Here is a 141,302-nt window from a genome sequence, read left to right on the forward strand (position 1 = left end):
GGCTCAGCAGTCAGTATCACACAGGAGAGGATTAGATACACAGCTCAGCAGGCCGTGTCACACAGGATAAGATTAGATACACAGCTCAGCAGACAGTATCACACAGGATAGGATTAGATACACGGCTCAGCAGTCAGTATCACACAGGAGAGGATTAGATACACGGCTCAGCAGACAGTATCACACAGGAGAGGATTAGATACACAGCTCAGCAGTCAGTATCACACAGGAGAGGATTAGATACACGGCTCAGCAGTCAGTATCACACAGGAGAGGATTAGATACACAGCTCAGCAGACAGTATCACACAGGATAGGATTAGATACACGGCTCAGCAGTCGGTATCACACAGGATAGGATTAGATACACGGCTCAGCAGACAGTATCACACAGGAGAGGATTAGATACACGGCTCAGCAGACAGTATCACACAGGCTAGGATTAGATACACGGCTCAGCAGTCAGTATCACACAGGATAGGATTAGATACACGGCTCAGCAGTCAGTATCACAGGATAGGATTAGATACACAGCTCAGCAGACGGTATCACACAGGAGAGGATTAGATACACACCTCAGCAGGCAGTATCACACAGGATGGGATTAGATACACGGCTCAGCAGACAGTATCACACAGGATGAGATTAGATACACGGCTCAGCAGACAGTATCACACAGGATGGGATTAGATACACGGCTCAGCAGACAGTATCACACTTGAGAGGATTAGATACACGGCTCAGCAGACAGTATCACACAGGAGAGGATTAGATACACGGCTCAGCAGACAGTATCACACAGGATGGGATTAGATACACGGCTCAGCAGACAGTATCACACAGGAGAGGATTAGATACACGGCTCAGCAGACAGTATCACACAGGATGGGATTAGATACACGGCTAAGCAGACAGTATCACACAGGATGGGATTAGATACACGGCTCAGCAGACAGTATCACACAGGATGGGATTAGATACACGGCTCAGCAGTCAGTATCACACAGGATAGGATTAGATACACGGCTCAGCAGTCAGTATCACACAGGAGAGGATTAGATACACGGCTCAGCAGTCAGTATCACACAGGAGAGGATTAGATACACGGCTCAGCAGTCAGTATCACACAGGAGAGGATTAGATACACGGCTCAGCAGTCAGTATCACACAGGAGAGGATTAGATACACGGCTCAGCAGTCAGTATCACACAGGAGAGGATTAGATACACGGCTCAGCAGTCAGTATCACACAGGAGAGGATTAGATACACGGCTCAGCAGTCAGTATCACACAGGAGAGGATTAGATACACGGCTCAGCAGTCAGTATCACACAGGAGAGGATTAGATACACGGCTCAGCAGTCAGTATCACACAGGAGAGGATTAGATACACAGCTCAGCAGACAGTATCACACAGGAGAGGATTAGATACACGGCTCAGCAGTCAGTATCACACAGGAGAGGATTAGATACACAGCTCAGCAGACAGTATCACACAGGATAGGATTAGATACACGGCTCAGCAGTCAGTATCACACAGGAGAGGATTAGATACACGGCTCAGCAGACAGTATCACACAGGATAGGATTAGATACACGGCTCAGCAGTCAGTATCACACAGGAGAGGATTAGATACACAGCTCAGCAGTCAGTATCACACAGGAGAGGATTAGATACACGGCTCAGCAGACAGTATCACACAGGAGAGGATTAGATACACAGCTCAGCAGACAGTATCACACAGGAGAGGATTAGATACACGGCTCAGCAGTCAGTATCACACAGGAGAGGATTAGATACACGGCTCAGCAGTCAGTATCACACAGGAGAGGATTAGATACACGGCTCAGCAGTCAGTATCACACAGGAGAGGATTAGATACACGGCTCAGCAGACAGTATCACACAGGAGAGGATTAGATACACGGCTCAGCAGACAGTATCACACAGGAGAGGATTAGATACACGGCTCAGCAGTCAGTATCACACAGGAGAGGATTAGATACACAGCTCAGCAGACAGTATCACACAGGATAGGAGTAGATACACGGCTCAGCAGTCGGTATCACACAGGATAGGATTAGATACACGGCTCAGCAGACAGTATCACACAGGAGAGGATTAGATACACGGCTCAGCAGACAGTATCACACAGGCTAGGATTAGATACACGGCTCAGCAGTCAGTATCACACAGGATAGGATTAGATACACGGCTCAGCAGTCAGTATCACAGGATAGGATTAGATACACAGCTCAGCAGACGGTATCACACAGGAGAGGATTAGATACACACCTCAGCAGACAGTATCACACAGGATGGGATTAGATACACGGCTCAGCAGACAGTATCACACAGGATGGGATTAGATACACGGCTCAGCAGACAGTATCACACAGGATGGGATTAGATACACGGCTCAGCAGTCAGTATCACACTTGAGAGGATTAGATACACGGCTCAGCAGTCAGTATCACACAGGAGAGGATTAGATACACGGCTCAGCAGACAGTATCACACAGGAGAGGATTAGATACACGGCTCAGCAGACAGTATCATACAGGAGAGGATTAGATACACGGCTCAGCAGTCAGTATCACACAGGATGGGATTAGATACACAGCTCAGCAGTCAGTATCACACAGGATGGGATTAGATACACGGCTCAGCAGTCAGTATTACACAGGATAGGATTAGATACACGGCTCAGCAATCAGTATCACACAGGAGAGGATTAGATACACGGCTCAGCAGTCAGTATCACACAGGGGAGGATTAGATACACGGCTCAGCAGTCAGTATCACACAGGAGAGGATTAGATACAGCTCAGCGGACAGTATCACACAGGATAGGATTAGATACACAGCTCAGCAGTCAGTATCACACAGGAGAGGATTAGATACACAGCTCAGCAGTCAGTATCACACAGGAGAGGATTAGATACACGGCTCAGCAGTCAGTATCACACAGGATGGGATTAGATACACAGCTCAGTAGTCAGTATCACACAGGATAGGATTAGATACACGGCTCAGCAGACAGTATCACACAGGAGAGGATTAGATACACAGCTCAGCAGACAGTATCACACAGGAGAGGATTAGATACACAGCTCAGCAGTCAGTATCACACAGGATAGGATTAGATACACAGCAGACAGTATCACACAGGAGAGGATTAGATACAGAGCTCAGCAGTCAGTATCACAGGAGAGGATTAGATACACAGCAGACAGTATCACACAGGAGAGGATTAGATACAGAGCTCAGCAGTCAGTATCACACAGGAGAGGATTAGATACACGGCTCAGCAGACAGTATCACACAGGATAGGATTAGATACACAGCTCAGCAGTCAGTATCACACAGGAGAGGATTAGATACAGCTCAGCAGTCAGTATCACACAGGATAGGATTAGATACACGGCTCAGCAGACAGTATCACACAGGATAGGATTAGATACACAGCTCAGCAGTCAGTATCACAGGAGAGGATTAGATACAGCTCAGCAGTCAGTATCACACAGGATAGGATTAGATACAGCTCAGCAGTCAGTATCACACAGGATAGGATTAGATACACGGCTCAGCAGACAGTATCACACAGGAGAGGATTAGATACACAGCTCAGCAGTCAGTATCACACAGGAGAGGATTAGATACAGCTCAGCAGTCAGTATCACACAGGATAGGATTAGATACACGGCTCAGCAGTCAGTATCACACAGGAGAGTTTTAGATACACGGCTCAGCAGTCAGTATCACACAGGAGAGGATTAGATACACGGCTCAGCAGTCAATATCACACAGGAGAGGATTAGATACAGCTCAGCAGTCAGTATCACACAGGATAGCATTAGATACAGCTCAGCAGACAGTATCACACAGGAGAGGATTAGATAGACAGCTCAGCAGTCAGTATCACACAGGAGAGGATTAGATACACGGCTCAGCAGTCAATATCACACAGGAGAGGATTAGATACAGCTCAGCAGTCAGTATCACACAGGATAGCATTAGATATAGCTCAGCAGACAGTATCACACAGGAGAGGATTAGATACACAGCTCAGCAGTCAGTATCACACAGGAGAGGATTAGATACACGGCTCAGCAGTCAGAATCACACAGGAGAGGATTAGATACACAGCTCAGCAGTCAGTATCACACAGGAGAGGATTAGATACACGGCTCAGCAGACAGTATCACACAGGATAGGATTAGATACACAGCTCAGCACAGCTCAGCAGTCAGTATCACACAGGATAGGATTAGATACACACCTCAGCAGACAGTATCACACAGGATAGGATTAGATACACGGCTCAGCAGACAGTATCACACAGGAGAGGATTAGATACACAGCTCAGCAGACAGTATCACACAGGAGAGGATTAGATACACGGCTCAGCAGTCAGTATCACACAGGAGAGGATTAGATACACAGCTCAGCAGTCAGTATCACACAGGAGAGGATTAGATACACAGCTCAGCAGACAGTATCACACAGGATAGGATTAGATACACGGCTCAGCAGTCAGTATCACACAGGAGAGGATTAGATACACGGCTCAGCAGACAGTATCACACAGGATAGGATTAGATACACGGCTCAGCAGTCAGTATCACACAGGAGAGGATTAGATACACAGCTCAGCAGGCCGTGTCACACAGGATAGGATTAGATACACAGCTCAGCAGACAGTATCACACAGGATAGGATTAGATACACAGCTCAGCAGTCAGTATCACACAGGAGAGGATTAGATACACAGCTCAGCAGACAGTATCACACAGGATAGGAGTAGATACACGGCTCAGCAGTCGGTATCACACAGGATAGGATTAGATACACGGCTCAGCAGACAGTATCACACAGGAGAGGATTAGATACACGGCTCAGCAGACAGTATCACACAGGCTAGGATTAGATACACGGCCCAGCAGTCAGTATCACACAGGATAGGATTAGATACACAGCTCAGCAGACGGTATCACACAGGAGAGGATTAGATACACACCTCAGCAGACAGTATCACACAGGATGGGATTAGATACACGGCTCAGCAGACAGTATCACACAGGATGAGATTAGATACACGGCTCAGCAGACAGTATCACACAGGATGGGATTAGATACACGGCTCAGCAGACAGTATCACACAGGATGGGATTAGATACACGGCTCAGCAGTCAGTATCACACTTGAGAGGATTAGATACACGGCTCAGCAGTCAGTATCACACAGGAGAGGATTAGATACACGGCTCAGCAGACAGTATCACACAGGAGAGGATTAGATACACGGCTCAGCAGACAGTATCACACAGGATAGGATTAGATACACGGCTCAGCAGTCAGTATCACAGGATAGGATTAGATACACAGCTCAGCAGACGGTATCACACAGGAGAGGATTAGATACACACCTCAGCAGACAGTATCACACAGGATGGGATTAGATACACGGCTCAGCAGACAGTATCACACAGGATGAGATTAGATACACGGCTCAGCAGACAGTATCACACAGGATGGGATTAGATACACGGCTCAGCAGACAGTATCACACAGGATGGGATTAGATACACGGCTCAGCAGTCAGTATCACACTTGAGAGGATTAGATACACGGCTCAGCAGTATCACACAGGAGAGGATTAGATACACGGCTCAGCAGACAGTATCACACAGGAGAGGATTAGATACACGGCTCAGCAGACAGTATCACACAGGAGAGGATTAGATACACGGCTCAGCAGACAGTATCATACAGGAGAGGATTAGATACACGGCTCAGCAGTCAGTATCACACAGGATGGGATTAGATACACAGCTCAGCAGTCAGTATCACACAGGATGGGATTAGATACACAGCTCAGCAGTCAGTATCACACAGGATGGGATTAGATACACGGCTCAGCAGTCAGTATTACACAGGATAGGATTAGATACACGGCTCAGCAATCAGTATCACACAGGAGAGGATTAGATACACGGCTCAGCAGTCAGTATCACACAGGGGAGGATTAGATACACGGCTCAGCAGTCAGTATCACATAGGAGAGGATTAGATACACGGCTCAGCAGTCAGTATCACACAGGAGAGGATTAGATACACGGCTCAGCAGTCAGTATCACACAGGAGAGGATTAGATACACGGCTCAGCAGTCAGTATCACACGAGAGGATTAGATACACGGCTCAGCAGTCAGTATCACACAGGATATATTAGATACACGGCTCAGCAGTCAGTATCACACAGGAGAGGATTAGATACACGGCTCAGCAGTCAGTATCACACAGGATATATTAGATACACGGCTCAGCAGTCAGTATCACACAGGAGAGGATTAGATACACGGCTCAGCAGACAGTATCACACAGGAGAGGATTAGATACACGGCTCAGCAGACAGTATCACACAGGAGAGGATTAGATACACGGCTCAGCAGACAGTATCACACAGGAGAGGATTAGATACACGGCTCAGCAGACAGTATCACACAGGAGAGGATTAGATACACAGCTCAGCAGTCAGTATCACACAGGAGAGGATTAGATACAGCTCAGCAGACAGTATCACACAGGATAGGATTAGATACACGGCTCAGCAGACAGTATCACACAGGATAGGATTAGATACACAGCTCAGCAGTCAGTATCACAGGAGAGGATTAGATACAGCTCAGCAGTCAGTATCACACAGGATAGGATTAGATACAGCTCAGCAGTCAGTATCACACAGGATAGGATTAGATGCATGGCTCAGCAGACAGTATCACACAGGAGAGGATTAGATACACAGCTCAGCAGTCAGTATCACACAGGAGAGGATTAGATACAGCTCAGCAGTCAGTATCACACAGGATAGGATTAGATACACGGCTCAGCAGTCAGTATCACACAGGAGAGGATTAGATACACGGCTCAGCAGTCAGTATCACACAGGAGAGGATTAGATACACGGCTCAGCAGTCAATATCACACAGGAGAGGATTAGATACAGCTCAGCAGTCAGTATCACACAGGATAGCATTAGATACAGCTCAGCAGACAGTATCACACAGGAGAGGATTAGATACACAGCTCAGCAGTCAGTATCACACAGGAGAGGATTAGATACACGGCTCAGCAGTCAGTATCACACAGGATAGGATTAGATACACGGCTCAGCAGTCAATATCACACAGGAGAGGATTAGATACAGCTCAGCAGTCAGTATCACACAGGATAGCATTAGATACAGCTCAGCAGACAGTATCACACAGGAGAGGATTAGATACACAGCTCAGCAGTCAGTATCACACAGGAGAGGATTAGATACACGGCTCAGCAGTCAGTATCACACAGGATAGGATTAGATACACGGCTCAGCAGACAGTATCACATAGAATAGGATTAGATACACGGCTCAGCAGACAGTATCACACAGGAGAGGATTAGATACACGGCTCAGCAGTCAGTATCAAACAGGAGAGGATTAGATACAGCTCAGCAGTCAGTATCACACAGGATAGGATTAGATACACGGCTCAGCAGTCAGTATCACACAGGAGAGCATTAGATACACGGCTCAGCAGTCAGTATCACACAGGAGAGGATTAGATACACGGCTCAGCAGTCAGTATCACAGGATAGGATTAGATACAGAGCTCAGCAGTCAGTATCACACAGGAGAGGATTAGATACACAGCAGACAGTATCACACAGGAGAGGATTAGGTACAGAGCTCAGCAGTCGGTATCACACAGGAGAGGATTAGATACACGGCTCAGCAGACAGTATCACACAGGATAGGATTAGATACACAGCTCAGCAGTCAGTATCACACAGGAGAGGATTAGATACAGCTCAGCAGTCAGTATCACACAGGATAGGATTAGATACACGGCTCAGCAGACAGTATCACACAGGATAGGATTAGATACACAGCTCAGCAGTCAGTATCACAGGAGAGGATTAGATACAGCTCAGCAGTCAGTATCACACAGGATAGGATTAGATACAGCTCAGCAGTCAGTATCACACAGGAGAGGATTAGATACACAGCTCAGCAGTCAGTATCACACAGGAGAGGATTAGATACTGGGCTCAGCAGTCAGTATCACAAAGGATGGGATTAGATACACAGCAGACAGTATCACACAGGAGAGGATTAGATACACGGCTCAGCAGACAGTATCACACAGGAGAGGATTAGATACTGGGCTCAGCAGACAGTATCACACAGGAGAGGATTAGATACACGGCTCAGCAGTCAGTATCACAAAGGATGGGATTAGATACACGGCTCAGCAGACAGTATCACACAGGATAGGATTAGATACACAGCTCAGCAGTCAGTATCACACAGGAGAGGATTAGATACTGGGCTCAGCAGTCAGTGTCACACAGGAGAGGATTAGATACTGGGCTCAGCAGTCAGTGTCACACAGGAGAGGATTAGATACTGGGCTCAGCAGACAGTATCACACAGGAGAGGATTAGATACACGGCTCAGCAGTCAGTATCACACATGAGAGGATTAGATACACAGCTCAGCAGTCAGTATCACACAGGAGAGGATTAGATACACGGCTCAGCAGTCAGTATCACACAGGAGAGGATTAGATACACAGCTCAGCAGTCAGTATCACACAGGAGAGGATTAGATACACAGCTCAGCAGTCAGTATCACACAGGAGAGGATTAGATACACGGCTCAGCAGTCAGTATCACACAGGATAGGATTAGACACACGGCTCAGCAGTCAGTATCACACAGGATAGGATTAGATACACGGCTCAGCAGACAGTATCACACAGGATAGGATTAGATACACGGCTCAGCAGACAGTATCATACCGGATAGGATTAGATACACGGCTCAGCAGACAGTATCACACAGGAGAGGATTAGATACACGGCTCAGCAGTCAGTATCACACAGGATAGGATTAGATACACGGCTCAGCAGTCAGTATCACACAGGATAGGATTAGATACACGGCTCAGCAGTCAGTATCACACAGGAGAGGATTAGATACACGGCTCAGCAGACAGTATCACACAGGATAGGATTAGATACACGGCTCAGCAGACAGTATCACACAGGAGAGGATTAGATACACGGCTCAGCAGACAGTATCACACAGGAGAGGATTAGATACACAGCTCAGCAGACAGTATCACACAGGATAGGATTAGATACACGGCTCAGCAGACAGTATCACACAGGAGAGGATTAGATACACAGCTCAGCAGACAGTATCACACAGTATAGGATTAGATACACGGCTCAGCAGTCAGTATCACACAGGAGAGGATTAGATACACGGCTCAGCAGACAGTATCACACATGATAGGATTAGATACACAGCTCAGCAGTCAGTATCACACAGGATAGGATTAGATACACAGCTCAGCAGACAGTATCACACAGGAGAGGATTAGATACACAGCTCAGCAGACAGTATCACACAGGAGAGGATTAGATACACAGCTCAGCAGACAGTATCACACAGTATAGGATTAGATACACGGCTCAGCAGTCAGTATCACACAGGAGAGGATTAGATACACAGCTCAGCAGACAGTATCACACAGGAGAGGATTAGATACACGGCTCAGCAGACAGTATCACACAGGATGGGATTAGATACACGGCTCAGCAGTCAGTATCACACAGGAGAGGATTAGATACACAGCTCAGCAGACAGTATCACACAGGAGAGGATTAGGCAGAGCTCCAAAAGGACATAACATGAGGTCAGACCACATCTATAGAAGCCTCAAGGAAACATTGTATCACTGTACTGTAAACATCATGTCACCTGGATACAAGATGTACTGTATACACACAGGGATTGGATACGCAGCTCAGCAGGCAGCATCATAGAGAGTAGGATTAGATACACGGCTCTGCACGCGGTTTTGCACAGTGAGGATTAGATGCACCTGCTGTTTGCTGCAGGACATTATTACGGCTGAAGGGCTCCACCTGCTGGTGCTCCGGGGCTCTGCACCCCCATCCAACATAAAAGAAAACTACACTTCCCAGAAGTCTGCGCGGGAGCACGTGATCTGTGCCGTCAGCTGATGTCCGGGAGTGAGGTAAACGTGGAGAAAGGAGGGAGGGGGCTATAGACCCTGCAGTATAAGTTTAGGGGTGTAATAGACCCTGCAGTATAAGTTTAGGGGTGTAATAGACCCTGCAGTATAAGTATAGGGGGTGTAATAGACCCTGCAGTATAAGTATAGGGGGTGTAATAGACCCTGCAGTATAAGTTTAGGGGTGTAATAGACCCTGCAGTATAAGTTTAGGGGTGTAATAGACCCTGCAGTATAAGTTTAGGGGTGTAATAGACCCTGCGGTATAAGTATAGGGGTGTAATAGACCCTGCAGTATAAGTATAGGGGGTGTAATAGACCCTGCAGTATAAGTATAGGGGGTGTAATAGACCCTGCAGTATAAGTATAGGGGGTGTAATAGACCCTGCAGTATAAGTATAGGGGGGTGTAATAGACCCTGCAGTATAAGTTTAGGGGGTGTAATAGACCCTGCAGTATAAGTTTAGGGGTGTAATAGACCCTGCAGTATAAGTATAGGGGGTGTAATAGACCCTGCAGTATAAGTATAGGGGGTGTAATAGACCCTGCAGTATAAGTTTAGGGGTGTAATAGACCCTGCAGTATAAGTTTAGGGGTGTAATAGACCCTGCAGTATAAGTTTAGGGGTGTAATAGACCCTGCGGTATAAGTATAGGGGTGTAATAGACCCTGCAGTATAAGTATAGGGGGTGTAATAGACCCTGCAGTATAAGTATAGGGGGTGTAATAGACCCTGCAGTATAAGTATAGGGGGTGTAATAGACCCTGCAGTATAAGTATAGGGGGTGTAATAGACCCTGCAGTATAAGTATAGGGGGGTGTAATAGACCCTGCGGTATAAGTATAGGGGTGTAATAGACCCTGCAGTATAAGTATAGGGGGTGTAATAGACCCTGCAGTATAAGTTTAGGGGGTGTAATAGACCCTGCAGTATAAGTTTAGGGGGTGTAATAGACCCTGCAGTATAAGTATAGGGGGTGTAATAGACCCTGCAGTATAAGTATAGGGGGTGTAATAGACCCTGCAGTATAAGTATAGGGGGGTGTAATAGACCCTGCAGTATAAGTATAGGGGGTGTAATAGACCCTGCAGTATAAGTATAGGGGGTGTAATAGACCCTGCAGTATAAGTATAGGGGGGTGTAATAGACCCTGCAGTATAAGTATAGGGGGGTGTAATAGACCCTGCAGTATAAGTATAGGGGGGTGTAATAGACCCTGCAGTATAAGTATAGGGTGTGTAATAGACCCTGCAGTATAAGTATAGGGGGTGTAATAGACCCTGCAGTATAAGTATAGGGGGTGTAATAGACCCTGCAGTATAAGTTTAGGGGGTGTAATAGACCCTGCAGTATAAGTATAGGGGGTGTAATAGACCCTGCAGTATAAGTATAGGGGGTGTAATAGACCCTGCAGTATAAGTATAGGGGGTGTAATAGACCCTGCAGTATAAGTATAGGGGGTGTAATAGACCCTGCAGTATAAGTATAGGGGGTGTAATAGACCCTGCAGTATAAGTATAGGGGTGTAATAGACCCTGCAGTATAAGTATAGGGGGTGTAATAGACCCTGCAGTATAAGTATAGGGGGTGTAATAGACCCTGCAGTATAAGTATAGGGGGGTGTAATAGACCCTGCAGTATAAGTATAGGGGGTGTAATAGACCCTGCAGTATAAGTATAGGTGGTGTAATAGACCCTGCAGTATAAGTTTAGGGGGTGTAATAGACCCTGCAGTATAAGTATAGGGGGGTGTAATAGACCCTGCAGTATAAGTATAGGGGGTGTAATAGACCCTGCAGTATAAGTATAGGGGGTGTAATAGACCCTGCAGTATAAGTATAGGGGGTGTAATAGACCCTGCAGTATAAGTATAGGGGGTGTAATAGACCCTGCAGTATAAGTATAGGGGGGTGTAATAGACCCTGCAGTATAAGTATAGGGGGTGTAATAGACCCTGCAGTATAAGTATAGGGGGTGTAATAGACCCTGCAGTATAAGTATAGGGGGGTGTAATAGACCCTGCAGTATAAGTATAGGGGGGTGTAATAGACCCTGCAGTATAAGTATAGGGGGTGTAATAGACCCTGCAGTATAAGTATAGGGGGTGTAATAGACCCTGCAGTATAAGTATAGGGGGTGTAATAGACCCTGCAGTATAAGTATAGGGGGTGTAATAGACCCTGCAGTATAAGTATAGGGGGGTGTAATAGACCCTGCAGTATAAGTATAGGGGGGTGTAATAGACCCTGCAGTATAAGTATAGGGGGGTGTAATAGACCCTGCAGTATAAGTATAGGGGGGTGTAATAGACCCTGCAGTATAAGTATAGGGGGTGTAATAGACCCTGCAGTATAAGTATAGGGGGGTGTAATAGACCCTGCAGTATAAGTATAGGGGGGTGTAATAGACCCTGCAGTATAAGTATAGGGGGTGTAATAGACCCTGCAGTATAAGTTTAGGGGTGTAATAGACCCTGCAGTATAAGTATAGGGGGGTGTAATAGACCCTGCAGTATAAGTATAGGGGGTGTAATAGACCCTGCAGTATAAGTATAGGGGGTGTAATAGACCCTGCAGTATAAGTTTAGGGGGTGTAATAGACCCTGCAGTATAAGTATAGGGGGTGTAATAGGCCCTGCAGTATAGGGGGGTGTAATAGACCCTGCAGTATAAGTATAGGGGGTGTAATAGACCCTGCAGTATAAGTATAGGGGGTGTAATAGACCCTGCAGTATAAGTTTAGGGGGTGTAATAGACCCTGCAGTATAAGTATAGGGGGTGTAATAGACCCTGCAGTATAGAGGGGTGTAATAGACCCTGCAGTATAAGTATAGGGGGTGTAATAGACCCTGCAGTATAAGTATAGGGGGTGTAATAGACCCTGCAGTATAAGTATAGGGGGTGTAATAGACCCTGCAGTATAAGTTTAGGGGGTGTAATAGACCCTGCAGTATAAGTATAGGGGGTGTAATAGACCCTGCAGTATAAGTTTAGGGGTGTAATAGACCCTGCAGTATAAGTATAGGGGGTGTAATAGACCCTGCAGTATAGGGGGGTGTAATAGACCCTGCAGTATAAGTATAGGGGGTGTAATAGACCCTGCAGTATAAGTATAGGGGGTGTAATAGACCCTGCAGTATAAGTATAGGGGGTGTAATAGACCCTGCGGTATAAGTATAGGGGGTGTAATAGACCCTGCGGTATAAGTATAGGGGGTGTAATAGACCCTGCGGTATAAGTATAGGGGGTGTAATAGACCCTGCAGTATAAGTATAGGGGGTGTAATAGACCCTGCAGTATAAGTATAGGGGGTGTAATAGACCCTGCGGTATAAGTATAGGGGGTGTAATAGACCCTGCAGTATAAGTATAGGGGGTGTAATAGACCCTGCGGTATAAGTATAGGGGGTGTAATAGACCCTGCAGTATAGGGGGGTGTAATAGACCCTGCAGTATAAGTATAGGGGGTGTAATAGACCCTGCAGTATAAGTATAGGGGGTGTAATAGACCCTGCAGTATAAGTATAGGGGGTGTAATAGACCCTGCAGTATAAGTATAGGGGGTGTAATAGACCCTGCAGTATAAGTATAGGGGGTGTAATAGACCCTGCAGTATAAGTATAGGGGGTGTAATAGACCCTGCGGTATAAGTATAGGGGGTGTAATAGACCCTGCAGTATAGGGGGGTGTAATAGACCCTGCAGTATAAGTATAGGGGGTGTAATAGACCCTGCAGTATAAGTATAGGGGGTGTAATAGACCCTGCGGTATAAGTATAGGGGGTGTAATAGACCCTGCGGTATAAGTATAGGGGGTGTAATAGACCCTGCAGTATAAGTATAGGGGGTGTAATAGACCCTGCAGTATAAGTATAGGGGGGTGTAATAGACCCTGCAGTATAAGTATAGGGGGTGTAATAGACCCTGCGGTATAAGTATAGGGGGTGTAATAGACCCTGCAGTATAAGTATAGGGGGTGTAATAGACCCTGCAGTATAAGTATAGGGGGGTGTAATAGACCCTGCAGTATAAGTATAGGGGGTGTAATAGACCCTGCAGTATAAGTATAGGGGGGTGTAATAGACCCTGCAGTATAAGTATAGGGGGTGTAATAGACCCTGCAGTATAAGTATAGGGGGTGTAATAGACCCTGCAGTATAAGTATAGGGGGTGTAATAGACCCTGCAGTATAGGGGGGTGTAATAGACCCTGCAGTATAAGTATAGGGGGGTGTAATAGACCCTGCAGTATAAGTATAGGGGGGTGTAATAGACCCTGCAGTATAGGGGGGTGTAATAGACCCTGCAGTATAAGTATAGGGGGGTGTAATAGACCCTGCAGTATAAGTATAGGGGGGTGTAATAGACCCTGCAGTATAAGTATAGGGCGTGTAATAGACCCTGCAGTATAAGTATAGGGGGTGTAATAGACCCTGCAGTATAAGTATAGGGGGTGTAATAGACCCTGCAGTATAAGTATAGGGGGTGTAATAGACCCTGCGGTATAAGTATAGGGGGTGTACCAGACCCTGCAGTATAAGTATAGGGGGTGTAATAGACCCTGCGGTATAAGTATAGGGGGTGTAATAGACCCTGCGGTATAAGTATAGGGGGTGTACCAGACCCTGCAGTATAAGTATAGGGGGTGTAATAGACCCTGCGGTATAAGTATAGGGGGTGTAACAGACCCTGCAGTATAAGTATAGGGGGTGTAATAGACCCTGCGGTATAAGTTTAGGGGGTGTAATAGACCCTGCGGTATAAGTTTAGGGGGTGTAATAGACCCTGCGGTATAAGTATAGAGGGTGTAATAGACCCTGCGGTATAAATATGGTGGGTGTAATAGACCCTGCAGTATAAGTTTAGGGGGTGTAATAGACCCTGCGGTATAAGTATAGGGGGGTGTAATAGACCCTGCGGTATAAGTATAGGGGGGTGTAATAGACCCTGCGGTATAAGTATAGGGGGTGCAATAGACCCTGCGGTATAAGTATAAGGGGTGCAATAGACCCTGCGGTATAAGTATAGGGGGTGTAACAGACCCTGCGGTATAAGTATAGGGGGTGCAATAGACCCTGCGGTATAAGTTTAGGGGGTGTAATAGACCCTGCGGTATAAGTATAGGGGGGTGTAATAGACCCTGCGGTATAAGTATAGGGGGTGTAACAGACCCTGCGGTATAAGTATAGGGGGTGTAATAGACCCTGCGGTATAAGTTTAGGGGGTGTAATAGACCCTGCGGTATAAGTTTAGGGGGTGTAATAGACCCTGCGGTATAAGTATAGAGGGTGTAATAGACCCTGCGGTATAAATATGGTGGGTGTAATAGACCCTGCAGTATAAGTTTAGGGGGTGTAATAGACCCTGCGGTATAAGTATAGGGGGGTGTAATAGACCCTGCGGTATAAGTATAGGGGGGTGTAATAGACCCTGCGGTATAAGTATAGGGGGTGTAATAGACCCTGCGGTATAAGTATAGGGGGTGTAACAGACCCTGCGGTATAAGTATAGGGGGTGTAATAGACCCTGCGGTATAAGTATAGGGGGTGTAATAGACCCTGCGGTATAAGTATAGGGGGTGTAATAGACCCTGCGGTATAAGTATAGGGGGTGTAATAGACCCTGCGGTATAAGTATAGGGGGTGTAACAGACCCTGCGGTATAAGTATAGGGGGTGTAATAGACCCTGCGGTATAAGTATAGGGGGTGTAACAGACCCTGCGGTATAAGTATAGGGGGTGTAATAGACCCTGCGGTATAAGTATAGGGGGTGTAACAGACCCCCATATTTCCTTTCAGGTGGACAGAGGTCAGGATGGATGTGAACACGGACTGGACGGTTTTGGTTCTCACCTGTCAGCACAAGGACAGCGTCCAGGCTTTCCATAGAGGTGAGACCCCTCTAAACTCGATAGCAGCTTCACCCCCAGACGGCCGGCGCTCGTCACTCAGATTATGTGTCTCTGGAGCCAAGATTAAAAAAAAATCCATGAAATAACCCGTCTCCCTGATAATGCAGTGCAATCTGCAGGCAGCATGTTATGGACCCAAGGGAGCGGAGGAGATTATTATGCAGTGTAGCGAGTCCAGACTCAGTTTAACCTAGTTTTAACCATTTGACCTCTGCTCTTTCTGGGATGTTGGGTCCAGTGGGCGGTCCTATCATTGATTGACAGCTATCTCTGTAGTTTGCACTCTTCTACAGCTGTCCGTCACTGATGGGACCGCCCACTGGACCAAACATCCTGACTCTTGTCTCATTATACGATCTATCGCTCTGCCCGGCTCCTCCTGCTCTATATCATGGTGCCTGCAGTTTGGATTGCAGTTTCATGGTGACAGGTTCCCTTTAAAGGGATTTTCCCACAAACAAAAGATCATCTTAATGAATAGATCTTGGAATATTAATAATTTCCACAACTGGATGATAAATAAAATGCTCCTGTGCTGAGATAATCTCATAATTGTCCCCTGCTGTGTCCTGTGTTATGGTCATGTTTGACCATGCAGGAACATGGTCTGATCATACCACATCTCCCTTTCAAAATTGGACTGACATTATATCACGGGGATCACAGCTAATTGTTCTTGTGAGATGAAACATTTCACTGCCCGTTATTAAGAAATGTTTTATCTAAAAAAAATCAGCAGTCTGTATAGCTCTTCCCCCACCGTCCAGGAGATGTGGTATGGTCAAACCATGTTCCTGTATGGTCGTACACGACCATAACACAGGACACAGCAGAGGCACAGTTATAAGATTATATCAGCACAGGAACATTTTACTCATCACATCCAATTAGTATTACAAGATCTAGTGAATAAAATGAACGTTTGTTCGTGGGAAAATCCCTTTGAAGTAACCGAAGAGATGCAGAACATTGTATAAGAGCAGTGGACTAAAATGTAGTGATGACTGCTGTCACGATTCACACCGTGACTGTCACCCCTACGTCACAGATCGGGGTAACTTTAGGCCAACAGACGGCTATCACATGTGCAGGGGGCTTATCTTAGTTATCCCTCCACTGCTACAATGTGATGAAACAACACACACAAGGCTATTGACCTCTTAGTTTACAGCAGGGGCTTATTCTAGGTATCCCACTGCTCTTTACTATACCACGAACTGCAGGGATTTACAGTCATGGCCAAAAGTATTGACACCCCTGCAATTCTGTCAGATAATACTCAGTTTCTTCCTGAAAATGATTGCAAACACACATTATTTGGTATTCTTATCTTCATTTAATTTGTCTTAAATGAAAAAAACACAAAAAGAATTGTCCTAAAGCCAAATTGGATATAATTCCACACCAAACATAAAAAGGGGTTGGACAAAAGTATTGGCACTGTTCGAAAAATGATGTGATGCTTCTGTAATTAGTGTAATTAACAGCACCTGTAACTTACCTGTGGCACCTAACAGGTGTTGGCAATAACTAAATCATACTTGCAGCCAGGTGACATGGATTAAAGTTGACTCAACCTCTGTCCTGTGTCCTTGTGTGAACCACATTGAGCATGGAGAAAAGAAAGAAGACCAAAGAACTGTCTGAGGTCTTGGGAAACCAAAGTGTGAGGAAGCATGAGCAATCTCAAGGCTACAAGTCCATCTCCAAAGACCTGAATGTTCCTGTGTCTACCGTGCACAATGTCATCAAGAAGTGTAAAGCCCATGGTACTGTGGCTAACCTCCCTAGATGTGGACGGAAAAGAAAAATTAACAAGAGATTTCAACGCAAGATTGTGCGGATGTTGGATAAAGAACCTCGACTAACATCCAAACAAGTTCAAGCTGCCCTGCAGTCTGAGGGTACAACAGTGTCAACCCGTACTATCCGTCGGCATCTGAATGAAAAGGGACTGTATGGTAGGAGACCCACGAAGACCCCACTTCTTACCCCGAGACATAAAAAAGCCAGGCTGGAGTTTGCCAAAACTAACCTGAAAAAGCCTAAAACGTTTTTGAAGAATGTTCTCTAGTCAGATGAGACAAAAGTAGAGCTTTTTGGGCAAAGGCATCAACATAGAGTTTACAGGAGAAAAAAAGAGGCATTCAAAGAAAAGAACACGGTCCCTACAGTCAAACATGGTGGAGGTTCCCTGATGTTTTGGGGTTGCTTTGCTGCCTCTGGCACTGGACTGCTTGACCGTGTGCATGGCATTATGAAGTCTGAAGACTACCAACAAATTTTGCAGCATAATGTAGGGCCCAGTGTGAGAAAGCTGGGTCTCCCTCAGAGGTCATGGGTCTTCCAGCAGAACAATGACCCAAAACACATTTCAAAAAGCACTAGAAAATGGTTTGAGAGAAAGCACTGGAGACTTCTAAGGTGGCCAGCAATGAGTCCAGACCTGAATCCCATAGAACACCTGTGGAGAGGTCTAAAAATGGCAGTTTGGAGAAGGCAGCCTTCAAATATCAGGGACATGGAGCAGTTTGCCAAAGAGTAATGGTCTAAAATTCCAGCAGAGCATTGTAAGAAACTCATTGATGTTACTGGAAGCGGTTGGTCGCAGTTATTTTGGCTAAAGGTTGTGCAACCAAGTATTAGGCTGAGGGTGCCAATACTTTTGTCTGGTCCATTTTTGGAGTTTCGTGTGAAATGATCAATATTTTGCTTTTTGCTTCAATCTCTTTTGTGTTTTTTTATTTAAGACAAATTAAATGATGATAATACCAAAGAATTTGTGTTTGCAATCATTTTCAGGAAGAAACTGAGTATTATCTGACAGAATTGCAGGGGTGTCAATACTTTTGGCCATGACTGTATGTATGTCCCGCTTTACAGATCCGCTTGAGAACTTGCAGCTCTCTGGTGCCCCCTTACCCTCAGGTCAGATTAGGTACTGCACCTAGGGTAATTAGTCACCAGAAAGGCTGCCTGCTATGTACTGGCTATTGGGCATGCTGCAGCGAGGCAATATAACTACTCCCACTCAGGCAGGAACAATAATTATCAACGCCGCCGTCGCTACAATGACTACCAAAGGCACAGCACACGGTATGCTGCCACCAGCTTCGATTAAACGGGTCCGAAGCTAACCCAAAACAGTAGCGTAATTCCCTTCAGAACACTTGGGGTACGTTTTAGAGCAGGAAGAACGAAACTAGTAATTTAGATATTTTACTCTGTAAGATAGGCAGTGTTTGTAAAAAATATTACAAGGATGTTCCAAAAGAGACAATTGAAAATATGTACAAGGTAATTATAAAAATAACAGGGGTTAAATGAGAAATTAACACTTACATGTGTTCAGGACATTGCAGGCAAAACCAGGCTAGTGGGCGGAGTTCCCAAATATCCCAATGCATCAGGGCTGGCAGTAAGAGCTCCTCAGGTAAGACTCACTGCTGGGTGCCTTGCCTAAAACTTATAGCTCAGCCTGGTGACATCACTAAAAGGCTTGGTTTCCTTGGAGCCTCCCCTTTACTCAAACTTACCAAATTTAACACAAAGTTTTATAATGCTCGTATCTCCACTCCAGAACATGTCAGAATTCCAGCACACCCCTCATTCTTCATATTTTACAATTGGCTTTCTATTGGTACCAAGTTCGGGCTAGTTGGGACACACAGTTCCGGAGAAATCTGTACTTTTTTACCTGTTGGAATTAGAGGCTCGCGCTTACAGTGGCTGATAGATCCGCCGATGGAGATTCGCAAAATGGACTTATTATTTTCCTAGCCTAAATCGTTGGCCCAATATCTTATTATAATGGGACAAAGGACTTCATGTCTTGATAGAGATATCAGACAGTTTTAGCTGGTACAATTGTCTATTGCAACTACAGCGGTCGTATAAATTCCTTTTGTAGGAGGGAATGAGTAAGTTGCTCAGACCCTGGAATTTGCAGCTAGAAACAATAACCCCAGCAAAACACAGAGTGAAGGGGGGTCAATGCCCACCCTATATGTGCTTGCAAGAGAAACTAAAACTTATAATATACATTATCCTCACAACTGCAAGAGCAGAATAGTGAGTGCAGCTCTGGGGTATAATACAGGATGTAACTCAGGATCAGTAATGTAATGTATGTACACAGTGACTGCAACAGCAGAATATAGAGTGCAGCTCTGGGGTATAATACAGGATGTAACTCAGGATCAGTAATGTAATGTATGTACACAGTGCAGCTCTGGAGTATAACACTGTTGCATATTATCATCTGTCACTCCTGTTATCCATTGATGATATTCTAGAATTAGAGATCCGGCAGCGTCAGGGGATTCTTCCATCTGACACACTTATTCTGACTGTGGAAGACCCTCAGGCTCATGTGGGAAGTGGAGGGGCCACCCTGAATGCCCTCCTGGTGGCTGCAGAGCATCTGAGCGCCCGGGCTGGATACACGGTGAGGTGGAGCGTGTGTGTGATGTCATCCTCTGTGGATATGTCGGCAGTCTTCATGATGTCGCCTTCTTGTAGGTGGTTTCCTCTGATGTCCTCCAGGGCGCGCGGCTGCTCATCCTGCACACAGTGAGTGCTGGTGTTGGGGGGGATGTGCGGCTGAGGTCGGGGGCTGAGGACACCTCATCCATTTCTTCCAGGGTCGAGATTTCTTATTTGATGACTGTGGACGAGGTTTCACGGCTCTTCCTGTGGAGAATTCTCAGATGGCAGTGGACGCTGTCACCTGTAACGTGGACAGTCTGCTGAGCACACTGAGACACCAGGTGAGGCGCGAGGTCTGGCTGCTGGCCTGTCTGCTCTGCGGCACAGGGTGACTTTCTCCGTAATGTGTGACTTCTCATTTGCCCGCCTCGTTAGCTGTGTCCCGACTCTCCTCCTGGTGTCTGGATCTGCAGTACGGACATGACCCTGACCCTTCAGTCGAAGCCACGTGAGTCCTGCCCCCCCACGTCGCTCCCAGTCCTCCATCCCCATCCAGCACCCTGCCTACTGACCTTCTCCCTTACCTCACCTCATTGTGTGTATAGAAATTAACTGGATGCAGTTTAGGGGGGCTCGTGTCATCTCGCTGCCGGGAACCCCAGAATATGCCAAGGACCACGGCGTGTACCTGGCAGATAAGCAGGTAGGTGTAGGCAGCCCGTCTGTGACCCAGCGGCCCGTCTGTGGCCCGGCGGCCCGTCTGTGGCCTGGTCGCCGTCTGTGACCCGGCAGCCCCGTCTGTGGCCAGGTGGTTCTTCTGTGACCCAGTGGCCTGTCTGCAGCCCGGCGGCCCGTCTGTGGCCAGGCCGCCGTCTGTGACCTGGCAGCCCCGTCTGTGACCCGGCGGCCCGTCTGTGGCTAGCATCTCACTGTCCGCCTCATTCTTACAGGGGATTGTGAGAAACATCGTTTACCGCGGCTCCAGCGAGCAGATCCGGGCCTGTCTCCTGGACGGTCAGCACGTTCCACTGGTAGCGCCTCCGCCATCTCCTGTTCATCACTCTCTTTGGCATTGGTTGCCTCTTTTCTCATGGTCTCGGCTATCCTCCGTCTTCTGTCGTGGCTGTCTCTCTGGCCTTCTCACTCTTAGTTTTTGCTGTGAATGCTCGATATTTATTGACAGATACCCTTACTCCTTCAGCCTCCTTTCTCAGCAGTCTCTTCTGTGCTCTCTCTGGCCCGCCTCGTCTCTCTTCTCATTCACTGTCTCTTTTCCTAGGTGTCCGGCATCGTCTTCCTGTCCACAGAGACGGCGGAGCGTTTCCTCTGCGCTCTCGCTGCTGCTCCCCTGGACGGCTGCACATATCAGGGTGTGGACTCTGGCGCGGAGCCCCTGGAGGTGAGCGGGGGCTCTGGATTTTGTGTCTTAGGCCCCGGCACTCTCGGCTGATGGTCACACGCTTTCCTAGGTGTCTCTGTTCCTGGACGTTCTGATGAGCATGTGTCATGATGTCAGCGAGGAGACGTTTCTGAGCGGCAGCCGTCACATCAACCAGAAGTTAAGAAACGCTCGCTCCGTCCTGTGGAAGGAGCTGCACGACCTCCCGCTGAGCCTGGGTAGGTGGAAGACACGGCATGTCTGGTGTCAGACCCGCCGCTGCACATCAGTACCAGCAGTGGCCGCACAGGCACCCCTTACCCTCGGGCGGTGACGTGACTTCCTGGCCTGTTTCTGTCTGCAGTATACATCCCAGATGGCAGCTACGAGTATCTGTCCCTGCGTGCTCGAGATCACATCGCTAATCTGGTCAGAGCGGCCTCAGCAGGGGGCGACCGCAGCAAGATGGCGCACTCCTCGATTACGGTACGATGACGGGGGAGAAGATGGAGCAGGAGCTTGTGTCTGATACATGGCAGAGCTGCAGCTGGAACCCTGGAGGGGCACATATCTGGCGGCGCTGTGTGGTGCTGTTTGGTGATGTTGTGTGGCGGTGTTACATGTGTAGTCTGTCTCTAGCATCCTGATCTGGTGGATGACGGAAGCTGCGTGATCAACAGCTGCCTGCGCGGAGAGGTGGCCGTGTCCCGGGGTAGCGTGATCCAGAACTGTCACCTACAGGTAAACCACATGACTGTGGCGAATCCAAATCATCAACTCATACCACCATCCTCCAGTCCTCATGGCGTTGCCACTAACTACTCTTGTTCTGTCCTCTGGTCCTTGTGTAGCTGGTAGTCACCATTCCTCCTCTGGTCTTGCCACCTCTGACCAGTCCTCCAGATCCCGTGCTGTGCGCACTCGCCGCCCCTCGTCCCGTAATGGAGTGCGATGCGCATTTGCCGGCCCTCGTCCCGTCCTCATGCGGCACGCACTCTCCTCCCCTAATCCAGTCCTCATGCGGCACGCACTCTCCTCCCCTAATCCAGTCCTCATGCGGCACACACTCTTCTCCCCTAATCCAGTCCTCGTGCGGCGCACACTCACCAGCCCTCATGCGGCATGCACTCTCCTCCCCTCATCTAGTCCTCGTGTGGCGCACACTCGCCGCCCATCGTCCCGTCCTCGTGCGGCGCGCACTCGCCGGCCCTCGTCCCGTCCTCATGCGACGCACACTCGCCGGCCCTCGTCCCGTCCTCGTGCGGCGCACACTGTCCTACCCTCATCCAGTCTTCGTGCGGCGCACACTGTCCTCCCCTCATCCAGTCCTCGTGCGGCGCACACTCGCCGGCCCTCGTTCCATCCTCGTGCGGCGCGCACTCTCCGCCCCTTGTCCCGTCCTCGTGCGGTGCGCACTCTCCTCTCATCCAGTCCTCGTGCGGCGCGCACTCTCTGGCCCTCGTCCCATCCTCGTGCGGCGCGCACTCTCCGCCCCTTGTCCCGTCCTCGTGCGGTGCACACTCTCCTCTCATCCAGTCCTCGTGCGGCATGCACTCTCTGGCCCTCGTCCCATCCTCGTGCGGCGCGCACTCTCCGCCCCTTGTCCCGTCCTCGTGTGGTGCGCACTCTCCTCTCATCCAGTCCTCGTGCGGCGTGCACTCTCTGGCCCTCGTCCCATCCTCGTGTGGCGCGCACTCGACTTGACTATATTACTCTCTGGTAATTCCTCACTTCACTCTCTTCAGACACGATTGAGAATGTTTCCATCCTCAGGGTCCGCTGTGTGTGGGCAGCTGGTGGCTCAGTTTGAGAATGTTTCCGTCCTCAGGGTCCGCTGTGTGTGGGCAGCGAGTGTCTCAGTTTGAGAATGTTTCCGTCCTCAGGGTCCGCTGTGTGTGGGCAGCTGGTGGCTCAGTTTGAGAATGTTTCCGTCCTCAGGGTCCGCTGTGTGTGGGCAGCGAGTGTCTCAGTTTGAGAATGTTTCCGTCCTCAGGGTCCGCTGAGTGTGGGCAGCGAGTGTCTCAGTTTGAGAATGTTTCCATCCTCAGGGTCCGCTGTGTGTGGGCAGCGGGTGTCTCAGTTTGAGAATGTTTCCGTCCTCAGGGTCCACTGTGTGTGGGCAGCGGGTGTCTCAGTTTGAGAATGTTTCCATCCTCAGGGTCCGCTGTGTGTGGGCAGCGGGTGTCTCAGTTTGAGAATGTTTCCATCCTCAGGGTCCGCTGTGTGTGGGCTGCGGGTGTCTCAGTTTGAGAATGTTTCCATCCTCAGGGTCCGCTGTGTGTGGGCAGCGGGTGTCTCAGTTTGAGAATGTTTCCATCCTCAGGGTCCGCTGTGTGTGCGCTGCGGGTGTCTCAGTTTGAGAATGTTTCCGTCCTCAGGGTCCGCTGTGTGTGGGCTGCGGGTGTCTCAGTTTGAGAATGTTTCCATCCTCAGGGTCCGCTGTGTGTGGGCAGCGGGTGTCTCAGTTTGAGAATGTTTCCATCCTCAGGGTCCGCTGTGTGTGCGCTGCGGGTGTCTCAGTTTGAGAATGTTTCCATCCTCAGGGTCCGCTGTGTGTGGGCAGCGGGTGTCTCAGTTTGAGAATGTTTCCGTCCTCAGGGTCCGCTGTGTGTGGGCAGGGGGTGTCTCAGTTTGAGAATGTTTCCGTCCTCAGGGTCCGCTGTGTGTGGGCAGCGGGTGTCTCAGTTTGAGAATGTTTCCGTCCTCAGGGTCCGCTGAGTGTGGGCAGTAAGTGTCTCAGTTTGAGAATGTTTCCATCCTCAGGGTCCGCTGTGTGTGGGCAGCTGGTGGCTCAGTTTGAGAATGTTTCCATCCTCAGGGTCCGCTGTGTGTGGGCAGCGGGTGTCTCAGTTTGAGAATGTTTCCGTCCTCAGGGTCCGCTGTGTGTGGGCAGCTGGGGTTTCAGTTTGAGAAGGTTTCCATCCTCAGGGTCCGCTGTGTGTGGGCAGCGGGTGTCTCAGTTTGAGAATGTTTCCATCCTCAGGGTCCGCTGTGTGTGGGCTGCGGGTGTCTCAGTTTGAGAATGTTTCCATCCTCAGGGTCCGCTGTGTGTGGGCTGCGGGTGTCTCAGTTTGAGAAGGTTTCCATCCTCAGGGTCCGCTGTGTGTGGGCAGCGGGTGTCTCAGTTTGAGAATGTTTCCATCCTCAGGGTCCGCTGTGTGTGGGCTGCGGGTGTCTCAGTTTGAGAATGTTTCCATCCTCAGGGTCCGCTGTGTGTGGGCAGCGGGTGTCTCAGTTTGAGAATGTTTCCATCCTCAGGGTCCGCTGTGTGTGCGCTGCGGGTGTCTCAGTTTGAGAATGTTTCCGTCCTCAGGGTCCGCTGTGTGTGGGCTGCGGGTGTCTCAGTTTGAGAATGTTTCCATCCTCAGGGTCCGCTGTGTGTGGGCAGCGGGTGTCTCAGTTTGAGAATGTTTCCATCCTCAGGGTCCGCTGTGTGTGCGCTGCGGGTGTCTCAGTTTGAGAATGTTTCCATCCTCAGGGTCCGCTGTGTGTGGGCAGCGGGTGTCTCAGTTTGAGAATGTTTCCGTCCTCAGGGTCCGCTGTGTGTGGGCAGGGGGTGTCTCAGTTTGAGAATGTTTCCGTCCTCAGGGTCCGCTGTGTGTGGGCAGCGGGTGTCTCAGTTTGAGAATGTTTCCGTCCTCAGGGTCCGCTGAGTGTGGGCAGTAAGTGTCTCAGTTTGAGAATGTTTCCATCCTCAGGGTCCGCTGTGTGTGGGCAGCTGGTGGCTCAGTTTGAGAATGTTTCCATCCTCAGGGTCCGCTGTGTGTGGGCAGCGGGTGTCTCAGTTTGAGAATGTTTCCGTCCTCAGGGTCCGCTGTGTGTGGGCAGCTGGGGTTTCAGTTTGAGAAGGTTTCCATCCTCAGGGTCCGCTGTGTGTGGGCAGCGGGTGTCTCAGTTTGAGAATGTTTCCATCCTCAGGGTCCGCTGTGTGTGGGCAGCGGGTGTCTCAGTTTGAGAATGTTTCCGTCCTCAGGGTCCGCTGTGTGTGGGCAGCGGGTGTCTCAGTTTGAGAATGTTTCCGTCCTCAGGGTCCGCTGAGTGTGGGCAGCGGGTGTCTCAGTTTGAGAATGTTTCCGTCCTCAGGGTCCGCTGAGTGTGGGCAGTAAGTGTCTCAGTTTGAGAATGTTTCCATCCTCAGGGTCCGCTGTGTGTGGGCAGCTGGTGGCTCAGTTTGAGAATGTTTCCATCCTCAGGGTCCGCTGTGTGTGGGCAGCGGGTGTCTCAGTTTGAGAATGTTTCCGTCCTCAGGGTCCGCTGTGTGTGGGCAGCTGGGGTTTCAGTTTGAGAATGTTTCCATCCTCAGGGTCCGCTGTGTGTGGGCAGGGGCTGTCTCAGTTTGAGAATGTTTCCGTCCTCAGGGTCCGCTGAGTGTGGGCAGCGGGTGTCTCAGTTTGAGAATGTTTCCGTCCTCAGGGTCCGCTGTGTGTGGGCAGCTGGGGTTTCAGTTTGAGAAGGTTTCCATCCTCAGGGTCCGCTGTGTGTGGGCAGCGGGTGTCTCAGTTTGAGAATGTTTCCATCCTCAGGGTCCGCTGTGTGTGGGCAGCGGGTGTCTCAGTTTGAGAATGTTTCCGTCCTCAGGGTCCGCTGTGTGTGGGCAGCGGGTGTCTCAGTTTGAGAATGTTTCCGTCCTCAGGGTCCGCTGAGTGTGGGCAGCGGGTGTCTCAGTTTGAGAATGTTTCCGTCCTCAGGGTCCGCTGAGTGTGGGCAGTAAGTGTCTCAGTTTGAGAATGTTTCCATCCTCAGGGTCCGCTGTGTGTGGGCAGCTGGTGGCTCAGTTTGAGAATGTTTCCATCCTCAGGGTCCGCTGTGTGTGGGCAGCGGGTGTCTCAGTTTGAGAATGTTTCCGTCCTCAGGGTCCGCTGTGTGTGGGCAGCTGGGGTTTCAGTTTGAGAATGTTTCCATCCTCAGGGTCCGCTGTGTGTGGGCAGGGGCTGTCTCAGTTTGAGAATGTTTCCGTCCTCAGGGTCCGCTGAGTGTGGGCAGCGGGTGTCTCAGTTTGAGAATGTTTCCGTCCTCAGGGTCCGCTGAGTGTGGGCAGTAAGTGTCTCAGTTTGAGAATGTTTCCATCCTCAGGGTCCGCTGTGTGTGGGCAGCTGGTGGCTCAGTTTGAGAATGTTTCCATCCTCAGGGTCCGCTGTGTGTGGGCAGCGGGTGTCTCAGTTTGAGAATGTTTCCGTCCTCAGGGTCCGCTGTGTGTGGGCAGCTGGGGTTTCAGTTTGAGAATGTTTCCATCCTCAGGGTCCGCTGTGTGTGGGCAGGGGCTGTCTCAGTTTGAGAATGTTTCCGTCCTCAGGGTCCGCTGTGTGTGGGCAGGGGGTGTCTCAGTTTGAGAATGTTTCCGTCCTCAGGGTCCGCTGAGTGTGGGCAGTGGGTGTCTCCTGACTGGGATTGATGACTCGGCTTCGTCAGCTCTTCAAGGCCATTACCTGAAGGACGTTATTCTCCAAGCACATCCCATCCGAGTCCAGTCTTTGCCACTGACTGTGTACAGCCTCCTGGGCACAGATGACCATCTGCAGGTACGTGTCTTGCTGGCTGGGGGGGGGGGGGGGGTAGTTGTTGGATGCGCTGTCTAGTGATGTCCTGTGCATGTTGTGTGCTCCAGCTCCCGGGTGAGGGCGGATCGCCCACGTTTCTCAATATGCCCTGGAGGGACTTCTTTGATATCACGGGGATCTGGTGAGTGTTGGGCGCAGCTGGCGGTAGCGGTGACATCTTCTACGCTGAACATCTGCTCTGTTTCTTGCAGCGCGGACGACCTCTGGGGCTATGGGTGCAGCCAGGAGCGGAGCGTGTTATCTGCCCCCCTGTTCCCGGTCCTTCACCCCTCTCACAGCCTGGGGGTGGGAGACGTCTTGTGGTTCCTCAGTCCAAAGAACCAAAACACGCAGCGTCAACTTCAGCTGTGGCGCAGCTCCTGGCGCATGTCATGGCAGCAGATCCGGCAGCATCGTGACCAGGAGAGGACGCTACAGGCTCGCAGGGAGCTGTTCTTCAGCCAGGCCCAGGACAAGGTGCGGAGCGTTCTTTGTGGCAGGGAGGAGAGGAGTGTGATGCCCATCATCCGTGCGGCAGTGCTGGAGGGCACACACCACCAGCTGCTACACACCCTAGATACTGGTAAGACCACTGCACCAGCCCCACGGTACAGAGGAGGGGAATGCATTGTGCAGCAGATTTGTTATGATCTTATCTGGATTGGAGGTTTTACAGTTGCAACCACTAAGGGCAGCAGAGGCTGGGAATGGCGGTATGGTAATGGAGGGCAGCGGGTGAGCCAGCCAGACGAGAGGCTGGGAGCTCAGTAACCTCGCCAGGAGGGAAGTGCCAGGTTTATATAGGGTGTTCAACCAGAACCAGCGCGGAGATGAACCGCCCGGGAAATACACAGGTACAGGTATCTGCATTAGCAGGGAACTGCCCGAAGAGCTCAAGTGTTAGATATTCTGCCTGGTGCACAGGAGTCACGGGGTTCCAGTCCTGACATCATTCATTAAAGCTTTTACACCAAAAACTTCCATAAAAAATAAGTCACAAAATTGTTGCACAAAGTTAGTTTTCATGTCAATTTGAGGTCCTCCAAAATGGGCAGAGGGTGACCACGTCCACCCGTAACATTCATCAGATGACATCCAAGCAGTCAGAGGTCGCTAGTAACAGGTACCATGTAAGGACCAGCCGGGTGAAACTGCGGGCCGGGCCGCCAGAATAATCAGATTTATCGTTGTTGCACAGTAGCTGCCACGACTGATGACGCTGGGGTTGCGGCCCGGACTCTCGCATGTGTGGCCGACCTCCTGGGCTGTATGGCTGGCAGGGAAGGAGGACTGAGGAGCGGACCAGCAGCTAACAAGGCCTGGGCTCCTGCCTACCGGCTGCTGGAAGAAGGCAACGTCACGCAAGGTGTGAAGATGCTGGCTGAAGAGCGGCAGCGGTGGCTGCACAGGTGACATATTGTTATGAATGTGCAATACCGTGGAGTGAGGAGAAAGCAAAGATGTTCTTGGGCTCGGCCCCCCCGATGCTCCCGTCCCCGGCCGACGCTCCCGTCCCCGGGGCTCGGCCCCCCCCCCCCCGACGCTCCCGTCCCCGGGGCTCGGTCCACCCGACGCTCCCGTCACCGGGGCTCGCCCCCCCGACGCTCCCGTCCCCGGGGCTCGGCTCCAGTGGCTCGGTCCCCAACGCTCTCATCCCCGGGGTTCGGCCCCCGACGCTCCCGTCCCCGGGGCTCGGCCCCCGACTCTCCCGTCCCTGGGCTCGGCCCTGACGCTCCTGCCTATCTCGATTTCCCCCTCCAGACCTGCAATGTTGATCCGCGCTGCCCGACATTATGAAGGAGCGGAGCAGATCCTAATTCGCAGAGCGGTGATGTCTTCCTTCATGTTTGTATCTATTGATGATAAGGAGCTTCCACCTCAGGGCCGGTGGGTGACTGCAGAGTGTCCGGCGCGCATCGATATGTCTGGTAAGTTACAGCAGTGTCCCCCCATACTTGGTGCTGTCAGCCCCGTACTCTTTTCCGTACATAGCACTTGTGACGTGGCGGCTGCTTGGCAGGAGGCTGGAGCGACACTCCTCCCATCACATATGAGCATGGTGGGGCGGTGGTCAATGTGGCTGTGCTGGTGGATGGTAAAAGGCCAATTGGCGCCCGAGCTCGGCGGATACCGGAGCCCGTGCTGCGTCTGTACAGTAAGAGCGGCCCTGCAGGAGCAGAAATCCATCTGCAGCTGACTTGTGGGAACCTCGATGATCTGCAGGATTACTGCCAGCCACAGGCGCCAGGTGAGCAGGAGCAGACGCTTGTCAGTGCCGAGATCGGCCCTCGCCGTCAAATGACGCCATATTGTCTCTGTCTCCTAAGGAGCATTACTGAAAGCCGCATTCATCTGCTCGGGGACGGTGGAGCTGACGAGCGACAAGTCCTTGTCTGAACAACTCGCTGTGCGCTATCGTGGCGGGTTTGAGCTGCAGACGTGGTCTGATCTTCCCCACGGATCCGGTCTGGGTAAATGAGAACTATTCATAATGATGTGTTTCTCTGCAAGTCTTAGGACATCTGTGTATGAGATACACCGCGAGGAAGCGCCCTCGAAGTGTGCAGCCCCCCGCAGAGCCCACCCCATAAGCTGTAGCAGTGCACAGGACACGCTCATCTTAAGGGTCCGTGTTGGTCTCGTACCCCTCCTCTCCCGCAGGCACAAGCAGCATCCTTGCCGGGGCAGTAATGGCCGTGCTGTACGAGGCTTCTGGGCGGTCGGTGGATGCAGAATCCCTGCTCCATGCTGTTCTCCATCTGGAGCAGGTGCTCACCACAGGTACGTCCACCGTTGTGCACGTGTACCTCGGCTTTGTGGCTCGTGTAGGATAACGCCGTCTCCTTCCTCGTGCCCTCGCCATCAGGTGGCGGCTGGCAGGACCAGGTTGGAGGACTGATTCCAGGAGTGAAGATCGGCCGCTCAGCTCCAGAACTTCCTCTCCATGTAAAAGTCGAGCGGCTTCAGGTACCTGATGGGTTTTTGGAGACGATAAACCAACATCTTCTGCTTGTGTACACGGGGAAGACGCGCCTGGCCCGCAACCTGCTGCAGGTGAGCGACCCGTGTCTGTGCCACGCCCCTGTCGGGGGCAGCGGTGACGGGTGGGAAGTGAGATCTGTGTCCTCCTCAGGATGTGCTCCGCAACTGGTACGCTCGCCTCCCCGCCATCCTGCAGAACGTGGACGCCCTGGTGACCACGGCCGAGCTCTGTGCAGAGTCCTTCTGCAGGGGTGAGACTGGGGGGATAACCATTATACGGCTTATAGGCAGCGGCTGCAGAATAACGCGGGGGTCTGTCTGTCTGCAGGGGACTTGCAGCTGCTTGGACGCTGTCTCTCCACATACTGGCGCCAGAAGAAGTGCATGGCCCCCGGCTGTGAGCCCCTGGCAGTACGGCGGATAATGGACACGCTGGAGCCGCATGTGCACGGGCAGAGTCTGGCGGGGGCGGGCGGAGGCGGCTATCTCTACGTACTGGCCAAGAAGCCAAACCAGAGAGACTTCCTGCAGAACTTGCTGGAGAGCACCCAGGTACGAGGCATCCCCCACCAGGGCGGGAGCAGGTGGTCCGTCTGCTGGAGTGTGCAGATACCTCTGGGGTCACCCCTAAATCCATTCCTGACCTCTGCTTATAGCTGTGGTCGCCTCTTCTGTTTTCTAGGGCCTGGAGAGATGTAGCGTCCACAGGGTACAAGTGGACACAGAGACCGTCACAGTCCGGCTGGATCAAGGCATGTGAGCGCAGCGGGGGCCCTGACAAGTGTGGGGCATCGGCCCGGAAGCGGATCCCAGCGGCAATCACTGCGTTAGTTGCACGATATGGCGCCATGTACGGACGGGACAAGTCGTCACGTGTATGTTAGAGAGATTTATTTAGATAATGAAGGTGAAAGCTGCCCTCTGCAGGGAGCCAAGGGGCCGCTTTACCCTGGTGGGGGCTGCCGATTCCTCCTCAGCTCTTTTCAGACCTGTCCTGTAGATTACATTTTCTTACCTAATCAATAAATGTCCCAGAATTTGTGATATAAAGTGCTGTCACCCTGACATTTACAAGCCTCCAGTCTACATGCCTGACCCGGAGGACGAGGACGCTCCGCACCGGCCATACAAAAGCCCGACGTTATAGCCGCAAGCGTTTAATGTCTTCATTGCGGAAGTCCATACGTAAGGCCAGCACCTGGCGGACCTCAGCAGGGGTGAGGCGCCACGTCAGTGGGCCAGAGTTCGGACCCCAGTAATCCAGGATTTCCGTCACCTGTGAACATGGAGAGTGTGAGCGGTCAGGACACGGCACGGATGGGCCCGGCGCAGGCCGCCTCACATTGCCACTTACCCGCTCCAGGTTCAGAATCGTTGCCATTTGGGACAAGCGAGCAAATTTATCCCGGATGGTCCATGTTGTAACCGTGGTCAGGTAAGCGATGAGAGAACGCAGCTCCTTGTCAAACTGCAGCCCACCGAGCTGTGAGGAGAGAGGAGCAGTAAGCAGGAGCGGACCCCCACATGTGACAACGATGAGGACTATGGGTCTACCTATAGGGGGCACAGGCACACGGCGTCCATCTTACCCTGCTGAATGTGGATTTTAAAACCACCTTCTCCAGCTCCAAGGCTATCAGACTGGTGAGCAGACTGGTGAGGTTCTCATAGCTGATGGGTGAGAGGCCGACCTACAGGGAGATACACACCGCTCAATAACCCTGCACTACCATCACCCGACAGGCGCAGGGTCCGGCCCAGCCGCACGAGGAGCGCCCACCTTAAACTCCGCCATCAGCTGCTCCAGGTTCACGATAAACTGCTGCACCCAGGGGTCGTTGGCTTCATAGTCATTAAATTCCTCCTGGGACACATAAGGTTAAGGGATGATTCACTCCGGTGGTCAGTCTCACGTCCCCCCGGTCTCTACAATCTCACCTCCTCAATGTTGTGGGACACAGACAGGAAAAGGTTAATCCACGGCTTTGCTTGTGGTTTAATGGCCGTAGTGTTCAGCTCCCCCAGACCTTCCTGTTCAGGAGAAATGGAGAAGTGTCACTGCCCCCCTGGCGTTACCTGTCCGCCAGGACCCCCAGACTCACCTGGAGGAGGTCTCGGAATTTGTTTGATACAGAGGCCATATCTGAGAGGCAGCTGTCGATCTTCGCCTTCGCTTGGTCTCCTCCGAGGTCCTGACTAAACAGCTTCCTGCAGTCATTCTGGAACATGGCGGAACATTTACCGGTCACACGGGACGCAGCGAGGGGCACACGTCACTACAGCCTTACGGGTCTGATATATAGTCACATGGATCACTGCACAGAACGTCGGGCTGGCCACCCGCTATTCAGCATGTGTGTGATGAGCCCCCAGTGCATCCCGCAGCCCACCTGCCTGAGCCGGTGTGGGGAATAGAGACCATGGCTGCCGGCTGTAGAAGGCATAGGGCTACAGGTGTCTTTCCTGCCCGGCCGCAGCCTCCTTGGCCCCAGTGTAAACTCGTCCTCTTACCTCCAGATTCTTCTTTAGGGTCATAATATTCTCACTGCAAACTTCCACATTGTTCAGACTGACCTGGAAAAGGCAACAAGTCTGAGCAGTGACAATGGTGGATCCCATCCCCCAGGCTCAGCATCGTACCAGGAAGGACATCTTGGCCTCGTCGTTAGTCTCGATGCCCTTGGTATCAAACTTGCCCTGCTGCAGGCTGCTGTGCACGATGCTGACGGCGCTGGTCACGCCGCGCTGGATGTCCTGTAAGGTGGTGGCCGGGAAGCCCATCCGCAGCTTGTTACACAGGACCTCCCTGCAATCGATGGCAGACGCCTGACATGAAGGCGACCAGACCCCGCAATGCAGGAATCAGATCACGGCATTAATGTGCCTACAATCACCTGAAGTCAGACTCCATCATAGTTGTCGACAGGTTAATCATGGCGCAGAGACAATCAGTACTGGAGCTGGACAGCGCCCGCCCAATGCATTTCTTCACTATGTAGAACACGTCGTCCACCATGCTGGATATCAGCTGCCCCCGCTCACACGTGTCCATGGCCACTGCCTACACACGGGGTAAAGCACGACCTTAAACAGCATCGTACCAGGCCTCACCTCATTCCCAGTGCCACCAGTGCTCCCAGCAGGCCGGTCCACTCCCCAGTCATATCCCCTATATCCATAGTGCATGCCCCCTTTATTCCTCCTGGGTATCGCCATGTACCTTGTTGACGGACTCCCTCATGTAGTATTCCTCCATGGTGATGTAGTATCCGATCAGCTCCTGCATGGAGCGGCTCAGGAGGCAATGCTTCAGCAGCTTGTCCAGGTTCTGCTGATGTTCTAGAAAGAAAGAATCAGAATGGTGAGGCTGAGAATGACAGCGTCGAGGCCGGGAGTGACGAGGACAGGAGCGACAGTGCTGAGGCTGGGAGTGACGAGGACAGGAGCGACAGCGCAGAGGTTGGGAGTGACGAGGACAGGAGCGACAGCGCAGAGGTTGGGAGTGACGAGGACAGGAGTGACAGCGCCGAGGCCGAGAGTGACGAGGACAGGAGTGACAGTGACGAGGACAGGAGTGACGAGGATAGGAGCGACAGCGCTGAGGCCGAGAGTGACGAGGACAGGAGTGACAGTGAGGAGGCCGGGAGTGACGAGGACAGGAGCGACAGTGCTGAGGCTGGGAGTGACGAGGACAGGAGCTACAGTGCTGAGGCCGGGAGTGACGAGGACAGGAGCTACAGTGCTGAGGCCGGGAGTGACGAGGACAGGAGTGACAGTGACGAGGACAGGAGTGACGAGGATAGGAGCCACAGCGCTGAGGCCGAGAGTGACGAGGACAGGAGTGACAGTGACGAGGCCGGGAGTGACGAGGACAGGAGCGACAGTGCTGAGGCTGGGAGTGACGAGGACAGGAGCGACAGTGCTGAGGCCGGGAGTGACGAGGACAGGAGAGAGAGCGCCAAGGCCAGGAGAGACAAGGACAGGAGCGACAGTGCTGAGGCCGGGAGTGACGAGGACAGGAGAGAGAGCGCCAAGGCCAGGAGACACAAGGACAGGAGCGACAGCGCCGAGGCCAGGAGAGACAAGAACAGGAGCGACAGCGCCGAGGCCAGGAGAGACAAGAACAGGAGCGACAGCGCCGAGGCCAGTAGAGACAAGAACAGGAGCGACAGCGCCGAGGCCAGGAGAGACAAGGACAGGAGCGAGAGCGCCAAGGCCAGGAGAGACAAGGACAGGAGCGACAGTGCCGAGGCTGGGAGAGACAAGGACAGAAGCGACAGCACCGAGGCTGGGAGAGACGAGGACAGGAGCGACAGCGCCGAGGCTGAGAGTGACGAGGACAGGAGCGACAGCGCCAAGGCTGGGACTGACGAGGACAGGAGCAACAGCGCAGAGGCCGGGAGTGACAAGGACAGGAGTGACAGCGCAGAGGCCAGGAGAGACAAGGACAGGAGCGACCGTGCCGAGGCCGGGAGTGACTAGCACCAGAGCGAGAGCGCTGAGGCCGGGAGAGACAAGGACAGGAGCGACAGCGCCGAGGCTGGGAGAGACGAGAGGAGCGACAGCCCCGAGGTTGGGAGAGACAAGGATAGGAGCGACAGCGCCGAAGCTGGGAGTGACGAGGACAGGAGCGACAGCGCAGAGGCCGGGAGTGACGAGGACAGGAGCGACAGCGCAGATGTTGGGAGAGATAAAGTTTGATGGCGCCGAGGCCGAAAGCAACTAGGTCAACAATGACAGCACCGAAGACGAGAGTGACGAGGTCAACACTGACAGAGCCGAAAACGAGAGTGATGAGGTCGACAGTGACAGCACCGAGGATGGGAGCAACGAGGTCGACAGTGACAGAGCTGAAAACGAGAGTGACAAGGTTGACAGTGACAGCACCGAAGACGGGAGTAACAGCACTGTGGATAGGAGTGATGTACTGAGCTCAGCACCATCCACTCCATATCCTGATATTGGAGGCTTTGTCTATGTTCACACTGAACACCGAACAAGGAATAATCATTCCCAAGAATGGGTTAAAAATACATTTTTATTACATAATTTCATAAATACATGATAATCATCAAAGTAATCCAATAAATATAACACAAAAGGGAGAATCCACAGATACAGGAATAAAAGTGTGACACCTGGAAATAGCAAAGCAGCATGCAGACAACATCACAATACTAATACAAATTATCCGCTATCAGATATATTAACTCCTTTACCCCTGAGGGTGGTTTGCATGTTAATGACCGGGCCAATTTTTACAATTCTGACCACTGTCCATTTATGAGGTTATAACTCTGGAACGTTTCAACGGATCCTGGTGATTCTGACACTGTTTTCTCGTGACATATTGTACTTCATGATATCGGTAAAATTTATTTGATATTACCTGCGTTTATTTGTGAAAAAAACGGAAATTTGGCGAAAATTTCGCAATTTTCCAACTTTGAATTTTTATGCAATTAAATCACAGAGACATGTCACACAAAATACTTAATAAGTAACATTTCCCACATGTCTACTTTACATCAGCACAATTTTGGAACCAACATTTTTTTTGTGAGGGAGTTAGGCAGTGTAAGCGGTTTATACCTTGTGGGAATAAAAGGACTAGAAATAGGAAAAACCCAATGTGGCTAAACAAAGAAGTAAGACAGGCAATTAACAGTAAAAAGAAAGCATTTGCACTACTAAAGCAGGATGGCACCACTGAAGCTCTAAAAAACTATAGGGAGAAAAATACTTTATCTAAAAAACTAATTAAAGCTGCCAAAAAGGAAACAGAGAAGCACATTGCTAAGGAGAGTAAAACTAATCCCAAACTGTTCTTCAACTATATCAATAGTAAAAGAATAAAAACTGAAAATGTAGGCCCCTTAAAAAATAGTGAGGAAAGAATGGTTGTAGATGACGAGGAAAAAGCTAACATATTAAACACCTTCTTCTCCACGGTATTCACGGTGGAAAATGAAATGCTAGGTGAAATCCCAAGAAACAATGAAAACCCTATATTAAGGGTCACCAATCTAACCCAAGAAGAGGTGCGAAACCGGCTAAATAAGATTAAAATAGATAAATCTCCGGGTCCGGATGGCATACACCCACGAGTACTAAGAGAACTAAGTAATGTAATAGATAAACCATTATTTCTTACTAGATGGCAGCCCTCTTCTAAAGAATCGGGAGTCTAGAATCCATATATACTTTATTTATTCAAATGTAAGAATAATACAATTAATAAATAATAGTAAGAAAGAACAAAAAATGGCGGCACTCACCAGCTCTTGACAATTCTTGTTATTTAAGGTACAGTTACACAGGATCCATGAACATGCTTATGAGGGGAGGGATGAAAGACATCAGACGACAACTTTGCGTGTTGTGGGCAGTGTCAGGTAGTAGGAAAATAGCCAGTTAATAATAGGCAATAGTTCTTTGCAGGAATGCAGATATTAATAAATAGGCAGTTTATATTGCAGAGAAATTGCTGGGCAATAATGGACAATGTCCTTATGTGGCAAATAATAGAGCTATATACCCAATGTGGCAAAGAAGAGGTTAATAAACGGCAGTCTCTCAGTATAACAGTCAGTGAATAATAGGCAGTATATGGAGAAAACACCAAACAAAAGTTCAAAATCGGTGTGAAAATGTCACTGAACCACTTCACAACTAAATATATATAGTTTTGGTAAATGGTATTATCATTTTTTTGACGAAATTCGGCAGGAGCTTGAAGAGCAACGTCACTGGGCCGCCTCCACGCAGTAGAAACTTGCTGTGAGGTAAAAATTCAAAAATCACACCAAAATGGCGGGCGGAGTGTGTCACAGTACGGCACGTTTCTGATTGGTCGCTCGCAGCAGGCGGCAACCAATCAGACACTGGACATTAGCTCCGGACAAAGCCACGGAAGTTGGCACAAATTGCAGGAAGTAGTATTCTAGGCAATTATATATTAGATTTTTAGGGACTCTATAGCGACAGGGTCTGTTCCGCAGGACTGGCGCATAGCAAATGTGGTGCCAATATTCAAAAAGGGCTCTAAAAGTGAACCTGGAAATTATAGGCCAGTAAGTCTAACCTCTATTGTTGGTAAAATATTTGAAGGGTTTCTGAGGGATGTTATTCTGGATTATCTCAATGAGAATAGCTGTTTAACTCCATATCAGCATGGGTTTATGAGAAATCGCTCCTGTCAAACCAATCTAATCAGTTTTTATGAAGAGGTAAGCTATAGACTGGACCACGGTGAGTCATTGGACGTGGTATATCTCGATTTTTCCAAAGCGTTTGATACCGTGCCGCACAAGAGGTTGGTACACAAAATGAGAATGCTTGGTCTGGGGGAAAATGTGTGTAAATGGGTTAGTAACTGGCTTAGTGATAGAAAGCAGAGGGTGGTTATAAATGGTATAGTCTCTAACTGGGTCGCTGTGACCAGTGGGGTACCGCAGGGGTCAGTATTGGGACCTGTTCTCTTCAACATATTCATTAATGATCTGGTAGAAGGTTTACACAGTAAAATATTGATATTTGCAGATGATACAAAACTATGTAAAGCAGTTAATACAAGAGAAGATAGTATTCTGCTACAGATGGATCTGAATAAGTTGGAAACTTGGGCTGAAAGGTGGCAGATGAGGTTTAACAATGATAAATGTAAGGTTATACACATGGGAAGAGGGAATCAATATCACCATTACACACTGAACGGGAAACCACTGGGTAAATCTGACAGGGAGAAGGACTTGGGGATCCTAGTTAATGATAAACTTACCTGGAGCAGCCAGTGCCAGGCAGCAGCTGCCAAGGCAAACAGGATCATGGGGTGCATTAAAAGAGGTCTGGATACACATGATGAGAGCATTATACTGCCTCTGTACAAATCCCTAGTTAGACCGCACATGGAGTACTGTGTCCAGTTTTGGGCACCGGTGTCAGGAAGGATATAATGGAACTAGAGAGAGTACAAAGGAGGGCAACAAAATTAATAAATGGGATGGGAGAACTACAATACCCAGATAGATTAGCGAAATTAGGATTATTTAGTCTAGAAAAAAGACGACTGAGGGGCGATCTAATAACCATGTATAAGTATATAAGGGGACAATACAAATATCTCGCTGAGGATCTGTATATACCAAGGAAGGTGACGGGCACGAGGGGGCTGTCATGATCCCAATGGCAGGGGATCACAAAAGGACAAGCACAAAAAAACAAAACAAGCTCTAAGGTGATGGAAACTGAGCTGACCGCGATCCTGAACCTAAACACACAACTAGCTGTAGCCGGGGAACGTGCCTACGATGATTCCTAGACGTCTCGCGCCAGCCGAAGGACTAACTTCCCCTATTAGAAGAAACACAGACCTCTCTTGCCTCCAGAGAAACACCCCACAGAAATAGCAGCCCCCCACATGTAATGACGGTGAAATGAGAGGAAAGCACATACGTAGTTATGAAAACAGATTCAGCAAAATGAGGCCCGCTAAAGCTAGATAGCAGAGGATACAAAAGTGAACTGCGCGGTCAGCGAAAAACCCTACAAAAAAAACCATCCTGAAATTACTTGAACTCATGTGCCAACTCATGGAACATGAGGAGTAATATCAGCCCACTAGAGCAACCAGCAAAAAGGAATCACATATCTGCAAGCTGGACTAAGACAAAAATTAAGCAAAACGTGGAACAGGAAAATCAAAAACTTAGCTTGTCCTGAAGATTACAGAAGCGGGAAGCAGAGGTAACAAGACACACTGATTACATTGATAGCCGGCGAGGAAATGACAAGAAAGCAAGGTTAAATAGGAAACTCCCATATCCTGATAGAACAGGTGGACACCAGAGACCGCAGAAAACACAAGTCACCCAGTACCATCTGTAACCACCAGAGGGAGCCCAAAAACAGAATCCACAACAGTACCCCCCCCCTTGAGGAGGGGTCACCGAACCCTCACGAGAACCACCAGGGCGACCAGGATGAGCCCTATGAAAAGCACGGACCAAATCAGCAGCATGAACATCAGAGGCAACCACCCAAGAATTATCCTCCTGACCATAACCCTTCCACTTGACCAAATACTGGAGTTTCCGTCTGGAAACACGAGAATCCAAGATCTTCTCCACAACATACTCCAATTCTCCCTCCACCAGCACCGGAGCAGGAGGTTCAAGCGAAGGAACAACAGGTACCTCATACTTCCGCAACAACGACCGATGGAACACATTATGAATAGCAAACGATGCCGGGAGATCCAAACGAAACGACACAGGGTTAAGAATTTCCAAGATCCTATAGGGACCGATGAACCGAGGCTTGAACTTAGGAGAAGAGACCTTCATAGGAACAAAACGAGAAGACAACCACACCAAGTCCCCAACACGAAGTCGAGGACCCACGCGGCGACGGCGATTAGCAAACTGCTGAGCCCTCTGCTGGGACAACTTCAAATTGTCCACTGTCAAGGTAAAAATATATGTCTTTATACTCTTTTGTACTTTTATATATTCTTATGCTGTGAAACAATAAGTTTTTCCCCTTTGCTTGCTAAATGCAAATTTAACTGTATTTAAGATGGCTGCCAGTATTCACTTTTGCCTTAGTTTTTGTACTTGCCAAGAATCTACTTTCGTTTCTGAAGCTAAAGTATCGTTTCTGGAGAAATGGAAACTTAACAAGATGTGGACAAAGGAAGATTCATCAGATGATGTCATAGCCAATCAGAGGGACTGAATACTAGATACATTGCTTAAACCCCGCCTAACCCCGCCCTCTGCACACCTTCCCCCAATGGACTATATAATGTTATGTATATGAAATAAACAGTTCAGTTGCTGTGACGTTACACACGAGCGTGCAATGAGTTTGAACCAGCATTGTGTCTGACTCATTCTTATCCGGTACCAACATGCTCCTAATCTGATTTGGAATGACTGGTGGATGAAGGGTATTGTCGTGACGACCCCGACAATTTGGCGCCCAACGTGGGGCGTGGCCCGCGATCCGAGACCCCCTGGACCCATGCCTGGACGTCCGTGGACGACACCCGTAGTGGCTGACCTCGAGGACTGATCACCCTCCAAACACGGTAAGTGGAGATCGCATACTATGTATGTGTCACACTTGCTAGTGTTTCAGCCATTATTGGTTAGTCTGTGGTCTCCTTGGGTCTGGGGAGTGACTGGTCGAGTGGTGAGACCGAGCGCGATCCCGTGCCACGCTTCGAACCAGCAACTGAGAGACGTCGCACTCTGCGCGTCCTCGTGTACACCACACCTCCTCCACCGGTCATTGTACTCCATTCAACCACCCTACCCGTGACTGTTGCCTAGTAGTGATAGAGTGAAAGATTGAGACGTTTGTGGATTGGGATAGGAGACGTAGCCTCTGTGATATTGCACGCACATACATCGGTAATTAAGACGTCCCAAGAGGGGGACCACCAGAAACACTTGCACACACTTGCACATATCGGTAATTAAGACGTCCCAAGAGGGGGACCACCAGAAACACTTGCACACACTTGCACATATCGGTAATTAAGACGTCCCAAGAGGGGGACCACCAGAAACACAGTGGAGGGGTCTCACTAGGAGACAGCCTCCCAACGTTTAGAATATCGTGACAGGACAGACTGTAATCACTGGTGTTCAGGTTAGGGAAAAATATTGAGCGCGAGGCTCTTTATTCATAACACGTGGAGCGCGAGGCTCCGTGTTAGGACACACGTGTTGCTGTCGCTGTCAGCGGCCTACTGCAGAAGGGCGTAGTATTCTGTGAGTCATGTTACGTCTCTTATGGCAGAAGAAGTCCGTGCCCCACGAGTTAGATGAGGATGCTGTGGAAGTCAAGACAATAGTAGAGTCACGGGAGGGCAAGAAGGCAGTCAAGAATGTCGAGAAGGTGTACGAGCATGTAGGATTGCCCTCGACAGGGAGATTGCAGCTGTCTACATGGCACCATCTCATAAAGAACGAGCAAAAAGGTTGATGGAGAGGAAAGATGAAAGGATGCAGAGCCCGTGTTTGGCTATAAAATACCTCAATCATTAGTTTTTCTAGGGTGTTCTGGCAAATGAGTTGTGTGAAGGTTTTGTAGAAATTAATTGAGTCTGAGAACTGCTGTATTTTGTCACTCTGTGTGGTTTTCCGAGACACCCAATGGGAGGGTGGAGTCAAATAGCTGCGTTATTGTCTTCTTTTGTGTTAAGGAATGCTGTAAATTCTTGTCTGTGTGTCTGTGGCCGATGGGAGGGGTGAACCCCTGCGCGAATTGTTTTCTTTGATTTCTCCTTTTTGTGCTGCCGGCCGGAGAAAGGGGGGGCCAAAGTTTCCAGAAGAACTTAACCCAGTCTGTATCAGCAGCTGTAGCGATCCTCACTCGCTCTCTAGTCCCCCTCCCCTCGCAGCTTCAAGGACACAACTCGCAGCTCGCTTCCTTATCAGTGGCCCAAGAAGCAGAAGACTTCAGCTCCAGCTCCCCCTCCCTTACACAAATCCAGTCTTACGCTCCAATATTCATTTTAACCCTGTGTCTGGAAATCTCCCTCGCCATGTTAATTCTCAGACCAAGATAGGACAGATGGATTTGTAAATATTGCGGTCAGACAAACCCAGACTGAAGAAATACTTGTATAATCTGTGCTGCAACCTGACCTAAGTGAATTACGCTGATTCCTGATCACATGTAGTGATATAAAAAGCTGACACAGGATAGTGGGTAGTGGGGACATTAATTTTGGGAGTAAGCTGACAGTAATCCTTTTGGGAAGGAGCTGTAGACCAGCATGTCATGTCACCCCCAACCGGTCATCTAGTCACCCCCACCACCAGAGAACCAACCACATCAGGTAGTGTAAGACAGATACAGGAGTATTATCCCTGAAAGCCCTCTGAATAATTGGCTGACCCTGAGAACAAACCTTTCCCATTATACAGACAAAGAGAATATGATGGACGTATAAGTGCACCTGAGCAGACCTAGAGAGTTGGTGAGCCAAGATGATGGTCAGATGGTATTTATGTTATATAACCCCTATGTAGATGAGTATAATGAGATGTATATCTTACATGCCCTTTCCACGGTTATGATGGCCCTGATAGGCCCAGATCCACCCTCAATAATGCCTGTAGAAAAAAAAAAAAAAAATAGGGGGGATAGTGTCTCTAACCCTGTCAGTTAGAATATGCCTATGTCACGTTACTTCAGTATGTGGGTAATTTTTTTGTTTTTTTGTTGTGTGCACAGACCGAGCAGGAAGCCATTGTTGCCACTGTTAGTTTTCGCAAGTATCTGGCAGATCTGAACTGTCGGGCTTCGGCCTTGAAACTTCGGTTCTGCCTTGGTCAAGTGATATTTTTGGGTCACTGTCTCCTTCAGGGTGCCAGACACCTCACAGAAGAAAGAAAAAAATAGCCGTCAGCTCCCTTCCATTCCCAAAAGATGAGACTGAACTCCAGCGTTTTCTTGGACTATGTACTTATTGTTGTCAGTGGATACCGGACGCATCCCGCATAATGCAACCTCTCTACAAGGCCCTGAAAGACTGTTCAAGATATGGTGATGATTTTGGCAGATTTCACACATGATACGCTGTTACTACGGAAGATACTGTATTGCACGGAGCTGCACTCACTCCCTCCCACCCTGTCAGCGCAAGAAGCAGAACGTCAGGCTCTGTCTACTACATGTACTTTGGCCAAGGACAGGCGGGCTAATAAATACACAGACTCATAGTAAGCATTTGGTATTGCTCATGATTTCGGAGCCTATGAACCAATCAAGGATTTGTTACTACCGCCGGGACTCAGTGAAGAATGTTGAAGCTGTTAAAGCCCTCATGGACTCAATAAAATTACCTACTCAGGTGGCCATTATGAAAGTTAAGGAGCACGGTACTATGGAACAGTTCACAGACTGTTGGTAATGCCTCTGCGGATATGCAAGTAAAAGCCGCTGCTCTCCTACCCGTTGAACTGACCATACCAGCTATGGTGACCACACGCTCTCTGCGTAAACAGTTACAAGAAACACTGACTCTACAGGAACCTGATGATCTATGACAGACTGAGGTTTTCTGCCGGACCCCGCAAGACCGCTTAATGACGATGCAGACAATGTCTCCAAAGGAAGAAGTGAAGCAGTGGAAAGCTGATGGAGCACGTATGGACAATGGTCGCTGAAAGAAAAAAAAAAAAAAAGGACCAACTTGTGTGTCTCCCTAAGCAGATGTACCCTGCTATTGTCACGTGGGCGCATGGGCCCACACATCGAGGTATCTGTCAGACCTGCAATTCCGGTCAACTTCAACGTGTACCCCAAAGCATCTTGCTAAGCCCGACTATCCTTTCCAAAGGCTCCAGGTGGACCTCATCATGTTGCCGAAGTCTGGAAGGTATGAATATTGTCTGGTGGTTGTCGACATGTTCTCCAGTTGGCCAGAAGTATTCCCCGTTACCAACGTGACTGCAAAGATCACAGCAAAGAAACTGGTGATGGAAGTTATATGCAGATATGGTGTTCCAGAAGTTGCTGAAAGTGACCAAGGCCCGGACTTTTCTTCTCATGTGTATCAGGAGGTTCTGACAATGCTTGGATCCACTGTAGCCCTCCATACTCCATACTCTCCACAATCCAGTGGGAAAGTTAAGAGGCTGAACAGCACACTGAAGGGACAATTGACCAAAATGATGCAGGAGACTACGGCTCCATGGCCAGGGCTCTTACACATTCGTACTACCCCTATTGCAAAACATGGCCTGTCCCCATATGAGATATTGTTTGGTGCTAGGTTCTCAGTTGTAAATTTTCAGTCTCAGTAGTTGTCAGAAGAAACTGACCGTGCTGTTCAATATGTTATTCAGCTTAGTAAGAAATGTTGCTAACACCCATGTTTTAGTTTTTTTCTTCCCTTCCAGGTTCAGCAGAAACCGATATTTGTCATAATTTGAAGCCTGGTGGTTTTATGGTCGTGAAAAGCTATGTCAGTAAAACTTGAAGGAAAGAGCACCTGGATCCACGCTGCACACTGCAAAAGAGACCGAACCAGCGCTTAGTCACAATGGTGATCGAAGGAAAATGTTGCTGTTGTTTTTGGTCCTGAGGCTGGGGGCCATCTTCGCCCCTACCTCCTCGGCCCCTATTGTAAATAAGAATTCCGGTGCCACTATTCTTTGGGTAAACCTAACGGCCCCGGTAAATATCTGGAGATTTGATTTCTGCGATGTAGTCAAGTGCCCCGAGACTCAGCGGGTGGTAGAGGGAATTATCCAGTATTGTATATGTGCTACCAGAGATAACAATTGTACTGGGGAGGTATTTTCATAATGTGTTTAATAGTGGATACTATGGGAATTTAGGCCATATACAGCTCTAGGATATTAGCTTCAGACCAACCAAGGCCCCCGTTACCAGTACAGCTAAAACAGGCCCAGGTAAACGTTTGCAAAATATAGTTAACGAAGTAATCCCCATTCCAGGTCTTAGTTGGCAAGAAGTCTTCTCCATAGAAACACAAACAGCCCCAAGGACAAATTTATGGTTAGAATGGGTAAGATACAATGTAAGAGTCCAGAATATCTCTGTAGGATGTGTTGCTTGTGCTGCAGCGAATACACATCTATACACACATGCATTGTTTTTTCCTGATGACAATACCACTGTCTGTGTTATGAATCTGTTGAAGGGTCTAAAGCCCACTGATTGCTCAGATTATGTCTCACTAATTCATGAAGCACCTAAATTAAAGGTCCCAGGAGGGATAACTGTGTTAGCTGATAATTATACCTGCTATAATTCCCACGACACTACAGGTACACCAGTAGGGGTCTTCAAGACAGGTTTCTGTAAAGAGAACAGTTCCCTGGATACTGACTTGCTAGCTAATCATACACGGTATATGTACGACATTTATTGGTTATGTGGAGATGGTAAGCTCCGTCCTAGGTTGCCTAATGCCTGGACAGGTCAATGCACCCTTGTTAAACTAGATATGCAGTTCAAGATTTTGCCTTGGGATCCAGAGACACCTGATGAATATACCAGAATGAGGAGAAGCCTTGATCAGCTCCACATGAGTTATGAAGAAGATCCATTGTTATATGTCGATGGCGTTGGAGTGCCAAGGGGGGTGCCTGACCAATTTAAAGCCGAGAACCAGATCTATGTTGGCTTTGCTTCTTTAATCCACAGGTGCAGATTAATAAGAATGTTGATTGGATCAATTACACATATTACAGTGAACAAAGGTTTGTCAATTTTACCTGTGATGCTTTCCAGGGTATAGTTGAGGAATTGGGCCCTAATACTAGAATGACCCTCCAAAACCGACTAGCCCTTGATATGATCTTAGCTAAGGAAGGAGGAGTCTGTGGGATGGTGGGAGAGGAATGTTGTACCTATATCCCTCAGAACTCTGGGGTAAATGGAAAGAACATGATAGCCCTTAAGAAGATAAATGGGTTAGCAGCAGAATTAAAATCTAATGCTGGAGTAGACACATCTTTCTTTTCCGGTTGGTTGGGTGGGCTCAAGGGATTCCTTCAACAAGCTTGTCTAGTACTGATTGCTCTCCTTGTAGTTGGATCGATAACCCTCTGTTATGTTATTCCCCTGTATAAAAAGGTTATTGCTGAAACAACTCCGACTAGCACCTTCCTCAACCAAGAAGTAGACCCACTAGAGTACAATGGTACTGATCCAGGGGAGATCCCTAAGTACGCCCCCTCAAGATGTTAGACAAAACCCCTTACTCTCAGATGATGCAAAGAGATTTAGTTTAGGGACAGCGGGAGAACTCCATGTGAAGCTAGTGAAGGGTTCAGCTGCCTGGAGGCCTCTCACAAGGGGAGAGCTTCTGAGGTGTCTGGATGAAGAAATCCACCTCCCCTTTCCCCATCACATGGACAGTCTCAAAGGATCTTTCTTTTTAGGGAAAAACTTAGTGTTTAGGGGGGATTGTCAAGGTAAAAATATATGTCTTTATACTCTTTTGTACTTTTATATATTCTTATGCTGTGAAACAATAAGTTTTTCCCCTTTGCTTGCTAAATGCAAATTTAACTGTATTTAAGATGGCTGCCAGTATTCACTTTTGCCTTAGTTTTTGTACTTGCCAAGAATCTACTTTCGTTTCTGAAGCTAAAGTATCGTTTCTGGAGAAATGGAAACTTAACAAGATGTGGACAAAGGAAGATTCATCAGATGATGTCATAGCCAATCAGAGGGACTGAATACTAGATACATTGCTTAAACCCCGCCTAACCCCGCCCTCTGCACACCTTCCCCCAATGGACTATATAATGTTATGTATATGAAATAAACAGTTCAGTTGCTGTGACGTTACACACGAGCGTGCAATGAGTTTGAACCAGCATTGTGTCTGACTCATTCTTATCCGGTACCAACATGCTCCTAATCTGATTTGGAATGACTGGTGGATGAAGGGTATTGTCGTGACGACCCCGACACCACCACATGACTCCAAATCTGATCCAACCTATCCACCACCATGTCCACTCCAGGACAATCAGAAGGCTCCACCTGACCAGAGGAAAAACGAGGATGAAACCCCGAATTACAAAAGAAAGGAGAAACCAAGGTAGCAGAACTAGCCCGATTATTAAGGGCAAATTCGGCAAGCGGCAAAAAGGTAACCCAGTCATCTTGATCAGCAGAAACAAAACACCTTAAATAAGTTTCCAAGGTCTGATTAGTTCGTTCAGTCTGGCCATTCGTCTGAGGATGGAATGCAGACGAAAAGGACAAATCAATGCCCATCTTAGCACAGAACGTCCGCCAAAATCTAGACACAAACTGGGATCCCCTGTCAGAAACAATGTTCTCCGAAATCTCATGCAAACGAACCACGTTCTGAAAAAACAGAGGGACCAACTCAGAGGAGGAAGGTAACTTAGGCAAGGGTACCAGATGAACCATCTTAGAAAATCGGTCACACACAACCCAGATGACGGACATTTTTTGAGAGACAGGGAGATCCGAAATAAAGTCCATGGAAATGTGCGTCCAAGCTCTTCGGGATAGGCAAAGGTGACAACAATCCACTGGCCCGAGAACAGCAAGGCTTAGCCCGAGCGCAAACTTCACAAGACTGCACAAAAGAACGCACATCCCTCGACAAGGAAGGCCACCAAAAAGACCTGGCCACCAAGTCTCTAGTACCAAATATTCCAGGATGACCTGCCAACGCAGAAGAATGGACCTCGGAGATGACTCTACTGGTCCAATTATCCGGAACAAACAGTCTTTCAGGCGGACAATGATCAGGTTTATCCGCCTGAAACTCCTGCAAAGCACGTCGCAAGTCTGGGGAGACAGCCGACAAAATCACCCCATCCCTAAGGATACCAGTGAGCTCAGAATTTCCAGGGGAGTCAGGCACAAAACTCCTAGAAAGAGCATCCGCCTTCACATTCTTTGAACCTGGCAGGTATGAAACCACAAAATCGAAACGGGAGAAAAACAGTGACCAACGAGCCTGTCTAGGATTCAGACGCTTGGCAGACTCAAGGTAAATCAGATTTTTGTGATCAGTCAAGACCACCACACGATGTCTAGCACCCTCAAGCCAATGACGCCACTCCTCAAATGCCCACTTCATGGCCAAAAGCTCCCGATTACCAACATCATAATTCCGCTCAGTGGGCGAAAACTTTCTAGAAAAGAACGCACATGGCTTCATCACCGAGCAATCGGAGCTTCTCTGCGACAAAACCGCCCCCGCTCCAATCTCGGAAGCATCAACCTCAACCTGAAAAGGAAGCGAAACATCAGGCTGACGCAACACAGGAGCAGAAGAAAACCGGCGCTTAAGTTCCTGAAAGGCCTCCACAGCCGCAGGATACCAATCAGCAACATCAGCACCCTTCTTAGTCAAATCCGTCAAAGGCTTAACAACACTAGAAAAATTAGTTATGAAACGACGATAAAAATTAGCAAAGCCCAAGAACTTCTGTAGACTCTTAAGAGATGTAGGCTGCGTCCAGTCACAAATAGCCTGAACCTTGACGGGATCCATCTCAATAGTAGAAGGGGAAAAAATATACCCCAAAAAAGAAATCTTCTGGACTCCAAAGAGACACTTTGAACCTTTTACAAACAAAGAATTGGCCCGCAGGACCTGAAACACCTTCCTGACCTGCTGAACATGGGACTCCCAGTCATCAGAAAAAAACAAAACATCATCCAAATACACAATCATAAATTTATCCAGATATTCACGGAAAATATCGTGCATAAAGGACTGGAAGACAGAAGGAGCATTAGAAAGTCCAAAAGGCATCACCAAATACTCAAAATGGCCCTCAGGCGTATTAAATGCGGTTTTCCACTCATCACCCTGCTTTATCCGCACAAGATTATACGCACCCCGAAGATCAATCTTAGTGAACCATTTAGCCCCCTTAATGCGAGCGAACAAATCAGTCAACAATGGCAAAGGATACTGATATTTGACTGTAATCTTATTCAAAAGACGGTAATCTATACAAGGCCTCAAGGAACCATCTTTTTTGGCCACGAAAAAAAAAACCTGCTCCCAAAGGGGACGAAGATGGACGGATATGTCCCTTTTCCAAGGACTCCTTAACATAATCCCGCATAGCAGTATGCTCTGGCACTGACAGATTGAACAAACGTCCTTTAGGAAATTTACTGCCAGGAATCAAATCTATAGCACAATCGCAATCCCTGTGAGGAGGAAGCGAATTGAGCTTAGGCTCCTCAAAAACATCCCGATAATCAGACAAAAATACAGGAACCTCAGAAGGAGTAGATGAAGCGATAGAAATCGGAGGTGCATCATCATGAACCCCCTGACATCCCCAGCTTAACACAGACATCGTTTTCCAGTCCAAGACTGGGTTATGAGTTTGTAACCATGGCAGACCAAGCACTAAGACATCATGTAAATTATACAGTACCAGGAAGCGAATCACCTCCTGATGAACGGGAGTCATACGCATGGTCACTTGTGTCCAGTACTGAGGTTTATTCATAGCAAAAGGTGTAGAGTCAATTATTTTCAAAGGAATAGGGACTTCCAGAGGCTCCAGACTAAACCCACAGCGGTTGGCAAATGACCAATCCATAAGACTCAGGGCAGCGCCTGAATCCACATAGGCATCGACGGAAATGGATGATAATGAACAAATCAGAGTCACAGACAGAATGAACTTAGACTGTAAAGTACTAATGGCAACAGACTTATCAACCTTTTTTGTGCGTTTAGAGCATGCTGATATAACATGAGCTGAATCACCACAATAAAAACACAACCCATTTTTCCGCCTATAGTTTTGCCGTTCACTTCTGGACTGAATTCTATCACATTGCATTGTCTCAGGTGCCTGTTCAGAAGACACCGCCAAATGGTGCACAGGTTTGCGCTCCCGTAAACGCCGATCAATCTGAATAGCCATAGTCATAGACTCATTCAGACCTGTAGGCGCAGGGAACCCCACCATAACATCTTTAATGGCCTCAGAAAGGCCATCTCTGAATCTTGCAGCCAGGGCGCACTCATTCCACTGAGTAAGCACCGACCATTTCCGAAATTTCTGACAATATATTTCTGCTTCATCTTGCCCCTGAGAGAGAGCCAATAAAGCTCTTTCAGCCTGAATCTCTAGGTTAGGTTCCTCATAGAGCAAACCCAATGCCAGAAAAAACGCATCCACACTGAGCAACGCAGGATCCCCTGGTGCCAATGCAAATGCCCAATTCTGAGGGTCACCCCGCAGGAAAGATATAACAATTTTGACTTGCTGAGCAGGGTCTCCAGAGGAGCGAGATTTCAAAGAAAGAAACAACTTGCAATTGTTCCTAAAATTCAGAAAACTAGATCTATCTCCAGAAAAAAACTCTGGGATAGGAATTCTAGGTTCAGACATAGGAGCATGTACAACAAAATCTTGTATATTTTGAACCTTAGCAGCAAGATTATTCAGGCTGGAAGCCAAACTCTGGACGTCCATGATAAACAGCTGAGGTCAGAGCCATTCAAGGATTAAGAGGAGGTAAGACGCAGCCAGGCTGCAATTAAGGCTAGGCAGCAAACTCTGAGGGAAAAAAAAAAAAAAAAAAAAAAAAACTTCCTCAGACTACTTTTCCTCCTACTTCAGCCAATACGATTACCACTTTTTGGCCGGCTATACTGTCATGATCCCAATGGCAGGGGATCACAAAAGGACAAGCACAAAAAACAAAACAAGCTCTAGGGTGATGGAAACTGAGCTGACCGCGATCCTGAACCTAAACACACAACTAGCTGTAGCCGGGGAACGTGCCTACGATGATTCCTAGACGTCTCGCGCCAGCCGAAGGACTAACTTCCCCTATTAGAAGAAACACAGACCTCTCTTGCCTCCAGAGAAACACCCCACAGAAATAGCAGCCCCCCACATGTAATGACGGTGAAATGAGAGGAAAGCACATACGTAGTTATGAAAACAGATTCAGCAAAATGAGGCCCGCTAAAGCTAGATAGCAGAGGATACAAAAGTGAACTGCGCGGTCAGCGAAAAACCCTACAAAAAAACCATCCTGAAATTACTTGAACTCATGTGCCAACTCATGGAACATGAGGAGTAATATCAGCCCACTAGAGCAACCAGCAAAAAGGAATCACATATCTGCAAGCTGGACTAAGACAAAAATTAAGCAAAACGTGGAACAGGAAAATCAAAAACTTAGCTTGTCCTGAAGATTACAGAAGCGGGAAGCAGAGGTAACAAGACACACTGATTACATTGATAGCTGGCGAGGAAATGACAAGAAAGCCAGGTTAAATAGGAAACTCCCATATCCTGATAGAACAGGTGGACACCAGAGACCGCAGAAAACACAAGTCACCCAGTACCATCTGTAACCACCAGAGGGAGCCCAAAAACAGAATCCACAACAGGGGGCATTCTTTGCGTCTTGAGGAGAGAAGGTTTTTCCACCAACATAGAAGAGGATTCTTTACTGTTAGGGCAGTGAGAATCTGGAATTGCTTGCCTGAGGAGGTGGTGATGGCGAACTCAGTCGAGGGGTTCAAGAGAGGCCTGGATGTCTTCCTGGAGCAGAACAATATTGTATCATACAATTATTAGGTTCTGTAAAAGGACGTAGATCTGGGGATTTATTATGATGGAATATAGGCTGAACTGGATGGACAAATGTCTTTTTTCGGCCTTACTAACTATGTTACTATGTTACTATGGAGTTATAAGGGTTAAAAGTTGACCAGCAATTTCTCATTTTTACAACACCATTTTTTTTTTAGGGACCACATCACATTTGAAGTCATTTTGAGGGGTCTATATGAAATAACCAAGTGTGACACCATTCTAAAAACTGCACCCCTCAAGGTGCTCAAAACCACATTCAAGAAGTTTATTAACCCTTCTGGTGCTTCACAGGAATTTTTTGGAATGTTTAAATAAAAGTGAACATTTAACTTTTCTTCACAAAAAATTTACTTCAGCTCCAAGGGTACCAAGGGTTACAGGAGAAAATGAACCCCAAAAGTTGTTGTACAATTTGTCCTGAGTACGTTGATACCCCATATGTGGGGGTAAACCACTGTTTGGGCGCATGGCAGAGCTCGGAAGGGAAGGAGCGCCGTTTGACTTTTCAATGCAAAATTGACAGGAATTGAGATGGGACACCATGTTGCGTTTGGAGAGCCCCTGATGTGCCTAAACATTGAAACCCCCCACAAGTGACACCATTTTGGAAAGTAGACCCCTTAAGGAACTTATGTAGATGTGTTGTGAGCGCTTTGACCCACCAAGGGCTTCACAGAAGTTTATAATGCAGAGCCGTAAAAATTAAACAAAAATTTTTTCCCACAAAAATTATTTTTTAGCCCCCAGTTTTGTATTTTCCCGAGGGTAACAGGAGAAATTGGACCACAAAAGTTGAGGTCCAATTTGTCCTGATTGCGCTGATACCCCATATGTGGGGGGGTACCACCGTTTGGACGCATGGGAGGGCTCAGAAGGGAAGGAGCGCCATTTGGAATGCAGACTTAGATGGAATGGTCTGCAGGCGTCACATTGAGTTTGCAGAGCCCCTAATGCACCTAAACAGTAGAAGCCCCCCACAAGTGACCCCATATTGGAAACAAGACCCCCCAAGGAACTTATCTAGATGTGTTGTGAGAACTTTGAGCCACCAAGTGTTTCACTACAGTTTATAACGCAGAGCCGTGAAAATAAAAAATCTTTTTTTTCCCACAAAAATTATTTTTAGTCCCCAGTTTTGTATTTTCCCAAGGGTAACAGGAGAAATGGGACCCCAAAAGTTGTTGTCCTATTTGTCCTGAGTACGCTGATACCCCATATGTTGGGGGTAAACCCCTGTTTGGGCACACGGGAGAGCTCGGAAGGGAAGGAGCACTGTTTTACTTTTTCAACGCAGAATTGGCTGGAATTGAGATTGGACGCCATGTCGTGTTTGGAGAGCCCCTGATGTGCCGAAACAGTGGAAACCCCCCAATTATAACTGAAACCCTAATCCAAACACACCCCTAACTCTAATTCCAACAGTAACCCTAACCACACCTCTAACCCCAACCACACCCCTAACCCTAATCACAACCCTATTCCCAACTGTAAATGTAATCCAAACCCTAACTGTAACTTTAGCCCCAACACTAACTGTAGCCTTAACCCTAGCCCTAACCCTAGCCCTAACCCTAGCCCCAACCCTAACCCTAGCCCTAACCCTAATCCTAGCCCTAATGGGAAAATGGAAATAAATGCATTTTTTTTATTTTTCCCTAACTAAGGGGGTGATGAAGGGGGGTTTGATTTACTTTTATAGCGGGTTTTTTAGCGGATTTTTATGATTGGCAGCCGTCACACACTGAAAGACGCTTTTTATTGCAAAAAATATTTTTTGCGTTACCACATTTTGAGAGCTATAAATTTTCCATATTTTGGTCCACAGAGTCATGTGAGGTCTTGTTTTTTGCGGGACGAGTTGACGTTTTTATTGGTAACATTTTCGGGCACGTGACATTTTTTGATCGCTTTTTATTCCGATTTTTGTTAGGCAGAATGACCAAAAACCAGCTATTCATGAATTTCTTTTGGGGGAGGCGTTTATACCGTTCCGCGTTTGGTAAAATTGATAAAGCAGTTTTATTCTTCAGGTCAGTACGATTACAGCGACACCTCATTTATATCATTTTTTTATGTTTTGGCGCTTTTATACGATAAAAACTATTTTATAGAAAAAAATAATTATTTTTGCATCGCTTTATTCTCAGGACTATAACTTTTTTATTTTTTTGCTGATGATGCTGTATGGCGGCTCGTTTTTTGCGGGACAAGATGACGCTTTCAGCGGTACCATGGTTATTTATATCTATCTTTTTGATCGCATGTTATTCCACTTTTTGTTCGGCGGTATGATAATATTTTTTTTACACATTTGGAAATTGTTTTTTTTAACTTTGTCCTAATGGGGGGGGGAGACATCACAGATCGCTGATCTGACAGTTTGCACAGCACTCTGTCAGATCACCGATCTGACTTACAGCACTGCAGGCTTCACAGTGCCTGCTCTGTGACGAAGCTGTAGGAAGACAGCGAAACGCGTCGAGGTTCCTTGTGCACGTGCACCTTTGCCGCCATGTTTACAGGTATAGTTTTATTGTAGAGATATGTACTGGGGCTATTTCTTGCATTATGGCTGGCCGCTTTTTCAGTCTATTTAGTGTTGCATGAATATTATATAGCAACAGCCATATATGCAGCCAGCTATACCTTTGGTATTACATCTTTGGTGGATAGCAGGTTAGGTATATTACTTTGAGCTATAGGTAGATATTCTTTGGATATTTTATCATAATATAGGTATATCTCCTATGCTCTATAGGGAGTCATCATCATTATTAGCATATGCTGCTGTCCTCCTCTTACATACATTGTGGCATCGGTGTTCTGTGCACATATTGGTCTATGTACTGTCCCATCTGCCAAGTATCCATATTCTTTTGTATTTTCTATATGTATTATATGTATTAATAAAACGTGTTGTTTATATATCTTTATACATTGGATCAGTGGTCCTTCTTTGTTCTCCTATCGTTTTCTGTGAAGCCACCTCCCTCCCTGCAGGACCCGGATGCCGCGGCCAAACATGATCGCGTTGCTGCGGGGGGCTCAGGGAAGCCCGCAGGGAGCCCCCTCCCTGCGCGATGCTTCCTTATACCGCCGGCACACCGCGATCATGTTTGATCGCGGTGTGCCGGGGGTTAATGTGTCGGGGGCAGTCCGTGACCGCTCCTGGCACATAGTGCCGGATGTCAGCTGCGATAGGCAGCTGACACCCGGCCGCGCTTCCCCCGTGAGCGCGGCCGATCGGGTATGACGTACTATCCCGTCGGTGGTCATACGGGCCCACCCCACCTCGACGGGATAGTACGTCTAATGTCAGAAAGGGGTTAAGGCAAGAAATAAATTAAGATAACCCGTGGACGAAGTTCCCAGAACGTGAGAATGTGAGAATGCACTTCACTTGGGTCTCCGCTATTTAAAGGGATATTTTTGGATATCTCAATTTATTTCTTGCCTTAATATATTTGATGCACCAGCACTTTAAGTATAACGCTATTGCTATTTATAGACATATTATATCCCTTTGATAGCGGATAATTTGTATTAGTATTGTGATGTTGTCTGCATGCTTCTTTGCTATTTCCAGGTGTCACACTTTTATTCCTCTATCTGTGGATTCCCCCTTTTGTGTTATATTTATTGGATTACCTTCATGATTATCATGTATTTATGAAATTATGTAATAAAAATGTACTTTTAACCCATTCTTGGGACTGATTATTCCTTGTTCGGTGTTTATTGTAGTTTCCTCTTATCTTCCCTGGGTTTTTTTGACATAAGGATAGAAGGTCCCTCTTGGGTGTTATATGTTCACACTGGTGTCATGGTTTCCGTCTACTGCAGGAGTTATAATGTGGTTCTGGATACACCACATGATGGACCCAGAACTAATAATGGGAAACTTACAGAATCCGTGCCACATATAATGCTGCAAAGTAAGAAAACCCAACAGGGACCCGGATGCAAATGTGAGCACAGTGTTACAGTTACACCCCAGACATTGGGCTGAATTGTGAACTGACCTTGTTTTACGTCCTCCGCTGCCACGGAGTCTCCAACCTCAAAGTCTGACGTGATGCGGCGTTTAATGAAGCGGAGGTAGAGCTCTGTCCGGGCGCTCATCAGAGTCACCTCAGCCAGGATGGGGTCCAGGTCCCTGTATAGTACACAACACACTACAATCACTTCATCCTGACAATTGGAGGCTCAGACTCCATCACCTGACGGACACTCACCGGGGCTCGATCTTGTCAGCGGATGAAGCTCGGATGATGCAGCTCTGCACCCGCTGGAACTACAGGAAGAGCGGTCACACCGTGAATCACCATCATTACCCCCACTAATCACCTCACAGCCGAGACCCTCCTCACCAGCGGCCATCACACCTCACCTTCCTCTGGTAGTCTCTCTGCTGTAGAAACTTATCCACCACTTTCTCCACCTGTCGGTCGCACTCAGCCTGCAGGTGTTTAATAAGCATGTAGAGGCGTCCGGGCCCGTAGTACGTCTCCAGAATGGGCTGATGAGTCTCCACTATACGGGCGATACCTGAAACACAGAGGTACTGATGAGCGGCGGGCCAGTACGAAGCTGTGCAGGAACGTCCCTGCCCGGCGCACACCGCCCACTATATCACCATAACATTATAATAAGTCCAGAGCGGCTGTGCCAGAGACTGATGCAGCCGGAGAAAGAACCGCCCCGTGTGCGCAGCTGGAGAAAGAACCGCCACCGTGTGCGCAGCTGGAGAAAGAACCGCCACCTTGTGCACAGCCGGAGAAAGAACCGCCACCTTGTGCGCGTTGTCTACAAGCGGGGGCAGCTCAGACGCGCTGCTTTGTACTCACCTTCAAACAGCAGGGTAAGGGTATCTGCAAATAAGAGAGATGCCCGATGCTCACTGCCCTCCGAGGCCAAAGCCAGCGCCAAGTTCTCTTCAGCCTTCTTAGCTACCTGCAAAGCAGAGGATGACATCAGCTGGAGACACTGGCTGGGGGGACAGGTGAAGGGGCTGCAACTGGGAAGGAAAGGAGCAGGGAAGTGAGGAGAGGCAACACGGGTGAGGCGAGGGCAGGCGGGACGGACGGGAGAGGCCTGGGCAGGCGAGACGGACGGGAGAGGCCTGGGCAGGCGAGACGGACGGGAGAGGCCTGGGCAGGCGAGACGGACGGGAGAGGCCTGGGCAGGCGAGACGGACGGGAGAGGCCTGGGCAGGCGAGACGGATGGGAGAGGCCTGGGCAGGCGAGACGGACGGGAGAGGCCTGGGCAGGCGAGACGGACGGGAGAGGCCTGGGCAGGCGAGACGGACGGGAGAGGCCTGGGCAGGCGGGACGGACGGGAGAGGACTGGGCAGGCGGAACGAACGGGAGAGGCCTGGGCAGGCGGGACGGACGGGAGAGGCCTGGGCAGGCGGGACGGACGGGAGAGGCCTGGGCAGGCGGGACGGACGGGAGAGGACTGGGCAGGCGAGACGGACGGGAGAGGCCTGGGCAGGCGGGACGGACGGGAGAGGCCTGGGCAGGTGGGACGGACGGGAGAGGCCTGGGCAGGCGGGACGGACCGGGGAGGCCTGGGCAGGCGGGACAAACGGGAGAGGCCTGGGCAGACGGGACGGACGGGAGAGGCCTGGGCAGGCGGGACGGACGGGAGAGGCCAGGGAACGCGGGACGGACGGGAGAGGCCAGGGAACGCGGGACGGACGGGAGAGGCCAGGGAACGCGGGACGGACGGGAGAGGCCTGGGCAGGCGGGACAGACGGGAGAGGCCAGGGAACGCGGGACGGACGGGAGAGGCCAGGGAACGCGGGACGGACGGGAGAGGCCTGGGCAGGCGGGACGGACGGGGGAGGCCTGGGCAGGCGGGACGGACGGGGGAGGCCTGGGCAGGCGGGATGGACGGGGGAGGCCTGGGCAGGCGGGACGGACGGGGGAGGCCTGGGCAGGCGCGATGGAAGGGGGAGGCGACGGCAGGGGAACAGACAGGGGAGACGACGGCAGGTGAGATGGACGGGGAGGCGACAGCAGGGGGAACAGACGGGGTAGGCGACAGGAAAGGGGGAACGGACGGGGAGGTGACGGCAGGCTCCAGAGAGATGCAGCAGATTTAGGGTAAGAGACAAATTCTCACCTGCTGACACAGGTACGCAGAGAACTTGCTGATTCCCTCCTCGTGAAGCCCCAGCAGTGGGAAGATCTTGAAGAATCTTTCCACCTGGGGAAGGTCCCCGGCTTTAGTTGCTGAATCAAACTTCTCACTGACCAGAACCTTCAGCTGCTTCTCGGCCTCCTGTAGAAGCTGTAGGTTGGCGTCAATCATGCTGCCTAGAGCACAGTGCGGAAAGATGAGAACGAGACGTCGGCGCCTCCTGGAGTCACAGCGACGGTGGAGAGAGGCCGAGCTGCTGTACATTCATATATTACTTAGGGTGTATATGCATTACCAGATAAAAGTTTGGACACCCCAGTTCATGCAAGGTTTCCTTGTTCTTACTGGAATGTGCACATTGTAGATTCAGACAGAGAGCAGCAAAACCAAAAAAAGGAAAAAAGAAACAGGCAGACTGCGCTCCCTCAGACTCGTCCTCTGCCCCCTCAGACTCCTCCTGCGCCCCCTGTTGTGCTGTCCTCAGCAGCTTCATCGGTCATCACCTGGAGTGGCTCCAATGAACGAATGCAGAGATGACGTGTGGGATCCGTGGCCTCCAGAACCACTGATCTCACCCAATAGAGGATTGCAGGCAAAGGGCCCAACAAGCGCTCAGCTCCACCGGGAAATCCCTCACGACTGCTGGACAAAATGATGAGGGTGGTAAAGCAGTCATCAGAGTAACATTGAGGTCACAGGAGGAATAACAGGCGTTGCTGTGCTCCTCGTTTCCCTCAGACCCCTGCTGTACTCGTTTCCTACCTGCGCCCCCTCAGACCCCTGCTGCGCACCTGGTTTCCTACCTGCACCCGCTCGGACCCCTGCTGTGCTCGTTTCCTACCTGCACCCCCTCAGACCCCTCCTGTGCTGCTTTCTACCTGCGCCCCCTCAGACCCCTCATGTGCCCCTCAGACCCCTGCTGTGCTCGTTTCCTACCTGCACCCCCTCAGGCCCATCCTGTGCCCCCTCAGACCCCTGCTGTGCTCGTTTCCTACCTGCGCCCCCCCAGACCCCTCCTGTGCCCCCCCAGACCCCTGTTGTGCTCCACGTTTCCTACCTGCACCCCCTCAGACACCTCCTGTGCCCCCTCAGACGCCTGCTGTGCTCGTTTCCTACCTGTGCCCGTTAGACCCCTGCTGTACTCGTTTCCTACCTGCGCCCCCTCAGGCCCCTGCTGTGCTCATTTCCTACCTGCGCCCACTCAGACCCCTGCTGTGCTCCGTTTCCTGCCTGCGCCCCCTCAGACCCCTGTTGTGCTCCCTGTTTCCTACCTGCGCCCCCTCAGACCCCTCCGGTGCTCGTTTCCTACCTGCGTCCTGTCAGATCCCTGCTGTGCTCGTTTCCTACCTGAGCCCCCTCAGACCCCTGCTGTGCTCGTTTCCTACCTGTGCCCCCTCAGACCCCTGCTGTGCTCGTTTCCTACCTGTGCCCCCTCAGACCCCTGCTGTGCTCCTCGTTTCCTACCTGCGCCCCCTCAGGCCCCTGCTGTGCTCGTTTCCTACCTGAGCCCCTCAGACCCCTGCTGTGCTCGTTTCCTACCTGCACCCCTCAGACCCCTGCTGTGCTCGTTTCCTACCTGCACCCACTCAGACCCCTGCTGTGCTCGTTTCCTACCTGAGCCCCCTCAGACCCCTCCTGTGCCCCCTCAGACCCCTGCTGTGCTCGTTTCCTACCTGTGCCCCTCATACCCCTGCTGTGCTCCTCGTTTCCTACCTGCACCCCTCAGACCCCTGCTGTTGTATGTCTTTTTATTATCATATTTTTTATACCTTTTTCTTATTGTAAGCACTGACCCTTTTTTGTATTAAAGTATAAAACTTTAACAAGTTGAACCTTGAATGTTCTAAAAGAATCCAAAGCCTAAGGTGTGTGAGCCTTATGAGTGATAGACATATTTTTATTAGTATTATTATTTCTGGGACTCATCGCCCGTGTATTCGGTGAGTGGTGGCAGCGTGTATGAGCGGGTGTGTGGTCTGGGCCGGTGTGTGATTTATGCTCCCATTACAGGATAGGACTGAGGTTGAATGCTGGACTGAGAGTGGGGAGATAGATTAACCCTTGCAGGCACAACCCCAAGTCACGTGTGAGAGCAGGCACGTGACGAATAAGTGACACCACGGAGAAGGGATCCGTGACACTCCTCTTTTCCTACCTGCACCCTTCAGACCCCTGCTGTGCTCCTTGTTTCCTACCTGCACCCTTCAGACCCCTGCTGTGCTCCTTGTTTCCTACCTGCACCCTTCAGACCCCTGCTGTGCTCCTTGTTTCCTACCTGCGCCCCCTCAGACCCCTGCTGTGCTCGTTTCCTACCTGCGCCCCCTCAGACCCCTGCTGTGCTCCTTGTTTCCTACCTGCGCCCCCTCAGACCCCTGCTGTGCTTGTTTCCTTCCTGCACCCCCTCAGACCCCTCCTGTGCCCCTCAGACCCCGGCTATGCTTGTTTCCTACCTGCGCCCCCTCAGTCCCCTCCTGTGCCCCCTCAGACCCCTGCTGTGATCGTTTCCTACCTGCGCCCCCTCAGACCTCTCCTGTCCCCCTCAGACCCCTGCTGTGCTCATTTCCTACTTCCTGGTTTTTCTGCCTTCAGTTTGAATGTACAATGCACAATCCAACAAGAAATCCACAGTACATGGTGGGGATGGGACGGGAGGTTGTGTTTTCCTTTTTTTGGTTAAGTGTCAAATTCATGGTATTTGTTGAATATCATTGCTTGTATGTACCACTGTGCATTTAATAAAGAGTTTAAGAAAACCACAGTAAGGACGGGTGCGGCCGGACTCGGGGTCAGTGTGTCTGGACATGGCTGAGCGTGCACACATCACCTTCTCGCCCCTGCCGGCTCAGCTCGATGACGGACTTGTCCAGGCACAGGTAGCGGTGGATGTGCGCAGCCGCCTGCTCGTATTCCTCGCTCTTCAGTGCCGTCTGAACGCCGTCCATACAGAACTTGAGATCCAGGATGTCGTCCGCTCGCTGAATGGCCTGATACAGCCGACACTGCGGAGAAGACTCGGGGCGTCAGTCTCCACCATCAACCACAGGATGGCGCTGAGCACACTGCACCGGCCCCCCATGTACTGTGCACAGGGGCCGACAGACACGGGGGTAAGAACCAGGCATACCGGACGTCACTAGAGAGATACGTGAGCCCAGCACCACCGGGGGGAAACAGACCACCGAACACTGGAGGATATCACATAATGTAACAGCAGAATAGTGAGTGCAGCTCTGGAGGATAAGACACAATGTAACAGCAGAACAGTGAGTGCAGCTCTGGAGGATAAGACACGATGTAACAGCAGAATAGTGAGTGCAGCTCTGGAGGATAAGGAATGTTGTAACAGCAGAATATTGAGTGCAGCTCTGGAGGATAAGGAATGGTGTAACAGCAGAATAGTGAGTGCAGCTCTGGAGGATAAGGAATGGTGTAACAGCAGAATAGTGAGTGCAGCTCTGGAGGATAAGACATGATGTAACAGCAGAATAGTGAGTGCAGCTCTGGAAGATAAGGAATGGTCTAAAGGCAGAATAGTGAGTGCAGCCCTAAAGGATAAGACATGATATAACAGCAGAATAGTGAGTGCAGCTCTGGAGGATAAGGAATGGTGTAACAGCAGAATAGTGAGTGCAGCTCTGGAGGATAAGGAATGGTGTAACAGCAGAATAGTGAGTGCAGCTCTGGAGGATAAGGAATGGTGTAACAGCAGAATAGTGAGTGCAGCTCTGGAGGATAAGACATGATGTAACAGCAGAATAGTGAGTGCAGCTCTGGAGGATAAGGAATGGTGTAACAGCAGAATAGTGAGTGCAGCTCTGGAGGATAAGACATGATGTAACAGCAGAATAGTGAGTGCAGCTCTGGAGGATAAGGAATGGTGTAACAGCAGAATAGTGAGTGCAGTTCTGGAGGATAAGGAATGGTGTAACAGCAGAATAGTGATTGCAGCTCTGGAGGTGGCTGAAGGATAAGACACGATGTAACAGCAGAATAGTGATTGCAGCTCTGGTGGTGTTTGGAGGATAAGACACGATGTAACAGCAGAATAGTGAGTGCAGCTCTGGAGGTGACCGGAGGATAAGATATGGAGTACTGCAGGCAGTGACCATTGCTGTCTATATATATATACTCTTGTACACAGGGCGGCCTACCTTGGCTAGATCGAGCTGCCGCACTTTGCTGCTGACGTTCTCGGCCAGGTTGCAGGTGAAGCTGATCATGCCGGACAGTTGCTGGGCATCTCCGTCTATCAGCTGCAGGTTCGGCCTGGGTGAATGATTGAGGGTGGTCAGAGGTAGAGTGCAGGATTATGGGGGAGCGGACTGACAGCGCGCAGGGTCTGCAGGATGACTGCCCCCCATGTGTACGTACCCCATCCGCTGTAAGGACAGCATCTTGTTCTCTACTGCCCCCTGCTGTCCGAGCAGCACCTCCAGCTCTGCTTCCACCTGTACCTGTAAAAGAGAGGCAGCAGATCACCGGAATTACTGTACAGGGTGATATATACGGCAACAGTCCTCCGTAGGGTCCCTGACACTATGGCGGCTCCTCCTGTCACTGACACTATGGAGGATCCTCCTGTCACTGACACTATGGTGGCTCCTCCTGTCACTGACACTATGGCGGCTCCTCCTGTCACTGACACTATAGAGGCTCCTCCTGTCACTGCCACTATAGAGCCTCCTCCTGTCACTGACACTATAGAGGATCCTCCTGTCACTGACACTATAGAGAATCCTCCCGTCACTGACACTATAGAGGATCCTCCCGTCACTGACACTATAGAGGATCCTCCCGTCACTGACACTATAGAGGATCCTCCCGTCACTGACACTATAGTGGCTCCTCCTGTCACTGACACTATAGAGGCTCCTGTCACTGACACTATAGAGGATCCTCCTGTCACTGACACTATAGAGGATCCTCCTGTCACTGACACTATAGAGGATCCTCCTGTCACTGACACTATAGAGGATCCTCCTGTCACTGACACTATAGAGGATCCTCCTGTCACTGACACTATAGAGGATCCTCCTGTCACTGACACTATAGAGGCTCCTCCTGTCACTGACACTATAGAGGATCCTCCTGACACTGACACTATAGAGGATCCTCCTGTCACTGACACTATAGAGGATCCTCCGGTCACTGACACTAGAGGATCCTCCTGTCACTGACACTATAGAGGATCCTCCCGTCACTGACACTATAGAGGCTCCTCCTGTCACTGACAATATAGAGGATCCTCCCGTCACTGACACTATAGAGGCTCCTCCCGTCACTGACACTATAGAGGATCCTCCCGTCACTGACAGCATAGAGGATCCTCCCGTCACTGACACTATAGAGGATCCTCCTGTCACTGACACTATAGAGGATCCTCCTGTCACTGACACTAGAGGATCCTCCCGTCACTGACACTATAGAGGATCCTCCCGTCACTGACACTATAGAGGCTCCTCCTGTCACTGACACTATAGAGGCTCCTGTCACTGACACTATAGAGGCTCCTCCTGTCACTGACACTATAGAGGATCCTCCTGTCACTGACACTATAGAGGATCCTCCTGTCACTGACACTATAGAGGCTCCTCCCGTCACTGACACTATAGAGGATCCTCCCGTCACTGAAACTATAGAGGATCCTCCCGTCACTGACACTATAGAGGCTCCTCCCGTCACTGACACTATAGAGGCTCCTCCCGTCACTGACACTATAGAGGATCCTCCCGTCACTGACACTATAGAGGATCCTCCCGTCACTGACACTATAGAGGCTCCTCCCGTCACTGACACTATAGAGGCTCCTCCTGTCACTGACACTATAGAGGATCCTCCTGTCACTAACACTATAGAGGCTCCTCCTGTCACTGACACTATAGAGGCTCCTCCTGTCACTGACACTATAGAGGATCCTCCCGTCACTGACACTATAGAGGCTCCTCCCGTCACTGACACTATAGAGGCTCCTCCTGTCACTGACACTATAGAGGCTCCTCCTGTCACTGACACTATAGAGGCTCCTCCTGTCATTGACACTATAGAGGCTCCTGTCACTGACACTATAGAGGCTCCTCCCGTCACTGACACTATAGAGGCTCCTCCTGTCACTGACACTATAGAGGATCCTCCTGTCACTGACACTATAGAGGATCCTCCTGTCACTGACACTATAGAGGCTCCTGTCACTGACACTATAGAGGCTCCTCCTGTCACTGACACTATAGAGGCTCCTGTCACTGACACTATAGAGGCTCCTCCCGTCACTGACACTATAGAGGCTCCTCCTGTCACTGACACTATAGAGGCTCCTCCCATCACTGACACTATAGAGGCTCCTCCTGTCACTGACACTATAGAGGCTCCTCCTGTCACTGACACTATAGAGGATTCTCCCATCACTGACACTATAGAGGCTCCTCCTGTCACTGACACTATAGAGGCTCCTCCCGTCACTGACACTATAGAGGATCCTCCTGTCACTGACACTATAGAGGCTCCTCCCGTCACTGACACTATAGAGGCTCCTCCTGTCACTGACACTATAGAGGCTGCTCCTGTCACTGACACTATAGAGGATCCTCCTGTCACTGATACTATAGAGGCTCCTGCTGTCACTGACACTATAGAGGATCCTCCTGTCACTGACACTATAGAGGATCCTCCTGTCACTGACACTATAGAGGCTCCTCCTGTCACTGACACTATAGAGGCTCCTCCTGTCACTGACACTATAGAGGATTCTCCCATCACTGACACTATAGAGGCTCCTCCTGTCACTGACACTATAGAGGATCCTCCCGTCACTGACACTATAGAGCATCCTCCCGTCACTGACACTATAGAGGATCCTCCTGTCACTGACACTATAGAGGCTCCTGTCACTGACACTATAGAGGCTCCTCCTGTCACTGACACTATAGAGGATCCTCCTGTCACTGACACTATAGAGGCTCCTGTCACTGACACTATAGAGGCTCCTCCTGTCACTGATACTATAGAGGCTCCTGCTGTCACTGACACTATAGAGGATTCTCCTGTTACTGACACTATAGAGGATCCTCCTGTCACTGACACTATAGAGGCTCCTCCTGTCACTGACACTATAGAGGCTCCTCCTGTCACTGACACTATAGAGGCTCCTCCTGTCACTGACACTATAGAGGATCCTCCTGTCACTGACACTATAGAGGCTCCTCCTGTCACTGACACTATAGAGGCTCCTGTCACTGACACTATAGAGGATTCTCCCATCACTGACACTATAGAGGCTCCTCCTGTCACTGACACTATAGAGGCTCCGGTCACTGACACTATAGAGGCTCCTCCCATCACTGACACTATAGAGGCTCCTGTCACTGACACTATAGAGGCTCCTGTCACTGACACTATAGAGGCTCCTCCTGTCACTGACACTATAGCGGATCCTCCTGTCACTGACACTATAGAGGCTCCTCCTGTCACTGACACTATAGAGGCTCCTGTCACTGACACTATAGAGGCTCCTCCTGTCACTGATACTATAGAGGCTCCTGCTGTCACTGACACTATAGAGGATTCTCCTGTTACTGACATTATAGAGGATCCTCCTGTCACTGACACTATAGAGGCTCCTCCTGTCACTGACACTATAGAGGCTCCTCCTGTCACTGACACTATAGAGGCTCCTCCTGTCACTGACACTATAGAGGATCCTCCTGTCACTGACACTATAGAGGATCCTCCTGTCACTGACACTATAGAGGCTCCTCCTGTCACTGACACTATAGAGGCTCCTCCTGTCACTGACACTATAGAGGCTCCTGTCACTGACACTATAGAGGATTCTCCCATCACTGACACTATAGAGGCTCCTCCTGTCACTGACACTATAGAGGCTCCGGTCACTGACACTATAGAGGCTCCTCCCATCACTGACACTATAGAGGCTCCTGTCACTGACACTATAGAGGCTCCTCCTGTCACTGACACTATAGAGGATCCTCCTGTCACTGACACTATAGAGGCTCCTCCTGTCACTGACACTATAGAGGCTCCTGTCACTGACACTATAGAGGCTCCTCCTGTCACTGACACTATAGAGGCTCCTCCTGTCACTGACACTATAGAGGCTCCTGTCACTGACACTATAGAGGCTCCTCCTGTCACTGACACTATAGAGGATCCTCCTGTCACTGACACTATAGAGGATCCTCCTGTCACTGACACTATAGAGGCTCCCGTCACTGACACTATAGAGGCTCCTCCTGTCACTGACACTATAGAGGCTCCTCCTGTCACTGACACTATAGAGGATCCTCCTGTCACTGACACTATAGAGGATCCTCCTGTCACTGACACTATAGAGGATCCTCCTGTCACTGACACTATAGAGGCTCCTCCTGTCACTGACACTATAGAGGCTCCTCCTGTCACTGACACTATAGAGGCTCCTCCCGTCACTGACACTATAGAGGCTCCTCCTGTCACTGACACTATAGAGGCTCTTCCTGTCACAGACACTATAGAGGATCCTCCTGTCACTGACACTATAGAGGCTCCTGTCACTGACACTATAGAGGATCCTCCCGTCACTGACACTATAGAGGCTCCTCCTGTCACTGACACTATAGAGGCTCCTCCTGTCACTGACACTATAGAGGCTCCGGTCACTGACACTATAGAGGCTCCTCCCATCACTGACACTATAGAGGCTCCTGTCACTGACACTATAGAGGCTCCTGTCACTGACACTATAGAGGCTCCTCCTGTCACTGACACTATAGAGGATCCTCCTGTCACTGACACTATAGAGGCTCCTCCTGTCACTGACACTATAGAGGCTCCTGTCACTGACACTATAGAGGCTCCTCCTGTCACTGATACTATAGAGGATCCTGTCACTGACACTATAGAGGCTCCTCCTGTCACTGACACTATAGAGGCTCCTGCTGTCACTGACACTATAGAGGATTCTCCTGTCACTGACACTATAGAGGATCCTCCCGTCACTGACACTATAGAGGCTCCTCCTGTCACTGACACTATAGAGGATCCTCCTGTCACTGACACTATAGAGGCTCCTCCTGTCACTGACACTATAGAGGCTCCGGTCACTGACACTATAGAGGCTCCTCTCATCACTGACACTATAGAGGCTCCTGTCACTGACACTATAGAGGCTCCTCCTGTCACTGACACTATAGAGGCTCCTCCTGTCACTGACACTATAGAGGCTCCTGTCACTGACACTATAGAGGCTCCTCCTGTCACTGATACTATAGAGGATCCTCCTGTCACTGACACTATAGAGGCTCCTGCTGTCACTGACACTATAGAGGATTCTCCTGTCACTGACACTATAGAGGCTCCTGTCACTGACACTATAGAGGATTCTCCTGTTACTGACACTATAGAGGCTCCTGTCACTGACACTATAGAGGCTCCTCCCGTCACTGACACTATAGAGGATCCTCCCGTCACTGACACTATAGAGGCTCCTCCTGTCACTGACACTATAGAGGATCCTCCTGTCACTGACACTATAGAGGCTCCTCCTGTCACTGACACTATAGAGGCTCCGGTCACTGACACTATAGAGGCTCCTCCCATCACTGACACTATAGAGGCTCCTGTCACTGACACTATAGAGGCTCCTCCCGTCACTGACACTATAGAGGCTCCTCCTGTCACTGACACTATAGAGGCTCCTCCTGTCACTGACACTATAGAGGATCCTCCTGTCACTGACACTATAGAGGCTCCTGTCACTGACACTATAGAGGATTCTCCTGTCACTGACACTATAGAGGATCCTCCTGTCACTGACACTATAGAGGCTCCTCCCATCACTGACACTATAGAGGCTCCTGTCACTGACACTATAGAGGCTCCTCCTGTCACTGACACTATAGAGGATCCTCCCGTCACTGACACTATAGAGGATCCTCCCGTCACTGACACTATAGAGGCTCCTCCCGTCACTGACACTATAGAGGATCCTCCCGTCACTGACACTATAGAGGATCCTCCTGTCACTGACACTATAGAGGCTCCTCCTGTCACTGACGCTATAGAGGCTCCTCCTGTCACTGACACTATAGAGGCTCCTCCTGTCACTGACACTATAGAGGCTCCTCCTGTCACTGACACTATAGAGGATCCTCCTGTCACTGACACTATAGAGGCTCCTCCTGTCACTGACACTATAGAGGCTCCTCCTGTCACTGACACTATAGAGGATCCTCCTGTCAATGACACTATAGAGGCTCCTCCTGTCACTGACACTATAGAGGCTCCTCCTGTCACTGACACTATAGAGGATCCTCCCGTCACTGACACTATAGAGGATCCTCCTGTCACTGACACTATAGAGGATCCTCCTGTCACTGACACTATAGAGGCTCCTGTCACTGACACTATAGAGGCTCCTCCTGTCACTGACACTATAGAGGCTCCTCCTGTCACTGACACTACAGAGGATCCTCCCGTCACTGACACTATAGAGGATCCTCCCATCACTGACACTATAGAGGCTCCTCCTGTCACTGACACTATAGAGGCTCCTCCCGTCACTGACACTATAGAGCCTCCTCCTGTCACTGACACTATAGAGGCTCCTCCTGTCACTGACACTATAGAGGATTGTCCCATCACTGACACTATAGAGGCTCCTCCTGTCACTGACACTATAGAGGATTCTCCCATCACTGACACTATAGAGGCTCCTCCTGTCACTGACACTATAGAGGCTCCTCCCATCACTGACACTATAGAGGCTCCTCCTGTCACTGACACTATAGAGGCTCCTCCTGTCACTGACACTATAGAGGCTCCTCCTGTCATTGACACTATAGAGCCTCCTCCTGTCACTGACACTATAGAGGCTCCTCCTGTCATTGACACTATAGAGGATCCTCCTGTCACTGATACTATAGAGGCTCCTGTCACTGACACTATAGAGGCTCCTCCTGTCACTGACACTATAGAGGATTCTCCCATCACTGACACTATAGAGGCTCCTCCTGTCACTGACACTATAGAGGCTCCTCCCATCACTGACACTATAGAGCCTCCTCCTGTCACTGACACTATAGAGGATCCTCCTGTCACTGACACTATAGAGGATCCTCCTGTCACTGACACTATAGAGGCTCCTCCTGTCACTGACACTATAGAGGCTCCTCCTGTCACTGACACTATAGAGGATCCTCCTGTCACTGACACTAGAGATGCTCCTCCTGTCACTGACACTATAGAGGATCCTCCTGTCACTGACACTATAGATGCTCCTCCTGTCACTGACACTATAGAGGCTCCTCCTGTCACTGACACTATAGAGGATCCTCCTGTCACTGACACTATAGATGCTCCTCCTGTCACTGACACTATAGAGGATCCTCCTGTCACTGACACTATAGAGGATCCTCCTGTCACTGACACTATAGAGGCTCCTCCTGTCACTGACACTATAGAGGCTCCTCCTGTCACTGACACTATAGAGGATCCTCCCGTCACTGACACTATAGAGGCTCCTCCTGTCACTGACGCTATAGAGGCTCCTCCTGTCACTGACACTATAGAGGCTCCTCCTGTCACTGACACTATAGAGGATCCTCCTGTCACTGACACTATAGATGCTCCTCCTGTCACTGACACTATAGAGGATCCTCCTGTCACTGACGCTATAGAGGCTCCTCCTGTCACTGACGCTATAGAGGCTCCTCCTGTCACTGACACTATAGATGCTCCTCCTGTCACTGACACTATAGAGGATCCTCCTGTCACTGACACTATAGAGGCTCCTCCTGTCACTGACACTATAGAGGCTCCTCCTGTCACTGACACTATAGAGGATCCTCCCGTCACTGACACTATAGAGGATCCTCCTGTCACTGACACTATAGAGGCTCCTCCTGTCACTGACACTATAGAGGATCCTCCCGTCACTGACACTATAGAGGATCCTCCTGTCACTGACACTATAGAGGCTCCTCCTGTCACTGACGCTATAGAGGCTCCTCCTGTCACTGACACTATAGAGGCTCCTCCTGTCACTGACACTATAGAGGCTCCTCCTGTCACTGACACTATAGAGGATCCTCCTGTCACTGACACTATAGAGGCTCCTCCTGTCACTGACACTATAGAGGCTCCTCCTGTCACTGACACTATAGAGGATCCTCCTGTCAATGACACTATAGAGGCTCCTCCTGTCACTGACACTATAGAGGCTCCTCCTGTCACTGACACTATAGAGGCTCCTGTCACTGACACTATAGAGGCTCCTCCTGTCACAGACACTATAGAGGATCCTCCTGTCACTGACACTATAGAGGATCCTCCTGTCACTGACACTATAGAGGCTCCTCCTGTCACTGACACTATAGAGGCTCCTCCTGTCACTGACACTATAGAGGATCCTCCTGTCAATGACACTATAGAGGCTCCTCCTGTCACTGACACTATAGAGGCTCCTCCTGTCACTGACACTATAGAGGCTCCTGTCACTGACACTATAGAGGCTCCTCCTGTCACAGACACTATAGAGGATCCTCCTGTCACTGACACTATAGAGGCTCCTCCTGTCACTGACGCTATAGAGGCTCCTCCTGTCACTGACACTATAGAGGCTCCTCCTGTCACTGACACTATAGAGGCTCCTCCTGTCACTGACACTATAGAGGCTCCTCCCGTCACTGACACTATAGAGGATCCTCCCGTCACTGACACTATAGAGGCTCCTCCTGTCACTGACACTATAGAGGCTCCTCCTGTCACTGACACTATAGAGGATCCTCCCGTCACTGACACTATAGAGGCTCCTCCCGTCACTGACACTATAGAGGCTCCTCCTGTCACTGACACTATAGAGGCTCCTCCCATCACTGACACTATAGAGGCTCCTCCTGTCACTGACACTATAGAGGCTCCTCCTGTCACTGACACTATAGAGGCTCCTCTCATCACTGACACTATAGAGGCTCCTGTCACTGACACTATAGAGGATCCTCCTGTCACTGACACTATAGAGGCTCCTCCCGTCACTGACACTATAGAGGATCCTCCCGTCACTGACACTATAGAGGATCCTCCTGTCACTGATACTATAGAGGATCCTCCTGTCACTGACACTATAGAGGCTCCTCCTGTCACTGACACTATAGAGGCTCCTTCTGTCACTGATACTATAGAGGCTCCTCCTGTCACTGACACTATAGAGGCTCCTCCTGTCACTGACACTATAGAGGCTCCTGTCACTGACACTATAGAGGCTCCTCCTGTCACTGACACTATAGAGGCTCCTCCTGTCACTGACACTATAGAGGCTCCTCCTGTCACTGACACTATAGAGGATCCTCCCGTCACTGACACTATAGAGGCTCCTCCTGTCACTGACACTATAGAGGCTCCTCCTGTCACTGACACTATAGAGGCTCCTCCCATCACTGACACTATAGAGGCTCCTCCTGTCACTGACACTATAGAGGATCCTCCCGTCACTGACACTATAGAGGCTCCTCCTGTCACTGACACTATAGAGGCTCCTCCTGTCACTGACACTATAGAGGCTCCTGTCACTGACACTATAGAGGCTCCTCCTGTCACTGATACTATAGAGGATCCTCCTGTCACTGACACTATAGAGGCTCCTGCTGTCACTGACACTATAGAGGATTCTCCTGTCACTGACACTATAGAGGCTCCTGTCACTGACACTATAGAGGATTCTCCTGTTACTGACACTATAGAGGCTCCTGTCACTGACACTATAGAGGCTCCTCCCGTCACTGACACTATAGAGGATCCTCCCGTCACTGACACTATAGAGGCTCCTCCTGTCACTGACACTATAGAGGATCCTCCTGTCACTGACACTATAGAGGCTCCTCCTGTCACTGACACTATAGAGGCTCCGGTCACTGACACTATAGAGGCTCCTCCCATCACTGACACTATAGAGGCTCCTGTCACTGACACTATAGAGGCTCCTCCCGTCACTGACACTATAGAGGCTCCTCCTGTCACTGACACTATAGAGGCTCCTCCTGTCACTGACACTATAGAGGATCCTCCTGTCACTGACACTATAGAGGCTCCTGTCACTGACACTATAGAGGATTCTCCTGTCACTGACACTATAGAGGATCCTCCTGTCACTGACACTATAGAGGCTCCTCCCATCACTGACACTATAGAGGCTCCTGTCACTGACACTATAGAGGCTCCTCCTGTCACTGACACTATAGAGGATCCTCCCGTCACTGACACTATAGAGGATCCTCCCGTCACTGACACTATAGAGGCTCCTCCCGTCACTGACACTATAGAGGATCCTCCCGTCACTGACACTATAGAGGATCCTCCTGTCACTGACACTATAGAGGCTCCTCCTGTCACTGACGCTATAGAGGCTCCTCCTGTCACTGACACTATAGAGGCTCCTCCTGTCACTGACACTATAGAGGCTCCTCCTGTCACTGACACTATAGAGGATCCTCCTGTCACTGACACTATAGAGGCTCCTCCTGTCACTGACACTATAGAGGCTCCTCCTGTCACTGACACTATAGAGGATCCTCCTGTCAATGACACTATAGAGGCTCCTCCTGTCACTGACACTATAGAGGCTCCTCCTGTCACTGACACTATAGAGGATCCTCCCGTCACTGACACTATAGAGGATCCTCCTGTCACTGACACTATAGAGGATCCTCCTGTCACTGACACTATAGAGGCTCCTGTCACTGACACTATAGAGGCTCCTCCTGTCACTGACACTATAGAGGCTCCTCCTGTCACTGACACTACAGAGGATCCTCCCGTCACTGACACTATAGAGGATCCTCCCATCACTGACACTATAGAGGCTCCTCCTGTCACTGACACTATAGAGGCTCCTCCCGTCACTGACACTATAGAGCCTCCTCCTGTCACTGACACTATAGAGGCTCCTCCTGTCACTGACACTATAGAGGATTGTCCCATCACTGACACTATAGAGGCTCCTCCTGTCACTGACACTATAGAGGATTCTCCCATCACTGACACTATAGAGGCTCCTCCTGTCACTGACACTATAGAGGCTCCTCCCATCACTGACACTATAGAGGCTCCTCCTGTCACTGACACTATAGAGGCTCCTCCTGTCACTGACACTATAGAGGCTCCTCCTGTCATTGACACTATAGAGCCTCCTCCTGTCACTGACACTATAGAGGCTCCTCCTGTCATTGACACTATAGAGGATCCTCCTGTCACTGATACTATAGAGGCTCCTGTCACTGACACTATAGAGGCTCCTCCTGTCACTGACACTATAGAGGATTCTCCCATCACTGACACTATAGAGGCTCCTCCTGTCACTGACACTATAGAGGCTCCTCCCATCACTGACACTATAGAGCCTCCTCCTGTCACTGACACTATAGAGGATCCTCCTGTCACTGACACTATAGAGGATCCTCCTGTCACTGACACTATAGAGGCTCCTCCTGTCACTGACACTATAGAGGCTCCTCCTGTCACTGACACTATAGAGGATCCTCCTGTCACTGACACTAGAGATGCTCCTCCTGTCACTGACACTATAGAGGATCCTCCTGTCACTGACACTATAGATGCTCCTCCTGTCACTGACACTATAGAGGCTCCTCCTGTCACTGACACTATAGAGGATCCTCCTGTCACTGACACTATAGATGCTCCTCCTGTCACTGACACTATAGAGGATCCTCCTGTCACTGACACTATAGAGGATCCTCCTGTCACTGACACTATAGAGGCTCCTCCTGTCACTGACACTATAGAGGCTCCTCCTGTCACTGACACTATAGAGGATCCTCCCGTCACTGACACTATAGAGGCTCCTCCTGTCACTGACGCTATAGAGGCTCCTCCTGTCACTGACACTATAGAGGCTCCTCCTGTCACTGACACTATAGAGGATCCTCCTGTCACTGACACTATAGATGCTCCTCCTGTCACTGACACTATAGAGGATCCTCCTGTCACTGACGCTATAGAGGCTCCTCCTGTCACTGACGCTATAGAGGCTCCTCCTGTCACTGACACTATAGATGCTCCTCCTGTCACTGACACTATAGAGGATCCTCCTGTCACTGACACTATAGAGGCTCCTCCTGTCACTGACACTATAGAGGCTCCTCCTGTCACTGACACTATAGAGGATCCTCCCGTCACTGACACTATAGAGGATCCTCCTGTCACTGACACTATAGAGGCTCCTCCTGTCACTGACACTATAGAGGATCCTCCCGTCACTGACACTATAGAGGATCCTCCTGTCACTGACACTATAGAGGCTCCTCCTGTCACTGACGCTATAGAGGCTCCTCCTGTCACTGACACTATAGAGGCTCCTCCTGTCACTGACACTATAGAGGCTCCTCCTGTCACTGACACTATAGAGGATCCTCCTGTCACTGACACTATAGAGGCTCCTCCTGTCACTGACACTATAGAGGCTCCTCCTGTCACTGACACTATAGAGGATCCTCCTGTCAATGACACTATAGAGGCTCCTCCTGTCACTGACACTATAGAGGCTCCTCCTGTCACTGACACTATAGAGGCTCCTGTCACTGACACTATAGAGGCTCCTCCTGTCACAGACACTATAGAGGATCCTCCTGTCACTGACACTATAGAGGATCCTCCTGTCACTGACACTATAGAGGCTCCTCCTGTCACTGACACTATAGAGGCTCCTCCTGTCACTGACACTATAGAGGATCCTCCTGTCAATGACACTATAGAGGCTCCTCCTGTCACTGACACTATAGAGGCTCCTCCTGTCACTGACACTATAGAGGCTCCTGTCACTGACACTATAGAGGCTCCTCCTGTCACAGACACTATAGAGGATCCTCCTGTCACTGACACTATAGAGGCTCCTCCTGTCACTGACGCTATAGAGGCTCCTCCTGTCACTGACACTATAGAGGCTCCTCCTGTCACTGACACTATAGAGGCTCCTCCTGTCACTGACACTATAGAGGCTCCTCCCGTCACTGACACTATAGAGGATCCTCCCGTCACTGACACTATAGAGGCTCCTCCTGTCACTGACACTATAGAGGCTCCTCCTGTCACTGACACTATAGAGGATCCTCCCGTCACTGACACTATAGAGGCTCCTCCCGTCACTGACACTATAGAGGCTCCTCCTGTCACTGACACTATAGAGGCTCCTCCCATCACTGACACTATAGAGGCTCCTCCTGTCACTGACACTATAGAGGCTCCTCCTGTCACTGACACTATAGAGGCTCCTCTCATCACTGACACTATAGAGGCTCCTGTCACTGACACTATAGAGGATCCTCCTGTCACTGACACTATAGAGGCTCCTCCCGTCACTGACACTATAGAGGATCCTCCCGTCACTGACACTATAGAGGATCCTCCTGTCACTGATACTATAGAGGATCCTCCTGTCACTGACACTATAGAGGCTCCTCCTGTCACTGACACTATAGAGGCTCCTTCTGTCACTGATACTATAGAGGCTCCTCCTGTCACTGACACTATAGAGGCTCCTCCTGTCACTGACACTATAGAGGCTCCTGTCACTGACACTATAGAGGCTCCTCCTGTCACTGACACTATAGAGGCTCCTCCTGTCACTGACACTATAGAGGCTCCTCCTGTCACTGACACTATAGAGGATCCTCCCGTCACTGACACTATAGAGGCTCCTCCTGTCACTGACACTATAGAGGCTCCTCCTGTCACTGACACTATAGAGGCTCCTCCCATCACTGACACTATAGAGGCTCCTCCTGTCACTGACACTATAGAGGATCCTCCCGTCACTGACACTATAGAGGCTCCTCCTGTCACTGACACTATAGAGGCTCCTCCTGTCACTGACACTATAGAGGCTCCTCCCATCACTGACACTATAGAGGCTCCTCCTGTCACTGACACTATAGATGCTCCTCCTGTCACTGACACTATAGAGGCTCCTCCTGTCATTGACACTATAGAGCCTCCTCCTGTCACTGATACTATAGAGGATCCTCCTGTCACTGACACTATAGAGGCTCCTCCTGTCACTGACACTATAGAGGCTCCTCCTGTCACTGATACTATAGAGGCTCCTCCTGTCACTGACACTATAGAGGCTCCGGTCACTGACACTATAGAGGCTCCGGTCACTGACACTATAGAGCCTCCTCCTGTCACTGATACTATAGAGGATCCTCCTGTCACTGACACTATAGAGGCTCCTCCTGTCACTGATACTATAGAGGCTCCTCCTGTCACTGACACTATAGAGGCTCCTCCTGTCACTGACACTATAGAGGCTCCTTCTGTCACTGATACTATAGAGGCTCCTCCTGTCACTGACACTATAGAGGCTCCTCCTGTCACTGACACTATAGAGGCTCCTCCTGTCACTGACACTATAGAGGCTCCTCCTGTCACTGACACTATAGAGGCTCCTCCTGTCACTGTCGGTCTCCGGGGCCCTCGCCCTCCTCCCCGTCACCTCCTCCGCACACAGCCGCGTGTACGCCTCCTCCAGCTCCTGCAGGTCGGTGAGGGAGCGGATTCGGTCCATGCTGAGCGCGGAGCCCCCGTCTCCTTGGTAACTTGCTGAGGCGGCCATGTTGGAGGACACGTCACTTCCGGCCCTCGCTCGCGCTTCACTTCCGGTGTCCTGCAGAGCCGGGCTGTCCTCGTGCTGCCGGTGACCGAGCGGGCGGCGGGTGTGTGCGCGCACTGAGCTACGTGGACATCCGGGGGCACCGGCAGGGGCGGCCCGGGCTACGGAGGTGGTGACGGCGGCGGGATCAGCACAGGCCGGGCAGCTGTGTGGAGACCTCCCGGAGTGTGAGCGCCGCGAAATGGCGGCAGAGTGATCCCCGCGCGGCAATCCGCCCGTAATCTCCGCCATCCGCCCGAGCCGCGCCCCGACACCGGGTGAGGAGAGGTCCGGGGACAGTGCGGGGTGACCGGGGCCGGGTAATGTGAGGGCGAGGCCGTGCGGGGAGGATTACCGGGAGGGTCGGGGGCCTCCATCCCCCCCCCTCTGTTCTGCCGCGCGCCTCTATCCCCCCCCCCTCTGTTCTGCAGCGCGCCTCCATCCCCCCCCCTCTGTTCTGCAGCGCGCCTCCATCCCCCCCCCTCTGTTCTGCAGCGCGCCTCTAACCCCCCCCCCCCGTGTTCTGCCGCGCACCTCTAACCCCCCCCCCCGTGTTCTGCCGCGCACCTCTATCCCCCCCCCTCTGTTCTGCCGCGCGCCTCTAACCCCCCCCCCCCCCGTGTTCTGCCGCGCACCTCTATCCCCCCCCCCTCTGTTCTGCCGCGCGCCTCTATCCCCCCCCCCTCTGTTCTGCAGCGCGCCTCCATCCCCCCCCCCTCTGTTCTGCAGCGCGCCTCTAACCCCCCCCCGTGTTCTGCCGCGCGCCTCTAACCCCCCCCCCCGTGTTCTGCCGCGCACCTCTATCCCCCCCCCTCTGTTCTGCAGCGCGCCTCTAACCCCCCCCCCCCGTGTTCTGCCGCTCGCCTCTATCCCCCCCCTCTGTTCTGCCGCGCACCTCTATCCCCCCCCGTGTTCTGCCGCGCGCCTCCATCCCCCCCCTCTGTTCTGCCGCGCGCCTCCATCCCCCCCTCTGTTCTGCCGCGCGCCTCCATCCCCCCCCTGTGTTCTGCCGCGCGCCTCTATCCCCCCCCCTGTGTTCTGCCGCGCGCCTCCATCCCCCCCCGTGTTCTGCCGCGCGCCTCCATCCCCCCCCTCTGTTCTGCCGCGCGCCTCCATCCCCCCCCTCTGTTCTGCCGCGCGCCTCCATCCCCCCCCTCTGTTCTGCCGCGCGCCTCTATCCCCCCCTCTGTTCTGCCGCGCGCCTCTATCCCCCCTCTGTTCTGCCGCGCGCCTCTATCCCCCCTGTGTTTTGCCGCGCGCCTCTACCCACCCCTGTGTTCTGCCGCGCTCCTCTATCCCCCCCTCTGTTCTGCCGCGCGCCTCTATCCCCCCCCCTCTGTTCTGCCGCGCGCCTCTATCCCCCCCCCCTCTGTTGGGCCGCGCTCTCCCCTATCCCCCCCCCCCTCTCTTCCGGGCCGCGCTGTCCCCTATCCCCCCCCCCTTCTCTCCCGGGCCGCGCTCTCCCCTATCCCCCCCCCCTCTCCCGGGCCGCGCTTTCCCTATCCCCCCTCTCCCGGGCCGCGCTCTCCCCTATCCACCCCCTCTCCCGGGCCGCGCTCTCCCTATCCCCCCCTCTCCCGGGCCGCGCTCTCCCCTATCCACCCCCTCTCCCGGGCCGCGCTCTCCCCTATCCACCCCCTCTCCCGGGCCGCGCTCTCCCCTATCCACCCCCTCTCCCGGGCCGCACTCTCCCTATCCCCCCCCTCTCCCGGGCCGCGCTCTCCCTATCCCCCCCCTCTCCCGGGCCGCGCTCTCCCTATCCCCCCCTCTCCCGGGCCGCGCTCTCCCTATCCCCCCCCTCTCCCGGGCCGCGCTCTCCCCTATCCACCCCCTCTCCCGGGCCGCACTCTCCTTCCATGATGAGTCCTCATGTCTCTTCTCTGACACAGTGGCTGGAGATGACTGACCTCTGAGCGGTGGGTGGCGGTGGTTGTGTGGCGGCGCGGTCACATTACCTGCTGCCGCCGGTTGTAACGCTTCTTCCTGGTTTCCAGCTCGCCTGTTCTCCTTGTGTCGCTGATCTGGAGCCGCTGCCGCCATGTTCCTCTATAACCTGACCCTGCAGAGAGCCACCGGCATCAGCTTTGCCATCCATGGGAACTTCTCAGGTAGCGTCCCCGGCCCGCCGTGTATCCCGGTGATCGGCCGGTGTGGCGGTGCTGGCCTCACACCCCTCTGGGGATTACTCACTCAGCGGCGCCCACTGCGGTTTCTCATAGTCTGTTCTCTTGTGTCCAGGAACTAAACTCCAGGAGATCGTTGTTTCCCGGGGGAAGATCCTGGAGCTGCTGCGCCCTGACGCCAACACGGGGAAGGTGCACACGCTGCTGACGGTGGAGGTGTTCGGCGTCATCCGCTCGCTCATGGCTTTCCGTCTGACCGGCGGCACCAAGGATTACATAGTGGTGGGCAGCGACTCGGGCCGCATCATCATCCTGGAGTACCACCCGTCCAAGAACATGTTCGAGAAGATCCACCAGGAGACGTTCGGGAAGAGCGGCTGCCGCAGGATTGTGCCCGGGCAGTTCTTGGCGGTGGACCCCAAAGGCAGAGCTGTGATGATAAGTGAGTAGTTCCCTGGGGGTCTCCTCCTTACACTGGAGCGTTCTGAGGACCCCTTTATTCAGGCTGGGCTCTCATCGTTATACGGCAGGTCGGCCATGATTGGTAGCGTCTCTTCCATCTGACCCATTGTCCCTTCATGTGACTTTACTGTGGGGTGTTGCGGTTTGTGGCCCCCCGGGGTGTCTGAGGTGCCCGCTCCTCACCCCTCTCTATTTTCAGGCGCCATAGAGAAGCAGAAGCTGGTCTACATCCTGAACAGAGACGCTGCTGCCCGGCTCACCATCTCCTCCCCGCTGGAGGCCCACAAGGCCAGCACCCTGGTGTACCACGTGGTGGGGGTGGATGTCGGCTTTGAGAACCCCATGTTTGCCTGCCTGGAGATGGACTATGAGGTGAGATGGATGCTGGGGGTGGTGCTCCTGCTCTGCGCTCTGTATGATGAGTCCTCATGTCTCTTCTCTGACTCTGCTGGAGAGAGCTGTGTTGCTGATGTTGAGCTGCCTCGGGCCGTTGCACCGTGCGCCAGGATTTGGTTCTTTGCTCTAGACAGGATTTGGTTTCTTTGTAGGAGGCCGATAATGACCCTACGGGGGAAGCGGCCGCCAACACCCAGCAGACCCTGACCTTCTACGAGCTGGATCTGGGTCTGAATCACGTGGTGCGGAAGTACAGCGAGCCGCTGGAGGAGCACGGCAACTTCCTCATCACAGGTGAGACCACCCAGAGCATCGAGGTGTCCAATCACTGCATGTGTGGTGGTGCAGTGCCCGCGCGGGGTTCCTGACCATTGTTGGGTGACTGTCGGGGTGCGGTGGCCTCAGCGTCTGACACCTTCTCATGCCTCTTCCTTGCAGTTCCCGGCGGCTCGGACGGCCCCAGCGGCGTGCTGATCTGCTCCGAAAACTACATCACATACAAGAACTTCGGTGATCAGCCGGACATCCGCTGTCCCATCCCGAGGAGGAGGGTGAGTGGCGAACGTGCCGCCGACTTTCCTTTCAGCCGGTAATGATGAATTCTCATGTCTCTTCTCTGACTATTCTGGAGAGGAAGTGAAGCCCCTGATTCCGGCCGGCCCTCCGGAATCATCACTGCTTTCTTGCTATAAACCCTCCTGACACTTTCTTTTCTCTGCGCAGAATGACCTGGACGACCCCGAGCGAGGGATGATCTTCGTCTGCTCCGCCACACACAAAACCAAATCCATGTTTTTCTTCCTGGCGCAGACAGAGCAGGGAGACATCTTTAAGATCACGCTGGAGACAGACGAGGACATGGTGAGGAGGGTGCCAGAAATGGGAGGCCTCCGAGGAGCCGGGTGTGACGCCGTCTTCTCACCCTCTGCACCTTTTCCCTCAGGTTACAGAAATCCGGCTGAAATACTTTGACACTGTCCCGGTGGCTTCAGCGATGTGCGTCCTGAAGACCGGCTTCCTTTTTGTGGCTTCAGAATTTGGGAACCAGTAAGTGTCAGCACTTCATGTGGGGGAGGGGGGACGACGTGCGCGCTCTGCTGTGTGTGGGGGGACAGCGTGCATGCTCTGCTGTGTGTGGGGGGACGGTGTGCGCGCTCTTCTGTACGGTACTCAGTGCTCATTCCTCCTCCAGTTACCTGTACCAGATCGCTCACCTGGGGGATGACGATGAGGAGCCCGAGTTCTCCTCTGCCATGCCCCTAGAAGAGGGAGACACTTTCTTCTTCCAGCCTCGTCCTCTGAAGAACCTGGTGCTGGTGGATGAGCAGGACAGTCTGTCCCCGATCATGTGCTGCCAGGTAAGTTGCGGCCGCACCTGGTGAGGTTGGTGCTTCTCCTGAGGACCCTACCACTCTCTGTCCTTTCTTTAGATTGCTGACTTGGCCAATGAGGACACTCCTCAGCTGTACGTGGCTAGTGGCCGGGGGCCGCGCTCCTCTCTCAGGGTCTTGAGACACGGACTGGAGGTATGATGTGGTCTCGTCTTCCCTTCTGCCTTGTTCTGTGTCTCGCTGATGAATTGTCATGTCTCTTCTCTGACCGCCATCATGGAGAAGATGTTAGATTCTGATGGTCACTGCCCGGTAAAGTCCGCGGAGGAGCGAGATCCTTCCAGGACACTGATCGCTTGTTTCGTCTTTCCAGGTCTCTGAAATGGCCGTCTCAGAGCTGCCCGGTAACCCCAATGCTGTGTGGACGGTGCGGAGACATATTGAAGGTTGGTAGTGCGGCCCCTCTATAGTGCTGGTGGGGAGGGGGCTGCATGTGCAAGGGTGACGGCTGCACCACCCCAGCTCTGGAGACTGCGTTGTCATTATTCCTTCTCTCTACTGGGGTCCTGCTAGTGACCGGCCTGTCCTCTGTAATACTGATGGGTGGTCCTCCCGAGTGCAGTGTCTGCTGTAGGTGAGGGGTCCCTGTGGTACTGATGGGTGGTACTGATGGGTGGTCCTCCCGAGTTCAGCGTCTGCTGTAGGTGAGGGGTCCCTGTGGTACTGATGGGTGGTACTGATGGGTGGTCATCCCGAGTGCAGCGTCTGCTGTAGGTGAGGGGTCCCTGTGGTACTGATGGGTGGTACTGATGGGTGGTCGTCCCGAGTGCAGCATCTGCTGTAGGTGAGGGGTCCCTGTGGTACTGATGGGTGGTCCTCCCGAGTGCAGCGTCTGCTGTAGGTGAGGGGTCCCTGTGGTACTGATGGGTGGTCCTCCCGAGTGCAGTGTCTGCTGTAGGTGAGGGGTCCCTGTAATACTGATGTGTGGTCCTCCCGAGTGCAGTGTCTGCTGTAGGTGAGGGGTCCCTGTAATATTGATGGGTGGTCCTCCCGAGTGCAGTGTCTGCTGTAGGTGAGGGGTCCCTGTGGTACTGATGGGTGGTCCTCCCGAGTGCAGTGTCTGCTGTAGGTGAGGGGTCCCTGTAGTACTGATGGGTGGTCCTCCCGAGTGCAGTGTCTGCTGTAGGTGAGGGGTCCCTGTGGTACTGATGGGTGGTCCTCCCGAGTGCAGCGTCTGCTGTAGGTGAGGGGTCCCTGTGGTACTGATGGGTGGTCCTCCCGAGTGCAGTGTCTGCTGTAGGTGAGGGGTCCCTGTGGTACTGATGGGTGGTCCTCCCGAGTGCAGTGTCTGCTGTAGGTGAGGGGTCCCTGTGGTACTGATGGGTGGTCCTCCCGAGTGCAGTGTCTGCTGTAGGTGAGGGGTCCCTGTAGTACTGATGGGTGGTCCTCCCGAGTGCAGTGTCTGCTGTAGGTGAGGGGTCCCTGTAATACTGATGGGTGGTCCTTGCAGTGCCCCGGCGGTGACGCTGGCCGCTCCCGCTTTCTTCTCACCTGTCGCCATTTGCGCTCGTACTAACGCTGGCTGGTACTTGGTGATACTCTCCCAATACCGAGCCTCTGTTTTTCTTCCACAGGTGGCTGCTGGTGGAGGTGGTGCTGGTATAACCCCCCTCCACACACGCAGGTGTGTATCCCTCCTTCGTCTCCTCGCCGTGCACCCACCACATACCATAGCGCTCGAGTAGGATTGTTCTAGTACTTGTGTGTTTGCCTCTGAAAGGGCTTTTACACGGCCGGGTCGTCGTGAGCGACTGTTAATGACGCTGATCCTGCCGTGTGAACAGGCTCCAGAGCACAACGCTCGCTCATCGGGTGAAGCCATCTGCTGTGGTCAGCGTTCTGCCGAGGGCCATGGCCGCCGGTGGATTACAGATCACTTATTGCTTTGTTCTTGTCGCCAGTGGGTCCTTGTGAGCCGGACCCTTAACTTGGGGCTCCTCATATGAAGTGCAGGCTTCTTGTATGGAGCAGAGTTGTTCCAGGTGGTGTCCACGTGAGCCGTGGCAGAGCGCACCACCATCCCACGTGGCATCGGTGTGTCTGGCACCAGCCGGATCTCCTGCCTTTTTCACTTCATATCAGCTGAATCTGGAGATCTTTCTTGTATTTTGGGGCAGAGGGATCCAGCTTGGAGGGAACACACGGGAACCAACAAAACGGCGTCATTCATTTTCCACAGGGTTTCCTCCTTCGTCTTTTGACCATAGGGTTAGGGACATGCAAAACTGAGCTGTACTCTCTGGTCATCTGCAGCAGTGATGTCTCCTCGACATGGCTGCAGCCAGTCACTGTGTAGCAGCTCATCCAGTGAAGAGGGTGCAAATAGCTGATGTCAGTGGTTGTCTGCAGTGGAGACAAATCCCTGGACCCAGGGAGGGTGAGCGGATCATATTCTGCATGTCACTGATCCTCTGACCAGCATGTAGACTAGAGGACAACCCCTTTAAGTGAAAGCTGACATCATGGCTCCTGTTGGCAGCTTTCTCCTTTGTGTAGGATCTCCACTTCCGGTCATTGTCCGGTGGCTGACACGTGCCACCCTGTCCCCAACACGACGTAGTACTGTATATTGGGGCTTTGGTGGGATCTCTGCTTCCGGTCATTGTCCTGTGGCTGACATGTGCCACTCTGTCCCCAACACTACGTGGTACTGTATATTGGGGCTTTGGTGGGATCTCTGCTTCCGGTCATTGTCCTGTGGCTGACATGTGCCACCCTGTCCCCAACATGACGTAGTACTGTATATTGGGGCTTTGGTGGGATCTCTGCTTCCGGTCATTGTCCTGTGGCCTGCATGTGCCACTCTGTCCCCAACACTACGTAGTACTGTATATTGGGGCTTTGGTGGGATCTCTGCTTCCGGTCATTGTCCTGTGGCTGACACGTGCCACCCTGTCCCCAACACGACGTAGTACTGTATATTGGGGCTTTGGTGGGATCTCTGCTTCCGGTTATTGTCCGGTGGCTGATACGTTTCACCCTGTCCCCGGCACGAGGTACTGTATATTGGGGCTTTGGTAGGATCTCTGCTTCCTGTCATTGTCTGGTGGCTGACACGTGCCACCCTGTCCCTGGCACGACGTGGTTCTGTATATCGGGGCATTGTGTAATGAGCCCTGTACCCGATGGATGAGTTACTGGTCAGCAAGCAGATATCCTGAATGTACGGATCCGAGGTCTGGGGGTCTACTATTGTGTCACCAATAAAGTTGTTCCTTTTGATACTTACCATGGGTGGTGTGCAAAAAATTCTTTAGTGGCTTCTTTTCTTTTGCTTTAGTTATATTGATATCAGCCACTTATTTTTGCACCCCCGCTATCTTTGGATTTAGGCATATATAGTGTAGTGCGCCAGCCTTTTTGGTATGTTGCGAGGTCTGGGGGTCCGCATTTAATCACCGGTCTCCGCTCACCTTCCCTCTTACAGACGAGTATGACGCCTACATCATCGTGTCCTTCGTTAACGCCACCCTGGTGCTGTCTATCGGGGAGACGGTAGAAGAAGTGACGGATTCTGGCTTTCTGGGAACAACCCCGACCCTGTCCTGCTCTCTGCTGGGTGAGGACGCCTTGGTCCAGGTAGGTACTGATGACGGGGGGGATGGTGGGGCATTGCAGGACGGGAAGTGCCGCAGATGACGGATGTTACCTGAGATCTTGTGTTTTCAGGTCTATCCCGATGGGATCCGCCACATTCGAGCAGACAAGAGGGTGAACGAGTGGAAGACGCCGGGGAAGAAGATGATTGTGAAGTGTGCGGTGAACCAGCGGCAGGTGGTGATCGCTCTGACGGGGGGTGAGCTGGTGTACTTCGAGATGGACCCTGTAAGTGTCGGCTCTCTTCACAGCAGCGTGCGTTCTCCTGGATTCCCACCTCATCGTTCTTCATGTCTCTCTTCAGTCGGGACAGCTAAACGAGTACACGGAGAGGAAGGAGATGTCGGCTGACGTGGTGTGCATGAGCCTGGCCAACGTTCCCCCCGGTGAGCAGCGTTCCCGCTTCTTGGCCGTAGGACTGGTGGATAATACCGTCCGGATCATCTCTCTGGACCCGTCGGTAAGGCGGCGGCCATGTCTGTGCTTGGTGGCGCTCCTGGCATCTGCCATAGTGTAACACTCGCCCTCCTCCTGACAGGACTGTCTGCAGCCGCTCAGTATGCAGGCGCTCCCCGCACAGCCCGAGGCCCTGTGTATCGTGGAGATGGGGGGCGCGGAGCGGCAGGACGAGCTCGGGGAGCGTGGCTCCATTGGATTCCTCTATCTCAACATTGGGCTGCAGGTGAGATGTCAGCGGGGCCTTGATTCTGTCTTAGGTGGGATGTAAGGCTTCGTCTGTCTTGAGTGGGGGGCGTGTAATGCCTCGTCCATCTTGAGTGGGGGGCGTGTAATGCCTCGTCCATCTTGGGTGGGGGGCATGTAAGGCCTCGTCCATCTTGGGTGGGGGGGATGTAAGGCCTCGTCCATCTTGGGTGTGTGTAAGGCCTCGTCTGTCTTGGGTGGGGGGATGTAAGGCCTCGTCTATCCTTGGGGGTGTAAGGCCTCGTTCATCTTGGGTGGGGGTGTAAGGCCTCGTTCGTCTTGGGTGGGGGTGTAAAGCCTCGTCTATCCTTGGTGGGGGGTGTAAAGCCTCGTCTATCCTTGGTGGGGGGTGTAAGGCCTCGTCCGTCTTGGGTGGAGGGTGTAAGGCCTCGTGTATCCTTGGTGGGGGGTGTAAGGCCTCGTCCATCCTTGGTGGGGGGTGTAAAGCCTCGTCCGTCTTGGGTGGGGGTGTAAGGCCTCGTGTATCCCTTGGTGGGGGGTGTAAGGCCTCGTCCGTCTTGGGTGGGGGTGTAAGGCCTCGTTCGTCTTGGGTGGGGGTGTAAGGCCTCGTTCGTCTTGGGTGGGGGTGTAAAGCCTCGTCTATCCTTGGTGGGGGGTGTAAGGCCTCGTCCGTCTTGGGTGGGGGGTGTAAGGCCTCGTTCGTCTTGGGTGGGGGTGTAAGGCATCGTTGCTGCGCCTGACGTGATCCTCAATCTCTACAGAACGGAGTGCTGCTCCGGACCGTGCTGGATCCCGTCACCGGCGACCTGTCCGATACCAGAACTCGTTATCTCGGGTCCCGTCCGGTCAAGTTGTTTCGTGTGAGGATGCAAGGACAAGAGGCTGTAAGGAGGCGATACTGATCGTGGGGCGGCGGGGGCTGCATTTCTCTTCCGGGGGTGATATGAACGCTCTGCTCCTGTGTGCAGGTCCTGGCCATGTCCAGCCGTTCGTGGCTCAGTTATTCCTACCAGTCTCGTTTCCACCTCACCCCCCTCTCATATGAGACCCTGGAGTACGCGTCCGGCTTTGCCTCCGAGCAGTGTCCAGAGGGCATCGTGGCCATATCCACCAACACCCTGAGGTAAGAGCAGGTGCCATCGGGTGCTCAGTTGTGGGTCACAGCCGGAGGGTTTGTGGGGTCTCCGCCTGTGACACCTTATACTGCGGCGATGGTGGAACAGGTGTCCTAAGCCCAACATTGCCTTTATCGTCCCCAAGCATTAACGCGGGGGTCCACACCTAAGATTTTAGCTCTGTATCAGATCAGAGGGTCCGGCACTCGCAGGATCGTGTCTAGTGAGGCGGTGGTCCGTACAATGCTCCTGTTTGTCCCCTGCCAGGATTTTAGCGCTGGAGAAGTTGGGCGCGGTGTTTAACCAGGTGGCGTTCCCCCTTCAGTACACGCCACGAAAGTTTGTGATCCACCCTGAGAGTAACAACCTGATTATCATAGAGACGGACCACAACGCCTACACGGAGGCCACCAAGGCCCAGCGCAAGCAGCAGATGGCTGAGGTAAGCTGCCAGCAGGTGTGACCACCCTTCTCGGGCCAGGACTGTGCCGTGACCCCCAGATTGCTAATGATTCTTGTAGGAAATGGTAGAAGCCGCCGGAGAGGACGAGCGAGAGCTGGCTGCAGAGATGGCGGCTGCTTTCCTCAATGAGAACCTGCCAGAGTCCATCTTTGGAGCTCCGAAAGCTGGGAACGGTCAGTGGGCGTCTGTGATCCGGGTGATGAACCCCATCCAGGGGAACACGCTGGACCTGGTGCAGCTGGAGCAGAATGAGGCCGCGTTCAGGTGAGGGGGTCTTCTGCTCCTGGTCGGGGTACCTGATACTTCTGTATGAGGCTAATGTACGGTCATCACTGGCAGTGTGGCAGTGTGCCGCTTCAACAGCACCGGAGATGACTGGTATGTCCTGGTCGGCGTGGCCAAGGACCTTATCCTGAACCCCCGCTCCGTGGCCGGAGGACTGGTGTATACCTACAAGCTGGTGAACAGTGGTGAGAAGCTGGAGTTTATGCACAAGGTTTGTGGGGGCACAAGGGGTGGGCACTGGCCGTCTGCTCCAGAACTGTCAGTATCTAAGTGTACTTTTACATTGAAGACCCTCGTAGAGGAAGTTCCAGCCGCCATCGCTCCTTTCCAAGGTCGAGTCTTAATAGGAGTTGGAAAACTGCTGCGAGTTTATGATTTAGGGAAGAAGAAGCTCCTGAGGAAATGTGAAAACAAGGTGCGTACGCATGCAGTCCCCTGGCCCGAGAGAGTGGCCGCCGTCTCCCCCTGGCCCGAGAGAGTGGCCGCCGTCTCCCCCTGGCCCGAGAGAGTGGCCGCCGTCCCCCCTGGCCCGAGAGAGTGGCCGCCGTCTCCCCCTGGCCCGAGAGAGTGGCCGCCGTCTCCCCCTGGCCCGAGAGAGTGGCCGCCGTCCCCCCTGGCCCGAGAGAGTGGCCGCCGTCCCCCCTGGCCCGAGAGAGTGGCCGCCGTCCCCCCTGGCCCGAGAGAGTGGCCGCCGTCCCCCCTGGCTCGAGAGAGTGGCCGCCGTCCCCCCTGGCCCGAGAGAGTGGCCGCCGTCCCCCCTGGCCCGAGAGAGTGGCCGCCGTCCCCCCTGGCCCGAGAGAGTGGCCGCCGTCCCCCCTGGCCCGAGAGAGTGGCCGCCGTCCCCCCTGGCCCAAGAGCATGTCCGCCGTCCCCCCTGCCCCCGCCGTCCCCCCTGGCCGTGGCTCACACAGTAAGTCTCCTTGTCCATTCACAGCACATCGCCAACTTCATTGTGGGCATCCAGACCATCGGGCAGCGCGTCATCGTGTCCGACGTGCAGGAAAGCTTCATCTGGGTGCGCTACAAGCGCAATGAGAACCAGCTGATCATTTTCGCTGACGACACGTATCCTCGCTGGGTCACCAACTCCTCGCTGCTGGACTACGACACGGTCGCTGGCGCCGACAAGTTTGGTAACATCTGTGTGGTGAGTAACAGACGGCCGGTGTGTAGCGACGGTGTCCTTGCTGACTGCCCCCTGCAGATGTTCATGCCGACTGCAGGGTCCGTGTCTGCACGTATGTACAGTTGTCGCTGCGGACGCCGCTCATCGCTCTCTCCATCCGCTGCAGGTCCGGCTGCCCCCCAATATAAATGATGATGTTGATGAAGATCCGACTGGTAACAAGGCGCTGTGGGACAGGGGGCTGCTGAACGGGGCCTCTCAGAAGGTAATGTACATGTGGAGGGAGCTGCTGCAGCGCCTCTTGTCAATCCTGTACTCACCAATCCTCCATCCCACAGGCAGAGGTGATAATGAACTATCACGTAGGCGAGACGGTGCTGTCACTGCAGAAGACGACGCTCATCCCCGGGGGCTCGGAGTCTCTGGTCTACACCACCTTATCGGGGGGCATCGGCATCCTTGTCCCATTTACTTCCCATGAGGTGAATGTTTTATATTGCTCGAGATCTCAGGAGGGAGCACGGCCCTGGACGTAAAGCGCTCGCTCATGGCCGCCGCCGTGCTGTCAGTAAGCTGATGTGAATGAGACTCTCATACTGATGGTAGCTGGGGGTCTGCAGCTCCCCGCGGCTCTGTGCTGGGGTGTTGTGGGGCCGGGGCTCTATACAAGGGGGTGTGGAGGCCGCGGGGGGGCTCTGGGCTTTGAGGGAGGCTGTGGGCTCTGTGCTGGGGGTATGGAAGCCGCAAAGGGCTCTGGGCCTTGAGGGAGGCCGGGGGGGGGGGGGGCTCTGGACCTTGAAGGGGGGGGGGGGGGGGACGGATCTGGGCCTTGAGGGAGGCAGTGGGCTCTGTGTCGGGGGGGGGGGGGGGGGGGTTGTTTGCCGCAAGGGGCTCTGGGCCTTGAGGGGGGGGGGTGGAGGCCGCAAGGGGCTCTGGGCCTTGAGGGGGGGGGGTGGAGGCCACAAGGGGCTCTGGGCCTTGGGGGGGGGGGGGGGGGGGTGGAGGCCGCGGGGGGCTCTGGGCCTTGAGGGAGGCCATGGGCTCTGTGGGGGGGGGGTAGAGGCCGTGGGGGGCTCTGGGCCTTGAGGGAGGCCGGGGGGGTGTGCAGGCCGCAGGAGGCTCTGGACCTTGAGGGAGGCCGGGGAAGGGTGGAGGCCGCGGGGGGCTCTGGACCCTGTTTGATTAGTGACACTTGTCCAGGACACTGATGAATCTTTCTCTCCACAGGATCATGATTTCTTCCAGCATGTAGAGATGCACCTGCGCTCGGAGCATCCCCCCATCTGCGGGCGAGACCACCTTAGCTTCCGCTCCTATTACTTCCCTGTGAAGGTAGGTGGTGGTCTTCCCTTGCCGCGTCCGGGCAATGACGGACATCTGCCTCTGGGGTCTCCTGTCCGCCCAGGAGCACAGTCTGGGCGTGTGACCACCCATCGCTTGTCTGTAACCGTGGAGACGCATAGCTCTGCGCCATCACTGAATGTGACCTGTCGCCTCTTCTGCCCCCAGAATGTGATTGATGGAGACTTGTGTGAACAGTTCAACTCCATGGAGCCCATGAAGCAGAAGAGCGTGGCCGAGGAGCTGGACCGGACGCCCCCCGAGGTGTCCAAGAAGCTGGAAGACATCCGCACTCGCTACGCCTTCTAATGAGGCCGGGTGGTCCTGTCTCATGGCGAGGGTCCGGGGGCTGAGGCTGGAGCGCACCTGGCATCGGTGACTTTCTCCATTTTCGGCTCATGATTTCTCGTGGAACTCTGTAAATACTTTTTGTAAAATGATTTTTTTTTTTTTATGTTCTTTGTCAGATAGTTGAGCGGCCGCACAGACGCGGCACAATAAACGCGGTTTTCTATCTGCTGTGTACAGCGCTCCTGTATGTGGGGCGGTTGGTGGCGGCAGTCAGTTTACGGCATACTTTCTGCTAGTGCTATGTAGGTAACTGCTATTTTGGCGATTGCTGGGTATCGTGCGGAGGCTGAGGTGATGAAATCCTGCGTCCCGGGGTAAAAATACTCGGCCTCCTGTTATTTACAGAGGAGCCTTAAGTCACCTTTCCTTTATGGTGATCATATGATCCGTCCGCCAGACGGTGATAAATATATCCAGCTATAGGCCAGGGACGGACAGCGTGTGCCTACAGGTTATAGATATGTACCCAGGAGGGCCGACAGCTCCGGGGTCCGCACACAGCGTCCTCACAATATGATGAAATCCAGAGCTGCGCTCACTATTCTGCCAGCAGTTCCGTCTTGCTCCGGTGTTGTCTGAGAGCTGTGCCCCTGCATGCTGACGGTTTCCAGTGACCTGCGGAGTGCCGGCTGCACGTGGTTTTGTGTGGTGACGCACATCTGCTCGGGGCTCACACTCCGCACATGTTGACCCCGTGCGTGTAACCTGAGCAGGCGGCTCCGCGTCTCCCCCACCCTGCGCCATCCTGGAGATGTCACATCGGACATTTAACCCCTGCCTGCACGCGAGTCTGGGGCTACACGAGGCCAATCTCCAGACATCGCACGCAGCGGTCCGGGTGCAGACTGACATCCTTCCTACTCCAGTCACTCCCAGAGCTGCATTCACAAGGAGGCCTGGATGATTTAGGAGCTGGAGGTTCCTGCCTGACGGTGTCAATGTATCGCAGTGCATGGGGCATCATGGCGCACTCAGTACATCTGTATGATGAATATTGATGTTATTCTGCCACAAGTTATGGGATAAAGAATTTATATGAAGAAAACTAAAGCAGTTTTTGTACTGGGTGCTGTATGGCGGTATTATGTTACTAACATGGTCCGGGGTGCTGCATGTAGGCCAGGGCTGCGGGATGATGATGATGATGAGGCCGGGGCTGCGGGATGATGATGATGAGGCCGGGGCTGCGGGATGATGATGATGAGGCCGGGGCTGCGGGATGATGATGATGAGGCCGGGGCTGCGGGATGATGATGATGAGGCCGGGGCTGCGGGATGATGATGATGAGCCCGGGGCTGTGGGATGATGATGATGATGAGGCCGGGGCTGTGGGATGATGATGATGAGGCCGGGGCTGCGGGATGATGATGATGATGAGGCCGGGGCTGCGGGATTGGGATGATGATGATGAGGCCGGGGCTGTGGGATGATGATGATAATGAGGCCGGGGCTGCACGATGATGATAATGAGGCCGGGGCTGCACGATGATGATGAGGCCGGGGCTGTGGGATGATGATGATGATGAGGCCGGGGCTGCGGGATGATGATGATGAGGCCGGGGCTGCGGGATGATGATGATGAGGCCGGGGCTGCGGGATGATGATGATGAGGCCGGGGCTGTGGGATGATGATGATGAGGCCGGGGCTGTGGGATGATGATGATGAGGCCGGGGCTGCGGGATGATGATGAGGCCGGGGCTGCGGGATGATGATGATGAGGCCGGGGCTGCGGGATGATGATGATGAGGCCGGGGCTGCGGGATGATGATGAGGCCGGGGCTGTGGGATGATGATGATGAGGCCAGGGCTGCGGGATGATGATGATGAGGCCGGGCTGCGGGATGATGATGATGAGGCCGGGGCTGTGGGATGATGATGATGAGGCCGGGGCTGTGGGATGATGATGATGAGGCCGGGGCTGCGGGATGATGATGAGGCCGGGGCTGCGGGATGATGATGATGAGGCCGGGGCTGCGGGATGATGATGATGAGGCCGGGGCTGCGGGATGATGATGAGGCCGGGGCTGTGGGATGATGATGATGAGGCCGGGGCTGCGGGATGATGATGAGGCCGGGGCTGCGGGATGATGATGATGAGGCCGGGGCTGCGGGATGATGATGATGAGGCCGGGGCTGCGGGATGATGATGAGGCCGGGGCTGTGGGATGATGATGATGAGGCCAGGGCTGCGGGATGATGATGATGAGGCCGGGCTGCGGGATGATGATGATGAGGCCGGGGCTGTGGGATGATGATGATGAGGCCGGGGCTGTGGGATGATGATGATGAGGCCGGGGCTGCGGGATGATGATGAGGCCGGGGCTGCGGGATGATGATGATGAGGCCGGGGCTGCGGGATGATGATGATGAGGCCGGGGCTGCGGGATGATGATGATGAGGCCGGGGCTGCGGGATGATGATGAGGCCGGGGCTGTGGGATGATGATGATGAGGCCAGGGCTGCGGGATGATGATGATGAGGCCGGGCTGCGGGATGATGATGATGAGGCCGGGGCTGCGGGATGATGATGATGAGGCCGGGGCTGCGGGATAATGATGATGAGACCGGGGCTGCGGGATGATGATGATGAGGCCGGGGCTGCGGGATGATGATGATGAGGCCGGGGCTGCGGGATGATGATGATGAGGCCGGGGCTGCGGGATGATGATGATGAGGCCGGGCTGCGGGATGATGATGATGAGGCCGGGGCTGCGGGATGATGATGATGAGCCCGGGGCTGTGGGATGATGATGATGATGAGGCCGGGGCTGTGGGATGATGATGATGAGGCCGGAGCTGCGGGATGATGATGATGAGGCCGGGGCTGCGGGATTGGGATGATGAGGCCGGGGCTGTGGGATGATGATGATAATGAGGCCGGGGCTGCACGATGATGATAATGAGGCCGGGGCTGCACGATGATGATGAGGCCCGGGCTGCGGGATGATGAGGCCGGGGCTGTGGGATGATGATGATGCCAGGGCTGTGGGATGATGATGATGATGAGGCCGGGGCTGCGGGATGATGATGATCATGAGGCCGGGGCTGTGGGATGATGATGATGATGATGAGGCCGGGGCTGTGGGATGATGATGATGAGGCCGAGGCTGTGGGATGATGATGATGAGGCCGGGGCTGTGGGATGATGATGATGAGGCCGGGGCTGCGGGATGATGATGATGAGGCCAGGGCTGTGGGATGATGAGGCCGGGGCTGCGGGATGATGATGAGGCCGGGGCTGTGGGATGATGATGAGGCCGGGGCTGTGGGATGATGATGATGAGGCCGGGGCTGTGGGATGATGATGATGAGGCCGGGGCTGCGGGATGATGATGATGATGAGGCCGGGGCTGTGGGATGATGATGATGATAATGAGGCCGGGGCTGCACGATGATGATGAGGCCCGGGCTGCGGGATGATGAGGCCGGGGCTGTGGGATGATGAGGCCGGGGCTGTGGGATGATGATGATGCCAGGGCTGTGGGATGATGATGATGAGGCCGGGGCTGTGGGATGATGATGATGATGAGGCCGGGGCTGTGGGATGATGATGATGAGGCCGGGGCTGCGGGATGATGATGATGAGGCCGGGGCTGTGGGATGATGAGACCGGGGCTGTGGGATGATGATGATGATGAGGCCGGGGCTGCGGGATGATGATGATGAGGCCGGGGCTGCGGGATGATGGTGATAATGAGGCCGGGGCTGCGGGATGATGATGATGATGAGGCCGGGCTGCGGGATGATGATGATGATGAGGCCGGGGCTGCGGGATGATGATGAGGCCAGGGCTGCGGGATGATGATGATGAGGCCTGGGCTGTGGGATGATGATGATGAGGCCGGGGCTGCGGGATGATGATGATGAGGCCGGGGCTGCGGGATGATGATGATGAGGCCGGGGCTGCGGGATGATGATGATGAGGCCGGGGCTGCGGGATGATGATGATGAGGCCGGGGCTGCGGGATGATGATGATGAGGCCGGGGCTGCGGGATGATGATGATGAGGCCTGGGCTGCGGGATGATGATGATGAGGCCGGGGCTGCGGGATGATGATGATGAGGCCGGGGCTGCGGGATGATGATGATGAGGCCGGGGCTGTGGGATGATGATGAGGCCGGGGGACCTGACTTGGTCACCAGAGCCCCGGATACCGCTGCAGCCCATCAGATTGCCTGTGTCTGGGTCCTGGACAGCGGAGGCCACGGGACGCTGATTCTATGGGGAAAACCTTCAGAAAAAAAGACACTCGTCCAGTCTGGTGACTGGAGGGGGAGATGTGGCCCAGCAGATCCTTCCAGGTGCCCAGACACGGGTCTGCATCCCGGCCCTGGACCCTGAGACTCCGGACATCCTATCCTTACTGGGGCCCGGGAGCCGGAGGGCCGGCGGCGGGGGGAGATAAACAGGAGCCACGTGTGGAGGGAGGAGCCTCACTGTGAGTGACAGCTGGGAGAGGCAGTCAGTGCTGAGCTCCAGGAGGGCGGGACTTTCCTCCATCCAATCCCTGCTCAGCGCGGGCTCAGCTGTATTCTCCTCAGTTACCTCAGGAGCAGCGCAGCCGCGGTGAGTGACAGTGACTGCGCCTGTGCGAGGTGGACGGACGGTGTGTGATGACTGAGGCTCCAGTGCACACAGCAGACGCAGCGTCAGTGACGGTCAGCCATACTGTCAGTACTGAGGACGGTGCTGTACCCGACACCTGTGTGTATCACGTATAGATAACAGCAGAGAAGCCCCCCGACAGGTCACGGCGCCCCCCCCCCCCTCCCTGACAGGACACGGCAGCCCCCCCTCCCTGACAGGACACGCGCCCCCCCCCCCCTCCCTGACAGGACACGCGCCCCCCCCCCCTCCCTGACAGGACACGCGCCCCCCCCCCCCCCCCCCTCCCTGACAGGACACGGCAGCCCCCCATCAAGCTTCCCAGACGCCATTTACTCTCTAAACTGCTCTGAAACTTCAGTCTTGTGAATGGAGCTGTGGAGTCCTGTCAGGGGGAGAAGGGGCCCCTTATGTGTCTCTGTAGGGGGAGAAGGGGCTCGGCACCTTGTGTGTCTCTGTAGGGGGCGCCGCACTAATGTGTCTCTGTAGGGGGAGAAGGGGCTCGGCACCTTGTGTGTCTCTGTAGGGGGCTCGGCACCTTGTGTGTCTCTGTAGGGGGCGCCGCACTAATGTGTCTCTGTAGGGGGAGAAGGGGCGCGGCCCCTTATGTGTCTCTGTAGGGGGCGTGGCCCCTTATGTGTCTCTGTAGGGGGCGCGGCCCCTTATGTGTCTCTGTAGGGGGCGCCGCACTAATGTGTCTCTGTAGGGGGCGCGGCACCTTATGTGTCTCTGTAGGGGGCACGGCCCCTTATGTGTCTCTGTAGGGGGCGCGGCTCCTTATGTGTCTCTGTAGGGGGAGAAGGGGCTCGGCACCTTGTGTGTCTCTGTAGGGGGCGCGGCCCCTTATGTGTCTCTGTAGGGGGTGCGGCCCCTTATGTGTCTCTGTAGGGGGCGTGGCCCCTTATGTGTCTCTGTAGGGGGCGCGGCCCCTTATGTGTCTCTGTAGGGGGCGCCGCACTAATGTGTCTCTGTAGGGGGCGCGGCACCTTATGTGTCTCTGTAGGGGGCACGGCCCCTTATGTGTCTCTGTAGGGGGCGCGGCTCCTTATGTGTCTCTGTAGGGGGAGAAGGGGCTCGGCACCTTGTGTGTCTCTGTAGGGGGCGCGGCCCCTTATGTGTCTCTGTAGGGGGTGCGGCCCCTTATGTGTCTCTGTAGGGGGTGCGGCCCCTTATGTGTCTCTGTAGGGGGTGCGGCCCCTTATGTGTCTCTGTAGGGGGTGCGGCCCCTTATGTGTCTCTGTAGGGGGCGCGGCCCCTTATGTGTCTCTGTAGGGGGCACAGCCCCTTAAGTGTCTCTGTAGGGGGTGCGGCCCCTTAAGTGTCTCTGTAGGGGGCGCGGCCCCTTAAGTGTCTCTGTAGGGGGCGCGGCCCCTTATGTGTCTCTGTAGGGGGCGCGGCCCCTTATGTGTCTCTATAGGGGGCACGGCCCCTTATGTGTCTGTGTAGGGGGCACGGCACCTTATGTGTCTCTGTAGGGGGCGTGGCCCCTTATGTGTCTCTGTAGGGGGCGTGGCCCCTTATGTGTCTCTGTAGGGGGCACGGCCCCTTATGTGTCTCTGTAGGGGGCGCGGCTCCTTATGTGTCTCTGTAGGGGGCGCGGCCCCTTATGTGTCTCTGTAGGGGGCGTGGCCCCTTATGTGTCTCTGTAGGGGGCGTGGCCCCTTATGTGTCTCTGTAGGGGGCACGGCCCCTTATGTGTCTCTGTAGGGGGCGCGGCTCCTTATGTGTCTCTGTAGGGGGCGCGGCCCCTTATGTGTCTCTGTAGGGGGCGTGGCCCCTTATGTGTCTCTGTAGGGGGCGCGGCTCCTTATGTGTCTCTGTAGGGGGAGAAGGGGCTCGGCACCTTGTGTGTCTCTGTAGGGGGCGCCGCACTAATGTGTCTCTGTAGGGGGCGCGGCACCTTATGTGTCTCTGTAGGGGGCGCGGCCCCTTAAGTGTCTCTGTAGGGGGCGCGGCCCCTTATGTGTCTCTGTAGGGGGCGCGGCCCCTTATGTGTCTCTGTAGGGGGCGCGGCCCCTTATGTGTCTCTGTAGGGGGCGCGGCCCCTTATGTGTCTCTGTAGGGGGCGCGGCCCCTTATGTGTCTCTGTAGGGGGCACGGCCCCTTATGTGTCTCTGTAGGGGGCGCGGCCCCTTATGTGTCTCTGTAGGGGGCGTGGCCCCTTATGTGTCTCTGTAGGGGGCGCGGCCCCTTATGTGTCTCTGTAGGGGGAGAAGGGGCTCGGCACCTTGTGTGTCTCTGTAGGGGGCTCGGCCCCTTATGTGTCTCTGTAGGGGGTGCGGCCCCTTATGTGTCTCTGTAGGGGGTGCGGCCCCTTATGTGTCTCTGTAGGGGGTGCGGCCCCTTATGTGTCTCTGTAGGGGGCGCGGCCCCTTATGTGTCTCTGTAGGGGGCACAGCCCCTTAAGTGTCTCTGTAGGGGGTGCGGCCCCTTAAGTGTCTCTGTAGGGGGCGCGGCCCCTTAAGTGTCTCTGTAGGGGGCGCGGCCCCTTATGTGTCTCTGTAGGGGGCGCGGCCCCTTATGTGTCTCTATAGGGGGCACGGCCCCTTATGTGTCTGTGTAGGGGGCACGGCACCTTATGTGTCTCTGTAGGGGGCGTGGCCCCTTATGTGTCTCTGTAGGGGGCACGGCCCCTTATGTGTCTCTGTAGGGGGCGCGGCTCCTTATGTGTCTCTGTAGGGGGCGCGGCCCCTTATGTGTCTCTGTAGGGGGCGTGGCCCCTTATGTGTCTCTGTAGGGGGCGCGGCACCTTATGTGTCTCTGTAGGGGGAGAAGGGGCTCGGCACCTTGTGTGTCTCTGTAGGGGGCGCCGCACTAATGTGTCTCTGTAGGGGGCGCGGCACCTTATGTGTCTCTGTAGGGGGCGCGGCCCCTTAAGTGTCTCTGTAGGGGGCGCGGCCCCTTATGTGTCTCTGTAGGGGGCGCGGCCCCTTATGTGTCTCTGTAGGGGGCGCGGCCCCTTATGTGTCTCTGTAGGGGGCACGGCCCCTTATGTGTCTCTGTAGGGGGCGCGGCCCCTTATGTGTCTCTGTAGGGGGCGCGGCTCCTTATGTGTCTCTGTAGGGGGCGCGGCTCCTTATGTGTCTCTGTAGGGGGCGCGGCCCCTTATGTGTCTCTGTAGGGGACGCGGCCCCTTATGTGTCTCTGTAGGGGGCGCGGCCCCTTATGTGTCTCTGTAGGGGGCGCGGCCCCTTATGTGTCTCTGTAGGGGGCGCGGCCCCTTATGTGTCTCTGTAGGGGGCGCGGCCCCTTATGTGTCTCTGTAGGGGGCGCGGCCCCTTATGTGTCTGTGTAGGGGGCTCGGCCCCTTATGTGTCTCTGTAGGGGCTCGGCCCCTTATGTGTCTCTGTAGGGGGCTCGGCCCCTTATGTGTCTCTGTAGGGGGCTCGGCCCCTAATGTGTCTCTGTAGGGGGCGCGGCCCCTTATGTGTCTCTGTAGGGGGCACGGCCCCTTATGTGTCTGTGTAGGGGGCACGTCCCCTTATGTGTCTCTGTAGGGGGCACGGCCCCTTATGTGTCTCTGTAGGGGGCGCCGCACTAATGTGTCTCTGTAGGGGGCGCGGCACCTTATGTGTCTCTGTAGGGGGCACAGCCCCTTATGTGTCTCTGTAGAGGGCGCGGCCCCTTAAGTGTCTCTGTAGGGGGCGCGGCCCCTTAAGTGTCTCTGTAGGGGGCGCGGCCCCTTATGTGTCTCTGTAGGGGGCGCGGCCCCTTATGTGTCTCTATAGGGGGCACGGCCCCTTATGTGTCTGTGTAGGGGGCGTGGCCCCTTATGTGTCTCTGTAGGGGGCGCGGCACCTTATGTGTCTCTGTAGGGGGCGTGGCCCCTTATGTGTCTCTGTAGGGGGCACGGCCCCTTATGTGTCTCTGTAGGGGGCGCGGCTCCTTATGTGTCTCTGTAGGGGGCGCGGCCCCTTATGTGTCTCTGTAGGGGGCGCGGCCCCTTATGTGTCTCTGTAGGGGGCGCGGCCCCTTATGTGTCTCTGTAGGGGGCGCGGCCCCTTATGTGTCTCTGTAGGGGGCGCGGCCCCTTATGTGTCTCTGTAGGGGGCGCGGCCCCTTATGTGTCTGTGTAGGGGGCTCGGCCCCTTATGTGTCTCTGTAGGGGGCATGGCCCCTTATGTGTCTCTGTAGGGGGCGCGGCACCTTATGTGTCTCTGTAGGGGGAGAAGGGGCTCGGCACCTTGTGTGTCTCTGTAGGGGGCGCCGCACTAATGTGTCTCTGTAGGGGGCGCGGCACCTTATGTGTCTCTGTAGGGGGCACAGCCCCTTATGTGTCTCTGTAGAGGGCGCGGCCCCTTAAGTGTCTCTGTAGGGGGCGCGGCCCCTTATGTGTCTCTGTAGGGGGCGCGGCCCCTTATGTGTCTCTGTAGGGGGCGCGGCCCCTTATGTGTCTCTGTAGGGGGCACGGCCCCTTATGTGTCTCTGTAGGGGGCGCGGCCCCTTATGTGTCTCTGTAGGGGGCGCGGCCCCTTATGTATCTGTGTAGGGGGCTCGGCCCCTTATGTGTCTCTGTAGGGGGCGCGGACCCTTATGTGTCTCTGTAGGGGGCGCGGCCCCTTATGTGTCTGTGTAGGGGGCTCGGCCCCTTATGTGTCTCTGTAGGGGCTCGGCCCCTTATGTGTCTCTGTAGGGGGCTCGGCCCCTTATGTGTCTCTGTAGGGGGCTCGGCCCCTAATGTGTCTCTGTAGGGGGCGCGGCCCCTTATGTGTCTCTGTAGGGGGCACGGCCCCTTATGTGTCTGTGTAGGGGGCACGTCCCCTTATGTGTCTCTGTAGGGGGCACGGCCCCTTATGTGTCTCTGTAGGGGGCGCCGCACTAATGTGTCTCTGTAGGGGGCGCGGCACCTTATGTGTCTCTGTAGGGGGCACAGCCCCTTATGTGTCTCTGTAGAGGGCGCGGCCCCTTAAGTGTCTCTGTAGGGGGCGCGGCCCCTTAAGTGTCTCTATAGGGGGCGCGGCCCCTTATGTGTCTCTGTAGGGGGCGCGGCCCCTTATGTGTCTCTATAGGGGGCACGGCCCCTTATGTGTCTGTGTAGGGGGCGTGGCCCCTTATGTGTCTCTGTAGGGGGCGCGGCACCTTATGTGTCTCTGTAGGGGGCGTGGCCCCTTATGTGTCTCTGTAGGGGGCACGGCCCCTTATGTGTCTCTGTAGGGGGCGCGGCTCCTTATGTGTCTCTGTAGGGGGCGCGGCCCCTTATGTGTCTCTGTAGGGGGCGCGGCCCCTTATGTGTCTATGTAGGGGGCGCGGCCCCTTATGTGTCTCTGTAGGGGGCGCGGCCCCTTATGTGTCTCTGTAGGGGGCGCGGCCCCTTATGTGTCTCTGTAGGGGGCGCGGCCCCTTATGTGTCTCTGTAGGGGGCGCGGCCCCTTATGTGTCTCTGTAGGGGGCGCGGCCCCTTATGTGTCTGTGTAGGGGGCTCGGCCCCTTATGTGTCTCTGTAGGGGCTCGGCCCCTTATGTGTCTCTGTAGGGGGCTCGGCCCCTTATGTGTCTCTGTAGGGGGCTCGGCCCCTAATGTGTCTCTGTAGGGGGCGCGGCCCCTTATGTGTCTGTGTCGGGGGCTCGGCCCCTTATGTGTCTGTGTAGGGGGCACGTCCCCTTATGTGTCTCTGTAGGGGGCACGGCCCCTTATGTGTCTGTGTAGGGGGCACGGCCCCTTATGTGTCTCTGTAGGGGGCGCGGCACCTTATGTGTCTCTGTAGGGGGCGCGGCCCCTTATGTGTCTCTGTAGGGGGCGCGGCCCCTTATGTGTCTCTGTAGGGGGCGCGGCCCCTTATGTGTCGGGGGCTCGGCCCCTTATGTGTCTCTGTAGGGGGTGCGGCCCCTTATGTGTCTCTGTAGGGGGTGCGGCCCCTTATGTGTCTCTGTAGGGGGTGCGGCCCCTTATGTGTCTCTGTAGGGGGCGCCGCACTAATGTGTCTCTGTAGGGGGCGCGGCCCCTTATGTGTCTCTGTAGGGGGCACAGCCCCTTAAGTGTCTCTGTAGGGGGTGCGGCCCCTTAAGTGTCTCTGTAGGGGGCGCGGCCCCTTATGTGTCTCTGTAGGGGGCGCGGCCCCTTATGTGTCTCTATAGGGGGCACGGCCCCTTATGTGTCTGTGTAGGGGGCACGGCACCTTATGTGTCTCTGTAGGGGGCGTGGCCCCTTATGTGTCTCTGTAGGGGGCACGGCCCCTTATGTGTCTCTGTAGGGGGCGCGGCTCCTTATGTGTCTCTGTAGGGGGCGCGGCCCCTTATGTGTCTCTGTAGGGGGCGTGGCCCCTTATGTGTCTCTGTAGGGGGCGCGGCACCTTATGTGTCTCTGTAGGGGGAGAAGGGGCTCGGCACCTTGTGTGTCTCTGTAGGGGGCGCCGCACTAATGTGTCTCTGTAGGGGGCGCGGCACCTTATGTGTCTCTGTAGGGGGCGCGGCCCCTTAAGTGTCTCTGTAGGGGGCGCGGCCCCTTATGTGTCTCTGTAGGGGGCGCGGCCCCTTATGTGTCTCTGTAGGGGGCGCGGCCCCTTATGTGTCTCTGTAGGGGGCACGGCCCCTTATGTGTCTCTGTAGGGGGCGCGGCTCCTTAAGTGTCTCTGTAGGGGGCGCGGCCCCTTATGTGTCTCTGTAGGGGGCGCGGCCCCTTATGTGTCTCTGTAGGGGGCGCGGCCCCTTATGTGTCTCTGTAGGGGGCACGGCCCCTTATGTGTCTCTGTAGGGGGCGCGGCCCCTTATGTGTCTCTGTAGGGGGCACGGCCCCTTATGTGTCTGTGTAGGGGGCACGTCCCCTTATGTGTCTCTGTAGGGGGCACGGCCCCTTATGTGTCTCTGTAGGGGGCGCCGCACTAATGTGTCTCTGTAGGGGGCGCGGCACCTTATATGTCTCTGTAGGGGGCACAGCCCCTTAAGTGTCTCTGTAGAGGGCGCGGCCCCTTAAGTGTCTCTGTAGGGGGCGCGGCCCCTTAAGTGTCTCTGTAGGGGGCACGTCCCCTTATGTGTCTGTGTAGGGGGCACGGCCCCTTATGTGTCTCTGTAGGGGGCGCCGCACTAATGTGTCTCTGTAGGGGGAGAAGGGGCGCGGCCCCTTATGTGTCTCTGTAGGGGGCGTGGCCCCTTATGTGTCTCTGTAGGGGGCGCGGCCCCTTATGTGTCTCTGTAGGGGGAGAAGGGGCTCGGCACCTTGTGTGTCTCTGTAGGGGGCGCGGCCCCTTATGTGTCTCTGTAGGGGGTGCGGCCCCTTATGTGTCTCTGTAGGGGGTGCGGCCCCTTATGTGTCTCTGTAGGGGGTGCGGCCCCTTATGTGTCTCTGTAGGGGGTGCGGCCCCTTATGTGTCTCTGTAGGGGGCGCGGCCCCTTATGTGTCTCTGTAGGGGGCACAGCCCCTTAAGTGTCTCTGTAGGGGGTGCGGCCCCTTAAGTGTCTCTGTAGGGGGCGCGGCCCCTTAAGTGTCTCTGTAGGGGGCGCGGCCCCTTATGTGTCTCTGTAGGGGGCGCGGCCCCTTATGTGTCTCTATAGGGGGCACGGCCCCTTATGTGTCTGTGTAGGGGGCACGGCACCTTATGTGTCTCTGTAGGGGGCGTGGCCCCTTATGTGTCTCTGTAGGGGGCACGGCCCCTTATGTGTCTCTGTAGGGGGCGCGGCTCCTTATGTGTCTCTGTAGGGGGCGCGGCCCCTTATGTGTCTCTGTAGGGGGCGTGGCCCCTTATGTGTCTCTGTAGGGGGCGCGGCACCTTATGTGTCTCTGTAGGGGGAGAAGGGGCTCGGCACCTTGTGTGTCTCTGTAGGGGGCGCCGCACTAATGTGTCTCTGTAGGGGGCGCGGCACCTTATGTGTCTCTGTAGGGGGCGCGGCCCCTTAAGTGTCTCTGTAGGGGGCGCGGCCCCTTATGTGTCTCTGTAGGGGGCGCGGCCCCTTATGTGTCTCTGTAGGGGGCGCGGCCCCTTATGTGTCTCTGTAGGGGGCACGGCCCCTTATGTGTCTCTGTAGGGGGCGCGGCCCCTTATGTGTCTCTGTAGGGGGCGCGGCTCCTTATGTGTCTCTGTAGGGGGCGCGGCTCCTTATGTGTCTCTGTAGGGGGCGCGGCCCCTTATGTGTCTATGTAGGGGGCGCGGCCCCTTATGTGTCTCTGTAGGGGGCGCGGCCCCTTATGTGTCTCTGTAGGGGGCGCGGCCCCTTATGTGTCTCTGTAGGGGGCGCGGCCCCTTATGTGTCTCTGTAGGGGGCGCGGCCCCTTATGTGTCTCTGTAGGGGGCGCGGCCCCTTATGTGTCTGTGTAGGGGGCTCGGCCCCTTATGTGTCTCTGTAGGGGCTCGGCCCCTTATGTGTCTCTGTAGGGGGCTCGGCCCCTTATGTGTCTCTGTAGGGGGCTCGGCCCCTAATGTGTCTCTGTAGGGGGCGCGGCCCCTTATGTGTCTGTGTCGGGGGCTCGGCCCCTTATGTGTCTGTGTAGGGGGCACGTCCCCTTATGTGTCTCTGTAGGGGGCACGGCCCCTTATGTGTCTGTGTAGGGGGCACGGCCCCTTATGTGTCTCTGTAGGGGGCGCGGCACCTTATGTGTCTCTGTAGGGGGCGCGGCCCCTTATGTGTCTCTGTAGGGGGCGCGGCCCCTTATGTGTCTCTGTAGGGGGCGCGGCCCCTTATGTGTCGGGGGCTCGGCCCCTTATGTGTCTCTGTAGGGGGTGCGGCCCCTTATGTGTCTCTGTAGGGGGTGCGGCCCCTTATGTGTCTCTGTAGGGGGTGCGGCCCCTTATGTGTCTCTGTAGGGGGCGCCGCACTAATGTGTCTCTGTAGGGGGCGCGGCCCCTTATGTGTCTCTGTAGGGGGCACAGCCCCTTAAGTGTCTCTGTAGGGGGTGCGGCCCCTTAAGTGTCTCTGTAGGGGGCGCGGCCCCTTATGTGTCTCTGTAGGGGGCGCGGCCCCTTATGTGTCTCTATAGGGGGCACGGCCCCTTATGTGTCTGTGTAGGGGGCACGGCACCTTATGTGTCTCTGTAGGGGGCGTGGCCCCTTATGTGTCTCTGTAGGGGGCACGGCCCCTTATGTGTCTCTGTAGGGGGCGCGGCTCCTTATGTGTCTCTGTAGGGGGCGCGGCCCCTTATGTGTCTCTGTAGGGGGCGTGGCCCCTTATGTGTCTCTGTAGGGGGCGCGGCACCTTATGTGTCTCTGTAGGGGGAGAAGGGGCTCGGCACCTTGTGTGTCTCTGTAGGGGGCGCCGCACTAATGTGTCTCTGTAGGGGGCGCGGCACCTTATGTGTCTCTGTAGGGGGCGCGGCCCCTTAAGTGTCTCTGTAGGGGGCGCGGCCCCTTATGTGTCTCTGTAGGGGGCGCGGCCCCTTATGTGTCTCTGTAGGGGGCGCGGCCCCTTATGTGTCTCTGTAGGGGGCACGGCCCCTTATGTGTCTCTGTAGGGGGCGCGGCCCCTTATGTGTCTCTGTAGGGGGCGCGGCTCCTTATGTGTCTCTGTAGGGGGCGCGGCTCCTTATGTGTCTCTGTAGGGGGCGCGGCCCCTTATGTGTCTCTGTAGGGGGCGCGGCCCCTTATGTGTCTCTGTAGGGGGCGCGGCCCCTTATGTGTCTCTGTAGGGGGCGCGGCCCCTTATGTGTCTCTGTAGGGGGCGCGGCCCCTTATGTGTCTCTGTAGGGGGCGCGGCCCCTTATGTGTCTCTGTAGGGGGCACGGCCCCTTATGTGTCTGTGTAGGGGGCTCGGCCCCTTATGTGTCTCTGTAGGGGCTCGGCCCCTTATGTGTCTCTGTAGGGGGCTCGGCCCCTTATGTGTCTCTGTAGGGGGCTCGGCCCCTAATGTGTCTCTGTAGGGGGCGCGGCCCCTTATGTGTCTCTGTAGGGGGCACGGCCCCTTATGTGTCTGTGTAGGGGGCACGTCCCCTTATGTGTCTCTGTAGGGGGCACGGCCCCTTATGTGTCTCTGTAGGGGGCGCCGCACTAATGTGTCTCTGTAGGGGGCGCGGCACCTTATATGTCTCTGTAGGGGGCACAGCCCCTTAAGTGTCTCTGTAGAGGGCGCGGCCCCTTAAGTGTCTCTGTAGGGGGCGCGGCCCCTTAAGTGTCTCTGTAGGGGGCACGTCCCCTTATGTGTCTGTGTAGGGGGCACGGCCCCTTATGTGTCTCTGTAGGGGGCGCGGCACCTTATGTGTCTCTGTAGGGGGCGCGGCCCCTTATGTGTCTCTGTAGGGGGCGCGGCCCCTTATGTGTCTCTGTAGGGGGCACGGCCCCTTATGTGTCGGGGGCTCGGCCCCTTATGTGTCTCTGTAGGGGGTGCGGCCCCTTATGTGTCTCTGTAGGGGGTGCGGCCCCTTATGTGTCTCTGTAGGGGGCGCCGCACTAATGTGTCTCTGTAGGGGGCGCGGCCCCTTATGTGTCTCTGTAGGGGGCACAGCCCCTTAAGTGTCTCTGTAGGGGGTGCGGCCCCTTAAGTGTCTCTGTAGGGGGCGCGGCCCCTTAAGTGTCTCTGTAGGGGGCGCGGCCCCTTATGTGTCTCTGTAGGGGGCGCGGCCCCTTATGTGTCTCTATAGGGGGCACGGCCCCTTATGTGTCTGTGTAGGGGGCACGGCACCTTATGTGTCTCTGTAGGGGGCGTGGCCCCTTATGTGTCTCTGTAGGGGGCACGGCCCCTTATGTGTCTCTGTAGGGGGCGCGGCTCCTTATGTGTCTCTGTAGGGGGCGCGGCCCCTTATGTGTCTCTGTAGGGGGCGTGGCCCCTTATGTGTCTCTGTAGGGGGCGCGGCACCTTATGTGTCGCTGTAGGGGGAGAAGGGGCTCGGCACCTTGTGTGTCTCTGTAGGGGGCGCCGCACTAATGTGTCTCTGTAGGGGGCGCGGCACCTTATGTGTCTCTGTAGGGGGCGCGGCCCCTTATGTGTCTCTGTAGGGGGCGCGGCTCCTTATGTGTCTCTGTAGGGGGCGCGGCCCCTTATGTGTCTCTGTAGGGGGCGCGGCCCCTTATGTGTCTCTGTAGGGGGCGCGGCCCCTTATGTGTCTCTGTAGGGGGCGCGGCCCCTTATGTGTCTCTGTAGGGGGCGCGGCCCCTTATGTGTCTCTGTAGGGGGCGCGGCCCCTTATGTGTCTCTGTAGGGGGCACGGCCCCTTATGTGTCTGTGTAGGGGGCTCGGCCCCTTATGTGTCTCTGTAGGGGCTCGGCCCCTTATGTGTCTCTGTAGGGGGCTCGGCCCCTTATGTGTCTCTGTAGGGGGCTCGGCCCCTAATGTGTCTCTGTAGGGGGCGCGGCCCCTTATGTGTCTCTGTAGGGGGCACGGCCCCTTATGTGTCTGTGTAGGGGGCACGTCCCCTTATGTGTCTCTGTAGGGGGCACGGCCCCTTATGTGTCTCTGTAGGGGGCGCCGCACTAATGTGTCTCTGTAGGGGGCGCGGCACCTTATGTGTCTCTGTAGGGGGCACAGCCCCTTAAGTGTCTCTGTAGAGGGCGCGGCCCCTTAAGTGTCTCTGTAGGGGGCGCGGCCCCTTAAGTGTCTCTGTAGGGGGCACGTCCCCTTATGTGTCTGTGTAGGGGGCACGGCCCCTTATGTGTCTCTGTAGGGGGCGCGGCACCTTATGTGTCTCTGTAGGGGGCGCGGCCCCTTATGTGTCTCTGTAGGGGGCGCGGCCCCTTATGTGTCTCTGTAGGGGGCACGGCCCCTTATGTGTCGGGGGCTCGGCCCCTTATGTGTCTCTGTAGGGGGTGCGGCCCCTTATGTGTCTCTGTAGGGGGTGCGGCCCCTTATGTGTCTCTGTAGGGGGCGCCGCACTAATGTGTCTCTGTAGGGGGCGCGGCACCTTATGTGTCTCTGTAGGGGGCACAGCCCCTTATGTGTCTCTGTAGAGGGCGCGGCCCCTTAAGTGTCTCTGTAGGGGGCGCGGCCCCTTAAGTGTCTCTGTAGGGGGCGCGGCCCCTTATGTGTCTCTGTAGGGGGCGCGGCCCCTTATGTGTCTCTGTAGGGGGCACGGCCCCTTATGTGTCTCTGTAGGGGGCGCGGCCCCTTATGTGTCTCTGTAGGGGGCACGGCACCTTATGTGTCTCTGTAGGGGGCGTGGCACCTTATGTGTCTCTGTAGGGGGCACGGCCCCTTATGTGTCTCTGTAGGGGGCGCGGCTCCTTATGTGTCTCTGTAGGGGGCGCGGCTCCTTATGTGTCTCTGTAGGGGGCGCGGCCCCTTATGTGTCTCTGTAGGGGGCGCGGCCCCTTATGTGTCTCTGTAGGGGGCGCGGCCCCTTATGTGTCTCTGTAGGGGGCGCGGCCCCTTATGTGTCTCTGTAGGGGGCGCGGCCCCTTATGTGTCTCTGTAGGGGGCGCGGCCCCTTATGTGTCTCTGTAGGGGGCGCGGCCCCTTATGTGTCTGTGTAGGGGGCTCGGCCCCTTATGTGTCTCTGTAGGGGCTCGGCCCCTTATGTGTCTCTGTAGGGGGCTCGGCCCCTTATGTGTCTCTGTAGGGGCTCGGCCCCTTATGTGTCTCTGTAGGGGGCTCGGCCCCTTATGTGTCTCTGTAGGGGGCTCGGCCCCTAATGTGTCTCTGTAGGGGGCGCGGCCCCTTATGTGTCTCTGTAGGGGGCACGGCCCCTTATGTGTCGGGGGCTCGGCCCCTTATGTGTCTGTGTAGGGGGCACGTCCCCTTATGTGTCTCTGTAGGGGGCACGGCCCCTTATGTGTCTGTGTAGGGGGCACGGCCCCTTATGTGTCTCTGTAGGGGGCGCGGCACCTTATGTGTCTCTGTAGGGGGCGCGGCCCCTTATGTGTCTCTGTAGGGGGCGCGGCCCCTTATGTGTCTCTGTAGGGGGCACGGCCCCTTATGTGTCGGGGGCTCGGCCCCTTATGTGTCTCTGTAGGGGGCGCCGCACTAATGTGTCTCTGTAGGGGGCACGGCCCCTTATGTGTCTCTGTAGGTGGCACGGCCCCTTATGTGTCTGTGTAGGGGGCACGTCCCCTTATGTGTCTCTGTAGGGGGCACGGCCCCTTATGTGTCTCTGTAGGGGGCGCCGCACTAATGTGTCTCTGTAGGGGGCGCGGCACCTTATGTGTCTCTGTAGGGGGCACAGCCCCTTATGTGTCTCTGTAGAGGGTGCGGCCCCTTAAGTGTCTCTGTAGGGGGCGCGGCCCCTTAAGTGTCTCTGTAGGGGGCGCGGCCCCTTATGTGTCTCTGTAGGGGGGCGGCCCCTTATGTGTCTCTATAGGGGGCACGGCCCCTTATGTGTCTCTGTAGGGGGCACAGCCACTTATGTGTCTCTGTAGGGGGCACGGCACCTTATGTGTCTCTGTAGGGGGCGTGGCCCCTTATGTGTCTCTGTAGGGGGCACGGCCCCTTATGTGTCTCTGTAGGGGGCGCGGCTCCTTATGTGTCTCTGTAGGGGGCGCGGCCCCTTATGTGTCTCTGTAGGGGGCGCGGCCCCTTATGTGTCTCTGTAGGGGGCGCGGCCCCTTATGTGTCTCTGTAGGGGGCGCGGCCCCTTATGTGTCTCTGTAGGGGGCGCGGCCCCTTATGTGTCTCTGTAGGGGGCGCGGCCCCTTATGTGTCTCTGTAGGGGGCGCGGCCCCTTATGTGTCTCTGTAGGGGGCTCGGCCCCTTATGTGTCTCTGTAGGGGCTCGGCCCCTTATGTGTCTCTGTAGGGGGCTCGGCCCCTTATGTGTCTCTGTAGGGGGCTCGGCCCCTTATGTGTCTCTGTAGGGGGCCCGGCCCCTAATGTGTCTCTGTAGGGGGCGCGGCCCCTTATGTGTCTCTGTAGGGGGCACGGCCCCTTATGTGTCGGGGGCTCGGCCCCTTATGTGTCTGTGTAGGGGGCACGTCCCCTTATGTGTCTCTGTAGGGGGCACGGCCCCTTATGTGTCTGTGTAGGGGGCACGGCCCCTTATGTGTCTCTGTAGGGGGCGCGGCACCTTATGTGTCTCTGTAGGGGGCGCAGCCCCTTATGTGTCTCTGTAGGGGGCGCGGCCCCTTATGTGTCTCTGTAGGGGGCACGGCCCCTTATGTGTCGGGGGCTCGGCCCCTTATGTGTCTCTGTAGGGGGCGCCGCACTAATGTGTCTCTGTAGGGGGCACGGCCCCTTATGTGTCTCTGTAGGTGGCACGGCCCCTTATGTGTCTGTGTAGGGGGCACGTCCCCTTATGTGTCTCTGTAGGGGGCGCCGCACTAATGTGTCTCTGTAGGGGGCTCGGCCCCTTATGTGTCTCTGTAGGGGGCGCCGCACTAATGTGTCTCTGTAGGGGGCACGGCCCCTTATGTGTCTCTGTAGGTGGCACGGCCCCTTATGTGTTTCTGTACGAGGCTCGGCCCCTTATGTGTCTCTGTAGGGGGCGCCGCACTAATGTGTCTCTGTAGGGGGCTCGGCCCCTTATGTGTCTCTGTAGGGGGCGCCGCACTAATGTGTCTCTGTAGGGGGCTCGGCGCCTTATGTGTCTCTGTTGGGGGCACAGCCCCTTATGTGTCTGTGTAGGGGGCTCGGCCCCTTATGTGTCTCTGTAGGGGGCACGGCCCCTTATGTGTCTCTGTAGGGGGCGCGGCCCCTTATGTGTCTCTGTAGGGGGCGCGGCCCCTTATGTGTCTCTGTAGGGGGCGCGGCCCCTTATGTGTCTCTGTAGGGGGCACGGTCCCTTATGTGTTTCTGTACGAGGCTCGGCCCCTTATGTGTCTCTGTAGGGGGCGCCGCACTAATGTGTCTCTGTAGGGGGCTCGGCCCCTTATGTGTCTCTGTAGGGGGCGCCGCACTAATGTGTCTCTGTAGGGGGCTCGGCCCCTTATGTGTCTCTGTTGGGGGCACAGCCCCTTATGTGTCTGTGTAGGGGGCTCGGCCCCTTATGTGTCTCTGTTGGGGGCTCAGCTTCTTATGTGTCTCTGTAGGGGGCACGGCCCCTTATGTGTCTCTGTAGGGGGCGCGGCCCCTTATGTGTCTCTGTAGGGGGCGCGGCCCCTTATGTGTCTCTGTAGGGGGCGCGGCCCCTTATGTGTCTCTGTAGGGGGCGCGGCACCTTATGTGTCTCTGTAGGGGGCGCGGCCCCTTATGTGTCTCTGTAGAGGGCGCGGCCCCTTAAGTGTCTCTGTAGGGGGCGCGGCCCCTTATGTGTCTCTGTAGGGGGCACGACCCCTTATGTGTCTCTGTAGGGGGCACGGCCCCTTATGTGTCTCTGTAGGGGGCACGGCCCCTTATGTGTCTCTGTAGGGGGCGCGGCCCCTTATGTGTCTCTGTAGGGGGCGCGGCCCCTTATGTGTCTCTGTAGGGGGCGCGGCCCCTTATGTGTCTCTGTAGGGGGCGCGGCCCCTTATGTGTCTCTGTAGGGGGCGCGGCCCCTTATGTGTCTCTGTAGGGGGCGCGGCCCCTTATGTGTCTCTGTAGGGGGCGCGGCCCCTTATGTGTCTGTGTAGGGGGCTCGGCCCCTTATGTGTCTCTGTAGGGGCTCGGCCCCTTATGTGTCTCTGTAGGGGGCTCGGCCCCTTATGTGTCTCTGTAGGGGGCACGGCCCCTTATGTGTCTCTGTAGGGGGCGCGGCACCTTATGTGTCTCTGTAGGGGGCGCGGCCCCTTATGTGTCTCTGTAGGGGGCGCGGCCCCTTATGTGTCTCTGTAGGGGGCACGGCCCCTTATGTGTCTCTGTAGGGGGCGCCGCACTAATGTGTCTCTGTAGGGGGCACGGCCCCTTATGTGTCTCTGTAGGTGGCACGGCCCCTTATGTGTCTGTGTAGGGGGCACGTCCCCTTATGTGTCTCTGTAGGGGGCACGGCCCCTTATGTGTCTCTGTAGGGGGCACGGCCCCTTATGTGTCTCTGTAGGGGGCACGGCCCCTTATGTGTCTGTGTAGGGGGCACGGCCCCTTATGTGTCTCTGTAGGGGGCGCCGCATTAATGTGTCTCTGTAGGGGGCGCGGCACCTTATGTGTCTCTGTAGGGGGTGCAGCCCCTTATGTGTCTGTGTAGGGGGCTCCGGCCCCTTATGTGTCTCTGTAGGGGGCACGGCCCCTTATGTGTCTGTAGGGGGCTTGGCCCCTTATGTGTCTCTGTAGGGGGCACGGCCCCTTATGTGTTTCTGTAGGGGGCGCCGCACTAATGTGTCTCTGTAGGGGGCGCCGCACTAATGTGTCTCTGTAGGGGGCGCCGCACTAATGTGTCTCTGTAGGGGGCTCGGCCCCTTATGCGTCTCTGTAGGGGGCGCGTCCCCTTATGCGTCTCTGTAGGGGGCGCGTCCCCTTATGCGTCTCTGCAGGGGGCACAGCCACTTATGTGTCTATGTAGGGGGCGCGGCCCCTTATGTGTCTCTGTAGGGGGCGCGGCCCCTTATGTGTCTGTGTAGGGGGCACGGTCCCTTATGTGTCTCTGTAGGGGGCGCCGCACTAATGTGTCTCTGTAGGGGGCTCGGCCCCTTATGTGTCTCTGTAGGGGGCGCCGCACTAATGTGTCTCTGTAGGGGGCTCGGCCCCTTATGTGTCTCTGTTGGGGGCACAGCCCCTTATGTGTCTGTGTAGGGGGCTCGGCCCCTTATGTGTCTCTGTTGGGGGCTCAGCTTCTTATGTGTCTCTGTAGGGGGCACGGCCCCTTATGTGTCTCTGTAGGGGGCTCGGCCCCTTATGTGTCTCTGTAGGGGGCTCGGCCCCTTATGTGTCTCTGTAGGGGGCACGGCCCCTTATGTGTCTCTGTAGGGGGCGCGGCCCCTTATGTGTCTCTGTAGGGGGCACGGCTCCTTATGTGTCTCTCTGTAGGGGGCACGGCTCCTTATGTGTCTCTGTAGGGGGCACGGCTCCTTATGTGTCTCTGTAGGGGGCATGGCACCTTATACCAACAAAATGAAACCAGGCAAAATCTTCACCCAAACGTAAGATCTGTTCTCCTCTTAGTGGCCCCTGTATTGCTGCCGGCTGTATCCTAAGTATAGTCTGTGCCCTTTCTGGCGCCTGTATTGCTGCCGGCTGTATCCTCAGTATAGTCTTTGCCCTTTCTGGCGCCTGTATTGCTGCCGGCTGTATCCTCAGTATAGTTTGTGCTCTTTCTGGCGCCTGTATTGCTGCCGGCTGTATCCTCAGTATAGTCTGTGCCCTTTCTGGTGCCTGTATTGCTGCCGGCTGTATCCTCAGTATAGTCTGTGCTCTTTCTGGCGCCTGTATTGCTGCAGGCTGTATCCTCAGTATAGTCTGTGCGCTTTCTGGCGTCTGTATTGCTGCCGGCTGTATCCTCAGTATAGTCTGTGCCCTTTCTGGTGCCTGTATTGCTGCCGGCTGTATCCTCAGTATAGTCTGTGCTCTTTCTGGCCCCTGTATTGCTGCCAGCTGTATCCTCAGTATAGTCTGTGCTCTTTCTGGCGCCTGTATTGCTGCCGGCTGTATCCTCAGTATAGTCTGTACTCTTTCTGGCCCCTGTATTGCTGCCGGTTGTATCCTCAGTATAGTCTGTGCTCTTTCTGGCGCCTGTATTGCTGCTGGCTGTATCCTCAGTATAGTCTGTGCTCTTTCTGGCGCCTGTATTGCTGCCGGCTGTATCCTCAGTATAGTCTGTGCTCTTTCTGGTGCCTGTATTGCTGCCGGCTGTATCCTCAGTATAGTCTGTGCTATTTCTGGCCCCTGTATTGCTGCCGGCTGTATCCTCAGTATAGTTTGTGCTCTTTCTGGCGCCTGTATTGCTGCCGGCTGTATCCTCAGTATAGTCTGTGCTCTTTCTGGCTCCTGTATTGCTGCCGGCTGTATCCTCAGTATAGTCTGTGCTCTTTCTGGTTCCTGTATTGCTGCCGGCTGTATCCTCAGTATAGTCTGTGCTTTTTCTGGTGCCTGTATTGCTGCCGGCTGTATCCTCAGTATAGTATGTGCTCTTTCTGGCTCCTGTATTGCTGCCGGCTGTATCCTCAGTATAGTCTGTGCTTTTTCTGGTGCCTGTATTGCTGCCGGCTGTATCCTCAGTATAGTCTGTGCTTTTTCTGGTGCCTGTATTGCTGCCGGCTGTATCCTCAGTATAGTCTGTGCTCTTTTTGGCGCCTGTATTGCTGCCGGCTGTATCCTCAGTATAGTCTGTGCTCTTTCTGGCTCCTGTATTGCTGCCGGCTGTATCCTCAGTATAGTCTGTGCCCTTTCTGTTGCCTGTATTGCTGCCGGCTGTATCCTCAGTATAGTCTGTGCCCTTTCTGGCACCTGTATTGTTGCCGGCTGTATCCTCAGTATAGTCTGTGCCCTTTCTGGTGCCTGAATTGCTGCCGGCTGTATCCTCAGTATAGTCTGTGCCCTTTCTGGCGCCTGTATTGCTGCAGGCTGTATCCTCAGTATAGTCTGTGCTTTTTCTGGCGCCTGTATTGCTGCCGGCTGTATCCTCAGTATAGTCTGTGCCCTTTCTGGTGCCTGTATTGCTGCCGGCTGTATCCTCAGTATAGTCTGTGCTCTTTCTGGCCCCTGTATTACTGCAGGCTGTATTCTCAGTATAGTCTTTGCCCTTTCTGGCGCCTGTATTGCTGCCGGATGTATCCTCAGTATAGTTTGTGCTCTTTCTGGCCCCTGTATTGCTGCCGGCTGTATCCTCAGTATAGTCTGTGCCCTTTCTGGTGCCTGTATTGCTGCCGGCTGTATCCTCAGTATAGTCTGTGCTCTTTCTGGCGCCTGTATTGCTGCAGGCTGTATCCTCAGTATAGTCTGTGCGCTTTCTGGCGTCTGTATTGCTGCCGGCTGTATCCTCAGTATAGTCTGTGCCCTTTCTGGTGCCTGTATTGCTGCCGGCTGTATCCTCAGTATAGTCTGTGCTCTTTCTGGCCCCGGTATTGCTGCCAGCTGTATCCTCAGTATAGTCTGTGCTCTTTCTGGCGCCTGTATTGCTGCCGGCTGTATCCTCAGTATAGTCTGTACTCTTTCTGGCCCCTGTATTGCTGCCGGTTGTATCCTCAGTATAGTCTGTGCTCTTTCTGGCGCCTGTATTGCTGCTGGCTGTATCCTCAGTATAGTCTGTGCTCTTTCTGGCGCCTGTATTGCTGCCGGCTGTATCCTCAGTATAGTCTGTGCTCTTTCTGGTGCCTGTATTGCTGCCGGCTGTATCCTCAGTATAGTCTGTGCTATTTCTGGCCCCTGTATTGCTGCCGGCTGTATCCTCAGTATAGTTTGTGCTCTTTCTGGCGCCTGTATTGCTGCCGGCTGTATCCTCAGTATAGTCTGTGCTCTTTCTGGCTCCTGTATTGCTGCCGGCTGTATCCTCAGTATAGTCTGTGCTCTTTCTGGTTCCTGTATTGCTGCCGGCTGTATCCTGAGTATAGTCTGTGCTTTTTCTGGTGCCTGTATTGCTGCCGGCTGTATCCTCAGTATAGTATGTGCTCTTTCTGGCTCCTGTATTGCTGCCGGCTGTATCCTCAGTATAGTCTGTGCTTTTTCTGGCTCCTGTATTGCTGCCGGCTGTATCCTCAGTATAGTCTGTGCTTTTTCTGGTGCCTGTATTGCTGCCGGCTGTATCCTCAGTATAGTCTGTGCTCTTTTTGGCGCCTGTATTGCTGCCGGCTGTATCCTCAGTATAGTCTGTGCTCTTTCTGGCTCCTGTATTGCTGCCGGCTGTATCCTCAGTATAGTCTGTGCCCTTTCTGGTGCCTGTATTGCTGCCGGCTGTATCCTCAGTATAGTCTGTGCCCTTTCTGGCACCTGTATTGTTGCCGGCTGTATCCTCAGTATAGTCTGTGCCCTTTCTGGTGCCTGAATTGCTGCCGGCTGTATCCTCAGTATAGTCTGTGCCCTTTCTGGCGCCTGTATTGCTGCAGGCTGTATCCTCAGTATAGTCTGTGCTTTTTCTGGCGCCTGTATTGCTGCCGGCTGTATCCTCAGTATAGTCTGTGCCCTTTCTGGTGCCTGTATTGCTGCCGGCTGTATCCTCAGTATAGTCTGTGCTCTTTCTGGCCCCTGTATTGATGCCAGCTGTATCCTCAGTATAGTCTGTGCTCTTTCTGGCTCCTGTATTGCTGCCGGCTGTATCCTCAGTATAGTCTGTGCCCTTTCTGGTGCCTGTATTGCTGCCGGCTGTATCCTCAGTATAGTCTGTGCTCTTTCTGGCGTCTGTATTGCTGCCGGCTGTATCCTCAGTATAGTCTGTGCCCTTTCTGGTGCCTGTATTGCTGCCGGCTGTATCCTCAGTATAGTCTGTGCTCTTTCTGGCTCCTGTATTGCTGCCGGCTGTATCCTCAGTATAGTCTGTGCTCTTTCTGGCGCCTGTATTGCTGCTGGCTGTATCCTCAGTATAGTCTGTGCTCTTTCTGGCCCCTGTATTGCTGCCGGCTGTATCCTCAGTATAGTCTGTGCTCTTTCTGGTGCCTGTATTGCTGCCGGCTGTATCCTCAGTATAGTCTGTGCTCTTTCTGGCGCCTGTATTGCTGCCGGCTGTATCCTCAGTATAGTCTGTACTCTTTCTGGCCCCTGTATTGCTGCCGGTTGTATCCTCAGTATAGTCTGTGCTCTTTCTGGCGCCTGTATTGCTGCTGGCTGTATCCTCAGTATAGTCTGTGCTCTTTCTGGCGCCTGTATTGCTGCTGGCTGTATCCTCAGTATAGTCTGTGCTCTTTCTGGTGCCTGTATTGCTGCCGGCTGTATCCTCAGTATTGTCTGTGCTCTTTCTGGCTCCTGTATTGCTGCCGGCTGTATCCTCAGTATAGTCTGTGCCCTTTCTGGCACCTGTATTGTTGCCGGCTGTATCCTCAGTATAGTCTGTGCCCTTTCTGGCACCTGTATTGTTGCCGGCTGTATCCTCAGTATAGTCTGTGCCCTTTCTGGTGCCTGAATTGCTGCCGGCTGTATCCTCAGTATAGTCTGTGCCCTTTCTGGCGCCTGTATTGCTGCAGGCTGTATCCTCAGTATAGTCTGTGCTTTTTCTGGCGCCTGTATTGCTGCCGGCTGTATCCTCAGTATAGTCTGTGCCCTTTCTGGTGCCTGTATTGCTGCCGGCTGTATCCTCAGTATAGTCTGTGCTCTTTCTGGCCCCTGTATTACTGCAGGCTGTATTCTCAGTATAGTCTGTGCTCTTTCTGGCGCCTGTATTGCTGCTGGCTGTATCCTCAGTATAGTCTGTGCTCTTTCTGGCGCCTGTATTGCTGCTGGCTGTATCCTCAGTATAGTCTGTGCTCTTTCTGGTGCCTGTATTGCTGCCGGCTGTATCCTCAGTATAGTCTGTGCTCTTTCTGGCGCCTGTATTGCTGCCGGCTGTATCCTCAGTATAGTCTGTGCTCTTTCTGGCGCCTGTATTGCTGCCGGCTGTATCCTCAGTATAGTCTGTGCTCTTTCTGGCTCCTGTATTGCTGCCGGCTGTATCCTCAGTATTGTCTGTGCCCTTTCTGGCGCCTGTATTGCTGCAGGCTGTATCCTCAGTATAGTCTGTGCTTTTTCTGGCGCCTGTATTGCTGCCGGCTGTATCCTCAGTATAGTCTGTGCCCTTTCTGGTGCTTGTATTGCTGCCGGCTGTATCCTCAGTATAGTCTGTGCTTTTTCTGGCGCCTGTATTGTTGCCGGCTGTATCCTCAGCATATTCTGTGCTTTTTCTGGCGCCTGTATTGCTGCCGGCTGTATCCTCAGTATAGTCTGTGCCCTTTCTGGCGCCTGTATTGCTGCCGGCTGTATCCTTAGTATAGTCTGTGCCCTTTCTGGCGCCTGTATTGCTGCCGGCTGTATCCTCAGTATAGTCTGTGCTTTTTCTGGTGCCTGTATTGCTGCAGGCTGTATCCTCAGTATAGTCTGTGCTCTTTCTGGCCCCTGTATTGCTGCCGGCTGTATCCTCAGTATAGTCTGTGCTCTTTCTGGCGCCTGTATTGCTGCCGGCTGTATCCTCAGTATAGTCTGTGCTCTTTCTGGCCCCTGTATTGCTGCCGGCTGTATCCTCAGTATAGTCTGTGCTCTTTCTGGCGCCTGTATTGCTGCCGGCTGTATCCTCAGTATAGTCTGTGCTCTTTCTGGCGCCTGTATTGCTGCCGGCTGTATCCTCAGTATAGTCTGTGCTCTTTCTGGCCCCTCTATTGCTGCCGGCTGTATCCTCAGTATAGTCTGTGCTCTTTTTGGCCCCTTTATTGCTGCCGGCTGTATCCTCAGTATAGTCTGTGCTCTTTCTGGCTCCTGTATTGCTGCCGGCTGTATCCTCAGTATAGTCTGTGCTCTTTCTGGCGCCTGTATTGCTGCCGGCTGTATCCCCAGTATAGTCTGTGCTCTTTCTGGCCCCTGTATTGCTGCCGGCTGTATCCTCAGTATAGTCTGTGCTCTTTCTGGCTCCTGTATTGCTGCCGGCTGTATCCTCAGTATAGTCTGTGCTCTTTCTGGCGCCTGTATTGTTGCCGGCTGTATCCTCAGTATAGTCTGTGCTTTTTCTGGCGCCTGTATTGCTGCCGGCTGTATCCTCAGTATAGTCTGTGCCCTTTCTGGCGCCTGTATTGCTGCCGGCTGTATCCTTAGTATAGTCTGTGCCCTTTCTGGCGCCTGTATTGCTGCCGGCTGTATCCTCAGTATAGTCTGTGCTTTTTCTGGTGCCTGTATTGCTGCAGGCTGTATCCTCAGTATAGTCTGTGCTCTTTCTGGCGCCTGTATTGCTGCCGGCTGTATCCTCAGTATAGTCTGTGCTTTTTCTGGTGCCTGTATTGCTGCCGGCTGTATCCTCAGTATAGTCTGTGCTCTTTCTGGCGCCTGTATTGCTGCCAGCTGTATCCTCAGTATAGTCTGTGCTCTTTCTGGCACCTGTATTGCTGCCGGCTGTATCCTCAGTATAGTCTGTGCCCTTTCTGGTGCCTGTATTGCTGCCGGCTGTATCCTCAGTATAGTCTGTGCTTTTTCTGGCGCCTGTATTGCTGCCGGCTGTATCCTCAGTATAGTCTGTGCTCTTTCTGGCGCCTGTATTGCTGCCGGCTGTATCCTCAGTATAGTCTGTGCTCTTTCTGGCGACTGTATTGCTGCCGGCTGTATCCTCAGTATAGTCTGTGCTCTTTCTGGCGCCTGTATTGCTGCCGGCTGTATCCTCAGTATAGTCTGTGCTCTTTCTGGCGCCTGTATTGCTGCCGGCTGTATCCTCAGTATAGTCTGTGCTCTTTCTGGCCCCTGTATTGCTGCCGGCTGTATCCTCAGTATAGTCTGTGCTCTTTCTGGCTCCTGTATTGCTGCCGGCTGTATCCTCAGTATAGTCTGTGCTCTTTCTGGCGCCTGTATTGCTGCCGGCTGTATCCTCAGTATAGTCTGTGCTCTTTCTGGCGCCTGTATTGCTGCCGGCTGTATCCTCAGTATAGTCTGTGCTCTTTCTGGCGCCTGTATTGCTGCCGGCTGTATCCTCAGTATAGTCTGTGCTCTTTCTGGCGCCTGTATTGCTGCCGGCTGTATCCTCAGTATAGTCTGTGCTCTTTCTGGCCCCTGTATTGCTGCCGGCTGTATCCTCAGTATAGTCTGTGCTCTTTTTGGCCCCTGTATTGCTGCCGGCTGTATCCTCAGTATAGTCTGTGCTCTTTCTGGCTCCTGTATTGCTGCCGGCTGTATCCTCAGTATAGTCTGTGCTATTTCTGGCGCCTGTATTGCTGCCGGCTGTATCCTCAGTATAGTCTGTGTTCTTTCTGGCCCCTGTATTGCTGCCGGCTGTATCCTCAGTATAGTCTGTGCTCTTTCTGGCTCCTGTATTTCTGCCGGCTGTATCCTCAGTATAGTCTGTGCTCTTTCTGGCGCCTGTATTGCTGCCGGCTGTATCCTCAGTATAGTCTGTGCTCTTTCTGGCCCCTGTATTGCTGCCGGCTGTATCCTCAGTATAGTCTGTGCTCTTTCTGGCGCCTGTATTGCTGCCGGCTGTATCCTCAGTATAGTCTGTGCTCTTTCTGGCCCCTGTATTGCTGCCGGCTGTATCCTCAGTATAGTCTGTGCTCTTTCTGGCGCCTGTATTGCTGCCGGCTGTATCCTCAGTATAGTCTGTGCTCTTTTTGGCGCCTGTATTGCTGCCGGCTGTATCCTCAGTATAGTTTGTGCTCTTTATGGCGCCTGTATTGCTGCCGGCTGTATCCTCAGTATAGTTTGTGCTCTTTATGGCGCCTGTATTGCTGCCGGCTGTATCCTCAGTATAGTTTGTACTCTTTCTGGCGCCTGTATTGCTGCCGGCTGTATCCTCAGTATAGTCTGTGCTCTTTCTAGCGCCTGTATTGCTGCCGGCTGTATCCTCAGTATAGTCTGTGCTTTTTCTGGCGCCTGTATTGCTGCCGGCTGTATCCTCAGTATAGTCTGTACTCTTTCTGGCGCCTGTATTGCTGCCGGCTGTATCCTCAGTATAGTCTGTGCTCTTTCTGGCGCCTGTATTGCTGCCGGCTGTATCCTCAGTATAGTCTGTGCTCTTTCTGGCGCCTGTATTGCTGCCGGCTGTATCCTCAGTATAGTCTGTGCTCTTTCTAGCGCCTGTATTGCTGCCGGCTGTATCCTCAGTATAGTCTGTGCTTTTTCTGGCGCCTGTATTGCTGCCGGCTGTATCCTCAGTATAGTCTGTACTCTTTCTGGCGCCTGTATTGCTGCCGGCTGTATCCTCAGTATAGTCTGTACTCTTTCTGGCGCCTGTATTGCTGCCGGCTGTATCCTCAGTATAGTCTGTGCTCTTTCTAGCGCCTGTATTGCTGCCGGCTGTATCCTCAGTATAGTCTGTGCTTTTTCTGGCGCCTGTATTGCTGCCGGCTGTATCCTCAGTATAGTCTGTGCTCTTTCTGGCCCCTGTATTGCTGCCGGCTGTATCCTCAGTATAGTCTGTGCTCTTTCTGGCGCCTGTATTGCTGCCGGCTGTATCCTCAGTATAGTCTGTGCTCTTTCTGGCCCCTGTATTGCTGCCGGCTGTATCCTCAGTATAGTCTGTGCTCTTTCTGGCCCCTGTATTGCTGCCGGCTGTATCCTCAGTATAGTCTGTGCTCTTTCTGGCCCCTGTATTGCTGCCGGCTGTATCCTCAGTATAGTCTGTGCTCTTTCTGGCCCCTGTATTGCTGCCGGCTGTATCCTCAGTATAGTCTGTGCTCTTTTTGGCGCCTGTATTGCTGCCGGCTGTATCCTCAGTATAGTCTGTGCTCTTTTTGGCGCCTGTATTGCTGCCGGCTGTATCCTCAGTATAGTTTGTGCTCTTTATGGCGCCTGTATTGCTGCCGGCTGTATCCTCAGTATAGTTTGTGCTCTTTATGGCGCCTGTATTGCTGCCGGCTGTATCCTCAGTATAGTCTGTACTCTTTCTGGCGCCTGTATTGCTGCCGGCTGTATCCTCAGTATAGTCTGTGCTCTTTCTAGCGCCTGTATTGCTGCCGGCTGTATCCTCAGTATAGTCTGTGCTTTTTCTGGCGCCTGTATTGCTGCCGGCTGTATCCTCAGTATAGTCTGTACTCTTTCTGGCGCCTGTATTGCTGCCGGCTGTATCCTCAGTATAGTCTGTGCTATTTCTGGCGCCTGTATTGCTGCCGGCTGTATCCTCAGTATAGTCTGTGCTCTTTCTGGCGCCTGTATTGCTGCCGGATGTATCCTCAGTATAGTCTGTGCTCTTTATGGCGCCTGTATTGCTGCCGGCTGTATCCTCAGTATAGTCTGTGCTCTTTCTGGCGCCTGTATTGCTGCCGGCTGTATCCTCAGTATAGTCTGTGCTCTTTCTAGCGCCTGTATTGCTGCCGGCTGTATCCTCAGTATAGTCTGTGCTTTTTCTGGCGCCTGTATTGCTGCCGGCTGTATCCTCAGTATAGTCTGTACTCTTTCTGGCGCCTGTATTGCTGCCGGCTGTATCCTCAGTATAGTCTGTACTCTTTCTGGCGCCTGTATTGCTGCCGGCTGTATCCTCAGTATAGTCTGTGCTCTTTCTAGCGCCTGTATTGCTGCCGGCTGTATCCTCAGTATAGTCTGTGCTTTTTCTGGCGCCTGTATTGCTGCCGGCTGTATCCTCAGTATAGTCTGTGCTCTTTCTGGCCCCTGTATTGCTGCCGGCTGTATCCTCAGTATAGTCTGTGCTCTTTCTGGCGCCTGTATTGCTGCCGGCTGTATCCTCAGTATAGTCTGTGCTCTTTCTGGCGCCTGTATTGCTGCCGGCTGTATCCTCAGTATAGTCTGTGCTCTTTCTGGCGTCTGTATTGCTGCCGGCTGTATCCTGAGTATAGTATGTGCTCTTTCTGGCGCCTGTATTGCTGCTGGCTGTTTCCTCAGTATAGTCTGTGCTCTTTCTGGCCCCTGTATTGCTGCCGGCTGTATCCTCAGTATAGTCTGTGCTCTTTCTGGCGCCTGTATTGCTGCCGGCTGTATCCTCAGTATAGTCTGTGCTCTTTCTGGCGCCTGTATTGCTGCCGGCTGTATCCTCAGTATAGTCTGTGCTCTTTTTGGCGCCTGTATTGCTGCCGGCTGTATCCTCAGTATAGTCTGTACTCTTTCTGGCGCCTGTATTGCTGCCGGCTGTATCCTCAGTATAGTCTGTGCTCTTTCTGGCGCCTGTATTGCTGCCGGCTGTATCCTCAGTATAGTCTGTGCCCTTTCTAGGATGAGACCAGTTACTGGTCAGCCTGCAGTACCGACTTCTGAACGGCCTCATGTATTTTTTGTCTTTTTTCGGGTGTGCACAGATTTTCAATCTTACGAGTCTAATCTCTGGCACTCCGGTCTCCTAGGTCCTTGGTGCTTTCTTTTCTTATTTCTCCCCTAAATGGTTAAATACTGATTCCTGGTCAGCGGTAATATGGGAATGTGGAGATCCAGATTCATTATGACTGTAGAGTAAGTCACCATTGTGGAGGGAAGTCCCTACAGACGGATTTAACCCTTCAATTGCCTGACGGTTCTGCCTCTGATTCCTGACCCCGGCTAACCTGACGACGTCCCCGCCAGCAGATTTCATTCTTGTTCTGTCTGGTTCAGACCCAGTCTACTACCAGCGAGCAGCTTCTCTGCGGCTGATACCAGAGAACAGTAGAGCTCATCCACCTGTCCTGTGGTCATTGAGCTCATTTCTCGTGGCGATGACTGAGCTTCCAGTGAGCAACAACGGCGTCATCAGCAGACAACAAAGTCTCCTCCATCTGCGCCTCCCAGGAGAGCCAGGCTTCCAGGCGGGTGACATCATGGTGGAGGTCCTGGCACAGCAGGGAGTCGTCACTGTGTGCCAGTGTATCTGTGACTGATCCCTGAATATGTAACTGCCGGGAACACGACTACTCACAGCCGTCCACATCACTGCCCACATGGCGGCCAACAGTCACCAGAGGGAGCACATGGCAGTGACACATGCACCCTAAATCCCGGAGAACACGCAGACCACTCCACCCAACATCTGCACCGTCACCAGCCAGAATGTGACCTGATACATTCACTGCAACGCTCTACTCACCTCCAGAGCTGCGCTCACTCGTCTGCTCTAACATCGTGCCTTATCCTCCAGTCACCTCCAGAGCTGCGCTCACTATTCTGCTGCTACATCGTGCCTTATCCTCCAGTCACCTCCAGAGCTGCGCTCACTATTCTGCTCTTACATCGTGTCTTATCCTCCAGGCCCCTCCAGAGCTGCGCTCACTATTCTGCTCTTACATCGTGTCTAATCCTCCAGTCACCCCTAGAGCTGCACTCACTATGATACTGTTACATCATATCTTATCCTCCAGTCACCTCCAGAGCTGCACTCACTATTCTGCTGTTACATCATGTCTTATCCTCCAGTCACCTCCAGAGCTGCACTCACTATTCTGCTGTTACGTCGTCTTATCCTCTAGTCACCTCTAGAGCCGCACTCACTAGTCTGCTGTTACATCATCTTATTCTCCAGTCACCCCCAGAGCTGCACTCACTATTCTGCTTTTACATCGTGTCTTATTCTCTAGTCACCCCCAGAGCTGCACTCACCATTCTGCTGTTACACATTGAGTGTAGTGTATGATGGGTGTAGTAGTACCCTTGTGCACCGCTGTGAGTCTGCACTTTACATCTGCCATTTATAAGAGAGGGAGGGAACAGCTGCAGCTCCGACCCCAGATGTAACCCGCAGTCACGCTGGTCCAGACAGGAACTTGTACACAGCAGAGACGCCCCGAGTACAGCGAGGACCCCCGGAGTACAGCGAGGACACCAACCAGAGCCACACAGGAGACCCCAGAGTACAACGCGGACCCCAGAATACAGCGAGGACCCTAACCAGAGCCACACAGGAGACCCCAGAGTACAGCGAGGACCCCAACCAGAGCCACACAGGAGACCCCAGAGTACAACGCGGACCCCAGAGTACAGCGAGGACCCCAACCAGAGCCACACAGGAGACCCCAGAGTACAACGCGGACCCCAGAATACAGCGAGGACCCCAACCAGAGCCACACAGGAGACCCCAGAGTACAACGCGGACCCCAGAATACAGCGAGGACCCTAACCAGAGCCACACAGGAGACCCCAGAGTACAGCGAGGACCCCCGGAGTACAGCGAGGACACCAACCAGAGCCACACAGGAGACCCCAGAGTACAACGCGGACCCCAGAATACAGCGAGGACCCTAACCAGAGCCACACAGGAGACCCCAGAGTACAGCGAGGACCCCAGAGTACAGCGAGGACCCCAACCAGAGCCACACAGGAGACCCCAGAGTACAGCGAGGACCCCAGAGTACAGCGAGGACCCCAACCAGAGCCACACAGGAGACCCCAGAGTACAACGCGGACCCCAGAATACAGCGAGGACCCCAACCAGAGCCACACAGGAGACCCCAGAGTACAGTGAGAACCCCAACCAGAGCCGCACGGGAGACCCCCGAGTACAGCGAGGACCCTGAACTGAGTCCGGTGAGTACACACCATAACAGGGAGCAAAACGTCACCAAACTGGCCATAAGTGTAGCGTCCCTGTAGAAAGTGGGGTCAGGTGACCAGTTGCCGGCAGTGCGGAGGTCATTCTGGTGGGTCCCTTGTGCCATAAGACCACCAGAACAATGAACGCCGGTCACTGAGGGGGATTGTGCATTGGCGTCCGAGAGCTTCTAGTTCTGCCCTGAGCTTCACCCAACTGTTCGAGACCCCAGAACAGCTGCACAATAATGCAGACGGCACATGGGACCCTCCAGAGCCTATTAATGGGTTAATAGATGCACCTGGTTCTCTGTTATCAGCCCGTGCCGCTCCCCACCGGGCGCTGAGTTACCGCCCCCGTAATCCCATCCCGAGCTCGAAAATTCCCGCAACAGGCACGAGCCGTGCCCCCCAACTACCCTATACAGTGGTATGAGACCCCCGCTATAACCCGGGCATCCACCCGGTGGGGGGTCTGCCTGTCAGTGCTCAGACCATACACATTACTGCAGAGGGTACAGGGGTGGGGGGTCCGCCTTTCAGTGCTCAGACCATACTCATTGCTGCAGAGGGTACAGGGGTGGGGGGTCCGCCTGTCAGTACTCAGACCATACACATTACTGCAGAGGGTACAGGGGTGGGGGGTCCGCCTGTCAGTGCTCAGACCATACACATTACTGCAGAGGGTACAGGGGTGGGGGGTCCGCCTGTCAGTGCTCAGACCATACACATTACTGCAGAGGGTACAGGGGTGGGGGGTCCGCCTGTCAGTGCTCAGACCATACACATTACTGCAGAGGTTACAGGGGTGGGGGGTCCGCCTGTCAGTGCTCAGACCATACTCATTGCTGCAGAGGGTACAGGGGTGGGGGGTCCGCCTGTCAGTACTCAGACCATACACATTACTGCAGAGGTTACAGGGGTGGGGGGTCCGCCTGTCAGTGCTCAGACCATACACATTACTGCAGAGGTTACAGGGGTGGGGGGTCCGCCCGTCAGTGCTCAGACCATACACATTACTGCAGAGGGTACAGGGGTGGGGGGTCCGCCTGTCAGTGCTCAGACCATACACATTACTGCAGAGGTTAGAGGGGTGGGGGGTCCGCCTGTCAGTGCTCAGACCATACACATTACTGCAGAGGGTACAGGGGTGGGGGGTCCGCCTGTCAGCGCTCAGACCATACACATTGCTGCAGAGGGTACAGGGGTGGGGGGTCCGCCCGTCAGTGCTCAGACCATACACATTACTGCAGAGGGTACAGGGGTGGGGGGTCCGCCCGTCAGTGCTCAGACCATACACATTACTGCAGAGGGTACAGGGGTGGGGGGTCCGCCTGTCAGTGCTCAGACCATACACATTACTGCAGAGGGTACAGGGGTGGGGGGTCCGCCTGTCAGCGCTCAGTCAGTGCTCAGACCATACACATTGCTTCATCCCGTCATTGGACCATCCCACCTTCGGACCATCCCACCATCGGGCCATCCCTCCATCGGGCCATCCCTCCATCGGACCATCCCTCCAGTGTGCCATCCCACCGTCGGGCCATGCCACAGTCGGGCCATGCCACCATCTGGCCATCCCACCATTGGGCCACCGTCGGGCCATCCCACAGTCGGACCATCCCACCATCGGGCCATCCCACAGTCGGACCATCCCACCATCGGGCCATCCCACAGTCGGACCATCCCACCATCGGGCCTTCCTGGTGCTGGATATTACATTTAATAGCTTCCCTTGGCGGGTGTCCACAGTTCGGGCCCCGGCCCTTTGTCTGTCCTTCTGCACATTGAGGTAAACCCTGACACATGGTTTCAATATTAGACAGTGTAGGACCGTCCCGGCCAGGGTCACCTTGGCGTGGTATATATATATGTACAGCCGGTATAACCTGGGCATCTCCTGTATATAATTATATATGTACAGCCGATATAACCTGGGCATCTCCTGTATATAATTATATATGTACAGCCGATATAACCTGGGCATCTCCTGTATATAATTATATATGTACAGCCGGTATAACCTGGACATCTCCTGTATATAATTATATATGTACAGCCGGTATAACCTGGACATCTCCTGTATATAATTATATATGTACAGCCGGTATAACCTGGGCTTCTCCTGTATATAATTATATATGTACAGCTGGTATAACCTGGACATCTCCTGTATATAATTATATATGTACAGCCGGTATAACCTGGGCATCTCCTGTATATAATTATATATGTACAGCCGGTATAACCTGGGCTTCTCCTGTATATAATTATATATGTACAGCCGGTATAACCTGGGCTTCTCCTGTATATAATTATATATGTACAGCCGGTATAACCTGGGCATCTCCTGTATATAATTATATATGTACAGCCGGTATAACCTGGGCTTCTCCTGTATATAATTATATATGTACAGCCGGTATAACCTGGGCATCTCCTGTATATAATTATATATGTACAGCCGGTATAACCTGGGCATCTCCTGTATATAATTATATATGTACAGCCGGTATAACCTGGGCTTCTCCTGTATATAATTATATATGTACAGCCTGTGCCCTCGGGGTGGTCTGTACATGGCGCTGGGCTGTGGGGGGTGGTCTGTACATGGCGCTGGGCTATGGGGGGTGGTCTGTACATGGCGCTGGGCTGTGGGGGGTGGTCTGTACATGGCGCTGGGCTGTGGAGGGTGGTCTGTACATGGCGCTGGGCTGTGGGGGGTGGTCTGTACATGGCGCTGGGCTGTGGAGGGTGGTCTGTACATGGCGCTGGGCTATGGGGGGTGGTCTGTACATGGCGCTGGGCTGTGGGGGGTGGTCTGTACATGGCGCTGGGCTGTGGAGGGTGGTCTGTACATGGCGCTGGGCTGTGGGGGGTGGTCTGTACATGGCGCTGGGCTGTGGAGGGTGGTCTGTACATGGCGCTGGGCTGTGGAGGGTGGTCTGTACATGGCGCTGGGCTATGGGGGGTGGTCTGTACATGGCGCTGGGCTGTGGGGGGTGGTCTGTACATGGCGCTGGGCTGTGGGGGGTGGTCTGTACATGGCGCTGGGCTGTGGAGGGTGGTCTGTACATGGCGCTGGGCTGTGGGGGGTGGTCTGTACATGGCGCTGGGCTGTGGAGGGTGGTCTGTACATGGCGCTGGGCTGTGGAGGGTGGTCTGTACATGGCGCTGGGCTGTGGAGGGTGGTCTGTACATGGCGCTGGGCTCTGGGGTGTGGTCTGTACATGGCGCTGAGCTGTGGGGGGTGGTCTGTACATGGCGCTGGGCTGTGGAGGGTGGTCTGTACATGGCGCTGGGCTCTGGGGTGTGGTCTGTACATGGCGCTGGGCTGTGGGGGTTGGTCTCTACATGGCACTGGGCTGTGGGGGGTGGTCTGTACATGGTGCTGGGCTGTGGAGGGTGGTCTGTACATGGCGCTGGGCTGTGGAGGGTGGTCTGTACATGGCGCTGGGCTGTGGGGGGGTGGTCTGTACATGGCGCTGAGCTGTGAGAGGTGGTCTGTACATGGCAGTGGGCTGTGGGTGTGTGGTCTGTACATGGCGCTGAGCTGTGAGAGGTGGTCTGTACATGGCGCTGGGCTGTGGGGGGGTGGTCTGTACATGGCGCTGGGCTGTGGGGGGTGGTCTGTACATGGCGCTGAGCTGTGAGAGGTGGTCTGTACATGGCAGTGGGCTGTGGGTGTGTGGTCTGTACATGGCGCTGAGCTGTGAGAGGTGGTCTGTACATGGCGCTGGGCTGTGGGGGGTGGTCTGTACATGGTGCTGGGCTGTGGGGGGTGGTCTGTACGTGGCACTGGGCTCTGGTGGTGGTCTGTACCTGGCACTGGGCTCTGGTGGGTGGTCCGTACATGGCGCTGGGCTGTGGGAGGTGGTCCGTATATAGCGATGGGCTCTGGTGGGTGGTCTGTACATGGTGCTGGGCTGTGGGGGGTGGTCTGTACGTGGCACTGGGCTCTGGGGTGTGGTCTGTACATGGCTCTGGGCGGTGGGGGGTAGTCCGTACATGGCGCTGGGCTGTGGGGGGTGGTCCGTACATGGCGCTGGGCTGTGGGGGTGGTCTGTATGTGGCGCTGGGTTGTGGGGGGGTGGTCTGTACATGGCACTGGGCTGTGGGGGGTGGTCTGTACATGGCGCTGGGCTGTGGGGGGTGGTCTGTACATGGCGCTGGGCTGTGGGGGGTGGTCTGTACATGGCGCTGGGCTGTGGGGGTGATCTGTACATGGCGCTGGGCTGTGGGAGGTGGTCTGTACATGGCGCTGGACTCTGGTGTGTGGTCTGTACGTGGCGCTGAGCTCTGGGCGGTGGTCTGTACATGGCGCTGGGCTGTGGGGGTGGTCCGTACATGGCGCTGAGCTCTGGGCGGTGGTCTGTACATGGTGCTGGGCTGTGAGAGGTGGTCCGTATATGGCGATGGGCTCTGGTGGGTGGTCTGTACATGGCGCTGGGCTGTGGGGGGGTGGTCTGTACATGGCGCTGAGCTGTCGGGGTGGTCCGTACATGGCGCTGAGCTCTGGGCGGTGGTCTGTACATGGTGCTGGGCTGTGAGAGGTGGTCCGTATATGGCGATGGGCTCTGGTGGGTGGTCTGTACATGGCGCTGGGCTGTGGGGGGTGGTCTGTACGTGGCACTGGGCTCTGGTGGTGGTCTGTACGTGGCACTGGGCTCTGGTGGGTGGTCCGTACATGGCGCTGGGCTGTGGGGGGTGGTCTGTACGTGGCACTGGGCTCTGGTGGGTGGTCCGTACATGGCGCTGGGCTGTGGGGGGTGGTCCGTATATGGCGATGGGCTCTGGTGGGTGGTCTGTACATGGCGCTGGGCTGTGGGGGGTGGTCTGTACATGGCGCTGGGCTGTGGGGGGTGGTCTGTACATGGCGCTGGGCTGTGGGGGGTGGTCTGTACGTGGCGCTGGACTCTGGTGTGTGGTCTGTACGTGGCGCTGAGCTCTGGGCGGTGGTCTGTACGTGGCGCTGGGCTGTGGGGGTGGTCTGTACATGGCGCAGGGCTGTGGGGGGGTGGTCTGTACATGGCGCTGAGCTGTCGGGGTGGTCCGTACATGGCGCTGAGCTCTGGGCGGTGGTCTGTACATGGTGCTGGGCTGTGAGAGGTGGTCCGTATATGGCGATGGGCTCTGGTGGGTGGTCTGTACATGGCGCTGGGCTGTGGGGGGTGGTCTGTACGTGGCACTGGGCTCTGGTGGTGGTCTGTACGTGGCACTGGGCTCTGGTGGGTGGTCCGTACATGGCGCTGGGCTGTGGGGGGTGGTCCGTATATGGCGATGGGCTCTGGTGGGTGGTCTGTACATGGCGCTGGGCTGTGGGGGGTGGTCTGTACATGGCGCTGGGCTGTGGGGGGGTGGTCTGTACATGGCGCTGGGCTGTGGGGGGTGGTCTGTACATGGCGCTGGGCTGTGGGGGGGTGGTCTGTACATGGCGCTGAGCTCTGGGCGGTGGTCTGTACATGGCGCTGGGCTGTGGGGGGGTGGTCTGTACATGGCGCTGGGCTGTGGGGGGGTGGTCTGTACATGGCGCTGAGCTCTGGGCGGTGGTCTGTACATGGGACTGGGCTGTGGGGGGGTGGTCTGTACATGGCGCTGGGCTGTGGGGGGGTGGTCTGTACATGGCGCTGGGCTGTGGGGGGGTGGTCTGTACATGGCGCTGGGCTGTGGGGGGGTGGTCTGTACATGGCGCTGGGCTGTGGAGGGTGGTCTGTACATGGCGCTGGGCTGTGGAGGGTGGTCTGTACATGGCGCTGGGCTCTGGGGTGTGGTCTGTACATGGCGCTGGGCTCTGGGGTGTGGTCTGTACATGGCGCTGGGCTCTGGGGTGTGGTCTGTACATGGCGCTGGGCTGTGGTGTGTTGTCTGTACATGGCTCTGGGGTGTGGTCTGTACATGGCGCTGAGCTGTGGGGGGTGGTCTGTACATGGCGCTGAGCTGTGGTGTGTTGTCTGTACATGGCGCTGGGCTCTGGGGTGTGGTCTGTACATGGCGCTGGGCTGTGGGGGGTGGTCTCTACATGGCACTGGGCTGTGGGGGGTGGTCTGTACATGGCGCTGGGCTGTGGAGGGTGGTCTGTACATGGCGCTGGGCTGTGGGGGGGTGGTCTGTACATGGCGCTGAGCTGTGAGAGGTGGTCTGTACATGGCGCTGGGCTGTGGGGGGGTGGTCTGTACATGGCGCTGGGCTGTGGGGGGGTGGTCTGTACATGGCGCTGGGCTGTGGGGGGGTGGTCTGTACATGGCGCTGGGCTGTGGGGGGTGGTCTGTACATGGCGCTGAGCTGTGAGAGGTGGTCTGTACATGGCGCTGGGCTGTGGGGGGTGGTCTGTACATGGTGCTGGGCTGTGGGGGGTGGTCTGTACGTGGCACTGGGCTCTGGTGGTGGTCTGTACGTGGCACTGGGCTCTGGTGGGTGGTCCGTACATGGCGCTGGGCTGTGGGAGGTGGTCCGTATATGGCGATGGGCTCTGGTGGGTGGTCTGTACATGGTGCTGGGCTGTGGGGGGTGGTCTGTACGTGGCACTGGGCTCTGGTGGTGGTCTGTACGTGGCACTGGGCTCTGGTGGGTGGTCTGTACATGGCTCTGGGCGGTGGGGGGTAGTCCGTACATGGCGCTGGGCTGTGGGGGGTAGTCCGTACATGGCGCTGGGCTGTGGGGGGTGGTCCGTACATGGCGCTGGGCTGTGGAGGGTGGTCTGTATGTGGCGCTGGGTTGTGGGGGGGTGGTCTGTACATGGCACTGGGCTGTGGGGGGTGGTCTGTACATGGCGCTGGGCTGTGGGGGGGTGGTCTGTACATGGCGCTGGGCTGTGGGGGGTGGTCTGTACATGGCGCTGGGCTGTGGGGGTGATCTGTACATGGCGCTGGGCTGTGGGAGGTGGTCTGTACGTGGCGCTGGACTCTGGTGTGTGGTCTGTACGTGGCGCTGAGCTCTGGGCGGTGGTCTGTACATGGCGCTGGGCTGTGGGGGTGGTCTGTACATGGCGCAGGGCTGTGGGGGGGTGGTCTGTACATGGCGCTGAGCTGTCGGGGTGGTCCGTACATGGCGCTGAGCTCTGGGTGTGGTCTGTACATGGTGCTGGGCTGTGAGAGGTGGTCCGTATATGGCGATGGGCTCTGGTGGGTGGTCTGTACATGGCGCTGGGCTGTGGGGGGTGGTCTGTACGTGGCACTGGGCTCTGGTGGTGGTCTGTACGTGGCGCTGGGCTGTGGGGGGGTGGTCTGTACATGGCGCTGGGCTGTGGGGGGGTGGTCTGTACATGGCGCTGAGCTCTGGGCGGTGGTCTGTACATGGCACTGGGCTGTGGGGGGGTGGTCTGTACATGGCGCTGGGCTGTGGGGGGTGGTCTGTACATGGCGCTGGGCTGTGGTGTGTTGTCTGTACATGGCTCTGGGGTGTGGTCTGTACATGGCGCTGAGCTGTGGGGGGTGGTCTGTACATGGCGCTGAGCTGTGGGGGGGTGGTCTGCACATGGCGCTGAGCTCTGGGCGGTGGTCTGTACATGGCACTGGGCTGTGGTGTGTGGTCTGTACATGGCGCTGGGCTGTGGGGGGGTGGTCTGTACATGGCGCTGGGCTGTGGGGGGGTGGTCTGTACATGGCGCTGGGCTGTGGGGGGGTGGTCTGTACATGGCGCTGGGCTCTGGTGTGTGGTCTGTACATGGCGCTGGGCTCTGGGCGGTGGTCTGTACATGGCGCTGGGCTGTGGGGGGGTGGTCTGTACATGGCGCTGGGCTCTGGTGGGTGGTCTGTACATGGCGCTGGGCTGTGGGGGGGTGGTCTGTACATTGCGCTGGGCTGTGGTGTGTGGTCTGTACATGGCGCTGGGCTGTGGGGGGGTGGTCTGTACATGGCACTGGGCTGTGGTGTGTGGTCTGTACATGGCGCTGGGCTGTGGGGGGGTGGTCTGTACATGGCGCTGGGCTGTGGGGGGGTGGTCTGTACATTGCGCTGGGCTGTGGGGGGTGGTCTGTACATGGCGCTGGGCTGTGGGGGGGTGGTCTGTACATGGCGCTGGGCTGTGGGGGGGTGGTCTGTACATGGCGCTGGGCTCTGGTGTGTGGTCTGTACATGGCGCTGGGCTCTGGGCGGTGGTCTGTACATGGCGCTGGGCTGTGGGGGGGTGGTCTGTACATGGCGCTGGGCTCTGGTGGGTGGTCTGTACATGGCGCTGGGCTGTGGGGGGGTGGTCTGTACATTGCGCTGGGCTGTGGTGTGTGGTCTGTACATGGCGCTGGGCTGTGGGGGGGTGGTCTGTACATGGCACTGGGCTGTGGTGTGTGGTCTGTACATGGCGCTGGGCTGTGGGGGGGTGGTCTGTACATGGCGCTGGGCTGTGGTGTGTGGTCTGTACATGGCGCTGGGCTGTGGGGGGGTGGTCTGTACATGGCGCTGGGCTGTGGAGGGTGGTCTGTACATTGCGCTGGGCTGTGGGGGGTGGTCTGTACATGGCGCTGGGCTGTGGGGGGGTGGTCTGTACATGGCGCTGGGCTCTGGTGTGTGGTCTACATGGCGCTGAGCTCTGGGCGGTGGTCTGTACATGGCACTGGGCTGTGGTGTGTGGTCTGTACGTGGCACTGAGCTGTGGGGGGGTGGTCTGTACATGGCACTGGGCTCTGGTGTGTGGTCTGTACGTGGCACTGAGCTGTGGGGGGATGGTCTGTACATGGCACTGGGCTGTCGGGGTGGTCTGTACATGGCGCTGGGCTGTGGGGGGTAGTCCGTACATGGCACTGGGCTGTCGGGGTGGTCTGTACATGGCGCTGGGCTGTGGGGGTGTGGTCTGTACATGGCGCTGAGCTCTGGGCGGTGGTCTGTACATGGCACTGGGCTGTCGTGTGTGGTCTGTACGTGGCGCTGGGCTCTGGTGTGTGGTCTGTACATGGCGCTGGGCTGTGGGGGGTGGTCCGTACACTGGGCTGTGGGGGGGGTCTGATCTTGGGGTTTGGTCCTGACTTCGGAGGGTGCAGTTAGCACTGGGGGGCTCACACTTGCTTCTCCTCTTTCCTTAGGTGGTGCCCGCAGATGTCGGTGAGCAGGATGGCTGTGCAGAGAGGAGTCGTCATCTTCCTCTGTGAGTATTTTGGACAGGACCCCTCAGCGCACACCTCCCTTGCTGCGTCGCCGTCTCACAATCCCTTTGAACCTATATTCCATTCATCCTGAGCCTCCTGGTTCATGCACACCATGCCAGGCTTGCCCGTTGGGTCTCGCTGGGAGGTTACAGCTTTGTGTATTGCAGGGGTCCTGGTTCTGGTGAGGACGGCCGCGATTCAGGACAAGTGTCGGATCATAGAACTGTTAAGTCGTAAACTCCAGTATGAAAACCGCATCATGTACATGGTGAGTGCGCGGCGGCGCTGGCGGACGGGCGGGGGTCGTACAGACGAGTGCCCCCGTCTACATAGAAGACCTCCACACATAGATGCTGTACAGTACCGCAGAGATCTGCCATGTCACCTGTGGGATAAGTAAGTGCCCCCTACATTTACACTACACGCCGGTCCAGGGTCACGCTGACGTCTGGGACTCTGGAGGTAAGGAAGTACGTGCGGGACAACAGTCCCTGGAGAGAGGAAGGACCTGATACCTGCAGTGTAAAGCATGGCGGTGGAGAAGATTGCAGCATTTGAATCACCCTCATCATCCCAATAACGCCACCAATGAAGGGGGCACTTACTTTTCTCATGGTCCATGCCCTGTGAGACTGATGAGCAGATCCTGTTCTGGAGAGGGGGCACTTACTTTTCTTCTCTCTGCCTCTCTCTCTTCTCGTTGCAGCGTGACTACTTCCCGACAGATTATCAGCTGCCTGTGAAGTACGAGGAGATCCTGCGCTGCGAGAACATCAGCAGCCTGGTAGGGGCGCCGTCTGTCTGTGATGGGTCATATTGTAGGTTTCCCCTCAGTATGGAGACTTGTCTTGTGCTGCAGCCGGGGTAGGTTTACATGGCGTCCCTTTAAGAGCCTGTCACCTCTCGCCATGTGCGGGATGATGGAGTCCTCCGCTCAGACCCTGACAACCTGTGATCATGATCATTGTCCAGAAGGTTGTCGGCCCCTGTAGTCCACATATCTAATGCAGCGATCACATGGACGAGCAGGGATCGGGCCCAGTGAAGTCTCCCGACACCCCACTTCCAGAGCGGTGCCCCCCACAGATTCATGGTGATGAGACCATGAGAGTCAGACCCAGAACCACTCAGGTCAGAGGAGACCTTGTTCTTTATGGACATTATTCTCCAGAACAGGCGTCTACAGGCGGCCATGCTGGACTGTCTGGACAGCGGACAATAGAGGACGGATCATCATGGGAAGGAGGAAATATTCCAGCCAAGAAATGGCAGATAATAGCCGGCCTCCGGATCTGTGCAAAATCCAGACAAGAGTGGAGGATATTTCCTCTGACGCTTACGATCTCCTTATCTTAATATTCTTTCCTGGATGCCCCCAGGTGATCTCCATCTGCATGTTCTCTTCCTCCAGATCTCCTCCTCTTCATGTTTTTACCTTTTTTGCAATCTCCATGGTTCCCTGTTTCCTTCTGTCTTCTACTTCTCTCCATGTTTCCTCCCCTCGGGATCTCCTCCCATCCGTGTTTCCTCCCCTCGGGATCTCCTCCCATCCGTGTTTCCTCCACTCTGGATCTCCTCCCATCCGTGTTTCCTCCACTCTGGATCTCCTCCCATCCGTGTTTCCTCCACTCTGGATCTCCTCCCATCCGTGTTTCCTCCCCTCTGGATCTCCTCCCATCCGTGTTTCCTCCACTCTGGATCTCCTCCCATCCGTGTTTCCTCCACTCTGGATCTCCTCCCATCCGTGTTTCCTCCACTCTGGATCTCCTCCCATCCGTGTTTCCTCCACTCTGGATCTCCTCCCATCCGTGTTTCCTCCACTCTGGATCTCCTCCCATCCGTGTTTCCTCCACTCTGGATCTCCTCCCATCCGTGTTTCCTCCACTCTGGATCTCCTCCCATCCGTGTTTCCTCCCCTCCGGATCTCCTCCCATCCGTGTTTCCTCCACTCTGGATCTCCTCCCATCCGTGTTTCCTCCACTCTGGATCTCCTCCCATCCGTGTTTCCTCCACTCTGGATCTCCTCCCATCCGTGTTTCCTCAACTCCGGATCTCCTCCCATCCATATTTCCTCCACTCTGGATCTCCTCCCATCCGTGTTTCCTCCACTCTGGATCTCCTCCCATCCGTGTTTCCTCCACTCTGGATCTCCTCCCATCCGTGTTTCCTCCACTCTGGATCTCCTCCCATCCGTGTTTCCGCCACTCTGGATCTCCTCCCATCCGTGTTTCCTCCACTCTGGATCTCCTCCCATCCGTGTTTCCTCCACTCTGGATCTCCTCCCATCCGTGTTTCCTCCCCTCCGGATCTCCTCCCATCCGTGTTTCCTCAACTCCAGATCTCCTCCCATCCGTATTTCCTCCACTCTGGATCTCCTCCCATCCGTGTTTCCTCAACTCCGGATCTCCTCCCATCCGTATTTCCTCCACTCTGGATCTCCTCCCATCCGTGTTTCCTCCACTCTGGATCTCCTCCCATCCGTGTTTCCTCCACTTTGGATCTCCTCCCATCCGTGTTTCCTCCACTCTGGATCTCCTCCCATCCGTGTTTCCTCCACTCTGGATCTCCTCCCATCCGTGTTTCCTCCACTTTGGATCTCCTCCCATCCGTGTTTCCTCCACTCTGGATCTCCTCCCATCCGTGTTTCCTCCACTCTGGATCTCCTCCCATCCGTGTTTCCTCCCCTCCGGATCTCCTCCCATCCGTGTTTCCTCCCCTCCGGATCTCCTCCCATCCGTGTTTCCTCAACTCCGGATCTCCTCCCATCCGTATTTCCTCCACTCTGGATCTCCTCCCATCCGTGTTTCCTCCACTCTGGATCTCCTCCCATCCGTGTTTCCTCCACTCTGGATCTCCTCCCGTCCGTGTTTCCTCCACTTTGGATCTCCTCCCATCCGTGTTTCCTCCACTCTGGATCTCCTCCCATCCGTGTTTCCTCCACTCTGGATCTCCTCCCATCTGTGTTTCCTCCCCTCGGGATCTCCTCCCATCCGTGTTTCCTCCCCTCGGGATCTCCTCCCATCCGTGTTTCCTCCCCTCGGGATCTCCTCCCATCCGTGTTTCCTCCCCTCGGGATCTCCTCCCATCTGTGTTTCCTCCCCTCGGGATCTCCTCCCATCCGTGTTTCCTCCACTCTGGATCTGCTCCCATCCGTGTTTCCTCCACTCTGGATCTCCTCCTATCCGTGTTTCCTCCACTCCGGATCTCCTTATTTCTATCCTTCGTCCCCCCAGGATCTCCCTGTTTGCGTCCTTCCTAAGCTCCCCACGGGATCTACCTTTTTTCCCATGTTTGCTCCTATCAGGATCTCTTTTCTCTTTTTCCTCCCCTTGAGATCACCTACAATTTTTGTTTCCTCCTCATGGGACCTCCTCCCATCAGAATCCCCTCCTCTCGGGTTTTCTTTCCCTGGGACCTACTTCTTCCATAGTTCCTCCTTGCTTGATCTCTATAGTTCCCTGTTTCCTGCTCTGTGTTGCTTCCCCTAGGGATCTCCTTCTTTCTGTGTTTCCTCCCCTATTTAGTTTCATAGTCTTCATCACCACCGTCCTAAGAAGTTTCCGTATTCTGGCAAATATTTGAACATTCCCAGTAAAGAATCCTGAAGTGTCCAGGCTTTTATTTCATCATGCCACACATGGAGCAGGATCTGTTAAGGCCTGAGATCTCCCTGGGATCATACAACATGGCAGCTCTAGGTGCGAAAACTCTGACACTATGCAGGGTTATAAGGAAACTTTCATCTTCTGGAGGAACATTTCTCCAGAGTCTCCTGCCCAAAACCAGAGGGTTCATCCAACAATATCTCCACTTCTTCAGGGTGAACTTTCTCTATCAATGAAAAGCACAACTCAGCCTATATGTTGTCAGTGCTGAGACGCGAGTAAGCTGCTGCCAGACTTCTCTCTACACTATTATCTCCTCCAGACTCCTCCTTCTCTCTGACTCCATCCTTCATTCTTTTTCTCCAGACTCATCCGTCCTCTTTCTTCTTCCCCTTCAGACTCATCCGTCCTCCTTCTCCTTCTTCCCCCTCCAAACTTCTCTGTCCTCCTTCTTCCCCTCCATGATTCCTGTCCTCCTTCTTCCCCTCCATGATTCCGCTGTCCTCCTCCTTCCCCTCCATGACTCCTCTTTCCCCTCCATATTCCTCCATCCTCCTAATCCCCTGCATGACTCCTCCATCCTCCCCTCCAGATTCCTCCATCCTCCCCTCCAGATTCCTCCATCCTCCCCTCCAGATTCCTCCATCCTCCTAATTCCCTGCATGACTCCTCCATCCTCCCCTCCAGATTCCTCCGTCCTCCCCTCCAGATTCCTCCGTCCTCCTTCTTCTTCCCCTCCAGACTCCTCCGTCCTCCTTCTTCTTCCCCTGCGTCCTCCTTCTTCTTCCCCTCCAGACTCCTCCGTCCTCCTTCTTCTTCCCCTCCGTCCTCCTTCTTCTTCCCCTCCGTCCTCCTTCTTCTTCCCCTCCGTCCTCCTTCTTCTTCCCCTCCGTCCTCCTTCTTCCCCTCCAGACTCCTCCGTCCTCCTTCTTCTTCCCCTCCAGACTCCTCTGTCCTCCTTCTTCTTCCCCTCCAGACTCCTCCGTCCTCCTTCTTCTTCCCCTCCAGACTCCTCCGTCCTCCTTCTTCTTCCCCTCCAGACTCCTCCGTCCTCCTTCTTCTTCCCCTCCAGACTCCTCCGTCCTCCTTCTTCTTCCCCTCCAGACTCCTCCGTCCTCCTTCTTCTTCCCCTCCAGACTCCTCCGTCCTCCTTCTTTTTCTTGGTCCTCCTCCTTCTCCTCTAGACATGTCTCCTTTTAGAACAATGAAATTTGCTATGTACAACTCAACAAGCCCCACTCCTTCTTTTTTTTTTGCCAACACATAAACTAGCAGACGAAGAACTTTAAAGATGTTTGTTGAAAGGACCGTCGGCTGGGAGCTGCGCACGTCCCACACCTGCACCACAGCACTAACTGTGCCTAAGCAGCCCCCTAATATCGCATGCCCTCCTCTTGGTTTACGTTGGTCTTTCGTCTCGTTCCTTGGTGGCGACACTGCAAGGCTATGTGGATTTGTCCCATAGATCAGTAAGGGGATCTCGGTGGAGGAGCTGCGCTTCTTGTGGGGCATCGTCAGTGAGAATGTGCTGCTGAGCATATGGCACGTGCTGCCGCAGAGACATCCCTCCTGCTCCTACATAAACGATCTGAAGACCATATTCACTGAGCTTCACACCAGCAATCAGGTAAGAAGCGCTGCAGATGTTCTCAGCACTACACGAGGGGGAAGGGGAGCACAATGTCCGGGCCGCCACAGATGGTTCACTGGCATAGAAAGGATTCCACACATAACTCACCAGAGACCAAAGAGTCTGGAGACAGGGTACACAGGGGTCTGGAGGGAGGACAGAGGAGTCTGGATGAAGAGGACAGAGGAGTCTGGAGGAAGAGGAGGACAGAGGAGTGTGGAGAAAGAGGAGGACAGAGGAGTCTGGAGGAAGAGGAGGACAGAGGAGCCTGGAGGAGGAGGAGGACAGAGGAGTGTGGAGAAAGAGGAGGACAGAGGAGTCTAGAGGAAGAGGAGGACAGAGGAGCCTGGAGGAAGAGGAGGCCAGAGGAGTGTGGAGAAAGAGGAGGACAGAGGAGTCTAGAGGAAGAGGAGGACAGAGGAGCCTGGAGGAAGAGGAGGACAGAGGAGCCTGGAGGAAGAGGAGTCTGGAGGAAGAGGAGGACAGAGGAGCCTGGAGGAAGAGGAGGACAGAGGAGCCTGGAGGAAGAGGAGGACAGAGGAGCCTGGAGGAAGAGGAGGACAGAGGAGCCTGGAGGAAGAGGAGGACAGAAGAGCCTGGAGGAGGAGGAGGAGGAGGATAGATGGGGTCTGGAGGAAGAGGAGGACAGTGGGGTCTGGAGGAGGATAGTGGGGTCTGGAGGAGTGTGTGCACAGGGGTCAGTGGTAGAGAAGCAGGCGATGTGCGGTGGGTGTTACATGGAGGGTCCGCGGTGTCCTCGGTGGGGTCCTCTTTGCGGTCGGCTAGCTGCTCTCACGCTTTGTTGTCTCACATTATACAATTAGAGTTTTTGTCTCATTTAGTGGAGTTGCTGATTGTGGCTCATGCATGGCTCACTAACCTCCGCTTACCGCCTCACCGCCTCCGCTCAGCGCCACGTCTCCGCGTGATGACCTGTAATAAGGTGAGGTCATCTTATAATTGTATCAGGAGGGGTGACTGGACTGTAAGAGCAACCCGAGCACCGCAGCTCTGGAGGTGACTGGAGGATAAGACACAATGTAACAGCAGATGAGTAAGTTCAGCTCTGGAGGTGACGGGAGGATAAGACACGATGTAACAGCAGATGAGTGAGTTCAGCTCTGGAGGTGACGGGAGGATAAGACACGATGTAACGGCAGATGAGTGAGTTCAGCTCTGGAGGTGACAGGAGGATAAGACACGATGTAACAGCAGATGAGTGAGTTCAGCTCTGTAGGTGACCGGAGGATAAGACACGATGTAACAGCAGAATAGTGAGCACAGCTCTGGAGGTGACCGGAGGATAAGACATGATGTAACAGCAGAATAGTGAGTTCAGCTCTGGAGGTGACCGGAGGTTAAGACACGATGTAACAGCAGAATAGTGAGTTCAGCTCTGGAGGTGACCGGAGAATAAGACACGATGTAACAGCAGATGAGTGAGTTCAGCTCTGGAGGTGACCGGAGGATAAGACACGATGTAACAGCAGATGAGTGAGTTAAGCTCTGGAGGTGACCGGAGGATAAGACACGATGTAACAGCGGATGAGTGAGTTAAGCTCTGGAGGTGACCGGAGGATAAGACACGATGTAACAGCGGATGAGTGAGTTCAGCTCTGGAGGTGACCGGAGGATAAGACACGATGTAACAGCAGATGAGTGAGTTCAGCTCTGGAGGTGACCGGAGGATAAGACATGATGTAACAGCAGATGAGTGAGTTCAGCTCTGGAGGTAACTGGAGGATAAGACACGATGTAACAGCAGATGAGTGAGTTCAGCTCTGGAGGTGACCGGAGGATAAGACACGATGTAACAGCAGATGAGTGAGTTCAGCTCTGGAGGTGACCGGAGGATAAGACACGATGTAACAGCAGATGAGTGAGTTCAGCTCTGGAGGTGACCGGAGGATAAGACACGATGTAACAGCAGATGAGTGAGTTCAGCTCTGGAGGTGACCGGAGGATAAGACACGATGTAACGGCAGATGAGTGAGTTCAGCTCTGGAGGTGACCGGAGGATAAGACACGATGTAACGGCAGATGAGTGAGTTCAGCTCTGGAGATGACAGGAGAATAAGACACGATGTAACAGCAGATGAGTGAGTTCAGCTCTGGAGGTGACCGGAGGATAAGACACGATGTAACGGCAGATGAGTGAGTTCAGCTCTGGAGATAACCGGAGGATAAGACACGATGTAACGGCAGATGAGTGAGTTCAGCTCTGGAGGTGACCGGAGGATAAGACATGATGTAACAGCAGATGAGTGAGTTCAGCTCTGGAGATGACAGGAGAATAAGACACGATGTAACAGCAGATGAGTGAGTTCAGCTCTGGAGGTGACCGGAGGATAAGACACGATGTAACGGCAGATGAGTGAGTTCAGCTCTGGAGATAACCGGAGGATAAGACACGATGTAACAGCAGATGAGTGAGTTCAGCTCTGGAGGTAACCGGAGGATAAGACACGATGTAACAGCAGATGAGTGAGTTCAGCTCTGGAGGTGACCGGAGGATAAGACACAATGTAACAGCAGATGAGTGAGTTCAGCTCTGGAGGTGACGGGATGCCTTGTGGTCTTCGTGCATGTCCTCACCGCTTTGTCCTGCTTTTGCAGCCGGACCTGAGTGATATCGCCAAGGACATTGTGGGGCGATTGTGGACGCCAGGATATAAAGTGAAAGGAGTCGCTCCGAAGGATCTGCTGGACGACTGCTGGCGAGTGCTGGACGTCTTGTACCAGGAGGAGTGCGGCCTCTGTCTGCCCCGCTCTGCGCCCCAGGATGCCCTCTGCCATACTGGACCTGTGCCAGACCCGTGGGCTGCACCGAGGCCGTCCTGTTAGAGGGGTACCCGCATCCACGTCATCACTGGAGTCCCCTGAATCAGGGAGGTGAATAGTGAGGACAGAATGTGTACTGAGGTCAGGGGTCCGGGCAGCTCTATCCCACCCCAAACTCTGGATCCACTAACCAAGAGGAGATGGGGACTCTGAGGCCTAGGCCCCACCGCTCCCAGCCCCTGACCAGCCCCCACCGCTCCCAGCCCCTGACCAGCCCCCACCGCTCCCTGACCAGCCCCCACCGCTCCCAGCCCCTGACCAGCCCCCACCGCTCCCAGCCCCTGACCAGCCCCCACCGCTCCCTGCCCCTGACCAGCCCCTGACCAGCTCCCAGCCCCCACCGCTCCCTACCCCTGACCAGCCCCCACCGCTCCCAGCCCCCACCGCTCCCCGCCCCTGACCAGCCCCCACCGCTCCCTGCCCCTGACCAGCCCCCACCGCTCCCTGCCCCTGACCAGCCCCCACCGCTCCCTGCCCCTGACCAGCCCCCACCGCTCCCAGCCCCTGACCAGCCCCCACCGCTCCCAGCCCCCACCGCTCCCAGCCCCCACCGCTCCCTGCCCCTGACCAGCCCCCACCGCTCCCTGCCCCTGACCAGCCCCTGACCAGCTCCCAGCCCCCACCGCTCCCTACCCCTGACCAGCCCCCACCGCTCCCAGCCCCCACCGCTCCCCGCCCCTGACCAGCCCCCACCGCTCCCTGCCCCTGACCAGCCCCCACCGCTCCCTGCCCAGCCCCCACCGCTCCCTGCCCCTGACCAGCCCCCACCGCTCCCTGCCCCTGACCAGCCCCCACCGCTCCCAGCCCCTGACCAGCCCCCACCGCTCCCTGCCCCTGCCCAGCCCCCACCGCTCCCTGCCCCTGACCAGCCCCCACCGCTCCCTGCCCCTGACCAGCCCCCACCGCTCCCTGCCCCTGACCAGCCCCCACAGCCATCACGAAGAAGGATCTATATCCACTGCAGTCACTAAGCATAGTGGGATGATCTCACTGTGCTTTACACTGCAGCAGCTCTCGCACGTGGGGCCGTTGTTCTCCTAGGATCTATTTATCTCACTGTATGAAGGATTTGTTCACACTGGTATCATGGCTTCCGTCCATCCTGGATCCGCAGCCGATATGACTGAGCGGAAGTGTGAACACCGGAAAGGCTGAAGTCCTGGATCACCTTCCATAGAAAGGAATCGCCCGAATGTGACCTCTCTTATTGTCGGATTCATTTATTTTTCTAATGAGATTATATTATATATTGTCATAAAAATTATTTTACTATAAAATTATAACATATTACTTCTATCTACAGCCAAATGCAAC

The 141,302-nt window shown here is 53.9% G+C and overlaps 4 protein-coding genes across 7 annotated transcripts; 3 read left to right on the top strand and 1 right to left on the bottom strand.

Moving 5' to 3' along the window:
• Nucleotides 1–10,020: 10,020 nt before the first annotated feature.
• Nucleotides 10,021–31,371, top strand: FCSK (fucose kinase). Of its 3 annotated transcripts, none has more exons than XM_069739527.1 (24): nt 10,021–10,090; nt 15,884–15,975; nt 20,292–20,443; nt 20,518–20,568; nt 20,640–20,765; nt 20,860–20,932; nt 21,030–21,127; nt 21,375–21,455; nt 21,704–21,823; nt 21,894–22,041; nt 22,167–22,288; nt 22,442–22,543; nt 27,151–27,321; nt 27,408–27,481; nt 27,552–27,922; nt 28,538–28,748; nt 29,101–29,267; nt 29,360–29,587; nt 29,667–29,810; nt 30,001–30,120; nt 30,206–30,393; nt 30,473–30,572; nt 30,650–30,873; nt 31,004–31,371. In XM_069739527.1, the coding sequence occupies exons 2-24, from the start codon at nt 15,900–15,902 to the stop codon at nt 31,079–31,081; spliced, it is 3,225 nt and encodes a 1,074-aa protein (XP_069595628.1). In that variant the 5' UTR covers nt 10,021–10,090; nt 15,884–15,899; the 3' UTR covers nt 31,082–31,371. The 3 variants fall into 3 exon arrangements, with proteins under 3 accessions (XP_069595628.1, XP_069595629.1, XP_069595630.1); XM_069739528.1 differs by having other exon boundaries at nt 28,541–28,748; XM_069739529.1 differs by lacking the exon at nt 22,442–22,543.
• On the bottom strand, nt 31,191–76,244 carry COG4 (component of oligomeric golgi complex 4). Its single transcript, XM_069739530.1, has 19 exons — nt 76,094–76,244; nt 61,969–62,051; nt 61,749–61,863; nt 60,422–60,596; nt 57,580–57,773; nt 56,300–56,405; nt 55,843–56,000; nt 55,688–55,746; nt 55,475–55,608; nt 33,542–33,660; nt 33,216–33,382; nt 32,962–33,127; nt 32,833–32,895; nt 32,424–32,540; nt 32,260–32,352; nt 32,102–32,185; nt 31,911–32,012; nt 31,676–31,804; nt 31,191–31,597 (listed from the first exon to the last, which is right to left on the bottom strand). The coding sequence occupies exons 1-19, from the start codon at nt 76,211–76,213 to the stop codon at nt 31,463–31,465; spliced, it is 2,319 nt and encodes a 772-aa protein (XP_069595631.1). The 5' UTR covers nt 76,214–76,244; the 3' UTR covers nt 31,191–31,462.
• An 8-nt stretch (nt 76,245–76,252) lies between these two features.
• On the top strand, nt 76,253–89,725 carry SF3B3 (splicing factor 3b subunit 3). The gene is made up of 26 exons (XM_069739526.1): nt 76,253–76,527; nt 78,244–78,357; nt 78,488–78,814; nt 79,034–79,206; nt 79,383–79,524; nt 79,669–79,781; nt 79,954–80,091; nt 80,174–80,277; nt 80,423–80,588; nt 80,661–80,756; nt 80,935–81,007; nt 84,049–84,200; nt 84,291–84,446; nt 84,523–84,678; nt 84,757–84,900; nt 85,643–85,765; nt 85,850–86,004; nt 86,264–86,438; nt 86,518–86,723; nt 86,799–86,955; nt 87,034–87,159; nt 87,679–87,891; nt 88,037–88,135; nt 88,209–88,352; nt 89,098–89,202; nt 89,380–89,725. Exons 2-26 carry the CDS (start codon nt 78,288–78,290, stop codon nt 89,518–89,520), a joined length of 3,654 nt encoding a protein of 1,217 aa, XP_069595627.1. The 5' UTR covers nt 76,253–76,527; nt 78,244–78,287; the 3' UTR covers nt 89,521–89,725.
• Nucleotides 89,726–120,583: 30,858 nt separating this feature from the next.
• On the top strand, nt 120,584–140,329 carry IL34 (interleukin 34). Of its 2 annotated transcripts, XM_069739535.1 has the most exons (6): nt 120,584–122,833; nt 131,850–131,911; nt 132,080–132,180; nt 132,619–132,696; nt 136,983–137,144; nt 139,764–140,329. In XM_069739535.1, exons 2-6 carry the CDS (start codon nt 131,863–131,865, stop codon nt 139,989–139,991), a joined length of 618 nt encoding a protein of 205 aa, XP_069595636.1. In that variant the 5' UTR covers nt 120,584–122,833; nt 131,850–131,862; the 3' UTR covers nt 139,992–140,329. The 2 variants fall into 2 exon arrangements, with proteins under 2 accessions (XP_069595636.1, XP_069595635.1); XM_069739534.1 differs by lacking the exon at nt 139,764–140,329 and having other exon boundaries at nt 136,983–137,603.
• The last annotated feature ends 973 nt before the right edge of the window (nt 140,330–141,302 follow it).

This window comes from Ranitomeya imitator, chromosome 9 (genome assembly GCF_032444005.1).
Source record: "Ranitomeya imitator isolate aRanImi1 chromosome 9, aRanImi1.pri, whole genome shotgun sequence".
Taxonomy (NCBI): domain Eukaryota; kingdom Metazoa; phylum Chordata; class Amphibia; order Anura; family Dendrobatidae; genus Ranitomeya; species Ranitomeya imitator.

Excerpts from the sequence above, each read along its gene's own strand:
- SF3B3 (XM_069739526.1), top strand. The coding sequence starts at position 78,288 with ATGTTCCTCTATAACCTGACCCTGCAGAGAGCCACCGGCATCAGCTTT. Across the intron at positions 78,358-78,487 it reads CATCCATGGGAACTTCTCAG|GAACTAAACTCCAGGAGATC; the intron begins GTAGCGTCCCCG and ends TCTTGTGTCCAG. Across the intron at positions 88,136-88,208 it reads TGAACGGGGCCTCTCAGAAG|GCAGAGGTGATAATGAACTA; the intron begins GTAATGTACATG and ends TCCATCCCACAG.
- FCSK (XM_069739527.1), top strand. The coding sequence starts at position 15,900 with ATGGATGTGAACACGGACTGGACGGTTTTGGTTCTCACCTGTCAGCAC. Across the intron at positions 20,569-20,639 it reads GGCTGCTCATCCTGCACACA|GGTCGAGATTTCTTATTTGA; the intron begins GTGAGTGCTGGT and ends CATTTCTTCCAG. Across the intron at positions 20,933-21,029 it reads GACCCTTCAGTCGAAGCCAC|AAATTAACTGGATGCAGTTT; the intron begins GTGAGTCCTGCC and ends TTGTGTGTATAG.
- COG4 (XM_069739530.1), bottom strand. The coding sequence starts at position 76,213 with ATGGCCGCCTCAGCAAGTTACCAAGGAGACGGGGGCTCCGCGCTCAGC. Across the intron at positions 32,541-32,832 it reads CCCTAAAGAAGAATCTGGAG|AATGACTGCAGGAAGCTGTT; the intron begins GTAAGAGGACGA and ends GCCATGTTCCAG. Across the intron at positions 32,013-32,101 it reads AGCTGATGGCGGAGTTTAAG|GTCGGCCTCTCACCCATCAG; the intron begins GTGGGCGCTCCT and ends ATCTCCCTGTAG.
- IL34 (XM_069739534.1), top strand. The coding sequence starts at position 131,863 with ATGTCGGTGAGCAGGATGGCTGTGCAGAGAGGAGTCGTCATCTTCCTC. Across the intron at positions 131,912-132,079 it reads AGGAGTCGTCATCTTCCTCT|GGGTCCTGGTTCTGGTGAGG; the intron begins GTGAGTATTTTG and ends TGTGTATTGCAG. Across the intron at positions 132,181-132,618 it reads AAAACCGCATCATGTACATG|CGTGACTACTTCCCGACAGA; the intron begins GTGAGTGCGCGG and ends TTCTCGTTGCAG.